Consider the following 119,398-nt stretch of genomic DNA (forward strand, 5'->3'; position numbering starts at 1 on the left):
CCAAAGGGACCAAAGGATTTTCATGCCATGCTTGAGTTTCAGCTCATAATGGGTGCAAAACTGCCTTTGACAGCTGTCTTTATGGAATAAAAGTGATGTTTCTGCACATTCAGTAGCAAGATGGGCACTCTAATCTCAATATTGTTCTCAATATTTTGTAGTAATCTCAATAGATTGTTCCACTGGAGCAAGCAGAGAGGGAGTGATTTGAGGCAGGAGTGCTGGTGAGAGATTGATTGAATTATTTATTTATTTATTTAGTCAGTGAGTGTTTTTTCGGCCTTTACTTTTGTAGTAGTATTTTTCTTAAGTTTAAAGTGAAAACCGGAAGTGGGCTGCTAAGGAGTCTGGGAAGGGTTTTTTAAGCGCGCGAAGTATAAAAGGTAGGCTGCAGTATACAGCAGGCAGCGTCGGGAGCGGGCAGGGGAGTGTGTGGGAAGCAGAGTGTGAGCTATAAGGGCTTTGGCTCACAGGGCTTAGGCAGAAAGGGCGAGCAGTGGTGAGTTTAATTCATTTTTGCTGTTTCTACCTGGTACTGGCAAGGTATCTAGAGGGGATGGGTGTGCAGGCAGTGCTATGTTCCTCTTGCACTATGTTTGAGGTGAGGGACGACGACAGTGTCCCTGCTGATTACACCTCTGGGAAGTGCACCCATCTGCAGCTCCTCCAAAACCCGTGTTAGGGAACTGGAGCTGGAGTTGGATGAACTTAGGATCATTAGGGACGCAGAGGTGGCCATAGACAGAAGCTTTAGGGATAGTTACTCTGAGGAATGAAAATAGATGGGTGACGGTGAGAGGGGCTGGGAGGAAGCAGTCAGTGCAGGGATCCCCTGTGGTCGTTCCCCTTAGCAACAAGTATTCCACTTTGGATACGGTTGAGGGGGACGACATACCAGTGGTGAGCCGCAGTGAGAGGATCTCCAGCACTGTGTCCGTCTCTGTGGCTCGGGAGGGTAAGGGGGAGAGCAATAGTTATTGGGGACTCGTTAGTTAGAGGGATAGATGGGAGGTTCTGTGGCAGCAAAAGAGACTCGAGGATGGTATGTTGCCTACCGGATGCCAGGGTCTGTGACATCTCGGACCGTGTTTTCCAGATTCTTAAGGGGGAGGGGACAGTCACAAGTCGTGGTACACATTGGTACCAACGACATAGGTAAGAGAAGGGATGGGGATTTAAAGCAGGAATTTCGGGAGCTGGGCTGGAAGCTGAGAGCCAAGACAAAACATGTGGTCATCTCTGGTACGTTACCGGTGCCACGTGATAGCGAGTTGAGGAACAGGGAGAGTGTGCAGTTAAACATGTGGTTGCAGGGATGGTGTAGGAGGGAGGGTTTCAGATACGTGGATAATTGGAACACATTCTGGGGAAGGTGGGACCTGTACAAACAGGATGGGGTGCACCCGAACCAGAGGGGCACCAATATCCTGGGAGGCAACTTTGATAAGGCTCTTCAGGGGGGTTTAAACTAATTTGTCAGGGGAGTGGGAAAAGGAGTTGTAGTCCAGAAGTCAGTGTTGAGGGTGGTGAGGTATTGGGGAAGGTATCAAGGTCAAGGGTGGGTACCGATAGACAGGAAGGTGGGTTGAAGTGTGTCTACTTCAATGCAAGGAGCATCCGGAACAAGGTAGATGAACTTGGGGTGTGGATTGGTACTTGGGACTACGATGTTGTGGCCATTATGGAGACGTGGGTAGAACAAGGACAGGAATGGTTGTTGGACATTCCGGGGTATAGATGTTTCAGTAAGTGTAGAGAAGCTGGTAAAAGAGGTGGAGGAGTAGCATTGTTAATCAAGGATAGTTTAACAGCTGCGGAAAGGCACTTTGAGGGGGATCTGCACACTGAGGTAATATGGGCTGAGGTTAGAAATAGGAAAGGAGCGGTCACGTTGTTAGGAGTTTACTATAGGCCCCCAAATAGTAATAGAGATGTGGAGGAAGAAATTGCTAAGCAGATTATGGATATGTGTGGGGGTCACAGAGTAGTTGTCATGGGGGACTTTAACTTTCCAAATATTGATTGGAACCTTTGTAGGTCAAATAGTTTGGATGGGGCAGTGTGTGCAGGAGGGTTTCCTGACACAATACGTGGATAGGCCGACAAGAGGTGAGGCCACATTGGATTTGGTACTGGGAAATGAACCGGGCCAAGTGTTAGATTTGGTTGTGGGAGAGCACTTTGGAGATAGTGACCACAATTCGGTGTCTTTTGTTATTGCAATGGAGAGGGATAGGGCTGTACGGCAGGGCAAGGTTTACAATTGGGGGAGAGGTAATTATGATGCGATTAGGCAAGAATTAGGGGGCATAAGATGGGAACAGAAACTGTCAGGGAAAGGCACTAATGAAAAGTGGAACTTTTTCAAGGAACAAATACTGGGTGTCCTTGATAGGTATGTCCCTGTCAGGCAGGGAGGAAATGGCCGAGTGAGGGAACCATGGTTCATGCAAGAGGTGGAATGTCTTGTGAAAAGGACGAGGGAAGCTTGTGTAGGGATGAGGAAACAAGGTTCAGATGGCTCGATTGAGGGTTACAAGTTAGCGAGGAATGAGCTGAAAAAGGGGCTTAGGAGAGCTAGGAGGGGACATGAGAAGTCCTTGGCGGGTCGGATCAAGGAAAACCCCAAGGCTTTTTACTCTTGTGAGGAATAAAAGAATGACCAGGGTGCGGTTAGGGCCGGTCAAGGACAGTAGTGGGAACTTGTGCATGGAGTCAGTAGAGATAGGCGAGGTGATGAATGAATACTTTTCTTCAGTGTTCACCAAGGAGAGGGGCCATGTTTTTGAGGAAGAGGTGTTACAGGCTAATAGGCTGGAGGAAATAGATGTTCGGAGGGAGGATGTCCTGGCAGTTTTGAATAAACTGATGGTCGATAAGTCCCCTGGGCCTGATGAAATATATCCTAGGATTCTTTGGGAGGTAAGGGATGAGATTGCAGAGCCTTTGGCTTTGATCTTTGGGTCCTCACTGTCCACGGGGATGGTGCCAGAGGACTGGAGAGTGGCGAATGCGGTTCCTCTATTTAAGAAAGGGAATAGAAATGACCCTGGTAATTATAGACCGGTTAGTCTTACTTCGGTGGTTGGTAAATTGATGGAGAAGGTCCTTAGGGATGGGATTTACGACCATTTAGAAAGATGCGGATTAATCCGGGATAGTCAGCACGGATTCGTGAAGGGCAAGTTGTGCCTCACAAATTTGATTGAATTTTTTGAGGTAACTAAGTGTCTTGATGAAGGTAGGGCAGTTGATGTCATATACATGGATTTTAGTAAGGCGTTTGATAAGGTCCCCCAGGGTCGGCTTATGATGAAAGTAAGGAGGTGTGGGATAGAGGGAAAGTTGGCCGATTGGATAGGTAACTGGCTATCTGATCGAAGACAGAGGGTGGTGGTGGATGGAAAATTTTCAGACTGGAGGCAGGTTGCTAGCGGAGTGCCACAGGGATCAGTGCTTGGTCCTCTGATCTTTGTGATTTTTATTAATGACTTTGAGGAGGGGGCTGAAGGGTGGATCAGTAAATTTGCTGATGACACCAAGATTGGTGGAGTAGTGGATGAGGTGGAGGGCTGTTGTAGGCTGCAAAGAGACATAGATAGGATGCAAAGCTGGGCTGAAAAATGGCAAATGGAGTTTAACCCTGATAAATGTGAGGTGATTCATTTTGGTAGGACTATTTTAAATGTGGATTACAGGGTCAAAGGTAGGGTTCTGAAGACTGTGGAGGAACAGAGAGATCTTGGGGTCCATATCCACAGATCTCTAAAGGTTGCCACTCAAGTGGATAAAGCTGTGAAGAAGGCCTATAGTGTGTTAGCTTTTATTAACAGGGGGTTGGAGTTGAAGAGCCGTGGGGTTATGCTGCAACTGTACAGGACCTTGGTGAAACCACATTTGGAATATTGTGTGCAGTTTTGGTCACCTCACTATAAGAAGGATGTGGGAGTGCAGGGGAGATTTACCAGGATGCTGCTTGGTTTGGAGGGTAGGTCTTCTGAGGAAAGGTTGAGGGAGCTAGGGCTGTTCTCTCTGGAGCGGAGGAGGCTGAGGGGAGACTTAATAGAGGTTTATAAAATGATGAAGGGGATAGATAGTGAACGATCAAAGACTATTTCCTCAGGTGGATGGAGCTATTACAAGGGGGCATAACTATAGGGTTCGTGGTGGGAGATGTAGGAAGGATATCAGAGGTAGGTTCTTTATGCAGAGAGTGGTTGGGGTGTGGAATGGACTGCCTGCAGTGATAGTGGAGTCAGACACTTTAGGAACATTTAAGCGGTTACTGGATAGGCACATGGAGCACACCAGGATGATAGGGAGTGGGATAGCTTGATCTTGGTTTCAGATAAAGCTCGGCACAACATTGTGGGCCGAAGGGCCTGTTCTGTGCTGTACTGTTCTATGTTCTATCCTCCCTCAGACCAACATCTACAATATTATGGCACTGATTTCAGCTAATTGCCTATGTTGGGCAGGCCACCTGCATGTCTGACACAAGAATCCCAAAACAAACACTCCAACCGCAACAAGTGGTTACCAGGAGGGTAGAAGAAATGTTTCAGGGACATCCTCAAAACCTCCCTGAAAAATGCAACATCTCCAATATGTGGGAGGTTCTTGCTAAAGACTATTCAAACTGGAGAAGCATCAATATAGGTGCCAAACATTCCAAACGCCTCTAACCGGCCCAGGTGGAGGCTCAGTGCAAACAGTGGAGGCTCAGTGCAAACAGCAGAAGCACCCAAAAATCTGAGCATCCCACCTGCCTCATCAAACACTACCTGCCCCACCTGTGGCATAATGTGCAGATACAGCATTGGCCATTTTTAATCACCTTAGGACCCACAACCCGAGTGGAAGGTCAGCCTTGGTCCCATGGACTGCTTAAAATGTAATCAGATGACAACTAAAGCACACTAGGAACAGAGTCAATCAAAAGAGAAGCCAAACTATGATACATCTCTCCCAATTTCTTGCCAGCAGGAGCTAAACTTCTCCAGCATTCAAATGTCCAAACACAAGAGGACTTCTGGAAAAGAACATGACTTGAAACCATAGACAGTTCCTTTGCATTTCAGGCTTGGGTATGAAATGAAGCAGTAATCAGCTGTCAGGTTATTGTGTCAAATAACCCAACTGAACTAATTTCAGTTTAGCAGAAATGAGTACTCGTATTGAGAGGTTACTAGAGAGATTGCATCGGAACACTTTAATTGCACCTTCTCTTATGTCAGTCAAATCAGCTGCTAACTTGAATCCCAGCCATAATCAATTCTAGGAATTAGAAGGTAGGGGGAAAACAAACAAATAGTTCCATACTAAGACAATTTTTTATTGATGTTCTATGTGTGACAAAACACATTTTTCTCATATACTGGTATTCTTCACTGCCACAATTGTAACTCCTAATGGAAATTTTACTATCAAGACGAGTTGCTTCATGCACAATTCACCAAGGTGTTGGATGGACAGCACTAACGTGGCATTCGTAAAGATACATTAGATTTGAAAACCCAATCATTCCAGGTCAATACACAGGTTTTCTTGTCAATACTGGTGCTTCAATTCCCATCTTTCACTTATTATAAAGATGTTGAGTAGTTTCTCCCCCATCAAGTGTTTTAACTTGAATTCAACTATAAATAGGTCAAATAATTGTCACCTTTTTATAATCACTTCAATTAGAATGCCTGGAGTCTTAGCAAAACACATTCAGCTCATAGCAAGTGTATTCATAAACCTAACAGCCAAAGTAATAAATAAACTAAATCTTTAAAATTCAAAGTAGATGATTTGGTCTTCCATTTTTAATGTAATGAGATGGAACTCTTGCCCTTGCAATAGTGGTTTGTGACCTTGCTAGTTAAAACCAATGTCTGAAAAGTATTCTGCCCTTAGGAAGAGTTGGGATGTTGTGATTATATTTTGTTGGATTTGAAATGACAAAAGAGACACTGTCATTGAATATTTGACCATACAGTTTACAAATATATTTACTGGAGAACTCTATAAAACTCAGGCACAAAATAATTTTGGATTATATAACTATTCTGATACAAGAGCCTTCATATCAAGGTAAGATATGGTATATACCATATATACATATATTCCACAGCCATTGGCAGAAAATCACTTTTTTTGTAAAGTTTTCTACAACGGCCTTTTCTAATCACACCAGCCCTGCAATAACTCACATCAGCCACCTTTAAAAAATGGTTACATATGACTATGTAGGATGGTGTGCTCTTCAGAGGATGTCTGGAGTGCCTTATTTGTTCCCGTAATAACACTATTAGTCCTTCAGCATCCACAAAGTTAGAGGTATTGCAACCGATTTGTCACTGATATTGTCTATATTCGCCAAACGTTGGAGTTTGTAGCTGAGTTGGGTCATCTGCAAACTGTGGACCTATATGGGTAGAAAAAGAACGGTTAAAAAAAATACTTGTATATATTCTCCAACTTTCTCCTCAGTAATTGCACAATCAGATCACTGGTTTTTGTTCAACCTTCCCAAATTAATTCTATACTCATTTAACACGATCCAATACCACTGAAATTCGATCACTTTCTTGCAGTTGTTTTTAACTTTAAAACTTAGTGAACGAGTGCATCACCAATCAAACTTAATTGCACATGGTGACTGTGGCTTGTAGAGCTCCTGTCTGTCTTTTCACACAATTTTTCATACTGCAACCAGGTTTACAGTTTTAAAATCTAGTACGTTATAACTGTTAACATACAATAACTGGGATTATTACTTTGTTCTCTAAAATTTAAATGGCTAATTTTTATATATAGAATCACCCAAAGATTTAAAAAAATCATCCATAAAGCTCTTCGTAGGCATTTACATGTTAATTCAAAACTGATTCTCATTTTTGTTCAATTTAAATTCTAATCTTTCCTGGTCTGAATCAGGAATTGTCCATTTTTACCTGGCTAGCACAATTTAAAGTCCTATGACTGAAATTTCTAGCCAAGTGTTTCTGCTTTGCGTATAATCGGTGATCTGGATCAAGTTGCACTTGTTTTCAAGTGTTTTTTTTTGCTCAAGTTTCTGATCAACTTCATTACATATCCTTGATTGGCAAATCTTTCATGAACCTGCACAACTGAATAATGCCTTAGAATTTAGTTATATTTTAAAATTTGCCTTAATAGTCCTTGATAAATTTAGGAGTAATTTATACAGCTAAAATGGACTTAGCACAAAATCAGTGCCAAGATCGTCGCCTGTGAATAGCACCAATTTAAATAGTGGAAAAAGACTTAAACCTTCAGAATCAATTACAAATGAAATTGGTGTGCAGCAGTCAGTTTCTTAGCAAGTATATTAAATGCTTTCAAAACACATCTATTAATGTTCTTCCAACTAAACACTCAGCCTCTATGAAAGCCCATAATGGATGCAATTAGCAGAAATTCACAATGCTGATTAATTTGATCTGAGAATGAGGCAGCTTTGTGGGTGGGATTGGCTCTAACTTCGAACATTACATACTTTGAGCTAATGTGACAGATAGTGGAAATATTTGCATTGGGCATATTTGGCGCCTGAAATACCTTGATCTATTGTACTTGTTTAACCAATTTCAGGCTATTTGTGCTGCAAGAAACAGCACAACCAAACAGAAACTCCATGCCCCATGTGTTTGAGGTTTTCTTTTAGGGAGTGATAGTGTGGGGAGAGTTTCTCAATTTTTGTGTATAGGTCTTAAATTGTGCAACCTGTCACATATTTCTGATCAGCTGTGAAAGTTTGGACATCCCTGATCCCTACAGCATTTTTGTTTTAGTTTAATTCTTTTGTCAGTAAAAATATAACAGACGTATGAAAATTTGTTGAAGTCCAACCAGTGATTCAAATAGAAATACTAATTACATAGTTATTTAGGTTTTCTAGATGATATAAAACTTACTGAAAATTTCAGCTGCTATTATTCTAACAAACTTGTACAGAAAATGTTTGTAAATAGATATGAACTAACATTAACAACTTTTAATGTATTAGTTTGTGCATTTGGTACAACAGGTTGTTTCCCCAAGTTATTTTGTACTGTGGAAAGCAAACATCTGATATTACACTTGCAATAATATTGAAATTTGTGCTGTACCAAGTAATGAAATGTTTTCATCACCCAATCTTAACGAACAATGATACCAATACATAACTCAAATAGGGAAGCTGCACAAACTTGCAAATGGAAAGGAAAACTTCCTGAGGGAAGAACCTTCATATCCTCCTAGTGGGCTCACTAGAGCACTTATCTGGGGAATTTAACCATCCGTCCAGGCAAAGCAAAATGCTGTTACACTTAAATATATATTTATATACATTAATAATACTTTTATACATTTGTTCTTAGTGAGCAATACCATATTTATATTTGCAATTTACCTGTTGGGAATTGTGTTGAAGCAAACCGTGTCAGCATTATTCCAGCTCCTTCAATCAAGGCAAGAAGTATACCTCCCATAGCAGCTGATCCCACCATTGCCACTGGACCATCTAAATGAAAGTCGCATAGTTTATATGTTATAATAAATACTCTAGAAGTAACTAAAAAGATATCAAACCAAATTATACTAATGATTTGCAAACAGAATTTCTTTCTTAAAAGCGAAGGAATAAAACTGGCATTCTTGTTTTGGTAGTTGAGGGAAATGCTGTGGATATGGTGCACATGGACACGAAGAAAGCCTTTGATAAAGTACCAGACAGAATATTATTGGAAAAAGATTAAGGAATACGAAGTTGGGGGAACAGTAAATTGGACTAAAAGCTGATTAGAAGGGAGGAATCAGTTAAGCAGTTTCGCATTGGTTGCAAGTAGATACTTGTCCTGCAAGATTTTGTTTTGGGACTATCATGCACTATATACATCAGTGATTTTAAGAAAGAGCTAGGAAACAAGTGTTCACATTTGCAGATAATACTAAAATATGATGAATAAAATAAATGAATCCTAGGACCAAATGAAGCTTCATGGGAGAGACTGATCAAATTATTCAATGGACCAAAAAGTAGGAAATAAAATTCAATGTCAGCAAGGGTGAGGTGGTACATTTTGATTTTAAAAGACTTAATTGGAGATCATTGGATGATGTGGAAAGAAAGGGAATTGGAGATTTGGATTCTCAATACATCAAAAGCAGCAAGTGGATAAAGACCTGTGGAACACAGTTTTATGACATGCGGTATAGAATATAAACATCAAGATTCAATGGTAAACCTATATTGAGTTGGAATGCTAGATTCTGTTTTTGTCTCCAAACCATTTGAAAGTTGCCAAGGTATTACAAGATAAAACTTAGACCCACTGGGATGTTTCCTGTTATGAGGATACCAAAAATTAGATCTAATGGAAATAATAGAACAATTTAATAGGTGTTTAAAATGTTAAGGGTATAGGGCAGAAATATACTGTTTCCAGAGTTAAATGGGTCAACTACAAGGAATAGAGTTGCAAGATTAAAAATTTAGGACAATGAGCAAAAATGTGATAAGACTAAATAAAGAATGCATTATTGAAGTTAGTGATTGAAACAGTGACCATGGGATAAAGGCAAATGGGAATGAGGCATTATCATGTGATATTTCCATTATTGCAATATCTCGTTGCTGTAAAACTGATGAACAAAATTAAAGGAGGTGACAGCATTTTCACTGGTTTCCTGCTGTTTGTCCCCAGGAACAGTACATGAAATCAAGGTTCCAGGGGAGTTAAAAATAAATGGATAATGTTGTAATATCATCTTCAACAAATGCTTCACACCATGGCTAAGACGTAGAGCAGTCACATAAGCTTATACATCTGACACATTTTATTTTAAAACAGTAAAATAGAAACTGGAGTTCCACAGGTTTTAGACATAGAGTATTTTTAAAATTAGATAATTTTTATTATCTAATCAAAGCATGGAAATTATCACTGTAACTATTCCAAAACGGAGATCTATACTTCAAATTCCAACAAATACCTATAACTAAGGTGCTATTGGACAAATTCAGAATATAATCCCTCCCAACTGCACTTCACTAAATTACAATTAAAAGCATTCTAGAAATCTTTGTGCCTTTTGGGGTCACAGGCACATGCAACTGAAATCCAAACTAGCATAACTGAAAATTGGGGAATGTTGGAAAGATGATTAGCAGCCAGATTATACATTGTTAAACCATGAATCAATGAGATTTGGGTTTTTGGAGGGGGGGGCGGGCAGTCACTTGCAGATTTCAAAGCATCAACCTATTATAACTGCTCAAAACCCATTCACAGTGGCAAACAGGCACACATAGTTACCGGTTTCCAATTTGGGCAATAGAAAGATAATAGGTGGGTCTGCAGCCGGCATTCAGATTACAATAGAAAGTGTAAAGACACCTTTGGTATGTAATCAACAGGTTTGCAGAGCTAGAATTAATTGGATTGTGTTACCTTTGTATCACCATGAACAAATATCACTGCAAGACATTTATTTTGAATAATGACAATAGATCAATTTCAAATTCTGGATTGTGTAAAGCATTCTTTTAAAACAGGAGTGATACATTACAGCTTCCAAAGCTTTCTGCAGCATATAAGTGACAATATTTTTGGAGGCCAATAGGTTTTGTCTTCTTGGGTTTATTACAACTTTGAAATCCCCGTTTGTATAAAAACACAGTTAAATAAAATGACCCTAAAATACAGATTCATGATTATTATAACCCTCATGATAATGGTAGTTTTGACAGAGCAGAGCAATATATGGAAAGAGTATTACAGCAGTGTCTTACAAAATTCAAGTTCCCCTACTGAAATGTATCCCAAATGACAGGGCAGCAAAATAAAAACAAGATTCAAAATGGCAAACTTTTTTTAAGTCGAGGTAATTATAAAATCAGCTATTAGTGAAATACAAAGGAACATCTGTGAATCTAAAGCCTCTTAAGATTCCTATTCTTTACTAATACCTTGTTGCATACCAAGTTGAGACATCACTCATGATTTATACTGACAAAAATACAGACTATTTCACTCACTTCGTGCAGCTAATATGGCTCCTGTTAAGGCTCCACTGGTTATAGAATTCCATGGATCTTCTTTACCTCTGACCTTCACTAAGCCACAGTCAATCATTGAAAACAGCCCACCCCATATAGCAAAGCTACCTAAAATCATAAAGAGAGAAGAAATCATTAGCTACATAAAATAAACTGGTCTAAATTATTGCATAAATTGTGCAGCAGAAAGCTGAAACGTTCCGAAGCATGCTCCAAATGTATAGTGAGTACTTTAACCCACTGTTTGGAGTACCTCAATAGAAAAAGAAACATTATACAAATAAAAACATCAATAACTACATAAAACCGTCGATTTACTGCGGTCTGATCTAAATGGAATAGAATATGCAATAGTTCATAACAATTTATTTAATAATTTTGTTATATTAAGCAGTGGAACACCTTAAAAGTAATTTTTTTCTTTCAATCGGGTTTTCTCAATCAGGAAATTCATGTGTTTTTCTGATGCTTGGCAGGCATTAGTATTACCTAATAAATAATACCTGAAATATTCCAATCAAATAACAGTAACTCATTATAAAAAGCTGTTTTATTCAGGTCAGCTTAAAAAAAAAGTTGTATTTGCTGGTTATGATAAGGATTGTCAGCAATAATGCAGTATTCCTGTAGCACAGAATATTGACAGCTCTGAGTGGCGGCAACAAATACTTTGTCGAGGAATTGTCCTACTGGGTGTCCCATTCAAAATTTGCCTTCTATTGTTAAAAAGGGCAAGTGTATAATGGAGGCAATAGATTGGCCACTTTGCAGGACCCCTGCAAAATGCTTCACAATCAATTAGTTCCTTTTGAAGTACAGTGAATTGTCATGAAGGCAAAAACAGGTTCCAATTTTCACATTGATGCAAGGTTCATTAAGTAAATGGGATGAATAGTCAATTCATTTTAGTGGTGTTGAGCGAAAGGAATGGTTAGCTGGAACACTGGGTGAACTCCCTACTTTTCTTCAAGCTTTTCCTCTTTACATCGACTTGAAAAGGTAGGTGATGCAATGATACCTCTGTCTAACTTCTCACCCAAAATGTGACATCTCTGACAACAGAGCTCTCCCTCAGAAGTCATCACTCTAGATTGCGTGCCCAAAACCTCAAGTAGGCCAGGTAAAAGTATTATGAATTACCCCATGCCAAAACAGGATAGCTCTGATGGTATAGTTTATTAAGTGGTCTGTACTCCCAAAACACAGTGAAATAATTTAACAAAATTACTTTCAGAAAGCCTGAGAGAATCCATTTTTAAAAACAAACGTTATCACGAGCCTCAGAAACCCAGCACTTGCTAGAAAGACTGCTAAATTAGAGCCCCATTGTTTGACTTAGATTTAGATGGTTTTGTTTCCCTACCCTCAAGGTATCTCATTACCAATTTTGCCACTCCAATTAAGCAAGCATGTTCTGCCTGGGATATTTCATGTCTGAACAGCTTATGTTGGCACAGTACAGTATTCAGCTATAATTGCAATTTTTTTGCCATTTGCTCCTCATGGATCAACTTCGTTCTCGTCAGAACCAACATAATTCAAAACCAAACCTTTAAAGCTGTCTCTATAATTTTAAGTAATAAATGCAACTTCTGTAACAAATATAACAAACATACCTCCTAACTGTGGAGCTCTGGTCTTAACTGCTGTCAGACTTCCGCGAAGTCTGTGACTCATTCCCTGTTTTTAACCAAGAAAAATGTAGGTTAATAGAACTTGAAAGTAGGCTTAAAGATATGCAAGCAAATACAAAATGAAGTACCTGAATTATCACAGAATCTGTATTAATATTCATAATGCAGGTACTTAAAAAGACACTTCACAATAACAATGTGATTCACCCAAAACCAAAGTAAGCTAGAAAAGATATGTATGTGGGTCACTCCCCATTTTTGTGGTTGTGTGCATATTTGTGGATGCCTCAGACCAAATTGAAGACCATGTGTGTAATTCAACCAAACTGTTGGGAATCAATTGTTTCAGACTCCTACACTGGCACCACTTACCAAAAATACTATTCTTATTATTTCTACACAAATAGTGGATGACAAAATTGATTTAACATATAAAAGCCAAAACTTTCGAAGGCATAGAAGGTAAAACACATGAACAATAACTACAATTCACATTTTAAAACATTTCCCAAGGTTTTTCAGAGGCACAAGAAAAAGCAGATGTTGAACCAAGAGATGAGGTAGGTCTCAAAGAAAGAAAATTCAGTGGAAGAAACACGGAGAGAATCACAGAATTGTTACGGTGCATAAGGAGGCTATTCGGTCCATCATGTCGGCACTGGCTCTTTGAATGAACCGTATGACTTAGTGCCATTCTCCTGCCTTTTCCCCGTATCCTTGCACATTGCTTTTATTCAAATAATCGAATGCCCTCTCGAATGCCTCAATTGAACCTGCCTCCACCACTCTTCCAAGCAGTGCATTCCAGACCCGAAACACTCGCTGTGCGAAAAATCTTTTTCTCACATTACATTTGCTTCTTTTGCAAGTCACTTTAAATCTATGCCCTCTTGTTCTCAATCCTTTTACAAGCAGAACAGTTTCTCCCCATCTACTCTGTCCAAACCCCTCATGATTTTGAATACCCCTTCAAATCTGCTCTTAGTCTTCTCCTCTCCAAGGAGAACAGTCCCAACCTCTCCAATCTACCTTCATAACTGAAGCTTCTCATTCCTGGTACTATTTTTGTAATTCAAGAGCATCATAGGAAGGGAATTTATGAGTATGGGGGCTTCAGCATCTGAAGATATTGTTGTCAGTGCTGCAACAAAGAAAGTGTATGCCAGAATCAAACAGGAACAACATGTTCAGGAATAGAGAAGTATATTGAGCTGGAGAGGATTACAGAAATAGGACTAATCGCTATCATGGAGGGACTTATAACACAAGAATTTAAGGGAAAATGGAGAGAAACCAAGTACCTTCAGATCTGATATTTGCACAAAAATTAGTTGCTGAAATGTTAGCAATTGAACAAATATCAGTAGCAGGCGCGGATGTGAAGGTGTTTTTTTTTGAAGAAGGACAATCACATAGTGGATGGGTTTTGTTTTTACGGATGTTGCATAACCGGACTTCCAGAAGACAGTTGATAAGGATCACGTTATAGAACATAGAACATAGAACATAGAAAGTCACAGCACAAACAGGCCCTTCGGCCCACAAGTTGCGCCGATCACATCCCCACCTCTAGGCCTATCTATAGCCCTCAATCCCATTAAATCCCATGTACTCATCCAGAAGTCTCTTAAAAGACCCCAACGAGTTTGCCTCCACCACCACCGACGTCAGCCGATTCCACTCACCCACCACCCTCTGAGTGAAAAACTTACCCCTGACATCCCCCCTGTACCTACCCCCCAGCACCTTAAACCTGTGTCCTCTCGTAGCAACCATTTCAGCCCTTGGAAATAGCCTCTGAGAGTCCACCCTATCCAGACCCCTCAACATCTTGTAAACCTCTATCAGGTCACCTCTCATCCTTCGTCTCTCCAGGGAGAAGAGACCAAGCTCCCTCAACCTATCCTCATAAGGCATGCCCCCCAATCCAGGCAACATCCTTGTAAATCTCCTCTGCACCCTTTCAATGGCTTCAACATCTTTCCTGTAATGAGGTGACCAGAACTGCGCGCAGTACTCCAAGTGGGGTCTAACCAGGGTCCTATAAAGCTGCAGCATTATCTCCCGACTCCTAAACTCAATCCCTCGATTAATGAAGGCTAGTACGCCATACGCCTTCTTGACCGCATCCTCCACCTGCGAGGCCGATTTAAGAGTCCTATGGACCCGGACCCCAAGGTCCTTCTGATCCTCTACACTGCTAAGAATGGTACCCTTCATTTTATACTGCTGCTCCATCCCATTGGATCTGCCAAAATGGATCACTACACACTTATCCGGGTTGAAGTCCATCTGCCACTTCTCTGCCCAGTCTTGCATTCTATCTATGTCTCGCTGCAACTTCTGACATCCCTCCAAACTATCCACAACACCACCTACCTTGGTGTCGTCAGCAAACTTACCAACCCATCCCTCCACTTCCTCATCCAGGTCATTTATGAAAATGACAAACAGCAAGGGTCCCAGAACAGATCCCTGGGGCACTCCACTGGTCACTGACCTCCATGCAGAGAAAGACCCCTCCACAGCCACTCTCTGCCTTCTGCAGGCAAGCCAGTTCTGGATCCACAAGGCAACAGCCCCTTGGATCCCATGCCCTCTCACTTTCTCAAGAAGTCTTGCATGGGGGACCTTATCGAACGCTTTGCTGAAGTCCATATAGACCACATCCACCGCTCTTCCTTCGTCAATGTGCTTGGTCACATTTTCAAAGAACTCAACCAGGCTCGTAAGGCACGACCTGCCCCTGACAAAGCCGTGCTGACTACTTTTGATCATACTAAACTTCTCTAGATGATCATAAATCCTGTCTCTCAGGATCCTCTCCATCAACTTACCAACCACTGAGGTTAGACTCACCGGTCGGTAATTTCCCGGGCTGTCCCTGTTCCCTTTCTTGAATATAGGGACCACATCCGCAATCCTCCAATCCTCCGGAACCTCTCCCGTCTCCATCGACGATGCAAAGATCATCGCCAAAGGCTCCGCAATCTCCTCCCTCGCCTCCCACAGTAACCTGGGGTACATCCCATCCGGTCCCGGCGACTTACCAACCTTGATGCCATTCAAGGGGTTGGGAGTGAGGAGACAGATTAGGGATAATGGGCAAGTTCACTGATTGGCAGAATACAACAATGGATGTTTCAGGCATTTGTACTGGTGCCTCAACTTTTTACCAAATATATTGACTTGATTAATACAGTTGTATAGGAGGCACAATATGTTATGCAGTTGGCAGCAGGGAGTTTTAAAAGGGGCACAGACATATTAAGTAAGTGGGAAATACTATGGCAGATGGGAGTTTAATGTGAAAGTATGCAGCCAACCACTCTGAACCTGAGAAAGACAAACTGTTCATACTGTCTTAAATGGCTAGGAGCTGTGGAGGAGCAAAGAAATATAGGAGTCTCTATACGGAAATCGCTTTATGCTAGTGCACAGGTAGGAATTGCAATGGAATGTTGGTCTTTATCTCAAAGAAGTTGGCATTCAAAAGTGAGGAAGTAATGCTTCAGCTGTATATGAGTTTTAATCAGAAAGATGAAGCGCGAGGCAGGAGAGTCTTGGAATATTAAAGTCTAGAAGTTACAAAGGCAAGGATTAGGGTTTCAGCAGCAGATAAGCTGCAAGAAGCATTGGATCGTGTTGGGGGAATGTTACGGAGGTGAAAATAGATGATTTTGGTGATGGAGTGTACATGTAGTCGGATGTTCATCTCTTTGTCAAATATGTTATAAGGTTGCAAACATTCTGATTTAGCCTCAGACTGTCACGGAGAGCGATGGAGTTGATGGCTTGGGAACAGAATTTGCATTAGGAACTGGAAATAATGGCTTCGATCTTCCCAATATTTAGTTGAAGGAAAATTGTGCACACCCAGTCCTGAATGCTGGCCAATTAGCATGACATAGAAAGTGGAGAGTTTGACAGATTTGGTGGTGGTGACGTAGAGGTGTCACCAGCATTCATATTGAACCTAATATGTTTTTGGGCAGGCAACAAATAGGAGTGGGAGGGGGACAAAAACAGATCCTTGAGAGACTCTACAGATAATGGTACAGGAATAGAAAGAGAACACACTGCAGGTGGTTCTAGTAGGGAAATCCAGAAAGATCTTAAAATTAGAGTCAAGATATTTGGGAACAAAATAAGGGAACATTTGTCACATAAAGAATACAAATCTGGAACTTCTCTAGCAAAAAGCTGTGTAACTTGGGGTCAATTGTGTTCAATAGCGTCACAAGAACATGATTTATATCTCAGAATCTCTATAGTGAGGGAGGTCATTCAGCCCATCAAGTATGTACTAACTCTCCAAAAGAGCATCTTACCCACGCCCACACCTCCACCCTATTCTCGTAACCCTACACATTTACCATGGCTAATCCACCTAACCTACATATCGATGGACTGTGGGAGGAAAGTGGAGCACTGGGAAGAAACCCATGCAGGCATGAGGAGAACACGCAAACTCCACACAGTCACCCAAGGCCAGAATCAAACCTGGGTCCCTGGTGCTGCGAGGCAGCAGCGCTAACCACTATGCCACCATATCAAATCATGATTCTTAAAACCACTGGCTGGAAAGGTAAATTGAGCCCAAAGATAATGACCTTAGGGGAATGAATGAACCACATATCCCGACCCCATTAAGACGGGACGGCACAGTGGCAAAGTGGTTAGCACTGTTGTCTCATAATGCCAGGGACCCAGGTATGATTCCCGGCTTGGGTCACCGTCTGCATTATTGTTTGTAGGCTTACATTAACACTGCATTGAAGTTACTGTGAAAACCCCCTAGTTGCCACGCACCGGCAACCGTTTGGGTAGACTGAGGGAGAATTTAGCATGGCCAATGCATCTAACCAGCATGTCTTTCTGGCTGTGGAAGGAAACTGGAGCACTCAGAGGAAACCTACGGAGACACGGGGAGAACGTGCAAACTCTACAGTCACCCAAAGCCAGAATCAAGGCCAGACACGGGGAGAATGTGCCACTCCAGCATGCTGGCACAGTAGTTAGCACTGCTGCCTAACAGCACAGGGACCCAGGTTTGATTCTGGCCTTGGGTGACCATTTGTGTGGAGTTTGCATGTTCTCCCCATGTCTGTGTGGGTTTCCTCCGGGTGCTCCCGTTTCCTCCCGCAGTCTGAAAGACGTGCTGGTTAGGTGCATTGGCCATGCTAAATTCTCCCTCAGTGCACCCGAACAGTCGCTGGAGTGTGGCGACTAGGTGATTTTCACAGTAACTTCATTGCAATGTTAATATAAACCTACTTACGACACTAATAAACAGACTTTTAACAATCATATGGTGTACTCAACTGGGTGGAGGTGCACCATTAAATCCAATTATTTGGACAATGGAAGCCTGGCAAAGAGGGATTCCCAGACATGAACCAATCAGGTTACAAAGGAATTACATGAGCCATGACCATGTTTGAATCACTGGGCGACAGTCATGTGTCAAGCCCACCGTGTATTTAAGCATCTGCTTTCGCTACAGTACATGTTAAGTAGCCAGGATGCTGAAGGACACTCACGAATGGGGTGCCCTCCTTTCTCTCTCTCACTCAACTTGCAAGTTTTGGAACTCTTTTTGCTGATTGAAACTACTACCCAGGTGCCACACACACAGCTTCTTAAAGGAACTCAATCCTGCTACTGCCTCCAGAAGAACAGACAAATCATCTGTCTACATCTTTAAAATGCCCGAACAAGGAAAGCAGCAGGACCACCAAATTGAGCCTGAAGCCAGCCAAGTAACCAACCTCCAATGGCTCTAACTTCTCCACTCTGTAATCTATTTGTGTGTGTGTGTGTATGTGTGAGAACTTTGACATTGTGTGTGCGAAAGACAGAGCATCTTTTTTTTTTTACTTGGACCAGCTTAACTACAATAAAAGCTATTCTCTTTGTTAAAACTCAAGAAAACCTGCCCAAGTGTGTCTTCTATGATCAACAGCATGCAAACAGTTAAACATCATTGAATTGACAAGTATATCCATGTTTTTGAGGAAGAGAAGGTGTTACAGGCTAATAGGCTGGAGGAAATAGATGTTCGGAGGGAGGATGTCCTGGCAGTTTTGAATAAACTGAAGGTCGATAAGTCCCCTGGGCCTGATGAAATGTATCCTAGGATTCTTTGGGAGGCAAGGGATGAGATTGCAGAGCCTTTGGCTTTGATCTTTGGGTCCTCGCTGTCCACAGGGATGGTGCCAGAGGACTGGAGAATGGCGAATGTTGTTCCTCTGTTTAAAAGAGGGAATAGAAATGACCCTGGTAATTATAGACCGGTTAGTCTTACTTCGGTGGTTGGTAAATTGATGGAAAAGGTCCTTAGAGATGGGATTTACGACCATTTAGAAAGATGCGGATTAATCCGGGATAGTCAGCACGGGTTCATGAAGGGCAAGTCGTGCCTCACAAATTTGATAGAATTTTTTGAGGAGGTAACTAAGTGTGTTGATGAAGGTAGGGCAGTTGAAGTCATATACATGGATTTTAGTAAGGCGTTTGATAAGGTCCCCCATGGTCGGCTTATGATGAAAGTGAGGAGGTGTGGGATAGAGGGAAAGTTGGCCGATTGGATAGGTAACTGGCTGTCTGATCGAAGACAGAGGGTGGTGGTCGATGGAAAATTTTCAGATTGGAGGCAGGTTGCTAGCGGAGTGCCGCAGGGATCAGTGCTTGGTCCTCTGATCTTTGTGATTTTTATTAATGACTTCGAGGAGGGGGCTGAAGGGTGGCTCAGTAAATTTGCTGATGACACCAAGATTGGTGGAGTAGTGGTTGAGGTGGAGGGCTGTTGTAGGCTGCAAAGAGACATAGATAGGATGCAAAGCTGAGCTGAAAAATGGCAAATGGAGTTTAACCCTGATAAATGTGAGGTGATTCATTTTGGTAGGACTAATTTAAATGTGGATTACAGGGTCAAAGGTAGGGTTCTGAAGACTGTGGAGGAACAGAGAGATCTTGGGGTCCATATCCACAGATCTCTAAAGGTTGCCACTCAAGTGGATAGAGCTGTGAAGAAGGCCTATAGTGTGTTAGCTTTTATTAACAGGGGGTTGGAGTTGAAGAGCCGTGGGGTTATGCTGCAACTGTACAGGACCTTGGTGAGACCACATTTGGAATATTGTGTGCAGTTCTGGTCACCTCACTATAAGAAGGATGTGGGAGCGCTGGAAAGAGTGCAGAGGAGATTTACCAGGATGCTGCCTGGTTTGGAGGGTAGTTCTTATGAGGAAAGGTTGAGGGAGCTAGGGCTGTTCTCTCTGGAGCGGAGGAGGCTGAGGGGAGACTTAATAGAGGTTTATAAAATGATGAAGGGGATAGATAGAGTGAACGTTCAAAGACTATTTCCTCGGGTGGATGGAGCTATTACAAGGGGGCATAACTATAGGGTTCGTGGTGGGAGATATAGGAAGGATATCAGAGGTAGGTTCTTTACGCAGAGAGTGGTTGGGGTGTGGAATGGACTGCCTGCAGTGATAGTGGAGCCAGACACTTTAGAAACATTTAAGCGGTTATTGGATAGGCACATGGAGCGCACCAGGATGATGGGGAGTGGGATAGCTTGATCTTGGTTTCAGATAAAGCTCGGCACAACATCGTGGGCCGAAGGGCCTGTTCTGTGCTGTACTGTTCTATGTTCTATCCTTTTCAAAAAACCTGTTGCAGTCAAACAAGGAGTGGAAAAAGAGGGGAACCATTCGACCACTCTGCACCTGATTGTAACAATAGGTAAGGGGATCAGGCATATGGAACAGCTGAGATATAGATCAGCCATCTAAGTGGATGAAAGAACAGGCTCAAGGAGCCGAATTGCTTATTCCTGTTCTGTGACAAACAAGCTGGATTTGGCACAGGGCCAGATATGAGTATTAAAATATTTGGAAAAGACCATAAGACATAGGAGCGGAAGTAAGGCCATTCGGCCCATCGAGTCCACTCCACCATTCAATCATGGTTGATTTCAACTCCATTTACCCGCTCTCTCCCCATAGCCCTTAATTCCTCGAGAAATCAAGAATTTATCAATTTCTGTCTTGAAGACGCTCAACGTCTCGGCCTCCACAGCCCTCTGAGGCAATGAATTCCACAGACCTACCACCCTCTGGCTGAAGAAATTTCTCCTCATCTCTGTTCTAAAGTGACTCCCTTTTATTCTAAGGCTGTGCCCCCGTGTCCTAGTCTCCCCTGCTAATGGAAACAACTTCCCTACGTCCATCCTATCTAAGCCGTTCATTATCTTGTAAGTTTCTATTAGATCTCCCCTCAACCTCCTAAACTCCAATGAATATAATCCCACGATCCTCAGACGTTCATCGTATGTCAGGCCTACCATTCCTGGGATCATCCGTGTGAATCTCCACTGGACCCGCTCCAGTGCCAGTATGTCCTTCCTGAGGTGTGGGGCCCCAAATTGCTCACAGTACTCCAAATGGGGCCTAACCAGTGCTTTATAAAGCCTCAGAAGTACATCCCTGCTTTTGTATTCCAAGCCTCTTGAGATAAATGACAACATTACATTTGCTTTCTTAATTACGGACTCAACCTGCAAGTTTACCTTTAGAGAATCCTGGACTAGGACTCCCAAGTCCCTTTGCACTTTAGCATTATGAATTTTGTCACCGTTTAGAAAATAGTCCATGCCTCTATTCTTTTTTCCAAAGTGCAAGACCTCGCACTTGCCCACGTTGAATTTCATCAGCCACTTCTTGGACCACTCTCCTAAACTGTCTAAATCTTTCTGCAGCCTCCCCACCTCCTCAATACTACCTGCCCCTCCACCTATCTTTGTATCATCGGCAAACTTGGCCAGAATGCCCCCAGTCCCGTCATCTAGATCGTTAATATATAAAGAGAACAGCTGTGGCCCCAACACTGAACCCTGCGGGACACCACTTGTCACCGGTTGCCATTCTGAGAAAGAACCTTTTATCCCAACTCTCTGCCTTCTGTCTGACAGCCAATCGTCAATCCATGTTAGTACCTTGCCTCGAATACCATGGGCCCTTATTTTACTCAGCAGTCTCCCGTGAGGCACCTTGTCAAAGGCCTTTTGGAAGTCAAGATAGATAACATCCATTGGCTCTCCTTGGTCTAACCTATTTGTTATCTCTTCAAAGAACTCTAACAGGTTTGTCAGGCACGACCTCCCCTTACTAAATCCATGCTGACTTGTCCTAATCCGACCCTGCACTTCCAAGAATTTAGAAATCTCATCCTTAACGATGGATTCTAGAATTTTGCCAACAACTGAGGTTAGGCTAATTGGCCTATAATTTTCCATCTTTGGCTGAAAGTTATAGAAATTTAATGATGAAAAGCCTATGTTGGAATAATATGTCTGGTGGGAAAGAAGGCAATACAAGAGTAGAAAGCAATCAGATTTATAGAAACTGTTCCCTTCCTCAGCTCAAGATACATTTCACATTGAAGTGAACAACCTGGCATTATAAGTCTTCATGATGTGGAGATGCCGGCGTTGGACTGGGGTAAGCACAGTAAGAAGTCTCACAACACCAGGTTAAAGTCCAACAGGTTTATTTGGTAGCACAAGCTTTCGGAGCACTGCCCCTTCATCAGGTGAGTGGGAGTTGTGTTCACAAACAGGGCATATAAAGACACAAACTCAATTTACAAGATAATGGTTGGAATGTGAGTCTTTACAGGTAATCAAGTCTTGAAGGTACAAACAATGAGTGGAGAGAGGGTTAAGCACAGGTTAAAGAGATGTGTATTGTCTCCAGCCAGGACAGTTAGTGAGATTTTGCAAGCCCAGGCAAGTCGTGGGGGTTACAGATAGTGTGACATGAACCCAAGATCCCGGTTGAGGCTGTCCTCATGTGTGCGGACACCACAACACCACACAACCCTGCCACAGCAACCTCTGCAAGATGTGCTAGATCATCGACACGGATGTCATCACCTCACGTGAGAACACCACCCACCAGGTACATGGTACATACTCTTGCAACTCGGCCAACGTTGTCTACCTGATACGCTGCAGGAAAGGATGTCCCGAGGCATGGTACATTGGGAAGACCATGCAGGCGCTACGACAACGGATGAATGAACACCGCTCGACAATCAGGCAAGAGGGTTCTCTTCCTGTCGGGGAACACTTCAGCATTCACGGGCATTCAGCCTCTGATCTTTGGGTAAGCATTCCCCAAGGCAGCCTTTGAGACACATGACAATGCAGAATCACTGAGCAGAAACTGATAGCCAAGTTCCGCACACATGAGGACGGCCTCAACTGGGATCTTGGGTTCATGTCACACTATCTGTAACCCCCACGACTTGCCTGGGCTTGCAAAATCTCACTAACTGTCCTGGCTGGACAATACACATCTCTTTAACCTGTGCTTAACCCTCTCTCCACTTTCATTGTCTGTACCTTTAAGACTTGATTATCTGTAAAGACTTGCATTCCAACCATTATCTTGTAAATTGAGTTTGTGTCTATATATGCTCTGTTTGTGAACACAACTCTCACACACCTGATGAAGGGGCAGTGCTCCGAAAGCTTGTGGCTTGTGCTACCAAATAAATCTGTTGGATTATAAATCTTCCACAAGAGCAAAGCAAATGATGGCCAAAGAAATAATTGAACATTTTTAACTCACAAAAATCAGATACCCAAATTTTATCAGGGTTTTGAAATGACTTACCATTGGAGCGTTCCTGAAGCCTTTAATAGACTGAAAAATTCCACCACCAATGGCACCCATTGTAAAGGCACCACCACAGTCGTCGACAATCCTCCATGGGCTAATAAAAAATAACAAAAACATTACTCAAATACTGCAATTTAACTATTTTAGTTGTCCAACCAAAGAGGAAAGGCAAAAACACAAAACGACAATTCACCAATTCGTCCTAATGGCTGCTCCAACCATAGTCATGTGATGTACCCATGTAGCGTTTCCCTCTGTTAAGTTTAGAATAACCACAATGGATTGTACTTTTATAAAAAGGCTCTCCACAAATTTTACTCAATGTTACAGCAAATTATCGGTGACATCAATTTTCCTGGAAACAAATTCCACAGGAATGGCAAAATAATTCCAAAGTCTTTTTCTTTATATCCTCAGTCCATTAAACAACTTGATTTCACCTGATTTTTCTCATGCCATGCAAGATCACAAATAACACAGGCATTAACAACATCCTGTGGATTACAAGTGACGAGAAACTAAACTGGACTAGCCATATAAACACTGTGGCTACAAGAATCTCCACATCATGGCTACAAGAACAGGTCAGAGGCTGAGAATTCTGTGGCAATTAGCTCACCTCCTGATTCCCCAAAGGCTGTCTACAAGATACAAGTCAGGATTTTGACGGAATACCCTTGCCTGGATGACTGCAGCTCCAATAACACTCAAGAAGCTTGACATCATCCAGAACAAAGCAGCCCACTTGATTAGCATCCCTATTACAAAAAACCTTCATTCACTCCACCACTGGCACACAGCAGCAATGTATACCATCTAGAAGATGCACTGCAGGAGCTCACCAAGGCCCATCAGACAGCACTTTCCAACCCACGACCACTACCATCTAGAAGGGGACAAGAGAAACAGATACATGGGAACACCACCACCTGAGCTGCTCATCATCCTAACTTGGAAATATATTGTCATTCCTTCAATGTCACTGGGTCAAAATCCTGGAACTCCCTCTAACAGTACTATTGGTGTATCTACACCACATAGACTGCAGCAGTTCAAGGAGGTGGCACACAACACCTTTTCAAGGGCAATTAGGAACAATGAATGTTGTCCTAACCAGTGAAGCCCATATCAAAGAACAAAGAAAATTACAGCCCAGGAACAAGCCCTTCAGCCCTCCAAGCCTGCGCCGACTATGCTGCCAGGCTGAACTAAAACCCTTCCGGGGACCATATCCCTCGATTCCCATCCTATTCATGTATTTGTCCAGATGCCCCTTAAAACTCACTATCATATCCCTCAACCAAATAAAATAAATGACAAAAACAACTGCAATGTTTAACGTAACATGTTTCAGTAAATTTGCTCAATTACCAAAGTACTTCTGGAAACTAAGGATTAGAGACCAAAAGAGAAAATGCTGGAAAATCTCAGCAGGTCTGGCAGAAGCTTTGACAAAGGGTCATGTGGACTCGAAACGTCAGCTCTTTTCTCCCCTTACAGATCTGCCAGACCTGCTGAGATTTTCCAGCATTTTTTCTTTTGGTTTCAGATTCCAGCTTCCGCAGTAATTTGCTTTTATCTAAGGATTAGAGATGTCATTTTCACAGGTTACATGGATTCTGTATGATCAGCAAAGCCCTATAAAATTAAACCCACAGAATAAAATCTTTAAAACAAAAATCAGACATCAGCAGCTTCAACAGTTGCCCCATCACATCTGTCACTATATTTGCAAAGAATAAAACCGCTTCTCAGAAGCATCTCAAAGCATTTCACATATAAATTACTTCTAAAATGCAGTGAGCAAATGGCACCACCATTTTGCATACAGAAAGATCCCACAAGCAACAATAACGGGTCAGCTGATTTTGGTGCAATAGGTTGAAAGAGGAATGAATAATGGCCTTACTTTTCCAACAAAAATCAACAAGCACTCTTAAAATAGCCATCTGGATCAGTTTGACATCACATACGAAGAATAGAAAAATAATGCAGCACTCCCTCAACTTGGCACTGAAGTGTCAAGCAAGGGTAGGTACATGCTCAAATTTTGAAACGGGCTCAAATGCAACCTTCCAAAATGTTGCCAACAATACAAATTGACACTTCCCAATTCAGAATTCTCTAAAACCCAGGGTCGGCTTGGTGTGTGCAAAAAACATTCTTCTGTAGCCAGCTAAAGATCATAAAACGACATGAAATCATGCAACTTCAGTTACAGAAGTCGGTCCAACACTGACATGCCAAAAACGTGAAGTCTGAACAGCCAGTACGTCATGAGTTACCTTGACAGCATGTGCATTTCTATAGACCAGTGGTGAGCAACCCATCAAGGTTCTGAGTGCGGCCTGAGAGATATTTTGTTGACTGTTGCCCACATGTAGGGTTGCAGATTCCGTCTGCGTAGTTTTGTTCCCTACCAGTATTACTATAGTGATTTGCAAGGGAATGTGAAGTGAGGTGTGCTTTGATTGTGCACAATATTAACTGCGAGATCTGTGCAATCCCTCTGCATCCGAAGCGCAGTATGATGCAAATAAGGCAAGCATAAATATTTACTTTGTTTTTACCATTTGAAGTTGAGGACAATTCTATTAATATATGAATGATCAAACATTTTCTATAACTCATTATGAAATATTTGGCACGTATTTAATCTTACTCATGGGGACATGCCCGATTTCAACCTTGTGACCCAGAGATGAAGGAGGGCACTCATGCAGTCCACTCACTAGCCTACTTTGCCCCTCACTTTTCATTCCACCAGCCTCTGCATTCAAAGGATCACCTTCCATCAATTCCAGCAAGATGCTAGTGCAAAATATATCTTCCCTCACCACCCCCGATCCCAGTCAGTATATCACAGGAACCCTACTCCCAGTCCATTCCACCATCCAAACTCCTCATACCCTTCCCACAGCACCTTCTTTGCAATTGCAGAAGGTATAACACCTGTCTTTTACGTCCTCCCTCATCGTTCAAGGCTCTAAACATTCCTTTCTGGTGAAGCAAAATTTCCCTTGCACCTGCCCAGGGTGGTCAGGGGCGGGCGCCCCCCCCTGCCCAGGGGGGTCAGGGGCAGGCACCCCCCGCCCAGGGGGGTCAGGAGCTGGCACCCCCCTGCCCAGGGGGGTCAGGGGCTGGCACCCCCCTGCCCAGGACGGTCAGGGGCATGCACCCCCTTCCCAGGGGGGTCAGGGGCAGGCACCCCCCCTGCCCGGGGGGGGGGGTCAGGGGCGGCCTGCCCAGGGGGGTCAGGGGCGGGCGCCCCCCCTGCCCAGGGAGGTCAGGGGCAGGCGCCCCCCTGCCCAGGGGGTCAGGGGCACTGTTTCCCTCTCCCTCCCCGGGAAAGCTGTCTCTAAAGGTCAGAAACAATCATGCCCGGGACCTCCGCTGCTTCGTCCTCCCCTAGGCCGCAGGCCCTGGCTGCCGGTCACACACTCCATCAGGAAGGTCACAGCCACGGCCGGTCCCTATAATGGAAGTTTCTAGATTGTCCCCGATCGCTCCTCTCCTCTCCTCCCGGTACACAGCACACCCACCCGCGCCAGTCTCCCCCCGTAACCCTGAGCGCTGACCGGGACTCTTTCCCCCGCCGGGACCGGCTCACCATGGCTCGCGTGCATATTCCTCCATCTTCCTCCGTCACGTGTCTCCCTATCCGGCATGCACTATGCCCATGCTCACTAGGGCGCATGTGCAGAAGTGTAGCAATCGCTCAGGCATGTGGAAAAGCACTTTGAGTTGCCAAGCACAGTGCATGGGTATTTGTGTCAGGTCATTGTCCTTACTGAAAGCAAGATTTTGAAAAAAAAACAAAAAAACATTATCTCTGATGCAAAAATAAATTCGAAGTCAAAAGGAGCAGGAAAATACTCAGATCTGAAGCAACCCTTTCCTCCTCAATATAAAGGCAAAATACTGCGGATGCGCGAATCTGAAACAAAAAACAGAAAATGTTGGAGAAACTCAGCAGGTCTGACAGCATCTGTGGAGAGAGAATAGTGCTAACGGGGGCGATTCTCCCAAAAGTGTTGAATTGACAGGAAAACTGTTCTAAATCCCGACTGTTTTTTCAGTTCAACTTCTCGCCTGAATCTCCGCACTCTGTGCACTGAAGAGGTCCCAGTCGTGAATCTCATTAAAAACCCAGGGGGCGGTGCCTATTCATGCCAGGACAGTTCTGGAGCTCTGGACATGTGTAGTGGCCCCAAACTGTCAAACTCCCGTTTGATGGCCAACTCGATCGCTGGTCAGCCCGGGACCCCCGCAGTGCTGTCCCTCCAGCCCCCACCTCACGATCCGATCGTGGACCCCACAGCAATTCCCGGGCCAGCCCTGACACCCCCCCGGCAATGAGCCCAGGCCCCACTACCCAGCAGTGGCGATCCCCCCATCCCCTCACCCTGGCAGACCCCTCCCCAGGGTCAGACCCCCCCAGAGGCAGGCCCCCCCAAGCAGATCAACCCCCCCCTCCAGCCCACCCCAATCGCTGTCCCCCCCTCCATCCCAGACCGATCCTGTCTGCAGAGTGGCAGCAGGAGCCCCCAACCCCATCGATCACCCCTAGACCATGCCCACAATAGGCCTCACCCCCTTGGCATGCCTGATGGGCAGTGCCACGGTGCCCCTGGACTACATGAAAAGATGCTGCCTGACTTCTGTCCTAATCGATTTTTTAAGTTAATAGTGTCTTGTCTAGACCCCTCCACTATCCACTATAGCATACACTATCAATCAATTACTTTGCAAACCTTAAACACCTCAATTAATCAGGTGGGGTGGTGGTGCCCCTTGGGCAGTGCCAGGGGGCACAGGCTGGCAGTGCCAGGGTGCCCATGCCCAGGGGACACCACCACCCCTGCCGCTCAACCCCATGGGGGGCCCCGATTGCCCCCCTTCATTCCGGCAGGATCTCTCGCTAGTTCCCGAACGTAGGGAGCTAGTCTGAACCCCGCCGGAATTAAGTACTCCTGGCAGGGTGGGAGATTCAATCGGGACCTGAAAGATTAAAAACAGATTTAAATGACTTACCTACCTTCCTGCCAGTTTCCAGCGTGGTCTGACCGGTGACTGTTCGCGGCTCTGGGAGATGCGCATGCGTTCCCGGCGCATGTGCAAATCCCTGTTCAAGGCCGCAGACGCGCGTCTCCCACCACGATCCGACAGAAAAGTTGTGGGTCGCAATGGGAGAATCGCGGCCAACGTTTCGAGTCTGGATCAGACCTGCTGGCCATTGGCTCTATTCTCTCACCACAGGATGCTGTCAGACCTGCTGAGTTTCTCCAGCATTTTCTGTTTCCTCCCCACATTAGTCCAATTTCTATCTCCCTCTTCTATACAAATTTTGCCCCTTAATGGTTTATCTGGAAGGTTAGCTCCCATAGGCAACAACCAGCTTTGTTCAACCTCTTAACTCCCTATTACTGCTAGGCTTCCAACTCCCTGACTTAGATCAAATAATAGATAAACAGAACTTCCTCCAGAAACATGAATGCTGCCTTAAAGTATTCTTGCTTAAACCTCTGCAAGCCAGCTCTTTGCTCTAAAGCTCCAGATTGCTTTGACTAAGTTTTGTCTCAAAGCTGCACCTCAAGATCCACATCTAGCTCATGGTCAAGGCTGCCTATTTCAATTAAAATGTGTATTTGTATTTATATATAACAAAATTGTCCAAAGAACCTGACAGGAGTGTGATCAAGGCAGAATTCAACACTGGGCTAAAGGAGGAGATGTTAGGAGGTTTGATTAAAAGATTTGACAAAATGGATTCTATGGATTTCAGGAAGAAGGTCTCAAAGGAACAGGAGGTGCTGAGTGAGAGGAGTTTAAGAGAATTCCAGTGCTAGTAGCCTGGGATTTTGGGAAGAGGCTAACATTGGTGGAAAGCACAATGTTGATAGGGCTGAAGAAGCCAAAACAGAGAGGCAAATAATGAAGTGATTGGAAGACATAGTGAAAATTTTAAGTTTGAGGCATCGGAGAATCTGCAGCCAATGTAAGTCAGCATGCACAGGAATGCTGGGTGAAAAGAACCTGGCGTGAGATGGCGTATGGACTGCAGAGTTTTGGGTGAGCTAAAGTTTATGGAGTGGGGAGGATGGGAGGCCAGATAGAAGAGCATTGGAATAGTTGATTCTAGAGGAGCCAAAGGAACGCATGAGGTGTTTCAACAGTATATAGGCTGAAGCAGGTTGGAGATGGTCATTGTGATGAAGAGGATTTGAAGCTGAGCCCTTGATGAGATAGGGTACGCAAGGTTGCAGTCAGGTTCACTTTAGGCAGTGATTGGGCAACAAGATGGAATCAGTGGTAATGTCACAGGTTTTATGGTGTTCGGTCAGAAGATGATAGCTCAGTGTTCCCAATGTTTAACTGGAGGAGATTGTGACTCATCTACATCTGGATGTTGGACAAGCAGCCTGACAGCACAAAGGTAATAGACATGACAAGAAGGTAGTGGAGAGAAAGTAGTAAGTAAACCCATGTCTTTAGATGTTGATGACCCTTGGCAGAATCCAAGAACCTACATCACATCTAGCTTAACTTCTTTGATATTTTACTCAGTGGCTTTCTAAGGCTCTCTCTCAAAACTGCAACATATGCAGCAATTCTCCTCCAGTTCCACCCATCCCATACAAAGTTCCATTCACCTTCTAATCCTTGTTTAACTTGTTTTCAGTTATTGTCACTTTTAATTCCAGATTAATTTCCGAATTTCCTTCACGAGATATTTTACTAACTTACAGGTACTATTTAATTGTAAATTGGTGTTTCCAGACTCTATAACATTTGGGTGAAAGAGTTATACCTGGTACCTTTCATAATCTCAAAGCTTCAATTAGATCACCCTGAAGTTTCTTCTTAAGGAAGAAAGCACAGCTCCCTTAATCTTTCCTCATAACTTGAATTCTTAATGCTTGGCATCATATTTGTTGCTTTATTCAATAGTGTTCAATATCCTTTCTAAAATTAACTGACCACAAAAAACTCCAGATGAGGTCTGATTCAATGCCTTGTATAGCAACAATACAGCTGCTTTGGATTTGTACTCTATTCCTTTGTCAAAACAACAGCTGATAGGAATTCACTTTGCTCTGCCAGCATTATGGGAGCAACTCTGCCTTTGAACTCCTGATTTCAACTTGAACTCCAACCACTGATTTGATATTGGAGCAGCCCATCACGGTAAAGAAGGGACTAAAAATTGGCATGTAAAATCTTAACTGAAACCAGGAGGTAAAGTTGCAGTTTATGTATCACAGTTGCTAGGGCAATGAAACAGGAATTGTTTGTTCGAGTATGAAAGGTCTGTTTCTCTGTCCACCGACGGTGCCAGACCTGCTGAGTATTTCCAGCAATTTCTGTTCTTTTAAACAAATGTTTGCTGGGGCGGGGTTGTTGTTTTTTTAACCATTGAGTCTTCTGAAGACCTAAAATGCTACTGAAGTAAATTGAAATCTTTAGAAGTTTCTTCTTACTCAAGCAGAGGCTTAAAAAAATAACATGAAAAATAAATGAAACATCAATCTTTACACAATTTCTTTATGCTACAGAGATTTTCATTACATTTATTTTATTGATGAATATTAAGTTGGTTTTGCAAATGAAGAGTGACTATAAAAATTAAATCAGCTGTGGCTCCGTGATCTTGAAACATGTAGAAGAATTTTAATGGCCGCCTTGTACAAAATGTATGGAAGACTGTTATTTAAAGAGATTATTAATATAAAGTTCCAACCATATGTTTCATCTGGCTTGAAATAAGATAGCCTTTTAGCTCCATTCATTGCAAAAATAAGAGGCAGTGCTGAAGTAGTTATTATTTTGTCGACACTTCCTATTCATTAATATTCACTTACTCCCTTCCTAACAGAACTGCAGGTGTACCTTCACCACAAGGAATGCAGCAGTTCAAGAACATGGCTCACCCCTACCTTCCAAATGGCAATTAGGGATTGCCTTGCCAGCAATGCCCACATCCCATGAAATAATAAATAAAAAAATAAATTTTCAGATTGCAATTCTTGAAAATGTGTAAAAGTCATTAGCAAACCACCTTGGCTCAGTTAGTTGCCTCTGACCAAGAATCTTTTGGGTTCAAGCCACATTCCAGAACTTGGACAGATAATTCAGGGTGGCACTTTGATGAAGCGCTGGGATACTGCTGCCCTGAAGAGGGTACTGACTTTTGGGCAGTAAACTAAGGCAGCTATCTTCCTGTAAATTAAATGGAAGTTAAAGGTCCCATGGCACTAGTTGCGTAGGACTGCTCCCTTTGTGCCCACAAAAAAACATCTGGGCCACTGCCAGCAGGGCAGAGGCACCCAAATCCGACCCCTGCCTGCTTCGAACTGATGCTCTGCACATCCAGCTCAAGCAGACTTTGAAAGTATGAAGTGGGCTCTGAAGGTGCGACCCAGCTGCCAGAGGGAACGATTGTGAGGCAGGCACACTCTGCCTGCTGCCTGTCTGTGCGAATTGCTCTTCGTCTTATGTGATGTTAGCTTTATTCAGCCAATAGTTAATCCATTCAGAATGAAGATAAAAGCTGGACATGAAATATAAATTGTCACTGAATTAAGTTCATTGATTATTGTCACAAGTAGGCTTATATTAACACTGCAATGAAATTACTGTGAAAATCCCCTCGTTGCCACACTCTGGCGCCTGTTCGGGTACACTGAGGGAGAATTTAGCTTGGCCAATGCACCTAACCAGCACGTCTTTCAGACCGTGGGAGGAAACCGAAGTACCCGGAGGAAACCCACACAGATACAAGGAGAAATTGCAGACTCCACACAGACAGTCAACCAAGGCCGGAATTGAACCTGGGACCCTGGCACTGTGAGGCAGCAGTGCTAATCACTGTGCCACCATGCCGCCCCATGGTATATATAGCTAATATATATTTATATTTTTCATTCTTACATTCCTCTCATACTTAATTATCTTCATGTAGGCACAAAAGAAAAACTTTCACAATTGTGGTTGAACCACTCTATAAACAAAAAAAATCAGCAGATACTCACTCCAACTCTGGCAAGTTGACTGTCTCAACTGCTGCAAGCCATTTATATGCAATGTAAACCTGAAGGCATGTATTGCTTACTCACCAATAACTTAATTGGGAAGGGGAAAACTTAATTCTGGTGAGCTAGTCTTTTAATGAGCATCCATGACATGCAAATTCATGGAAATATACTTGCTGATGTTTGTCATCAGGGAGGTCGACATGCCTTCAAACTTCCCTGAACTTAAATGCAAAAGTTCACCCTGCTGCTGAGAAGTTGAATTTTGGCCGCCCACTCAATTAGGCTCCCCTGCCCACCTTGCTTCCTGCTCTTGTGACCAGCATACAATTCCACTCAATCCGTGTGGCATGCCCCATCATCTGTCTCCACAGTTCTTGGCCAGTAACTAGACTGTAACAATAATCTGAAGAATGTTAGTTCAAATCCCATGATGGGAATTTGAGTTCAGTTTTTAAAAATAAGAAAATTAATATTAGTGTTAAAGGACCGTGTGATTGGTGGATTGTTGTAAAAATCCAGCTGGTTTACTAATGTCAATTACATTGAAATGAAATGGATTGGGAATCCTGCTATCATCATCGGCTGGGTGGAATGGCACCACCCAATCTAAGCTCCAAATCAAAAATAACCCTAGAATAGGGTGACACAATGGCACAGTGGTTAGCACTGCTGCCTCACGGCTCCAGGGACCTGGGTTCAATTTCAGCCTCAGGTGACTATGTGGAGTTTGCACATTCTTCCCATGTCTGCATGGGTTTCCTCCAGGTGCTGCGGTTTCCTCCCACAATCCAAAGATGTGTGGGTTAGGTTGATTGGCCATGATAAATTGTCCCTTAGTGTCAGGGAAATTAGTTGGGTGGGAGGGTGAGCTATGAGGAGGATGCAGAGATGCTTCAGCGTGATTTGAACAAGCTGTGTGTGTGGTCATATGCATGGCAGATGCAGCATAATGTGGATGAATGTAAGGTAGCAATAATAGGAAGACAGATTATTGTTGAATGGGTGTAAATTGAGAGGGGTGGATACTCAGCAAGACCTTGGTGTCCTTGTGCATCAGTGGCTGAAAGTAAGTGCGCAGGTAAGCAGGCAGTAAAGAAGGCAAATGGTATATTGGCCTTCCTCGCAAGAGGATTTGAGCATAGTGAAAGGGATGTTTTGCTGCAATTGTATAGGGCGTTGTTGAGCCACACCTGGAGTATTGTGTGCAGTTTTCTTGTCCTTATCTGAGGAAGGATGTCCTTGCTATAGAGGGAATACAGCGAAGGTTTACCAGGCTGAATCCTGGGATGGCAGGTCTGTCATATGAGGAGAGACTGTCGGCTAGGATTATACTCACTGGAGTTTAGAACAGTGAGAGGGGATCTCATAGAAACTTATAAAATTCTAATAGGGTTAGACAGGATAGATTCAGAAAATATGTTCCTAATGGTGGGGGAGTCCAGAACTAGAGTGATATTTGAGGAACTTTTAGAACTGAGGTGGGGAGAAATTTCTTCACCCAGAGGGTGGTGAATGTGTGGCATTCACTACCACAAAATGTAGTTGAGGCCAAAACATTGTCTGATTTCAAGAAGAAATTAGATATAGCTCTTGGATCTAAAGGGATCAAGGGATGTGGGGAGGAAGGGGGGACCAGGATATTGAATTTGATGATCAGCCATGATCAAAATGAATGGCAGGACAGTTTCAAAGGGCCAAATGGCCTACTCCTGCTTCTAGTTTCTACGTTTCTATCTTTCTAAATACGTGGGGTTATGGGGATACAGCCTGGGTGGGATTGTTGTTGGTGCAGGCTCGGTGGGCCCAATGGGACCTTCTGCACTGTAGGAATTCTATTATTCTAATACATGACAAGAGAGTGCTGTAGTAGCAAGTGTAAGCAATGGATACGAATATAGTGTAATTACATTTCTGACTTCATGAATAAATAAATCAATATACACTTTGCGCTGATAGGAACAATGTCTGCTGGTACCCAAAGTAGGTAACAGCACAGACCAGGGCTTCAGCCTGAACCTTCTTGTCTGCTATATGGCTCAACTCATTGTGGCAATGAAGTTACCCATTGAAGATAACAGTTTTGGCAATAGAGGGAGGAGAAAGAAAAAGTAGTGATAATTTGTTCATGATTTTTTACTTGTGGAACTTTTCCCTCAGTCTGGGACCAAGATAGCCTGTTGTACAAACACACATTGAATTAGGACCAGCATACAATGAGTTAAGTTACTTTCTGTTGAATGTGGGATTATAAAACATGACTTGCAGAAGGGATGATGGGGAAAGGCATCTCCACAGATAAAGTGGATGATGCAATATGTGTATCAGGAACATGCCTATCTGATCCCCGATGTTTATAGTAAATGATATTGAGGTAGCTGAAGCAATGTAACCATGATAATGGAATAATAGGCAGGATTGAGAAGGACAAAATGTGGTTCAGCTGTATGCATCCTGATTTAAACAAAATTAGTTTGTTATACACACACTGAAACCTGCATGTGTTTATGCTTCATTGTGATTTATCGATAGTTTGCACAAGATGTTATGGTCAAAGGAAATGATATTGATGTGTGAACAAATCACTGCGTGGGGACACTATATCAGGAATCACAAAGTATGAAGAGTCGATGGAGATTTAACTCTGCATTGTTACAATGGTATTGATGTGTACTCTAGTGTTTAAAGTAATGAGACACATTAGAACAAGAAAGCAGCCCAACATTCAGTATTTGCTTTCAGTGTGTTGTGCATAATAATGGACCTGTCTGCATGGTTGCCAGGATAACTAACATTTGTTTAAAGATGATGCTATAGTTGTACTTGGCAGCATTTGAATTTATCCAAATTCATGATCTTTCACCAGGTTGTCCAAAATGTCAACAAAGTGTGGTTCTTGGAATTGTAAATGTTATCTTAAATTTTCTTAGCAGAACAGATCACTAATGCAATGACCCTTCACTTTCTGTCCTTAATTGGAAGCCTAAGCTTGTCTCCAGACTAATTGAAAATCACATTGAGTGACTGTTTTCCTCACCTCATCGGGGTGCGTTCAAGACTAGGAAATAGTCCTAACCTCTCTTTCCCACCCTTGGAGGGAAAATCCTGCTCCAGGAGTACTGTGTACAATATTTATTTTTCAGACTGTAGAACTGCTGGGTTCCCCAACACTGACAACAAGGACTTGTAACAAACAGTACTTTATTCACCAGCTGAGCAGCTCCTCCATGCTCGTGCTCTGCCCGTGCATCCAAGGAGAACTCCTGCACTTCCATCAGGTGTCCCTTTTTGTAGCCATGTAATCATGTGACCACTCAGTCTACATCTTCCCCGTTTAAGTTGGGACAATCGGTGGTATTGAGATGTAACAATGTGCGTGAATAGTAACTGTGTATGAACCACTACATAACATACAGATTGAACAGATTAACAATACGTCACTATTTACTAATGGCAAGAGATGATTAAGCTGTTGCAGTTGGTGCATAGCCTAGCATGTCTCTTTCCTCCCTGCCCACCTCCTTTTGTTGCTATACAAGGATGAGACACGACGGCCAATTACAAACTAGGTCATGACATAGCCCTGGGAACTTTGTGTATGGTTTGATCACATACACTGAGCATGTGTTCATGCCAGTTGGCTGCGCTGCAGTTTTTCTTAGGCTGGTGTCTTTTGTGTGGACAACCTGAGGTACTCTGTCAGTGTACTCACAGGGTGCAGGGCATGCTGCATAGGCCTCTGGAGAAGTCTGCATGTCCACCTGAGTAGGGGGCCTGTGTTGTAGGTCGGATGACTGAAGTGCTGTGGCATCTGTTGGTGCTGCTTCTGATACATGTAGGAGGTGACGGCGTTGCATATGTAGTGGACACTACCTGAGGGTACCACGTAATTGTTTGGTTGCAGAGTATAACTGTGCACCATCACCAACTTGTCACAGCTGCATGCTGTCTGAATCCTGATCATTTGACCAGGTATTAGAGGGCCGAGTCTGTGGGCATTTTGATCATAGCGCATTTTGCTTCTCAATTGGCATTGCATTAGGGTATAATTCCCATTCGTTTCAGGTTTAGGCTGCAGCAGAGACTTGGCAGTGGGAATTGTGGTCTTGGTGCGTCTGGAAAAGTGTCATTGTGCTGGCCCTGTAGTGAAAGATTTCACAGGCTGAGGAGTGCAGCGTAGTGATCTGAGTGATCCCAGGCACATTTCTCTAGAAGATGCTTAGCTGATTGAACCACCCGTTCCACCAGACCATTGGACTGTGGGTATAGGGGGCTGCTCGTGATATGCTCCAAGCCAATGTGTGTGCAAAGTTTCTAAATTCAGTGGAGACAAATTGGCGAGTGTTGTCTGACGTGAGTCTCTGAGGGATGCTGGTGGGATGAAGTGTCTCGTGAGCTTGATGATGACTGTGTTACTCATCATGTTTGGCAGGTAGTTGAGTTCAAAACACCCTACAAAGTGAGTTGACTAAGACCAAGGGTGAGATATTATGGCCTCACTTGTCCCAAAACCATAAAATCCCTCCTAAGGCCAATGGATCTTCCCATGGTCTGCCCCTTGACCACTCCAGTTCCCATGGCGGGCAGGGCGGTGAAATTCCGGCCCAAATGTTGTTTACTATTTAATTCAAAGGTGTCAGCTGCTGTTAATGACCATGGAAGAAGATTCAGTGGGAGGGGTGGTGGCGATGGGGGCATGTATGGCCTACTTCTGCTGCCATTTGTTATGTTTTTTTAATCAATACTAGCTATCTTTTTCACTTCAAAAATCTGGTAATTTTTCAATGGAATTTATTCGGAGAGGCAAAATAATGATGATTATTGTCTGTCCTGTTCATGTTGGGGAAAAAAAGTGTCAGGCAGGCAATCAGAAGAACAATCTCCCAGGGCCCGCCAACTTAATTTTTATGAAGGCTTTCAAAGTCTGTGTTTCAATTATGGGTGCCTGAAACTATTTTCAAGTACAATTTGGTGGGTCGTATGCCACATGCATACTTTTGGTGCCAGATAGGGAGCAATCTAAGCAGTGGTCCTTAAACACAAGTTGCTCCAGAGCACCACTGTGAAGATTTTTAAGTGACTTTTGTGGGGTCAGGTGGAGTTTGAGTACACTTACTAGTTCCACAAGGATCCTCCCATCGGTTGCTAAGTGGTTCCAGTATTGGGGTTCTTGAGAAACATTAAGGTAGATACGTCCCCAGGGCCTGATGGGATATACCCCAAAATACTGAGCGAGGCGAGGGAGGAAATTGCTGGGGCCTTGAGAGAAATCTTTGTATTCTTACTGGTTACAGGAGAGGTCCCAGAGGATTGGAGAATAGCCAATGTTGTTCCTTTGTTTAAGAAGGGTAGCAAGAATAATCCAGGTAATTATAGGCCGGTGAGCCCGATGTCAGCGGTAGGGAAATTATTGGAGAGGATTCTTCGAGACAGGATTTGCTCCCACTTAGAAATAAGTGGACTTATTAGCAAGAGGCAACATGGTTTTGTAAAGGGGAGATCGTGTCTCACTAACTTGATTGAGTTTTTCGAGGAAGTGACGAAGATGAGGGTAGGGCAGTGGATGTTGTCTACATGGATTTCAGTAAGGCCTTTGACAAGGTCCCTCATGGCAGACTGGTGCAGAAGGTGAAGTCGCATGGGATCAGAGGTGAGCTGGTAAAATGGATACAGAACTGGCTCGGTCATAGAAGACAGAGGGTAGCAGTGGAAGTGTGTCTTTCTGAATAGAGGGCTGTGACAAGTGGCGTTCCTCAGGGATCAGTACTGGGACTTTGCTATTCGTAATACATATAAATGATTTGGAAGAAAATGTAACTGATTTGATGAGTAAGTTTGCGGATGACACAAAGGTTGGTGGATTTTCAGATAGCAATGAGGACCATCAGAGGATACAGCAGGATATAGATCAGTTGGAGGCTTAGGCGGAGAGATGGCAGATGGAGTTTAAACTGGACTAATGTGAGGCAATGCATTTTGGAAGGTCTAATAGAGATGGGAAATATACAGTAAATGGCAGAGGGATCTGGGTGTACAGGTACACAGGTCACTGAAAGTATGTGGAGAAGGTAGTCAAGAAGGCATACGGCATGCTTGCTTTCATCGGCTGGGGCATTGATTTTAAAAATTAGCAAGTCATGTTACAGCTTTATAGAACCTTAGTTAGGCCGCACTTGGAATATAGTGTTCAATTCTGGTCGCCAAACTACCAGAAGGACATGGAGGCTTTGGAGAGGGTACAGAAAACATTTATCAGGATGTTGCCTGGCATAGAGGGCGTTAGCTATAAGGAGAGGTTGGAGAAACTTGATTTGTTCTCACTGGACCGACGGAGGTTGAGGGGGCGACCTGATAGAAGTCTACAAGATTATGAGGGGCATGGACAGAGTGGATAGTCAGGAGCTTTTTCCCTGGGTGAAAGAGTCGATTACTAGGGGGCATAGGTTTAAGGTGCAAGGGGCAAAGTTTAAAGGAGTTGTACGAGGCAAGTTTTTAACGCAGAGGGTTGTGGGTGCCTGGAACTCGCTGCCGGGGGAGGTAGTGGAAGCAGATATGATAGTGAGTTTTAAGGGGCGTCTGGACAAATACATGAATAGGGTGGGAATAGAGGGATATGGTCCCTGGAAGGGTAGGGGGTTTTAGTTCAGTCGGGCAGCATGGTCGGTGCAGGCCTGGAGGGCTGAAGGGCCTGTTCCTGTGCTGTAATTTTCTTTGTTCTTTGTTTGTTCTTTGATTGAAAGCCAGATCACCACACTCTGAACTACCTTACATACCCAACCAAAGTAATCGAATTGATGTAATCAAAGTAATCGAGAAAAAAAAGATGGCACCGGAGCAAGGCGACTTGTTGCGAGCTGTCTCCAGCATTCCCTCTAATTCCATCCTTTACTCCCGTTCTACATTCTTAACATTGAACTCCAACTCTTCTAAACCTTCTAATCGTGCTCTTTTTAAGTCTCTTACAGGTTTGTTGCAACACTATATTCTGCACCCTATCCTTTCTTTCTGCCTGTGTACACTATGAATGGTATGTTTTGTCTGTATAGCGCACAAGAAACAATACTTTTCACTGGATCCCGATAGATGTGACAATAATAAATCAAATCAAAGAATATTTACACCCAGGAAATTAGCTGAGGAATACTGTACAATGTGAGTGAAATACGAGCTAATCCCTCTTGTTTGAGTTATCAAAGACAAATGGAAACACTAATAACCAACTTAATTTAATGTACACCAGCATAATGGTGGCACAGTAGAGGCGGCACAGTGGCACAGTGGTTAGCATTGCTGCCTCACAGCACCGGCCTTGGGTGACTGTATGGAGTTTGCACATTCTCCCTGTGGCTGTGTGGGTTTCCTCCGGGTGCTCTGGTTTCCTCCCACAGTCCAAAGATGTGCAGGTTAGATAAATTGTCCGTTACTATCCCAAGGTGTGTAGGTTAGGGCGATTAGCAGGGTAAATACATGGAGTTATGGAGATAGGGCCTGGATGGAATTGTTGTCGGTGTAGGCTCGATGAGCCAAATGAGCTCTTTCTGCACTGTAGGGTTTCCATGATTCTTCTATGAACTACCACATTCAGTATCAGACAAAATACTGCTATAATAGCTGGCCTTTGTACAATGCACGTGGTTTTGTTAAAGTGTTTAGTTCAGGGCAGGTAGTGAGTTAACTAATAACAGCTGGCCGTTGAATAACAATGAGTTTACAAATCACCAAATAGGAATTGAAGCAACAGTAATTAAACTGTCAGAGTTTTTCATTTAGATGTGCATCAATGGTCTTCAACTGTGTTTCCGCCAAGGTCAAAAATGGTTCAGGAGAAGGTTGGTGCATGATTAATAATTGTGCTTGCCACCAGGTAGGTTTAGTGCTGGCTTTATTCTTGAAGTTTGTCATCATCTGAAATCTGTTCCTCAAGTTTATTCTTCTGTCCACCTGAATTATGCCTCTTCACCATCAGCAAGAGCAGCCCCAGAGAATCTATAGTTTAGACTGTCCCAGTCTCTTGGCTAATAGAGGATGTGAGCTTATACAAGTTATAAAGGGAAAAAATCTGAAGCAAAAGTCTTCTTTTGATGAATTGCCAATAAGTTTCATTCTTAAATCAATATTACTACAGTTTAACTGGTCAATCATACTTTTCTATATATATAAATGTTAACAATTCAGATTTAAATGTGGTGGCATGATTGGAAAATATGCATATGACACAAAAATTGGCAGTGTAGCCGATAGTGAAGAGGATAGCTGTCGCTTCCAGAATGATGTCAATGGTTTGGCTGAGTGGGCAGAGAAGGGGCAAATGGAATTCAATCCAGAAAAGTATAAGGTAATGCATTTGGGAAGGGAATATGCAATAAATGGGCAGATATTGAGAGGAGTTGAGGAAGTGAGAGACTTTGGAGGGCATATCCACAGATCCTTGAAGGTGGGTAGGCAAGATGGTCAAGAAAGCATATGGAATGTTTGTTTTATTGGATGAGGGATTGAATACAAAAGCAAGGATGTAACAACGGAACTGTATAAAATGCAGATTATGCCTCAGCTGGAATTTTATGTACAGTTCTGGTCACCCACCACATTATAAGAAGGACATAATTGCTGTGGAGCGAATGAAGCAGCAATTTACAAGAATGTTGGTAGGGCTTGAAAATTGCAGTTATGAGGAGACATTGGATAGGCTAAAGGGTGACTTAATTGAGGTGTACAAAATTATGAGGGGCCTAGAGAAGATAGACTGTAAAGACTTGTTTCCCCTAACGAAGAGGCCAATCACCAGGGGTCATAGATTTAAGGTGATTGGTAGAAGGATTAGAGAGGACATGAGGAAAGGATTTTCACTTAGAGGGTGGTGGGCATCTGGAATTCATTGCCTAAGTTGGTGGTTGAGGCTGAGATATTCAACTCATTATAAAGGTACCTGGATCTGTATTGGATATTTGGGGTGGCATGGTGGCATGGTAGCACAGTGATTAGCATTGCTGCCTCACAGCGCCAGGGACCCGAGTTTAATTCTGGCCTCAGGTCACTGTCTATGTGGAGTTTGTACATTCTCCCCGTGTCTGCGTGTGTTTCCTCTGGATGCTCCAGTTTCCTAATACACTCCAAAGATATGCGGGTTAGGTGGATTGGCCATGCTAAATTGACCCTAGTGTCAGGGGGATTAGCAGGGTAAATAAGTGGGATTACGGGAATAGGGCCTCGGTGGTATTGTGGCCAGTGCAGACTCGATGGGCCTCATGGCCTCATTCTGCACTGTAGGGATTCTATGATTCTATGAAATACTGTAACAGGGAAAGTTTACAGACCAAGTGGTGGAAAATGTGATTAAAATGAGTTGGTTTATTTTTTTCTCTTTTTGGCTGGTGCTGACCTGATGGGCCAAATGGCCTCTTTCTGCACCATTACTTTTCTATGGTTCTGAAATTAACTTTAAAATTTGCGAAGTGATTATTACCAAGGATTCTCAGTTGCTTTATAATTTCTTGTGTTATCCCTGTTCACAAGTTACTTTTAACTGTCCTTAACAATCCCCTTGAAAACCAGTTGCCTGTTTAAAGTGCATCTGTTATCTGAAATGTTTACAATTGAGTCTGTGAAGTGTAAGCTAGACATATTTTATCGTAATACACCCTCAGTATTTTCTTGTTTCAATAGCTGCAACTGGAAAGAATGTTATTTCTTAATATATTAATCTGTACTCACATCAAACTTCTGCGTATTAGGATATAAACCAGATACAAATGCTTTTGCAGTGAGACTTATTCTTTAAGCAAGATTTCCCTGCCAGTAAGCAGCCACAGCCATAGACACTTGTATGGAGCTATTAAGATAAGCTTGATGCATATTTGTACTAGGCACAATTAACTAGTTCAATGTACAAATCACTAATAGTTTTAACTTTGAAAATATTAGTAACTTGATCCTCTTGCTGCTAAGCCATCCATCTTGCCCACTTTACAAGAATAATTTAATTTAGTCATGAAGCAAACATCTTGCAACTGAATGTGATTTATATTTATAATTCAAATACATGTTATCTTTGTGTCAATTTGCATGTACAGAGGACTACCAAGATGCACATTTTTATTCAGTACATGAATAACTGTGTGATAATAGGTTTTTAAAGCATTGAAGGGATAAACATTAAAAAAAGCAAAATTACCCTATGATAACAGAACCAGTGAAAAACTGTTCAATGCCACTAGAATGATGAAGAGTGAATCTCACCATTTCGATGAATGTGGGGAAAGGGGGGAGGGGGTGGCGCAGGATTCTCTGGCCTTCCTGCCAGTGGGATCTTCCTGTCTCGCCAAAGGCGGGTTCACACAAAACATCGCAGACCAGAAGATCTCACCAGCCGCCAATGACAAGCTGCCTCCACTACCAGAAAACACGCCACAAGCAAAAGTGGGGGTGGGGTGTGGGGGAGGGGGCAAGGTTATGACAATTAGCAATGGTTTCATTCCAGAATTTATTTTTATTGAATTCAGATTTCACCATCCGCTGTGGTGGGATTCAACCCCAGGTCCCCAGAGCATTACCATGGGTTGCTGGATTGCTACTCCAGTGACAATAACAACCATGCCACTGCCTCCAACGACTGTTATATCAATAATCATCATGGATAAAACATCCAAGTCACCTTCACCTCAAGACATTAAATTGGATCCGAACAAGAAGACAATTACTTGTGGTTAGTGCACACATGAAATGTGACTTAATTTCTACAGCACTTGACAAATTTGTAACAAAATCAATCCTTTGGAAGCTGCGCTTCATTAAACACTTCTTTCTAATTTTAGCTATGTGAATAGCATCTTAACTAAAATTTGTAAGTATATCAGAACAGCGGAAGGAAAAGTATAATTCTTGAAAACTGCAGCGCTGAATTGAAATATGAATCATTCACATAGGGATTCCTCCATTGCACAAAATATATATCGGAAGACAGAAAAAGAAAAGAAGTAGCTTCACTGCCAGACCAGCTTGGTTTTGGGCTTCCATTACCTTTCCAGGAACTAAAATAACAGCACATGCTTTATGCAGAGCTTAAATATCAGTCATATATTTTCATTACCTAACTAAATGATATAGTAATTTAATCAACTTTCCAAATGCATGTAATTTCAGGCTAGAATAAGTTAACTCATCGCTTTTGGTTTAGTTAATTGCTTATGTTTACTCTTAGAAAAACAATTCCTAACTCTGTAAAATGTCCTTATCAATTTGTGTACTTTAAATTTACTTGGTAAAAATGTTTTGATTCCATCCATTCTCTTTATTGTGTTTCCTTTTGTAACCTACCTAATCAAATGAATAATACATGTATATTTCCCTTTGGTTACTTTTTTAACAATTCTGTTTATTCCTTCTTTAATGACCATCAATATTATTCCTAAGTCCACTTTAATAGTCCATTAATAGTCCACATTTCCCTGCAATTATGCTGGAAATTTTGAGATCTAGCATGCTGGTGTTACCTTTGCTAACTTCCTCCACATCTTCCCGCATTTCTATTTAGAACACAACTTGGAGACAATGGCTAGAATTTTACCGCCTTGCCCATCCCGGAATTGGGGCGGACGAGGCTTGCAGAACGGAATTCTCCGCTGACCTTGGGCGGGATTTTACGAGCCTCACCTGAGCGAGGTCGTAAAATCCCGCCCAATAGCACTGAAACAGCAAAGCTAATTGCCAATGTGTCCTATGTACACATATGGATCAAAGACATTGTCAGCCCTACCCCTTCAGAAAATGGATAATTTGCCAGAAATAGGTCACTCTACTCGCAATCCTTCCTCAAAAAAACAGATTTAGATTTCTAAAAGATTCATATCAGCTAGTGTAATCAGGAAATCCTAAAATAAAATGGTCCTGTTCTAACTGGGTTATCCCAAGAGTTGCAAAACTAATGAGAGTCATTAATGAAAATGTGGACCTAATTTTTTTTTACTGTTTTTTAATTATTTCCTTAAAAATATCACCTTCTAAAATATTTACCTCAAGGTTTTACAAATTTAGGATAACTTGCTAATTCATACAATGAAAAGTTTTAGGGAGAGATTAAAATATACAGTTACCACAGTGATGTAATAAAATGATATTTAATAACAGTAACAAAATCGAAGGAAAGTAATTGGGAAAATCTTGTAGCTTTACAAATAACAGGATAAATGTATAGCACCAACATTGGTGATGGACAGAAAGGACCACATGATCCTTTACTCACAAACAATGTTATTACTGCAAGATCATATATAATTTATCCTGTAGTGGAATCAGGTGGTAGCAGGCGGAGAGTAGCCCCTGTAAAGGTCGTTTGACCTCGGGCGGGATTTTCTAGTTTTGGGGTGAGCGCGGCTGAAAAATCTCATCCATGTATTGTTAAAGTGCAAAATGTAGGAACATTCGGTGCAGAGGGTGATTTAAAACAAAACCCAAGTCTCACCAACTTCAATTTTATAAGTCCTAAAATTAATCTGAGAGGGGATAATCAGAGTGTAACTGTAAAAGGACATGGGCACCACCGGGGGGCGAGTTCACAGTCTTCTGCAAAAACTCCATTCAATCACATTACCTTTTGGAAACCTCACCCTGCCCATTACATTTCCCAATACCTTTCCGCTTCTGTTATGAATAGAGGTGGGAAAGTTTGGAATGTTCTCCTTGGAACAGAGAAGGTTAAAAGGCAGCCTAATAAAGGTTTTCAATTTGAGAGGTTTGAATAGAGAAAATAAAGAGAAGTGATTTCCTCTGGTGAGTGGGTTGGTAACTAGAGGTCATATGAGGAGGAATGTTTTTGTTTGAAGATGTTAGGGATCTAGAACACGATTTTATGATCCATAAATCATTTTTAAAAAGTTGTTGGAAAAGGTATTTGGGGATGAGGACTGCAGCAGGTTATAGACAAGTAGCAGGGATGTGTGACTAAAGATGACTGCCCTTTCAAAGAACCAGCACAAGCCAATAGACTGAATAGTGTCTTTCTATGCTGTAAGTTTCTCAATTTGAAGGTTCTAATGCTCGCTGCACATAGAAACAGGAGAAAGAGTAAACCATTTGGCCCTTCGAGCCTGCTCCACCATTCATTATGTTCATGGCTGATCATCCAACTTAGTAACCTGTTTCCACTTTTCCCTCCATATCATTTGATTCGTTTAGCCCAAAGAGCTATTACGAACTCCTTCTTGAAAACATACAGCTGAATGGGGCATAAGCTAAATTTCGCGATTCCCGATGGGCTGTTGGGATTAACCCACCCTGTTGACCACGATTGGGTTCCAATCCAGAGTGGGCGACAACCCGATAATTATGCAAAACCCCTCATTTCAATCCAATTAGTGGGATTGAACCGAGATGCAGTGGCCACGTGATATTCACCTACCCTCTCTGCTGGAAGTCATGCGAGCATTATTTGGTGTTACTCTTGTAAAGCAGGGACTTGGTGGTAAGGCATCCAAGGGGGAGCTCGGAGGTAAGTGATCATTTAAAAAAGTTTTTGTCTTGCTTGGGGAGCATGTCCAACTCAACAGGGGCAACTGGGGTTTGAATTGGAGAGAAGGGGATGACCTCAGGGGACTGCCCCCCCCCACCCCTCCATGCCCCAGGATGGGGAAGCTTTACCTGACCACTGCCATTGACTCTTTGAAGTATTGCAGCTAACCCAATCCATGTCAGCTTCAGGTACCTGAATATTAAGTGTTGTTTCCTCTCTGTGTCCTATCTCAGCTCTGATCTTCTGGCTCCATGGAAACCACACACCAAGGACATCTGGACCCCTGCATACCTGGACCTGTTAACCACTCATAGTCTGGCACAGTCCTGTCCTCATGTAGAAACCCCCAACTCAGGCCAGTCCTCTCTTAACTGCCCTCACACACAACAAGCGTCACTGACCCAGGACCTGTCTCCCTTCAAACCCTACCTGAGCGCTGGACATTGGCATACCTCATGGAACTCCTTTCATTTATAGTCCCATACCAGATGAGGGAAAGGAATCGGAAAGGTGAATGCACACAAGGATCAGGAGCCCCAGTAGCCAGGTAGCCCTTATCACAGGAACAGCCACAGAACTGAGACACATAGGAGATGCTCCACAAAGAATGATGTTCGCTGATCTTGCATGCCAACTGCTCCCTCATGTCTCATCCTTATCCCATTGGATGACATTAACATTTGCGGAACCTTGCTGGCTCCTGCAAAAGATCTCGCTGGAAACTTAGTGTCACTCAGTGCAGCACAGCTTCCCCAAGAGGTTCACATCTCCTTCAGTCTTCACCACTTGCAGTACATCCAAAAATATTCCATAGGGGCTGTGAGGGGACAGTTGTTAGGGACAAGAGGCCATGAGGCAAGAAGAGATGATAAGGGGCCTCACTACGCAAGCTGGATGGTGTGGACAGCAGCTGCTGTAATGCTTCACTGCGCGGGGAGAATGTTGAGGACTGGTCATCCTCCAGCCGCTGCATCACATTGGGGAGAACATTAGAGTGCAGGGATGGATAACATTGCTAACTGTCTCTCTGTTTCTGAAGATGGATTTTGGACTGGAGCCATTCCAGATAGCAATGGTTCTGATTGTTGGCACTGAGGCACGCCATGCAAGAGGTAGAGAGAGCGCCTGGGTCAACCCAGGCTGGCCCTGCACCGCAGGAGCCAGAACCGGAAGATCAGGGGGCTATTGTGGGGGCTCAGGTGCCTTCCACCCATCAGGATGCCCAGGCTGTGGGATTCAGTGCCATCACTGGGATGCCCCAGGTCCAGGGGGCGATCGGTGGCACACGTGTCACCTTAAAAGCACCGTCTTGACAGGGATGTTTTCCATTCTAACTAGCCCATTAGTTAATGAAGAATGGTTATTACTGTTGGTGAATGTAAAGCGTAAACCTACCCATTCCTGAGTATTCACCTTCATTACAAACATCAAAACAAAATGGCAGTTGCAATAATCATAGAATCCTTACAGTGCAGAAGGAGGCCTTTTGGCCCATTTTGAGTCTGCACCAACCATAATCCCATCCAGGCCCTATCCCTGTAGCTCCATGTAATCACCCTGCTAATCCCCTGACACTAAAGGGCAATTTAGCATGGCCACTCAACCTAACCCGCACATCTTTGGATTGTGGGAAGAAACCGGAGCACCCCGAGGAAACCCACGCAGATACAGGGAGAACATGCAAACTCCACACACACAGTGACCCAAGTTGGGAATCGAACCCGGGTCCCTGGTGCTGTGAGGCAGCAGTGCTAACCACTGTGCCACCGTGCTGCCCTGCGGGCAAAAATCTTTTTGATTCACTTTCAAGCTTATTTAGACCAAAGGTGGCAAGCAATGTGGATTAGAGTGCATCGTAACAAGATATCTGGTTTAACACTTGCTCCTGAACGAAACAAGCTCAGTAATGTAATGAACATCCTTTTCATTCTACGAACGTCAATATACGTATTAAAGACAGGAAATAAATATTTACAAAACTATAAGCTATAAATGTGCTTGTGCTGATCAGCATCCACACTGCCCAAACTAGGCAACTCTTGCAAGATTTTGATCATTTATCAATGGTATAGTGTTTAGTTTAATTTGCTTATGAGATATACTTTTGCTAATGTAAAAGTAAGATTGATGGCAATAAATATATATTACTATTACAACACTGAAGTTTAAATAGTGGAAGTATAGCTATTTTAGTACACATGGGCACTGGGGAGTGTCATTCACTACCAGAATATATATTGGAAAGATGACCATTGCCCAATCTCAGCTGGTAGCTGCTGAGACTCTCTGCTGCCTGTGCATACTGAAAAATGATCCCCATTATGTTCTTCATCTTCAATGTTGTGTTCAGGAACGCATTTGTCAGCAGCAAGACTGGAGAAGCAAAGTGTTTGTGAAGTGCTTTCTTGTAAACATGCTGAGCTGGAACAGCAACACATGTCTCACTGGGAGCATGCCTAAAGACCAGAGAGAATGATTTGCATCTGTTCCAAGAGTTGAGTATGTCTTGAAATATGGACTTTCCAAATTATTAATCTTCCAAGAATTGTATATATTTTTTGTTTAATTCTCACCAGTCACTACTTCATGCATTCCCAGCTTACAGATCATGTCATAGGTGCATATATGTGTCTGCTGTTTTGATGTGACTTCCCTATTTGCTACATAATGTTACCTTACTGAGGATCCTTTTACTCTCAGGGGCTTCTGCTCAAGTGCTCAACCAATGCCGTGTACTGATGAATGTGCTGTGCCTCTTGCCAGCCCTGTGCTTCCGAAGCTCAGGGCCCAGGCTATTTATAATGACCTTTAATAACCCTTTCAACACTGACAGAGCTTTGCTCTGGGATTTAACTCTTCTGCATGCTTCCCCTCCCAGCTTAACATTGACTATGAAATGGCCAGTTTGCATTGCACTTCTGAATTCATGTTGTTCATTCTGGGGCATTCCATTCACTTCTTTCATCTAACAAGTACACATTGCTTTATTTCTTTGAGTCAGTTTCTTGTCCACACAAAGGTTTTATTTGAATTCCTATTTCTTTCAGCTTTCCTGGCAGCATTTTGTGAGGACATTTATCAAAGGATGTTTAGAAATCTAAATTGTATGGTTTTCTCCTGTCCAGCCAGGATGTTATCTCTTGAAAAAAATGCAATATGGTTTATCCGAGAGGTTGTCCCAAGAACAAATATTTCATTTCCCCTTTGTGGCCAACAACGCGCTTTTCCAAATGACTCTCAAAATTCCAAGAGAATTTACATGACAATTCTTGCAATCATGTGGCACTAAGCTATATGGGCCAGAAAATCCCAAGTCAAATCTATACTTTGTTTTATGCTATCCAGTTCTGGGGAAGGTAACAGGGACTTGTATGGTTGGCCAGGCACTTGAATGAAGGGTGCATGTGTATTGAAATTAAATTTGATCGGTGGGAAAACAAATTGTGAAAAGGATACAATCTGTGAAGGGCATAGACAGGTTAAGTGCATGAATGGGCAGAAATTTGGCAGAAGGGGAATAATTTCACCACTTTGTTGGGAAGAATGGAAAAGCAAAATATTTCAATGGATGGACTGCAGAATGCTATGCTGCAGGAGGATCTGGGTGTCCTCATGCATGCACACACAAACAGCGTTAAGGCACAGCAAGCTATTGGGAAGGTAAGTAGAATGTTGGCTTTTATTGTGTAAAAGTAGGGAGATCTTGCTACAGTTGTACAAGATGTAGTGAGACCACATCTAGAGTACTGCATACAGTTTTGGTCTCCTTTTTGTACTATAGGGCAGTCAAGGGTTATGGGAGACAGGCAGGAAAGCGGAGTTGAGGCCAAGACCAGATCATCAATGATCTTATTGAATGGCAGAACAGGCTTGAGAGGACATATGCCCTACTCCTGCTCCTATTTCTTGTGTCCTCGTGATCATAAAGAATGTTTCAGAGTCAGATGCAATAGAAAAAAAATAACATGACCACATCTTTCCGAACTTGTAATTTGATACCCAATAAATTGCAGTGTTGGAATGTTTTGACAAATCTCTCGGTTTCTGGGCGTACTTTGTAGCACAAGCACCAGTCACAGAACCTGCTGCAGTCAGGTTTCAGTAGAATGAAATGAAAGCAATTAAAGCAAAGGAAATCGAAGAGTTGAGTGGGAGAATGTAATTGAAAAGCAAGCAGAAAGAAATAAAAATAAAGACTGTGAATTACAAGGAAACAAGAAGTTAAAATGACATTTTTATACTAGATTTGTGGTTTCCATACTTCATCTTGCAGAGTTCCAACTTGTGACTTTCTAGCATGGAGCTCAAGCATGAAATCTAAGAAAGGTCTGGGGTTACAGGAACAGTTCATTTTTATTTATTATTGTCACAGGCAGGCTTACATTAACACTGCAATGAAGATACTGTGAAAATCCCCTAGTCGCCACACTCCGACACCTGTTCAAATACACTGAGGGAGAATTTAGCATGGCCAATGCATCTAAACAGAACGTCTTTCAGACTGTGGGAGGAAACAGGAGCTCCCGGAGGAAACTCATGCAGACACGGGGAGAAGGTGCAGACTCCGCACAGACAGTGACCCAAGCCAGGAATCAAATACGGGTCCTGGCGCTGTGAGGCAGCAGTCATAACCACTGTGCCACCATATTCTTCAAAGGGAAGATTTTGGGTGTGCATAAACATTTCTCAGTTAATCCAGTCTTCTATTTACATGCATATTCACAATCATTATTTGATCTTCTAAAAAGTAATCAAGACAAAAGTTTCCATTTCCATCTGCAAAAGAACTGACAACAGCTTGCAGGAGGTGCAGTCCAGCATTCTTGACCCATATGGAGCAAGCAAAAACACATCCCAAAACCTGTAGCCTGATTTGAGGCAAAGGTAATCTATTTTTTCCTTTCTGCAGTTGGTGTTTTCTTGTAAGCGTTTGATATTCGAGCTGCCACACATTGAAGCACATTCCCACAGGATGCGTTCTTAAATGTAGTGTCAGATTAAGTTTAATTCAGATGTGGCAAGAGAATCTTGAAATATGGGGTCTATAAACTGCAGGCATATAACATTACCGGAATGATGTCTAATAATACTCTTTCGAAGCTTCAGTTTGCTGCACTGCTCAAACTAGGACAGGATTTGATTTTAGTGGCCAAAGTAAAATTCTGCTGGAAATCGAAAACACGGAAGTGGGGGGAATTAATGAACCAGCAAGTTTTGGTCGGGGGTAATGCCAAATGTTAAACAGCTGAGTCCTCACCCCAACCCATCTCCAACCCACCCCTGGTTTTTATGGTGGTGGAATGGGGCTGTGGTCAACCAACCCACCCCCAAAAAGGAGCTTTAGTAATTTAGATATAAAAGCAAAATACTGCGGATGTTGGAAATCTGAAACAAAAACAGAAAATGCTGGAAAAATTCAGCAGGTCCGGCAGCACCTATGGAGAGAGAAACAGCGTTAATGTTTCGAGTCTGTATGACTTTTCTTCAGAACTAAAAGAAACCCCAAATATTATAGAGACTGTGGGCCCGATTTTACCATTTTGTTTCTCAGTACTGGGTACAATCTGGGTAAAATTCAGATCCGACTTGGAAAACTGTTCTCAGTACACACATACATACACAAGGCCGCAAAAAGCGGATAAAGCGGCCCGGGAGCAAAAATCAGGGGTGAAGGCACCTCACAGATATCGCCCCACCCCCACAACATAACTGTCCCCCTTGTTCACCCACCCACTCCCCCCTCCCCACCGCTACCCAGACCGATTGCGACCCCCTGCCCCAATTCCTCCCCACCGATCGCCTGCAGAGTGGCAGCGGACCCCTTCTGCTCCCCCACCAGAGAACCATCTAGCCTCCCCCGCCCCCCGCAGAGAGCCATCTGGCCTCCCTCCATCCCCACCCATAGAGAGCGATCTGGCCCTCCCCCCACCAGAGAACCATCTGGCCTCCCTCCCCACCCCACCCCCCCACCAGAGAATGATCTGGCCCTCCCCCCCCCCCCCCACCCCCCCCCAACCAGACAATGATCAGGCCGCCCTCCTCCTCCCCCCACCGGAGAATGACCTAGCCCTCTCTTCCCCCTCCACCAGAGAACCATTTGGCCTCCCTCCCCCCCCTGCCACCAGAGAATGGTTGGGCCTCCCCCTCCCCACCCCCCCAACCAGAAATACATCTGGCCCTCTTCCTCCCCCCCCAACCAGAGCACCATCTCACCCTTCCCCCCCCCTCACCAGAGAACGATCGGGCCTCCCTCTTCCTCCCTCCCAATCAGAGATACATCTGACCCACCTCTTCCCCCCCCCCCCCCCCCCCAACAACGATCTGAGTTAGAGAGCCATTGGAAGCTCTGAACTTACCTCTTCAGAAGCTGGAGCGCCCAAAACAGACCTTTGCCGAGCATGTCTGTTTGCGCCGAATCTGGAAGGGCGAACACGATGGTAAAGGGGGAAATGCTGGTAAGATTGGGCGTCCAGCTCATTAAGTCAATTTAAATGCATGCAAATGCATTTAAATTGACGTCACGCCCATTTCAGGTGCGGTTCGGATTGCAGCCATTTTTGATTCTTGGTAAAGTGGGCATCTACGCAGACACGGGCGCGGTTCACCTCACACCCGACTTTACCAAGTTTTCGCGCCCGAAAACAGGCCCTGTGTGGCTGATTTTAAATTTAACCCTGAGTTTTCTGGCCAATGGGAAACCAGTGACATGCAAACATATGAACCAGGAGAAGGAGTAGACCACTTGGCCTTTTGAGTCTGCTCCTCCATTCGATAAGATGATAACTGATCTGCCTGTAACCTGCAGTGTGTAGATGAAAACTAAAAGAGGGGCAAGGATAGATTCTTGGGGGACACCAGAATAATGGTGAGGAAGAAAAGCCATTTCAGGCGATTTTGTGGTTACAATTGGATGGATACGAATGGAACCAAGTGTGTGTAGTCTCACATAACTGGATGAAAATGCAGAGGTGGACAATCTAACCAAAATAATAAATTATATTCTCTGGGGCTGTGACCACAATGCTTTTTTCATCCTCGTCCTCTTGTATTTGTTTGCGGCTTTTCACATGATCAATCACATCATCCTCCTCTGCTGTCTTTCTTCAGTTAGAAGTCTCACAACACCAGGTTAAAGTCCAACAGGTTTATTTGGTAGCTTATTTGGCTTACCTGATGAAGGGGCAGCGCTCTGAAAGCTAGTGGCTTGTGCTACCAGATAAACCTGTTGGACTTTAACCTGGTGTTGTGAGACTTCTTACTGTGTTTACCCCAATCCAACACCAGCATCTCCACATCATTTCTTCAGTTATCCAGACTGCTTCTGGCTTTACCCTCATCAACTCATAGCCAGAGCACTGTCTTGCCCGGTACAGAATGAAGATATTACAAACTTTAAAGCTTTATTTTTAAAAGTGGACACCAAAAACTGTTTAAGATGGCTGCAGCATATCATGGCTGTACCCAGCTTCAGACAGTCCTGAAACTCAAGCAAACACTTAATTAAAAAATGGACAATCGCAGCCATTTGTGAAATCCACACATCCCTTTTGTTAAGAATGGACTGTCAACAAAAAAGACCATGGAAATTTGAAGCATTGAATCCATGTGGCTGCTAGATGAATATGAAGTGGATCTCATTGACAATTTATTGTATTGTGATGGCTGCTCATCCCAATAAAGAAGTAAACAAGGCAAGTGGTATGTTGGCCTTAAAGCAAGAGGATTTCAGTATAGGGAAGGGATGTTTTGCTGCGATTGTATCGGACGTTGGTGAGGCCACACCCAGAATATTGTGTGCAGTTTTAGTGTCCTTATCTGAGGATGGACGTCGTTTCTCTAGAGGGAGTGCAGTGAAGGTTTGCCAGGCTGATTCCTGGGATGGCAGGTCTGTCATATGAGGCGAGACTAGATCGGTTAGGATAGTATTCATTGGCATTTAGAAGAGTGAGAGGAGATCTCATAGAAACTTATAAAATCCGAACAGAATTAGACAGTGTAGATTCAGAAAGAATGTTCCTGATGGTGAGGGAGTCCAGAATTAGGGGTCATAGTTTGAGGATTAGGGGTAAACCTTTTAGGACTGAGGTGAGGAGAAATTTCTTCACCCAGAGAGTGGTGAATGTGTGGCATTCACTACCACAGAATGTAGCTGAGGCAAAAACGTTGTGTGATTTCAAGAAGAAATTAGATACAGCTCCAGGGGCTAAAGGGATCAAGGGATATGGGGGAAGGCGGGATCAGAATATTGATTTTGATGTTCAGTCATGATCAAACTGAATGGCGGAGCAGGCTCGAAGGGCCAAATGGCCCACTCCTGCTTCTATTTTCTATGTTTCTAAGTTTATGTTTCAAAGACAAAAATCTTAACTGTCTAAAACTCGCAGGGTGTGAAAAGCCTCAACACAGGATGTGTATCACCTTAAGGGCTTTGGACTTGTAACATGTTACATGGGTATGGCACATGTTCGTTACCTGCTTTTAAAATATAACAGCAGAAATTGTTCTGAGACAGCTGCCATCAGAAATACCATTGAACCAGCTGCAAGGCAACTATTCAACTATACAGTTATGCCCTGAAAGTGGGAGAAGGACTCTGTCCCCAACCTGTTCCAAACTCAGGTCACATGAGAGCCACCCTCCTTACAATTAAAATACAAGAAGCCTTGAAGCTTATTGAGAATCTTTTGCTTTTACAAGACCTTTGTTCCAGCTAAAGCATCAATTCATCCAAGAAACTACAGGTCTGCTATGAAAGAAAATTAAATAATTCCAGCTTGTATTTGTGTTTTTCTTCTTAATCTATATCTAATCTTAGTGTATTATAGTGGGTGTGTGAGAGACATCACATTTTATACCTCTGGGGCAAGTAGGTTGATTTCTTTATTTTTAAATTCACAAAAATCTTGCTGCTGGAAATCAAGTAAATTGGGACAAATTCTCTGAGGGTAGGAAAACACACACAGCTCACACATTAGAACACTTTGATCACTGACAACATTAAAATATTATATTATTAAAATATAATAGCATCTAAAACAATAGTTTCTATTTCTAACCCAGCAACATTGGCGGGGACTTTCCAACCCTGATGTGCCAGGTCCGCCACAGTGGATACGGCAAGCTAGACAAAAGTCCCAATAATCTATTCTGGGACCCAAACTCTTCCTCAGTCCTGACCTACCCTTGACAACAATATCTGACAACCTGGGATTAGTTTCCATTGAACACTGACGATACACAGTTTTACCTCTCCACCAACCCCTCTTTATCCATTGTCTCGATGCTTTTTTAAAAAGTGCATTTATTAGTCACAAGTTGCCTTACATTAACATTGTAATGAAGTTACTATGAAAATCCTCCAGTTGCCACACTTTGGCGCCTGTTCGGGTACACTGAGGAAGAATTTAGCATGGTGAATGCACCTAACCCCAGCACGTCTTTGGACTGTGGGAGGAAACTGGAGCACCTGGAGGAAACCCAATCAGACACGGTGAGGACGTACAAACTCCACACAGACAGTGATCCAAGCTGGGAATCGAACCCAGGTCCCCGGCGCTGTGAGGCAGCAGTGCTAACCACTGTGCCACCGAGCCGCATGCTGTGAGGCTATTTAACTTTTACTATGCTGAAAGATCTTCAATCAAGCAAACCTGATTTTTGTTTTTATGTATGCTGGGATTTCCTGTGGCCAAGCTGGCCTGGAACTTATCAAAGGACACAAGAGACAGAATTTTCCCATCCCGCCCGTCACGGGAATCGTAGTGGGCGGAGGGGGAGGTGACCATGCAAAAATCCGTTGACCTCAGGTGGGATTTTCCAGTCTTGGGGCGAGTGCAGCTGGAAAATCCCGCCCATGGTGTTAGATGTAACATATTTATGATCAATGCTTCTTTTGAAAATAGCAATGACTAAGTAAAATGTATTTACTCTTCTGGCTGAAACAATAAACTACTACTATAAGCTTTGTTGCAATTCCCATGTTATCTTTGCATTGCAAAGTGCAAATCGTGGTCGTGTTTCATCAATAATTTCAATGTAACAAGCTATGAAAATAAACATTTGCATTGCTTTCTGTTCTGTTTCCTTGAGCCTGGTCCTTCTCTTGGCTCATAATACGCACATAATTTTCTTTTTTTTTGTTTTTTTATTCTACCAGTGTGGATTGGCCTCAATCCAGTAACTTGAAATAGCAAAGGAATGAACATTTGGGCTGCAGAAAAGATTGCCCAAATATAGGCATTTCTGTGATACTTTTCTTTCTCTTTTAAGCTCAGTGTGGTATTTAGGAATTAAATGACCAAAATGAGCGTTGTGATGAAAAGACTGGGAAAAAAAAATCTGATGTCGGTTTATTTCGGGAGAATGAAATGTTTATCTTGTAAAGAAATCTTTTATGTCACAACTGTGAAAACAACCCCAAAGTATTGTCATAAACATGTCTTTTTAACAGTCTTTAATTACTTCTGAGTTTTCATCAGTTACACTGTTCAGAAACCATGTAATTCCCTTCAGGCAGGAGATGAATTGGACAGCAGCCACCATGTATGTTACTCCATATTAGGCAAGTCGCAAGCAGAATTCAAGATAAGTTGTTCTTAAGTTTTCCCTTTGCTGGGATAGTATATACCACATGAAGGTTAATTCAGTAGATTGACATTGGTCTGTACATGTTCAATTAAGGACAACAAATTGCAGTTATCAGTGGTTCAAGGAACCAACTATCTACTGGATGCTCAGGCAGATGTCGGACTACAGTTTTTAGGCTGCCTCCATATCATATTTTAAAGAAGCAAATAGTGTCAACGTTTCCTTAGCTAATACAGTTGAACTAGTTGGGTTATACTAAGTCTTGAAAGTGTATGGATGGTCATAGAATCCCCAAGTGCAGAAGGAGGCCATTTGGCCCATAGAGTCTGCACTGCCCACAATCCCACCCAGGTCCTATCCCTGTAACCTAATTTATCCGGCTAGTCCCCCTGACACTAAGGGGTAATTTAGCATGGTCAATCAACCTAACCAGCACGTCTTTCGGACTGTGAGGAAACCGGAGCATGCAGACACAGAGAGAACGTGCAAACTCCACATGGACAGTGACCCGAGCCGGGAATTGAACCCGGGCCCCTGGTGCTGTGACCAGATTACTCTTCCCTGCAGGGGCAAGAGAGCGGGAGAGATGGCTGTGGTTGGTAGTGTACCAGTGATGGTGTATCCCTTTACAGGCCCAGCTTGGTCCTTCTCTAGTGTCTCCTCTTGGACTTGTACTGATCTTGTTGCTGGTTTTTGTGCAGATCCACTGTGGAATCGGCCGGTTCTGCTTCATCATCTTTGCGAGGAATCGCTTCATCCTGAAGGTTTTGTGGGATGGCATGGCCGCACTCCACTCCAGCAGGAGGGATTCGTTCCTCTGGTGGGGAGGAGGGATCGCCCGCAGAGTGGCGGCGGACCCCCCCTGCCCTCTCCCTCCCCACCGATTGGCCGCAGACTGGCAGCGGAACCCCCCCCCCCCCACCGACCAGAGGATGATCTGGGTCCCACCCACCCACCCCCCCAACCAGAGGATGATCTGGGTCCCACCCCCCCAACCAGAGGATGATCTGGGTCCCCCCTCGCCCCCCCCCCCGCCCCCCCCCACCCCCTCCCCCCCCTCCGACCAGAGGATGGTGTGGGTTCCACCTCCCCCCCGCCCCCCTTCCCACCCCCCCACCTCCTACCAGAGGATGATCTGGGTCCCCCCGCCAACCAGAGGATGACCTGGGTCAGAGAGCCGTTGGAGGCTCTGACTCCGCTCTTCGGAAGCTGCAGCGACGACTTCAGACTTTTATTTTGCAGGTCGCTTACAGCGCGAATGCGGAACGGGCCAGAAGACCAAGTCCAAAGATGTGCAGGTTAGGTTAATTGGCCATGCTAAAAATTGCCCCTTAGTGTCCTGAGATGTGTAGGTTAGAGGGATTAGTTGGGTAAATATGTAGGGATATGGGAGTAGGGCCTGGGTGGGATTGTGGTCGGTGCAGACTCGATGGGCCGAATGGCCTCTTTCTGTACTGTAGGGTTTCTATGATTTCTATGATTTCTAAGACGGTAAAGTGGGATTTGGTGGTAGAGTTGGGCGCGCGGTTCATTAAGTCAATTTAAATGCCCACGCCCGAATCGGGTGTTGGTAAAGCCACGATCTGCTCGGAATCGGGTGCAGATCGCGGTATAGGCCCGACGCCCAACTTTACCGCGATTTCGTGCCTGAAAACGGGTGCGAAGTTTTGGTAAAATCGGGCCCAAAATTGTACCCGCCTCTACAACTACCTCTGGCAGCTTGTTCCAGACACTCACCACTCTTTGTGTGAAAAAATTGCCCCTCTGGACACTTTTGTATCTCTCCCCATTCACCTTAAACCTATGCCCTCTAGTTTTAGACTCCCCTACTTTTGGGAAAAGATATTGACTATCTAGCTGATCTGTGCCTCCCATTATTTTAGAACATAGAACATAGAAAAAATACAGCACAAACAGGCCCTTTGGCCCACAAGTTGCGCCGGTCATGTCCCTACCTACCTCGGCTTATATATAGGCTTACCTATAACCCTCAATCCTATTAAGTCCCATGTACTCATCCAAAAGTCTCTTAAAAGACCCTATTGAGTTTGCCTCCACCACCACTGACGGCAGCCGATTCCACTCACCCACCACCCTCTTGAGTAAAAACTTACCCCTGACATCTCCTCTGTACCTACTCCCCAGCACCTTAAACCTGTGTCCTCTCATAGCAGCCATTTCAGCCCTGGGAATCCACCCGATCTATACCTCTCAACATCTTGTACACCTCTATCAGGTCACCTCTCATCCTTCGTCTCTCCAAGGAGAAAAGACCGAGCTCCCTCAACCTATCCTCATAAGGCATGCCAACCAATCCAGACAACATCCTTGTAAATTTTCTCTGCACCCTTTCAATTATTTCCACATCCCTCCTGTAATGAGGCGACCAGAACTGAGCACAGTGGGGTCTGACAAGGGTCTTATAAAGCTGCATCATTATCTCCCGTCTCCTAAACTCAATCCCTCGATTGATGAAGGCCAGCGCGCCATACGCCTTCTTAACCACCTCCTCTACCTGCGAGGCCGATTTAAGAGTCCTATGGACCCGGACCCCAAGGTCCTTCTGATCCTCTACACTGCTAAGAGTCTTACCCTTGATATTATACTCCCTCATCCCATTTGACCTACATATTTATCCGGGTTGAAGTCCATCTGCCACTTCTCCGCCCAGTCTTGCATCCTATCTATGTCATGCTGCAGCTTCTGACATCCCTCCAAACTATCCACAACACCACCAACCTTTGTGTCGTCGGCAAACTTACCAACCCATCCCTCCACTTCCTCATCCAGGTCATTTATGAAAATGACAAACAGCAAGGGTCCCAGAACAGATCCCTGGGGCACTCCACTGGTGACCGACCTCCATTCAGAAAAAGACCCATCTACAACCACTCTGCCTTCTGCAGGCAAGCCAGTTCTGGGTCCACAAGGCAACAGCCCCTTGGATCCTATGCCCTCTCACTTTGTCGAGAAGTCTTGCATGGGGGACCTTATCGAACGCCTTGCTGAAGTCCATGTAAACCACATCTACCGCTTTTCCTTCGTCAATGTGTTTAGTCACATTTTCAAAGAACTCCACCAGGCTCGTAAGGCACGATTTGCCTTTGACAAAGCCGTGCTGACTACTTTTGAGCATACTAAACTTCTCTAAATGTTCATAAATCCTGTCCCTCAGGATCTGTGCTGTACTGTTCTTTGTTCTTTGATCTTCTCCATCAACTTACCAACCACTGAGGTTAGACTCACCGGTCGGTAATTTCCTGGGCTATCCCTATTCCCTTTCTTGAATATAGGAACCACATCCGCAATCCTCCAATCCTCCGGTACCTCTCCCATCTCCATCGACGACGCAAAGATCATTGCCAGAGGCTCTGCAATCTCTTCCCTCGCCTCCCACAGTAACCTGGGGTACATCCCATCCGGTCCCGGCGACTTATCTATCTTGATGCTATTCAAAATTTCCAACACATCCCCTTTCTTGATGTCCACATACTCAATCGTTTCAGTCCACCTCAATCCTGTAGTACAACCACCCAGGTCTTTTTCCACCGTGAATACTGAGGTAAAATATTCATTAAGCACCTCTGCCATTTCTTCCAGTTCTGTACAGACTTTCTCACCTTCACATTTTATAGGTCCTATTCCTTCACATCTCATCCTTTTACTCTTCACATATTTATAGAACGCCTTAGGGTTCTCCTTAATCTTACCTGCCAAGGCCTTCTCGTGACCCCTTCTGGCTCTTCTAATTTCTTTCTCAAGTCCCTTCCTACAAGCCGTATACTCATCTAGATCCCTATCATCGCCTAGCTCTCTGAACCTTTTGTACGCTTTCCTTTTCTTTTTGACTAGGTTCAGCGCAGCTTTCATGCACCACGGTTCCCGTAACCTACCAAAACCTCCCTGTCTCATCGGAACGTTGTCATGCAGAACTCCAGACAAACATTCCTTGAAAATCTGCCACCTTACTTCGGTACTTTCCCTCGAGAATACCTCCTTCCAATTTATGCCTCTAATCTCATGCCTGATGGCTTCATATTTCCCCTTACTCCAGATAAACACTTTCCTAGCTTGCCTGATCCTATCTCTTTCCAATGCTAGCGTAAAGGAGATAGAGTTATGATCACTATCCCCAAGATGCTCCCCCACTGAGAGATCCGACACCTGTCCAGGCACATTAGCCAGTACCAGATCGAGTAGAGCCTCTCCTCTTGTAGGCTTATCCAGATGCTGTGTCAGGAAACCCTCCTGAACACACATAACAAACTCCTCCCCATCCAAACCCCTTACCCTAGGGATATTCCAATCGATGTTTGGGAAATTAAAGTCTCCCATCACGACAACCCTGTTATTACTACAGCTCTCCAGGATCTGTTTCCCTATCTACTCCTTAACATCCCTGTTACTATTGGGCGGCCTGTAGAAAACACCCAGCAAAGTTATTGACCCCTTCCCGCTCCGAGCTTCCACCCACAGAGACTCCATAGACAATCCCTCCACGGCTTCCACCTTCTCTACAGCTGTGACACTATCCCTAGAGACCTCTATAAGATCACCCCTCAGCCTCCTACGCTCCAGAGAAAAAAGGCCCAGTCAGCAGAGAGTATCCCCCTCCTTATCTCCATTGACTTGAGATTTACTAGAACGTCTTGTCACACACACTTAAATGCTGGCTTGATGTCAAGGGCAGTCAATCTCATCTCAGCTCTGGAATTCAACTTGTCTCCACATTTGAACCAAGGATACCTGGAGCTGACTCCAGATATGGCCACACACAAACAGAGCACAGATGAACAAATAATTGTTCATAATGGTAATTTTATGCCTTTTGGATACCAATTCACCATCAGTGGAAATAATTTTTCCCAGTTAACTTCGCAAACTCCTAAATTTTGGACACCTATCAGATCTGCTCAAACTATTCTGTCCTTATGAACAAATGAGTGACATGTTTAAAGATCCTCATTACTGGTTTCATCATTCTGAGCCCTGTCCATTAAAGTATTTGTTTTACATTACAGGCTACAAGATTCAGGCATGTAAAATTGCCAGCATCAATACATCCCTCCTCAACGCATTCTATGCCCATTTTGAACAAGAGGTCAGCACTCCCTCCACCCCAGAAGCCTCAGACAAACCTGTATCTGAGGTCACCATCGCAGATGTCAGAGCAACCTTCTTGAAAGTCAACCCACGGAAAGCGACTGGCCCAGATGGGATACCCGGGTGAGCACTCAGATCTCGTGCGGGGCTATTCGCAGACATCTTTACCCTCTCTTTACACCAATCTGAGGTCCCTATCAGCTTCAAGAAGATGACCATCATCCCGGTACCAAAGATAAGCTGGGCAGCGTGCCTTAATGACTATCGTCCGGTGGCTCTGACATCCATCATTATGAAGTGCTTTGAAAGGTTAGTCATGGCACGAATCCATTCTGGCCTCCCAGATTGCCTGGATCCACTACAGTTCGCCTACTGCCGCAACAGGTCCACAGCAGACGCCATCCCCCTAGCCCTATACTCAACCCTGGAACACCTGGGCAACAAAGAGACCTATATCAGACTCCTATTTATTTACTTCATCTCAGCCTTCAACACCATTATTCCTACAAAACTAATCTCCAAACTCCGTGGCCTGGGGCTCGGCTCTTCCCTCTGTGACTGGACCCTAGACTTCCTAACCCATAGGCAACAACACCTCTTCCATGATCATCTTCAACACCAGTGCCCCACAAGGCTGTGTCCTCAGCCCCTTGCTATACTCCTTATACACCTACGATTGTTTGGCCAACTTCCCCACCAACTCAATTTTCAAGTTTGTTGATGACATCACCATGGTGGGTCGGATCTCAAACAATAGTGAGACGGAGTACAGGGAAGAGATAGAGCAACTGGTGCAATGACAATAATCTCTCCCTCAATGTTAACAAAACGAAAAAGATAGTCATCGACTTCAGGAAGCATAGTGGAGGACATGCCCCTGTCTACATCAATGGGGCGAAGTAGGAATGGTCAAGAGCTTCAAGTTTCTAGGTGCCCAGGTCACCAACAACCTGTCCTGGTTCCTCCATGCCAATGCTATAGTTAATAAAGACCACCAATGCCTCTATTTTCTCAGGAGGCTAAGGAAAGTAGGCATGTCCGCTACGACTCATCAGATGCACCATAGAAAGCATTCTTACTGGTTGTATCACAGTTTGGTATGGCTCCTGCTCTGTGCAGGACTGCAAAAAACTACAAAGCATTGTGAACAAAGCCCAGTCCATCATGCAAACCCGCCTCCCATCCATTGGCTCTGTCTACACTTTCTGCTGCCTCGGAAAAGCTGCTAGCATAATCAAGGATGCCATGCACCCCAGACATACTCTCTTCCACCTTCTTCCGTTAGGAAAAAGATATAAAAGTCTGAGGACACGTACCAATCGACTCAAGAGCAGCTTCTTCCCTGCTGTCATCAGACTTTTAAATGGACCTATTTCGTATTAAGTTGACCATTCTCTACGCCCCAGCTATGACTGTAACACTACATTCTCCACTCTCTCCTTTCCTTTTCTATGTACGGTATACTTTGTCTTGCGTGTAAGAAACAATACTTTTTACTGTATACTAACATATGTGACAATAATAAATCAAATAAAATCAAATCTAAGGTTCCCAAAACTGAACACAATATTCTAACTACAGCCTAACCAATGATTAGGGTGAAGAATTATTTTGTTACTTTTAGCACTGTGCCTGATTAGAAAATCTCGGTTCCTGGAAGTTTTTTTTTTAAAGCTTCATGTTGTGTGGTGGGAAAAGAAGGATAACTATTTAACTAACTAAAGTTTTGTGGTAAGTTGCAGGATCTTGCCCGTTTGGGTGCGGAATTTAATCAGGATGCCTTCACTGCCAGAACTGCATGAGCAGGTAGTTTTCAAGCAAAGATGAAGCCCGTTGAAAATGAATAAATTGTGAAAATGAATAAATTGTGATAGTTATCAATCAGCAAAATAGACTTGGACCTTATCTTCTATTGCAGGTCTATTGTGCTGCACAAATTGCACCACTCAAACAACAATTTAACTCTCACATTAATGCATTGCATCGAAGTTACCAAACCCAGAAATTGGGGCTCTGGTGTATCAGTCTTTTAGTTTCTGCAAACAGGGGCTTTGATATTCTAATAGCGGAATATTTTTGTTTACCATTATCTCTGTGATTATATTTTAAGAGATGCAGCAAACGCTATTTAAGTTTCCCAGAAAATAGCATCACAGGTGAGAAAGATTACCAGGAATATAGTTATAGTTATTTACAAGATAAACTTATCCAACGGATAATATAAAAGTGCTTTGCGATGGAGTACTTTGTATTTTGTGTTCACTAGGGACCTGGAAGGGCCAAAACCTGTTCAACCACTGAGTCATATCACTTTTTGGAAAGATAAATATTTTTCTGCCCTTTGCCGGGAAGCATTGCTATGATACATGCTGAAACATTTCCAGGAAGCAAAGTAAATTGAGAAGTATGGATCATCATTCTGTTTATTGAAATAGGCTCCCTGACCTATTAAATATCATGGTAAGAGAGACTGCATGCATAACACGGTGTATCACAGCAGTCAGGATCACTTCACTTTTGCAAAACTAACTCAAGAAAAGACATGCTTTCACATCCCTAAGTGGCTCACAGCCAACTGATTATTGATGAAGTGCAATAACGTATTATGCAAACAAAGGAAAAATAAATTGCATTTAGATAGAGCCTTGCACGTCCTCAGACCATCTCTAAGCACTTTACAACCAAATCGCTCCATGGCCAAATAGGTAAATGTGGCAGTAATCATAATTATTTGCTGTGTTGAGTACATTCTCTGCATATTCTCCTTAACTCATATTTAAATAGTTTTATTGCTTCTAAATCTTCAACTCCTCTGTGTTGCCCATTCAGCATCGGATAGCTAATTAAATGATGGAGTTTTGCTGAGGGGAAACATTATGATGTTTTTTAAGTTGTCCAGTATCAATGATAACATGCATATTGTTATTGTATATCAAGACTTAAGGAATGGAAATTTCTGTTTAAAATGTCGCCAGCGCAACAGGGTGGAATGGGAGATTGTCCAGCTTAATGGTAAACTGGAACCTGGTAAGAATGCTTGCATGCCCACTATGACAGGTATTTACAGTAACTTATAAACACATTAATGAGGGAGAATAGCAACCATTTACATCTGAAATGTAACAAGCAAAGCTAGGACTTTATACAGTTTACATTTGATAATGTTAATACCTGTAATATTAATACTACAAACAACACTTGACATTGAAGCAATATTTATTCCGTGTGTACTTTGGATGTTGCACTAACTCCAGGTTTTGGCATTACTTTCTCATCATAGAATTTTTTTTAAATTTGGCATAATTCACCAGAAGATAATCAATACTTGTATTCCTATCTGTTTGACTGTTTCATTCACTCTTTCCAAGCTTTAAGGGGACATTCTCACGTTTGTATGATTCCAAACTTAAGTTAAGAAGCTTACCTTGTGAATTAAAATAGTTATTCCCTATGTTGATATCCATTCTACATATGAAATTAAATATGGCTCTATATTTACAAAAGTGAACAAAACATGAATGAATATTCCACCTTCCATATTAGCACAATATATTACTTTTAGTAAGTTTTGTGCTTTGAATGGATATAGCAATGAGTGAGACAGAAAACCAGATACATACTTAGCATACAAGAAAAAAAATGGTGCTTTTAATCGGAATAACTGGCAACTTATGATTGTGCTCTCAGTGATGTCTTTAATATATGATACGTCAGGCATGGAATGGAAGTTACATGATTGCCACTGTGTATCTCTTGTTAGCATGTGTGCACAAAGCATACATTTACAGATGTTCACATATTAAAATATTACATAGAAAACCAAACTAGACAAATATTTACAATTCCTTAAGACATTGCTCTTATTTTTTTCACTAAAAATAGTCATTGCAAACAAAACAATGTAAGGTTCAAGAGAAATTGGTAGTAGGAGCTTTATCTTATAGTACCCATTTCTATGAAGACTGATAAATCTTTTTAACCATCATTATAAGTCCTTACCTCTGATTGTGGAGGGCCAGCTTGAGGAATACACAGTGTGTGTAGAATTAGAAGTTAACAAGGCAAGCTACTGTCCCGGAGGGGAAGGAGGGTAGACAGATACTTATAAAAAGTTAGCAGAGTTAACCAAGTGGCAATTTGGTTTGGCAGCATTATTGTTGCATGGAACTAAGGAGATTAAAAGTGCTGACATCTCGTGATTGTTATTGTAGCAAAAGAGTGACATAAGAGAAAATCTATTTTTAAAAATTGGCGCTGTTAAGACAAGCATTTTACAAAAGATGTGTGAAAGTAGTGGTAAAATGCAAACAGAGGACGGAGGTGGGAATTTCAGGAAATAACTAATTAGGACAGGAAAGCTGTTGTAACAAAGAAATAAATCAGAGCCATCTGCAAGAATTATCAAAACACACAGTGGAAAAGTAGTGAGAGGTTGAAAATAAGAAATTAAGCAATATGGCCTTGAGGAAGCTCTTGGAAATGCTGTCATCTTTTCACAGGGCCTTAAGCAATGATGCAACAAGAAGTCCTTCAAATGATCAGAATGAGAATAACAATGAAGCTTTGGCTACAATAGTGAGTTTGATTGATATAAGGATTAATGGGGCATCTCCAACAGTACGCAATGGCACATCTTCTTACTGTAGTAACTTCGGAACTTCAACCTAAAACCAGTAAAAAAAACACTTGTATTAGAAAACACTTTCCGAATAATTGTGTTAAATCCATTTGAACATCACAGGCTGTAAAGCTTTGTTTTTAAAAAGCATGTACTGCTGGATTTACCAGCCATGATTGCAGGGACAAAGGTACTGAAGTGGAAACTGGGCAGATGTATGTTTCTGTAATATGTTTCGAAAGTAAAAAAAAATGGGTGAGAGCTTACTGGCAGGATGGTGGGTAGGAGATGGAGCGGGCACTGATAGGATGCAGAGGAGCTTTATCAGGAGGGGTCCCTGAAGCAGTACAGTCACTGGGCCATTTTGTTAGAAGCAGTAATGGCAATGACAATATCATTTAGGCAAATACATGCCTGAAAGCAACTTATTGGTTGGGGTCATTGCATTAAGAATCTCCATGGTCTAAGCACAGTGTCCCTAGTACCAAAGACTGCCCCTGGAGCCCCTGCTTGCCTGCCCCAGCAGAGAATTTATTTTCTAAATCTCTTGCGAGGGTACCTCAGAGTGGTGATGCCCTCTTGTTCTTGCAACCTCAGCAGTGACCATCTCCCTCAGTAGTGCTGCTCAGGCTGCAGAGCTGTTGCCCCATTGATTGGGCCAGCAATGCAGAGAACCAAACTGCTGTCCAGAATAGAGGCCACTACTGGAAAGACTGTCACTGTGGACCCTCTGCTACCCACATGGGCTGAGGACCTGCATATTGTCCCAGTGACAGGAATTATCCCCGCCAGTAAAATTCCAGCCAATAATTATACAAATGTGATCAATGATGCATATTCGGAGTGGGTACAAGTCAGTAATCTTACTGAGGATGTTAAGATTGTGTAATAAACCATAAGTGTAAACTTTAAATATCTTATTTCATTATCTAAACCCCAAAATGAGATCAATTTCTTGTAATCACTCTTGTATTTTTATAATAATTAGACTGAAATTGCTTGGGCAATTTAATTCTGTTTCTACTATTTTGCCATAAGTTAATACATTGATTGTTGTCCACAGCCAGTTGTTTGAAGCATTTCTTACAAGGTTATGCGCTGACTGAAGATTTTACCATTATGGCATTTAGCCTGTTTAGCCTTCATTGTCTGGCTGTGAGGTCCTCTCAGATCCTCTACCTGAGTGTAGTCCATACAAGTCCAAACGCCGGTTTCTTGAGGTAAATGAGTGCCCCGAAACACAAGGAGCAAATTGAAGCTGGACAATCAGAATGCCTCCTCCCACTTTTTTTTAGCAATACTTCTTTACTCGTACTCCATGCTACCATTTATAAAACTCAATCCTGTTCACCGTTTACGGCTGTATGTTCAATGGTTCCTTGAGACAATGCTCTTTTATTTTTGAAAAAAGGGGGTGAGATTCACCAATCTTGTTCACTTGTGCCCCACTGCCAGCGAGAATGGAGAATTTGACACCCAGCCAAACTGCAGCGGCACCGGAGAATCCCAGTCGCGGATGAGTTCAGAGGTTTCCGACAAAGATTTTTCAACTTTCAACTGATGGAAATTTTGCAATTTGAACTGAGACAGAGCAAACTGCTTAAACATGCAAGGCCACATTCCAAGATGAAAGTGCAATACCGACAAATCACCCTCAAGAAAGTGTGAAGACAGAGACATTTCCTGTAATCCAGAAACCCATCAAAACTCGCAACTAAGGAAGAAACTTTGAAAATGCAAAGGACTGGATATTGAAATGTGGCTGCCATGGATAGACCAACCCCAAAGCTCTTGGAAACACACAATGGGTGAAGTATTTCAAGGCAAAGTTGACCAGCCACTAGAGAGAGGTTGCAAATGATTCAGATGGTGTCAAGGAAGTCTTCGGCAGAGGAAACAGACTTAAGGCTGCTCTATCTCCCCTTCTCTCTTTTGGAATAACAGTGTTGCTCTATTTGAAAAGCCAACTCTACCACAAACCTACCAGCAAATCAAGATTATATATTAATTATATCATCTTCTACATTTGACAGCATCCAAGGAACCAGCGAAACTAAATTGACCATAGCAGCTAAAATCTATGCCTCAAGGACAATCAAAGGAGATTTAACTGTAGATTATTTTCCTGTTTTTTTATTGGATTCTAACTGCACTTATTTCTGGTGTGTGTTGGGGGTTGGGGAGAATAACTGCGTGAGGGACAAGTGCTTGACACCATTATTATTTTTTTAAGGTTAATGAATTTGACTCAAGAAAACTTTGTTTGATTGGCTACTTGTTGCTCACAGCTTAAATCGTTAAATACTTTCTGATTAGGAAAAGGCATATTCTTATGAAAAAGAAACTTAAACCTCTGTTGTGACCAATCAAGGAGATTGTTACCCTGCTGTAACAATGGTAGCATATCAGTTTCTTTGTGAGAGAACACAATATAATAATCAACTAGAAAGTCATAAAATGGCTATATAATTAGGAAAAAATACCATTCATTCTATTGTAGTTTGGTAGTAGGCTCTTTTGCCAGTTAATCTCACAGCTAATAGTTAATACTATGCATTATGATCACTAGGATGGCCAAATGAAATCTGTTACCAAAAGAAATCTGTTAAGTTATTGTGCAGTTCAGTCGAAGAGGATGGGGCTTTCTATAAAATGTGCATGAGAAATCCTGTTTTGGGTCACTTGACTGTTGCTGCTTTGTCAGTCGTAGGCTTCTAAAACAAATTCTTAATTTTGCTGCTGTTTACAGTATTTAATTTCAAAGTTATTTATTGTGTTGTAAATTGGATGTTATTGCGATCAGACGTAAATACCTTCTGGTAGGCTATTCTTTAAGGTGTGTTAAAATTACTACATCTGCCCACACAAGGAAACATTCCATGTTTTAAATTGCAGAAATGCCTTGATTTTCCTTCCGGGGTCGGTGGTGCAGATCACTGCCAGCTCTATGTCTTCACTATCTCACTTAACCTTTTCATTGCTTTTGAGTTGTCACACTACTTCTCCAGAATCTAATCTTGGATGCGCCAGAATTTCTTCCAGTTAAACATTGAAAAGACCAAAAACTTTGGGCTGAAATTTTCCCTCTTGACGCTGAGTAAAAATGTGCCGGGAGGATGAAATGAGAGGCTACATTTTTATACTTTCTCCACTGATTTCCCCCACCTGCCATTTTTGCTGGGTTAGTAAAAGTGGCGGGTCACCACCTGATGTTCGCTTAAAGTGACATTGTTGGGTTAGCTATTGAAATCCCTGCTCCAATATTAATTTTCCTTGCTATTTTCATGGAAGCAGGTGGGTTCCTGAAGGCCGTGAAAACCACACCAGTTAAGTCAGTCCATGAACCTTGGGGAAAACCTGCTGTGGTGCCATGATCCTTTTGACAAGTAAATTTAAGTGCTCTTGCCAACTTTAACTGTGATCATGTAATGGTGTATGATGATTAAAGTATGTTTTCAATGCAGTTATTGATCATAGGGTTCTCTCCTTAAGAGAGACCATTAAATTGACCAGTGCTACGCAAGGGTTCAGATGCATTGAAGTCATTTATCATCGAATTGTTATATCATAGAATCCCTACAGTGCAGAAGGAGGCCATTCAGCTCATCAAGCCTGTACCAACAACAATCCTACCCAGGCCCTATCCCTGTAACCCCACATAATTACCCTGCTAGTCCCCCTGACACTAAGGACAATTTAGCATGTCCAATCAACCTAACCCACACATCTTTGGACTGTGGGAGGAAACTGCAGCACCCAGAAGAAACCCACACAAACACAGGGAGAATGTGCAAACTCCACACAGTCACCCGAGGCCGGAATTGAACCCGGGTCCCTGGCACAGTGAGGCAGCAATGCTAACCACTGTGCCACCATGCTGCCCAATCCTTTGTGAGGATTTTATCTAGTGCATAAAGTCCTCTTCTGCATTCTACAATATGGAGAATCTGATATGACTGTATATAAGGGATCCTATGGTTTGATTTTCACATTTATTTAATGTCCTAACATCTGTTGAGCCTTTGAATTGTTCTTCAGTATCCACAAGGTACAGAACCAATAAGCCACCTAATAACACTGGCAAGACTTTGAAATGCCCATTGGAAAAAGACAACAATCAGGCATTCAACATTCCTTTTTAAAACATTACCCCTCTTACATTCTCATAAAAATTGTAAATCAAATGCAGCAAGTGAAAATCTCATTGGAGAAACATTTAATCAACTTAACATCTCTCAATTTTGACCAAATAAACACTTTAGGCATTGAAAAACGACTTCAAAGAAAGATAAGCTCATAAAGTGTAAATCAAAGCTAGCAGGCCCATTCAAGCTGTGTAAACACCACCCTATCAACTGAAATAAACAGAGAATGCTGTTAAAAACTCAGCAGGTCTGGTAGCACCTGAGAGAGAAAACAGAGTTAATGTTTCGAGTCTATCAATTGAGGTCATTAGTGAATCTTGGAGCTCTGCCAAGTTTACATAATGAGGCCATCTGGCAAAACAGATGTCTTGCCAGCTGTTCTGCTGATACAGTTCACTCCCAAATCCTTTGTGTGCCAATCAAGTTAATATAGGCCAGAAAACTCCATCCTAATCCGCTTCGTCCTTGTTCGCGGCTGGGATTCTCTGGTGCCACTGACATTGAATGGAGTTTTGGCCGGAACACCAAATTCTCCGTTCTCACTTGCAGTGAGGTGGGCACGGACGCGATTAGAGAATCCTGCCCATATACACTATCATCAGATTTGTGCTTTCATGAGCATTGTCACTGTAATGTTTGATTTTCCACATTTCTGCACCTTGTAATAGTAACATGATCTTACCATATGATATTCACAATGGAGGTGCAGATGAAATTTGTCATGCTCCGTGATGTGACGATGATAAAACAATGAATTTCACACCCATGGAGGGGAATTGAGATAATAAAAACATGTTATTGGGCGGATCCCAAACTTCTTCCTGTCTGTCAAAACATTTTGATCTTTCTAATGTCGATGGTGCAAAAATGGCAGGTGGGGGAAATCAGTGGGGAAAGTATCTCATTTCATCCTCCCGGCACATTTTTACTCAGCGTCAAGAGGGAAAATTTCAGCCCAAAGTTTTTGGTCTTTTCAATGTTTAACTGGAAGAAATTCTGGCGCATCCAAGATTAGATTCTGGAGAAGTAGTGTGACAACTCAAAAGCAATGAAAAGGTTAAGTGAGATAGTGAAGACATAGAGCTGGCAGTGATCTGCACCACCAACTGTTAAACAAGCAATTCTTGACCCTCGAATGTTGTAGTTCTAACTTTGATCTGCTCTCCTTTCATAAGTGGCTTATCATTGGGAGCACAAGATCTACTTTATCTAGTTTATCCTACATTGGATCATCCTAAAAGGCATTATCGTCAGCAAACCTGATATGGCAAATTAAATTTTGACTGACCCTGATGGGAGACTGGAACTGACTCTGGTTTGTGACATATAAAAATACATTTTGTGGGATCATCCATTATTTGCTGCAAAATAGAGCTCAGAAAGGCATGCTGCAAGAACGCAGCCCTGCCCGACCCCACTGCAGATGTTAAGTGGTTCTGAAAGGGCATCATGTACACACATTTTTTCAGTATACCATCATGTAGTTGCAAAGCAACCAAACATACTTTTCCAGACATCTCATATTACGATGACAGTTTTCACAATCCGGGTCAGCTATCTATGTTCAATGCTTTTGGCACGTCAAAAAAGACAGAGATCATGTTCTGTTCATCATTTTTCTTGCAGTTAGTTGACCCACAACTAATAAGTTAACTGCACTTCTCTCCCCCACTTTCTGTTTAGCTGCAATAATTGATGGACTATGCTTTATTTTCAAGTTAAAGAAAGTAGAAGTGTGAGTACATTGGAATAGTTAAATCTGGAGCAATGGAAGAAATTTTGAACAGAAGTTGTTCCACCAATGATCTGTCTAAGGCATTTTCTGACATAATTCTTCTCCAAATCACAGTTTTGCTTTTCTCTTTTCAGTTCTCCAAAACAACTTCCCATTTCTCAATTGCTTTAGAAATAACTTTCTTTATTTCTCTCATGTTTTTTTTACTTCGATCAGCCCTTCTAACACATCTTCCGACATCCCATTCCCTCTCAGCATTTGGCCAATCCAATTCATTTGCCTATTTTCATAACATTAATAAAATTATGTCCTTTGTGTAGCATCATACACCTCTTCATTGTCTTTCTTGTCTATCCACTATACTTTCTCCATGCAGCTCCAGGCTGGGGGTTATCAACTGCAGCTAACTCAAGAACTGAGAAAGATTCTTTATATTTAATTCATGCAAAGTTGTTCATCTTTAAAATATGTTTTAACCATGTCAGAAAACATTGCATTTGATTTGATACCCAGAAATGCAAATGGAAACCATTTTCTAATTCAAGTGGCTTCAAAATCTAAGTAAATCATCGATTTATTTGCAGCATAGGAGAAGGCCAATCGGCCCATCAATTCCAAGCGAGCTCTCTGTAGAGCAATCCGGTCAGTACCATTTCCCCGGATCATGCCCTGTGGCCTTGCACGTTTGTTTCCTTCAAGTACCCATCCAATTCCCTTTTGAAATCATTAGTCACCCCTGCTTCCACAAAACTTGTGAACAACAAGTTCCAGGTCGTTACCACTCACTGCGTGAAAAGTTCTTCCTCACGTTTCCCCATATTTCTTTCCAAGTAGCTTAAATTTGTGTCCCCTACTCCTTTTACCATCAATTAATGGGAACAGTTTTTCCTTGTCTATCTTATTCCAACCTTTCATAATCTCTATCAAATTTTCCCTCAACCTCCTTTGCTCCAAGGAGAACAACCCTAGCTTCTCCAATCTAGCATTGTTGCTAAAATCCTCTAACCCTGGAACGATTCTGGTGAATCTCCTTTGTATCCTCTCACATCCCTTCTAAAGTTTGGTGGTCACATTCCAAATGACAATCTACAATTTTGAGAGTAATTCCTATGGGGACATCAGCATTAAGACCCCCCTCTCCCACACTGGTATTGTAGGTAGTTATGTTTTGTGCAGGAATTTTTGACTGTGGCCAGAAAGGGGAGAACTAAGTCAGGCTCCAAATGCTGCTTTCGCTAACCATCTTCAAAGAGCCATAGAATCCCTCCAGTGCAAAAGGAGGCTATTCGGCCCATTGCGCAACAACAATTAGCCTCTAATTTACCTCAGGCATTCTGTTCATTTACAAGTTGCTGTGATTGTTGGACAAACTCTTAGTCACAACTAGAACTCACACTGACCGACTTAGAGCACATTCCCACAATAAAACATTTTGTGGCCTTAAGTGCAAGGCCATTTATGCAGCTCTACTTTAACAACAGCCAGTGAACCTTTAGGCAACTTGTTTCACTCAATTGGAAAATGCCATCAAGTCACAAATGTTTCCGTTACTTCTAAATAATAGCCTGTGTGTTTCACAGGATAATGATCCCGTTATTATGGAACAGTACATCTTCCAATTTAACTGTGAGCACTTTGAAATTAATGGAATTGGCCTGACCCATAACATTTCTAGGAACAAGATTTTGGAGTCTGGACTCCAAATAACTGGACTCTTCAAGCATGTAGCTGGTGTTTAACTGAAGTAATAACTCTTTCCTGTCACTCCTTTCAGTGGTACTGCTCTCACTTCTATTCTTAGCTATCCAATTATTACCAGAGCATCTACAGCAATGGCCATTCTTCCTGTCCTCACAGTGTTACCTCTGTAGTTCACCACAAATCTATTCTTTGTGCTCACCTCCTCCTTATCTACATCCTGCTATGTGGCAATATTATTCAAAGACATGGCATCAGCTGCCATGTGTACAATGATGCTCACCTGAAGAAGGGGCTCAGAGCCTCGAAAGCTTGTGTGGCTTTTGCTACCAAATAAACCTGTTGGACTTTAACCTGGTGTTGTTAAACTTCTTACTACAATGATGATACCCAGCTCAACCTCTCCACCACCTCTCTATTACCCATGTAGCTCACGTGGAGCATAAACACTGACTTGGGCCAGTTGTCTGTTCCTGTGCTGTACATCCTATGGAATTCCACAGAAAACCACTTTCGTCCATTTGTTGCTGCTTGTTTCTCCTCCTGACTCTTTCCCTTCTGCTATTTAAACTCTGTCTAGTCAATGCCTTTGTCAGACTGTATGTCCAACATCCAGTTTTAAAGTTATAATTTCCTCTAGTTAATCACTGGAAAGGTCAAAGCCATCAATTTTGGCCCCTGCCACAAACGTCATGCTCTGCCACTGTCTGAGATTGAACCGGATTCTTTACATTCTCAACATTCTCTTTGAGATGAACAGCTGATTCCATATTTCCTCCAGCACAAAAATCCTTTACTTTTGCCTCCATAACATTGCCCTCTGTCACCTCAGCCTGCGTTTTCCTTCTGCTACAATTCTGTTCCATGCCTCTGTCACCTTCAATTTAAGTATAAATCTTGCAATAATCACTTGCCTGGGCCATATTGACTCACCATTCATTTCCCCAGTGCCTCCAATTGTACTTTCTCTAGGTTTATAACCTCCACAGAACTCCTGTGAATTCCAGAACTTTCACTCCCACGTCACCTGGACCCTATCCCTCAGCATTTTGTTCTGTAAACTTCTCTGAATGCTGACCTCCCTTTGACCTACCATCAAAACAATAACTTAGTCCAAGCTTTTGATCATCCCACTTAATGTATCTCCTTCATTGACTTGTGGCCATTATTTTATGATTACACTTTTGTGAAGCCTTTGAATGTTTTCTACATTAAGGGTGCTATATAAATACAGGTCATTGTTATTATTTTATATCAGGATTGAAAAAGTTATAGTTGCAAAAGTTTAGAAATGTATTAGGTACCATTTAGGGCATAAATGCTTTTAGAACAGTTCAGAAATATCAAAAGCAGATATTACTCTATAGCTGATAGCAAATCTAAGCATTTTTTTGTAAAAGATGGATTGGAACTGCTTAAATTTAAGAAAAATGCAAATAGATTAATACAAGCTTATTATACCATAAGCCAGCGTGGCAGGTTATCCCTATGCGGCAGGTAAATCTGTGTTTTTCAAGCACACAGTCAGAAATGCTAAACTTCAGGCTATTGATTCACTGTTAAATTTAATTGGAAGAACTGCAGGAATGTGGGCCGGAATATTTCGGCCATTCATGTCCCGCCGCCATTGCAAGTGAGGACAGAGAATCTGTCGCTCAGCCAGAAAATCCCACCGGTGTGAACAGCCGGAAAATTCCACCCGTTGCCTTGGGAGACCCTCAAGGTTTGGATGGACAAGGCTAAATGTCAGTTAAACTGCAGTTATCTCTTTTTTGTTCCTGTCAACACCTCCAAGCCTCTGTCCTTGAATCTCTCAGTCTCCCTCACTGCCATCTAAAGTAATGTGGGTGATTAACATCTTGCCTGATCTCATGTTCTACTTCCTCCTCCATATCTACTCATTTAATACAACTTCTCCCCATGTGACTCATGGATCAATTGTCTGTCCCTGTGCTGTACATCTAGTGTAATCTCATGGAAAGCCACTTCCTCCCAGCTCTTGTTGCCTGTTTCTGCCGCCAGCTCATCTCTTCTGTCCTTAAATCCCTGTCCAGTCAACACCTTAAATTTCTTCAAGGTTTGATTGATTTCTAGCTGGTTGCATTGTAATAGCTGTTCAGAAGCTTGGATGTTGCCAACCCTTCATTAAGTCCACATCCTCATCATGCCCAACTCCACTAGCTCCCTGTCCCCCAGCAAGACAACTTTAAAATTCTCACCCTTTTTTCCAAATCTCTCTATGGATTTGTCTCAAACTATTGTAATGATTTCCTCTGCCTGACGTCTGCATGTGAATATTCCAAGCTTCACTGTGTCTCCTTTCCTCCTACTGCCCGTAAAATGGCTTCTCATTCAGCTATTACACCCTTTGCATTTTGGTTAGCACTGCTGCCTCATAGCGTCAGGGAACCGGGTTCAATTCAGGTCCCGTGTGACTTTATGTGGAGTTTGCACATTCTCCCCGGCTGTCTCATAGCGCCAGGACCCAGGTTCAATTCTGGCCTTGTGTGACTCGATGTGGAGTTTGCACATTCTCCCCTGCTCTCTCATAGCGCCAGAGACCCGGGTTCAATTCTGACCTGGTGTGACTCTGTGTGGAGCTTGCACATTCTCCCTAGGGGTGATCTTATGAAAACAATTGTTAGTCCAGAACAAGCATGAAAATGGGAGCGTCTCTTGATCTGTTTTTTGGGCTAGTCCAAATCTGCTATCCTCTGCACTTAGAGCAGAAAAAAATCTCAAAATCCATTTCTCACCTATAGGAAGAGAGGGCAGGGCTTAAATCGCTAGAAAGCTGGCAGAGAGCAGCAGAGGGCACCATTGTCCATGCACAGAGCAGAGAGACCTGTCACAGAGCTTTCAGCTTGCCTCCATGGTCTAAACACGGCAACCCCCTCACCACCCGCTGTAGCACGGGGCTCCGTGGCAGATTGACCCCCGCGATGCCCCCCTGGACAGATTGACCCCTCCCTCCCCCACTGATCGTAACTGCAGTGTGTGCAGCGGTCCCCCCCCATCTCTGATCCACCTGCCCCTGGTCTGGCTCTGCCTCCAGTAGGCCCATCCCCCTCAGGTCCCACCTCTGCCTGGTGCCCAGTGGGCAATGCCAGGATGCCAAGCTGACACTGTCAGGTTGGCACTGCCCAAGGGGCACAGCCTCTTGTCCCTGACCTCTGGCTCTACCTGTGAGGACATGACATCTGGTCCCCGTTGAAGGGGACTAGCTGTGATTCTTGTTGGAGAGAACCTCTCCTGGCGAGGCCACAGAGGCAAGTGAGCCCGGACGATTTCGTCCCAGGCTCGCAAATCACACGTAAATTATATTTAAATTAAATTAAAATAATTTATTCAGCCTCACGCTGGAAATGGGCGTGAGGCTGATTGCGCCAGATATCCGGCGCCTGTAAGATCGCGAGAGGCCTGATTTCCCAGCTCTCTCGCAATCTTCCCGGCTTGCCCTGCCTATCGACTGGCAGGGCGCGATGGTAGGATCGCACTCCCCGTGTCAGCATGGGTTTCCTCTGGGTGCTCCAGTTTTCTCCTACAGTCCAAAGATGTGTAGGTTAGGTGGATTGGCCATTCTAAATTGCCCCTTAGTCACCTAGATGTGTAGGTTAGGGGAATTAGGATCTGGGTAAGATGCCCTCTCAGAAAGAGTCAGTCAGACACAATGGGCCGAATGGGCTGATTCGACACTGTGGGGTTTCTATAATTTCTCTCTAATTCTCTAACCGCTTGCCTATTTCTTGCCTCCTCCTTCACTGTTTTCAAAACCACCCTCTAAACCCTCCTGTGGAATTCGCTACCCCAAAGTGCAGTGGATGCTGGAACAGTGAGTAAATTTAAGGAGGAATTAGACAGATTTTTAATTGGTAATGGGTTGAAGGGTTATGGGGAGAAGGAAGGAAAATGGGGATGAGGAGAATATCAGCCATGATTGAATGGCGGAGCAGACTCAATGGGCCGAACGGCCTAATTCTGCTCCTATATCTCATGAACTCCTCTCTGTTCGCTCCTCTTTCAATTCCTCTCCCCTGCCTGCACATTTATCACCTTTTGTATTTCATTCCTCTGACACTTCTTGCATTTGTGGAGCATGATAAAATTGCCATTGTTATTCTCATAGCAGAATAATTAATGACACAAATACATTGAAAGAGTTTCCACAAATTTTATGAGTTCCAGAAAAAAACATGACTTTAAATTTGATCCGTAGTCTTGCTATTCCACATGGTTGCAAAATATTTTACATTTGCTAAATTCTAATTTGAACTCACAACTGGGAGGCACTATCCGCAGATGTTGAATATTAATCTGGGGGTAATGGTAATATAATGGTACTGTCACTGGGCTAGTAATTCAGAGGCTAAAGCTCTGGCAGCACTGATTCAGATCCCACCATGGCAGCTGGTGAAATTCGAATCCAGTTATTAAATCTGGAGTTGAATACTAGTCTCAGTAACAGTGGCCATGCAACTTTCCTTGGTTAGTGAAAATACTCATTTTGTTCACTAATGTCCTTCAGGGAAGGAAATCTGCTGTGCTTACCTAGTCTGGCTTACATGTGTGCTGCCAGATCTTACGAGCCTCAGGCGGGCGAGACGGTAACATTTCAGCATATATCTCCATTTATAAAATAATCATTGAACTTTCTGCATTACATTTGTTCACAGCAACCTCTGAGAATTATCTTAAGGTATAAAACATTGCTTTATAAAACTTCAGTTTATATGGTTTGATGAATGAAACATTCACCTTTTCAGCTTCCATATTTATATATGTTGTCCAGGCACTTATCATTTTACACTGCCTCCTAGAAATCCAAATGTAAAATCTACCAGTAAACAACATAGGAAACTAATTATGTACCTTCCTTAAACTTTTCACAGTGCTCCCTCGAATGGCAGCCAGGAGCTGATCTCGTGAATTTTGTTCTTGAGCTGGTGGTCTATCTTCCAACTTTCTTTCAGATACAGGTGTCAAGGAATTTCTTAGCTTCATGGTCTCTTCATGTTGTTCTCCAGTCCTCTTACTTAGTGATTTATGGTTGTGTGGCACAGAGTTGGCTTTTTCGGGCAGGGCTGGGGGAGGAGGAGGAGGGGGAGCAGGTGGTGATGCATGAGTTGCAGCCTTCTTTGGGGTTGGCTTCGGGGATGACCATGGTGAACCTCTCGGAGAGGATTGTGGAGAAGGTTTGGGCGACTTTTGCATGCCAGGTGTCTTTGGGACTTCAAGCCCTTGCTTTTTGTCTCCAGTTTGACCCTGCCTTTGCTCCTGTAAACGCTTTTGTCTTTGTTTGTCCATGTTTCTACTTAGTAGGTTGGTCACAGTCATGCGTGGCCCTGCCAACTCAAAATGGTAGCCCAGTTTGAGAAGAGTTGTGTTTTCCTTTAGAAGTTTGGCAATATCCATCTCAACTTGTCCTCCAAATATGTGACGCTGATTGTGGAATCGGAACTCTGTCAGGACATTATTCTGTTGCAAAGCTCTCATGATGGCAATGACGCCTTTGCCAGAGATGTAGTTGGATTCCAGATTGAGGTTCGTTATGCTCTTGTTTATCCTCAGCACACCGGCAACAGCGAAAGCAACATGGTCATCAGCATGAGTATTGGCAAAGCTAAAGGTCTTCACCACAGTGTTTTCCTTCAGCGCATCAGCAAAACGTATTAAGATATCATTGGTCATTCTCTCCGCGTTATTTAAGTTCACCTCAGTTAATTCGGGATCGTTACTCCTGACTTTTTCTATTGGTTCATCGTAAATGGTCGATGTTGCTGGTTGTGTTTCTGAAACTTTTGGTTGTTTCTTCTCCTCCTGGTTTTGTGTGCTGGGTGAATCTTTACATTTTGTTGAACAGCATTTGCTAGAGTTTGTCACAGAAGTGCCGGAGCAGTTTTCACTGCTCTTAATGTCTTTTGTCTCACTCTTTGTTTTGGAGCATTTTTCCTCTTTGATGATTTCCCTTGGTGTTTCTTCTTTAGGTTGAATCAACTTCTCTTCTTTTCCCTTTCCCTTCATCTCCCTGCTCTTCTCTTTCTCCTCTTTATCTTTCCCTTTCACCTCTTTGCTCTTCGGCCTTTCCTCTACCTCATTGCCCTTGATGTCTTTGATCTTTGTGCTATCCTCATTTTTCTCCTTTCTTTCGTTTTTTCCCTTTGTTTTAGCAGTTTCTTCACATTTTTTCGTGTTTTCACTGCCCAGCTCCTTAACTGCTTTATTTTCAAATTCATTGGATGTGGATTGCTTACATAATTCATCTGGGGTTTGTCCTTCCTAAAGGAAAGGAAATGGATATGCGAAAGATTAAGGAATTAATAAATATTGCTATTAAACTTTTGCTGTTTACTCAAACTTCCTATACTTTAAAATGGTAAAAGAAAGTAACTGGTGAAATTTAGAATGTTTCTATGACAATAATGATGATATTCTGGCCTCAAATTTGACCTTGGATCAGTATTGGACAGGTGGGTTTTCAGTTCAGTTTGCAGCCAAAAACAGACCCAGATTATTTTAATTGCTGGGTTTCATTGTAATCTCAATTGTGAATTTGCAGCTTGGTTGCTTGACTTGTCCAATAGCAATTAATGGCAGATTGGCCAGATACCTAATTAGAGCAGGAATTTACCTCTTGAATTGACATTTCAATTTTGTTACTGTGGTGTTGGAAGAAGAATCATCTATGAGATGATTGATAGACAAGTTTTATAGTTCTCTAAAGCCTTCCTGGAGTTGCTATTGAAGAGGTGAAGATGATGAGGAGGAGTGTCAAGAAGGGTTGCCATATACCCTTCCTGCACCAGAGATGGAAGGAAGTTCCAGAGATTGCCAGTTTCAATTGTGCAGGATCAGTTTTAATGACCTCACTAGAGTAGCAAAGATAAGCATCACTCTTTATTCATTCCTATCTCTAGTGAACACATAGCAAAAAATGTTCAATCCTTCCCAGCTCTCTCAACAATTCCCTTCCCTCCATCACCTTTTTTCACCACCAAACACAAAACCACATTGAAGCAACACCTCTCATTCTCATCACAAACACCTCTTCCAAAGCAAAATACTGTGGATGCTCTGACGAAGGGTCATCCTGACTCGAAACGTTGGCTCCATTCTCTCTCCACAGATGCTGTCAGACCTGCTGAGATTTTCTAGCATTTTCTGTCACCTCTTCCTTGTTCCCTTCACATCAACTACTAACACCATTCTTCTCACTGACTAGGCTCTACACAATCATTATATACTTCCAGGATTTTTTCTTCACTTCATATTCCATATACTTGCTTTCCATTCAACAGCTCTCAGCCTGCTTGTGTCATCTATTTCTGAGAATATATCCTACTAGCGCTTTGCCCCAACATGCCCACATTGTCCTCAGCATCCAGGCATGAACTCTTGCCCACTCTTTCTGCAGGACAAAACAGTGCACACTAATCATGACTGACCCAACATTGTACTTACTGTAGCTGTGCACTACAGACTGGAATTTCTCCTGTTGAAGTGGCTTTGAGGTACCAATTATGTAGTTATTACATAGTTGGGTACCAATTGAAATCTACTTATCAGGTTAAAATCAGGACAAAATGGAAAGAGAATAGCAAGTAGATTCATCCAATTTTAATTGTTTATGCAGCACCTTGTTCCTGTTGGGCAATAGGGTTAAAATCAGACTCTACCAGAGTCACACCACTCTTTTTATAACCAGGGAGTTAATGGACTTGTAACATCAACAACTTCCATTTATATAGCTTTTTTAACATGGCAAAAGGTTGCAGTTATTAGTGATAGGATCTTATTATTCTGTGGTCAGTGGAAATCCCATTTTAAACAGTACTCATTCAAATATTAACTTGGCACTGTTGGGCGCACCCTTGGGTAGAATTTCCCAACATAGTCCCTGGCCAAATGGCAGGACTACTTGCAGGTTAGGAACCTGAATGATGAAGCAGTGGGCTTTGCCAAGGTTCTTTGACTGAGCCACGATATTTGCATCCTACCTTTGCATTCCCCAACTAATTAGGGAATGTGGGAAGGATGGCATGTTGGAGCTGTCAAAGGAAAGATTTCCAATCAAAGGGACCATGGCATGGGTTACACTGACTCACCTGCACTTGGGATATTGGGACTGCAACAACCCACAGGAATGATGAGAGATCTGGGAAGACTGCTCTCCAGGTCTTTCACTCTTACCTGGAGATTCCGCTGTGGGATCGCAGTGAGGTGAATATTCTCAAGGACATGAGGAGGTTGTCAGTGTCACCAATCAACCAGGCATGGAGGGAAGTGGCTGAGGAAGTCAGCAGCAGAAAGGTGGTCACTCCAAGCTGGAGGACCTCCAGGACATCAGGAGGGTAAGAAAGGTGAGTGACAGAACAATTCTATGCGCACACTGTGCCTTGTCCAGCATTCACCTGCATTGCACTCCTCAGAACAACCCACCTTGCAGCTCCACTCATTCCTCTCTCTTCAGGCATCTCACATCCTCATCTGAGGAGCCAATGCTCACCCTCATCCACAGCCTTGTGCCCCCTTGCACCTGTGCGACACAGCTTCCACATCCACAAATGTTGCCCTTTCCTTATCTCCACAGAAGATGTTACGATCACTCAGACCTCTCTCCTTGTGGAATTTGAATCCACCCATCTCTAGTCTCAGAGAAAAATGTGCTAATATTTAAAGCAAAGCTGACAAAAGTACACAATACCTGAATGCTCCTAGCCGCAGATTAAAAATAAGCCCCAAATAAATGACAAAGTAGGATTAGTGACATCTGATTAAAATGAACCCGCATCAGTGGTTAGCACTGCTGCCTCTCAGCGTCAGAGAGCCGGGTTCGATTCTGGCCTTGGGTGACTGCCTGCTTGGAGTTTTTACAGTCTCCCGGTGTTTGTGTGGATTTTCTCTGGGTTCTCTGGTTTCCTCCCATAATCCAAAGATGTGCAGGTTAGTTGGATTGGCTGTGCTAAATTGCTCCTTAGCGTCCCAAAATGTGTACATTTGGTTGATTAGCCATGCTTAATGTGTGGAGATACAGGGATAGCGTGTGTGTGGTGATGGTGGGGGGGAGGAGGCATGGTAATGGCATGGGGGGGTTATGGGTACAGGCGTGGGCCTGGCTAAGATACTCTTTCGGAGAGTCACTGCAGATTTGAGGGGCCAAATGGCCTCCTTCCGCACTGTAAGTATTCCTGTCCCAAATAATTTTTCAGCTACACCAGGGTTTTTAAAAGATGCTGCAGATTTATTGAATCTGAAAAGATGGCTTTAGGTTTTGGCATATTATTATATGAGTTCTTAAAAAGTTCAGTAATCTTTTGAGCTGAAAAATAAGTTAAAACATTTTAATGCAGTTACTTTTTAGCTTTATGTATCAATTAAATAGCACGGTTGAAAATTTCCGTCCACCTTTTGATGTCTTTGAGTAAGATTGCCAATTTGAACATTTCTGCATTGGGTTTACAAATCTAGAGTGACTAAAAACTTAGACACCACTGTCTGGATTAATTGTTTGACCTCCAATTGCTCTGAGTTGCCAACATTACATTTCCATACCAAACACCTCACTCAGTGTTCCCCAATGTATCTACCCTTGAATCATAGAAATCATAGAAACCCTACAGTACAGAAAGAGGCCATTCGGCCCATCGAGTCTGCACCGACCACAAACCCACCCAGGCCCTACCCCCATATCCCTACATATTTTACCCACTAATCCCTCTAATCTACGCATCCCAGGACCCTAAGGGGCAATGTTGGCATGGCCAATCAACCTAACCCGCACATCTTTGGGCTGTGGGAGGAAACCAGAGCACCCGGAGGAAACCCACACAGACACGAGGAGAATGTGCAAACTCCACACAGACAGTGACCCAAGCCGGGAATCGAACCCAGGTCCCTGGAGCTGTGAAGCAGCAATGCTAACCACTGTGCTACCGTGCCGCCCCTTGCCGTCCAGAAATCCCCTTCCCTATGCTCCTACACCAGCCATCCCATTCCAAGTCTCTACACTGCAGCTTCTCCTTTCCACCTTCCAAACACATTCCAAACACACCAGCCTTAATCCTCCCAAACCCAAGCCCACCTTTATTATTTCAACCCAATCTTTCTCAATATCCTATAATTGCCTTCCATTCCTCCCACAAACAAGATCATGCCTTGTGTTGATTTCAGACAGCTGAAGCACTCTCCCAACACGAACAACCTACATAGCCCATCCCTTCCCTAGTACTGTTGCACTCCTCTTAACCATCTACAACTTTCCTCCACCATCTTCGTTTGTATCCAGCGCTTAAAAAAATACTTGAGACACAAAATTGAGTGCACAAAGAGACATCTTACATTAATCAAAGCCACAATTTCCAAAACAGTGGATTTCAATCCCTAAGTATGACTAACACTCCCATAATAATTTGTAATAAAAAATGCAATTCAATGAATTTAACTAGAATTAATCAATGGCTGCAATAATAGAATGATCCAGAATTTGCTGCCAAAATAACAGTGGATATCATCATATTAACGGTCATTAATCTGTAAATCATTCAGCAACTTACTGCAAGGAAAAGATACTTTATTAATTATGAATTGCCACATGTGGCTGGACAACTGGACAACTTGCATCACTCCACTGTTACTACTGTAAAAATAATGGAGGCAATTCTCCCAGCCTGCTGTGCTGATCCAGCACTGTAGGTGCCACGGCCTCCGCACATCGCTGACTCCACATTTTCTGGAGTCGTCAGCTCCGTGCCGGAAATTGGTGTGGAGCTGATTTAAATATTAAAATTTTGATAAAACCACCCCGGCTAGGAGTGGTTCACTGCAGCGGGTTTACAACAGCTCCCCACTAATGGGGAATGGAGGTCCGACCACGCTGGAGTGAACAGAGGCCATGGAGGCCACCACAGGAGGTCGAGGATAAGGAGTGGGTGTCCCTTGGACATTGCCAGCCTAGCCCCCCCCGGCAATGCCCAAAGGCCATCTTGATACTACCCACCAGGCATCGGGCAGTGCCAAGAGGGTGGGTCCAGTGGGGGCAGGACCTATTGGGGGCAGAGCATATGGGGGAGAGTTTGGTGGGGGTGGGGATCCGGCTGCCACTCTGTGCAGGGATTGGTGGCAGAGGGAGGGAAGGGGGGGTGATCGGGGCTGGCCATCAGGGTGCGGGGGGGAGGATCGGAGCTAACTGAGAGATCGGGACTGCTGGGGTGGGGTGGGGGGGGGGGGGGTCAGGGAGATCGGGGATGGCTGAGGACGGGAACATCGATGCTCGACCGGAGAGGTCAGGGAGGCCAGCGATTGGGCCATGGAGGGGTCAGCAAGGGCAGCGATGTGGGGTTGCAGGGTTGACCAGCAATCAGGAAGCCGGAAATGCGGGGCCACTGCGGATGTGCCTGTCTCCGCTCTGACAGATCTGCGCATGCGCAGTGGCCCACTCAGCACTATGCTGCCGGCCTCTCCAGCGGGAATAGGACCCGCCCACAGATTTTCAATGTGGATCTCGCGAGGGCACTCTGCAGTGCACAGAGTGTGGGAGTTTCATTTTGAAAATCCCACCAAAAAAAACCAACAGGAGTTACTCCAGCTTTTATGCGAATTCGACAATTAGAATCTTTTTGGGAGAATCGCCCTCAAAAGCTCACCCTCAAGCTTCCCATGAGGTGTCGCCGCTTTTATGCAACAATCATCAATCAAACGCACTGTGGAATATTGGCCGGAATTCTCCGGCCATTCACGCCAACAGGATTCTCCAGTACCGTCAGCCGTGCACTCTCGCCATGGGTTTCCCACCGGCATGGGGTGACATCAGTGGGAATTTCCATTGACAGCAGCGGGGCCGCAGAATCCCACCGCTAGCAAACACCGTGCTGGTGGGAAACACGTGGCCAGGAGGGCAGATAATTCAGCCAGTTAGGTCGGATACTTGATGGCATCAGAATCTTTTTTACATTCGAAATCTTAAGTTCCTGCAATGCTAATAAACGTCTTCAGCCCAGAAAGGGAACAGTTTAAATTGAGCAGCCTCATTCCTTCAGGTAGTAAACTGTTGTTAGAAATTTAAAGACCAATTTTTTCTTACTTTTCCTTTTTGTCTTTGTTCTCTCTCAGTCCAATCTCTCTCTCTCTCTCTCTTTACTTCTCCTTCTCTAACTAATCGTACTCTCATTCACTCTCCTTCTCCATTGTTCTTCAGCTTCATTCTCAATCCTTAAATCTCATTGGTTAAGGTTAAATCTGTGAGTTCAATCATTCACTAAGGAACTGGATGTGTCATTATCGCAACATCACACTCCCATGTGTAATGTGCTTCTAACAAATTAAAGAGAAATTTATTTGAACTGAAAGATAAGAGAAACAGTCCAATTACTCCAACAAATTCTGAGCCTTTAAATTTTACATAATTTATGTAGTATCATAGAATCCTACGTGCAGAAGGAGGCCATTCAGCCAATCAAGTCTGCACCGACCACAATCCCATCCAGGCCCTATCCCCATAACCCCATGCATTTACCCTAGCTAATCCCCCGACACTAAGTGGCAATTCAGCATGTCCAATCCACTTAACCCTCACATCTTTGGACTGTGGGAGTAAACCGGAGCATCCGGAGGAAACCCATGCAGACACGGGCAGAGTGTGCAAACTCCACACACACAGTGACCCAAGCCAGGAATTGAACCCAGGTCCCTGGCGCTGTGAGGCAGCAGTGCGAACCAATGTGCCACCGTGCCGCCTATACTGTAGCTCCTAACTCCCATACCACTGGATGATCTCTAAGACTTAGAAAATAAAATACAACCTGAATTGCTCAAACTGCAATGCTCAATCCAAACCTCATCATAGTGTGACTTTAACTTGTAGATGAATTAATTTATTAGCAACAATCCATATTCATTCCCTGTAACTGAGTTATCTTGAATATCTATATTTCTTCCCTGTTTGTTTATTTTCCATTTGTTATTAAGGAGACTAACAATTGTAGATGAATACCATTGAGGTAGCAAAGGATAACTTTTGTAAAAATAATTGAAAACCCATCCAGAAATGTTTTGGTGGATTTGGCTGGGAGACATCGGGTGGAATTTTCCCATCAGTGTCAGGCTCTGACTGAAAACCAGTGTGTATCGTTCCAGATGCCGTGGCAAATTTTCAGACCAGATCTTGAGCCACTCTGACAAAAGAAAATTGAGGGACATGGTTTACGCTGTCAGCCCCCCCCCTCCCCCCGCCACAATTTCAAAGTCCTTAGCGCTCCCCCCTCCCTCATACCACACATAATAGAAACACCCCATCCCCCAATTTGGCTCCCCAGAGATCTTGCCCCTGACACTGCCCCATCACAGATTGGCACTGCCATGTTGCCACAGATTCGCAGTTTCAATCTGGCAAGGCCAAGCTGTGCCAGGGGCAGTGCAGGGGCAGTGCCCATGCCCGTCCCTCTATACTTACCAGATTCCCCTTGACTGCTTCACGCTCTTAAATAGCTGTTGTGAATCTCGCCGATGTAACATCATATCAGCGAGGTATGAATATTTACTGAGGGAGGGAGCATATGGCTAGGATGCCCTTTAATCATGTTTAAATTTAGTGACATTTATTAAAATGAGATACCTGCCCACATCTCCGGCGAGGGGCAGGGAATATCAGGAAATGAGAACTCGCCGCGAGAATCCTGTTTCCCAACTCTCACGGAATTTTTCATCCGGGTCGCCGTTCTCACTGGCAGCGAACATGGGCGCCAAATTGCTCCCATTGTTTTCTTTGCCTTGCTGGGCCACAGCCCAAAACTACCATAATTTAATCCTTATTATGCTCATATGAAGCACATTGTCATAAAGTTAGATTTAATCCTTGAATTTAAATACACTCACAGCAAACAAATTTGTTTCAGGGTAAGGGTCAGGACACAGTTGATTGTGTAACTATGTTGACTAAAGGACCACACACAGAACAGTTTACTAGGGAATAGCATCCCATTTCATTTTTCCTTCTTTTGGCAACCGCTATCAGTATCAGATACTTATTGTTCAGATATAAATAAGCTAGATGCAGGATAAAACTCTCCTGTTCTGTCTCACTAATATACCCACCCCATCCCCTGTCTCAGAATATTTCCAATTGCAACTGTGCAGAATATGTATTTCCAAAACGTGATATCGCTGAGTAAATATGTTAATTAGTTTATATTACCTTCATAGATTGATGGAGGCAGATTAGTGACAGTGTCACTATCACAATCTGAGTGGTCAGAGGAGTGGATCTAATCAGGGAAGTGCTGGCAGGGGATTAGGTTAACAAATGGATTCATTTTGGAATACAGATGAAGTATTTGAAAGTTAGATCCGGGTTGCAAAGGAAATGGAGGGAGGACTTGCACCCAAAATGGACAGCAAATCGGTTGCTTTGCACACTTGTCTATGGTAATCTGAGCCAAATCTAACAGCGATAGCTGAAGGCACAAATCAGGCAGCTTGCTGGGCTGGTCTGATAAATTCTGATAGGCCGTTAGCTTGAATTGGCGCAATTGTAGATGCTGGAAAGGGAGGAGGAGGAGGATGAGATCTGGAATGGGGCAAGCCTTAGCTGATAGGTCGGTATTATTTTTGTGGAGCTATTTGCTCCCCTGGTTCCACAATAATGTGACTTTTATAAAAGCTCAGTCACCATGAGTGGTTTCACTGTCCCCCGAGCTCAAGACTGAGTAGGTGGCACTTTCATGGTGCAAGCTCTACCGATTGTACCTAAATGTAGCATCGAGGTCCTACAACAAGCATTCGGAAGCCAATTTGTATTTGCAAGATGCAACCAAACACTTGCTTTAGGCAGCCACCCTCAGCGCCTAAAGAGCACCTGCTTCCGATATGTTAACAGCTCACTTACAGGGCAAATTGGATGTAGAGAGTTTGTGGCCAGGCCCAGAGACCATTTTATACCTGAAAGATAGGAAAAGGAAAGTTGAACCTCCCCCACAGGCAGTCAAGAAACAATAATGGGATTCTGATTTTCACAGAGCTACAGAATCGCAGAATAGTTACAGCACACAAGGAGGCCATTAAGTGCATTATGTCTGTTCTAGCTCTCTGCAAAAGCAATTTGTCTCATGCCCCTCCTCCACTTCCCCCTATAGCCTTGTGTTTTCTTCCTTTTCAGATAAAAGGAAGAATGTGCATTACAAAGAACATAAAATTTAAGGCAAGGAAATAATTGTAGTTCATCAGAACCGGAGTTGAATTTTCCTTTGGAGTACTACATTCACTTTTGGGTACCCCCTCTTGGAAAAGAGTCCTGGCATTGGCTGTGTCTAGCAACAAGTATTTGGGTTAATAGGACGTAACTATGTTAAGAGATTGAGTAAACTTGGTTATATTACTTTGGGTGAAAAGGCTTCGGGGCAGTCCAGTCTCAGAGTAAGGGGTCGCCCATTTAAGACCAGAAATGAGGATGAATTTTTGCTCTCAAAGAGTAATGAATCTGTGGAATTCTTCACCGCAGATGTTTGTAGAGGCTGGGTCATCAGGTATGTTCAAGGCTGACGTAGACAGATTTTTAATCAGTAAGGGAATCACAGGTGATAGGGATGAGGCAGCATCAGGGCAGCACGGTGGCACAGTTAGCAATGTTGCCTCACAGCACCAGGGACCCAGGTTCAATTCGGACCTCGGGTGACTATGTGGAGTTTACACATTCTCCCCGTGTCTGCGCAGGGTTCCTCTGGGTGCTCTGGTTTCCTCCCACACTTTAAAAATGTGCAGGTTAGTTGATTGGCCATGCTAAATTGCCCCTTAGTGCCCCAATATGTATAGGGGGTTTCATGGAGTAAATATGTGGGGTTACGCGGACAGGGCCTGGGTAAGAGAGTTGGTGCAGACTCGATGGGCCGATTGGCCTCCTTCTGCACTGTGGAATTCTATGAATCTATGAATCTATTAAGCAGGAAAGTGGAGTTGAGGATTATCATGTCAGATCAGTCATGATCTCAGTGAATGTCAAAGCAGATCGATGGGCAAAATGGCCTAATGCTGCTCCTACTCCTTATGGTCTTGTGGTCGAGATATTTAGTACAATTAAGAGAAGTAACAAACTGGAAAAGTCTTCCTCTTGGTGGGGAAACTCCAGAGCAAGGAGTTATCATCGTAATAATGGAACTAAATCAGGAAAAAAATTGTTACAGAATTCTGAGAATGCAGAATGCACTGCACCAAAATGTTAAAGATGCTGTATCAACTGAGGCATTAAAGGAAAAAAGACACTTACTTGGGAAATATTAAGGGATATGGAGATAGGACAAGAGATTGGAACTAAAATGATAAAGAGCAGCCATGACTAGTAAGATGATTGAACAGTTGAATGGTCAACTGCTGTTCCTAAGCCAATTCATTTAAGAAATAATTTGATGGTGGAATGAGAAGAAGGTAAAATTGTATCCTCATGATTATGTCAAAATAATCGTGGGTTCCATATGACATGAAGAGAAATCCAGAACTTCGTTCTTTTGCCATTTTAAAAATTTGAACCAAATAAGATGGATCCTACAAGTCACATGACCACAGGGTTGGCTCTTTACCTCTGAGCTACTGCCAGGAGTTACAAGAACAATGTAATCATTTTCTCAACCAGTGGTACTCACACCTCATTGTACAGACTCCTTATCACAAAAACCAGGAGACTTGCACATCAAAACTCAGTCGCTTGCAGAGCTGCTAATAGATTCACATCACACCTGGGACTCTGCAGGCTCATTTCAAAAGGGATCCAAAGGAATGACTTATGCTGAGTTTACCTAATCTATACCATTTCATATTTATATGTAGATTCTAGAAGTCTTCAAGTGCAGAAGGCCCATCAAGTCTGCACCGACTCTCTGACAGAGCATCCTACCCCGGCCCTATCCCCATAAATCCACATATTTACCCTGAACTTTGATAAGTTCTCTCTACATATCCTTCTTTCCAGACTCTACAGCTTGAATTTCTCTAAATGTCTTACATCTTGAATTCTCTCTAAACTTTCCTCACAGTTCACCCCCTTTTCACTTGGGCCTTATTATTGCTGAAAATACAACTAATAGAATAGTTACATTTGGCATCTGCATATATGAAATATTCAGCTTGTTTTTGCACCATTCTTACCAAGCATTTGGTGAAAGGCTTTATATAGTCTCATCTGTTGTAGATGTATGAAGGTTCACCCAGAGTGGAACAGGCAAGGATAGTAGCAACATAAAAATAGGTTATTGACATCTGGGAAGTATTTTCGTCAAATCTAAACATAGATCGGCAGTCACTCACAAAGAAATTAACTATCAATAGCAAGCTGCTTAGCAACGCCAACCCTGGCTTCAGATCCAGCAGCCCATCCTTTGCACTGACAGGCAGGTTGACGCATACATTTAGGGGTGGTGGAGGTAACAGGGTACAGAGATTTTTTTTAAAGTTTATTTATTAGTGTCACAAGTAGGCGTACATGCGAAAATCCCCTGGTTGCCACACTCCGGTGCTTGTTTGGGTGGACTGAGGGAGAATTTAGCATGGCCAATGCACCTAACCAGGAAACCAGAGTACCTGGAGGAAACCCACGCAGACACACGAAGAACGTGCAAACACTGCACAGACAGTGACCCAAGCCAGGAATCAAACCCAGGACCCTGGCACTGTGATGCAGCTATGCTAACCACTGTGTCACCATGCCACCCTAATATGTTCTTCAATTTTGTTTCTGGTTGCAGCTCCTGATTATCTAAAAGTCTTCCACATTGAACTGCCCAGCATCATAATGCTCTGGCCAAGCAATAGATCCCATGACAGAGAAAGGCAAAACCTCAGATCCCTGATCCCAGACTTTGATCTGAAAAGTTACGCAAAATCAAAGGGCGAGTCAAACTGGAGACACTCTACATTATAATGCAAATATGTGATTCGCCTACATCAGATCCGCTTCGAAGCATAAACAGCTAGGCCTGAAGAATTCAAAATTCTGTACATGCATCTTCAAATAGAGGAGAGTAGTGCACAGAAGCTCACTCTCCACAAATCCGTTTTTAAGATAATATAAGCTTGGAATTGGAATGCTTGCATGGAGATTGATGGGAGATTGGAAACAGAAGCATCATCAAGAACAGCTTCTTTCCTGCTGCCATCAGACTTTTGAATGGACCTACCTTATATTAAACTGAACTTTCTCTACACCCTAGCTATGATTAACACTATATTTTGCATCCTCTCCTTTCCTTCTTCCCTATGTACTCTATGAACAGTATGTTTTGTCTGTATATCACCCAATAAACAATACTTTTCACTGTATCACAATACATGTGACAATAATAAATCAAATCAAATCAGATCATATGCTTTCCATCTTCCCCTGGATTTTATTTGGCATTTAGAGACCTGAACAGGAGACAGCCATTAATATCCAGAGTGATGACTGGACTGAGGGTTAATCAGCAGTATACACAGGATCTGCTCGGATGAGGAGGATCGCAACAGACACCTCCAGACGCTGAAAGATGCCCTCATAAGAACAGGATATGGCGCTAGACTCATTGATCAACAGTTCCAACGCGCCACAGCGAAAAACCGCACCGACCTCCTCAGAAGACAAACACGGGACACAGTGGACAGAGTACCCTTCGTTGTCCAGTACTTCCCCGGAGCGGAGAAGCTACGGCATCTCCTCCGGAGCCTTCAACATGTCATTGATGAAGACGAACATCTCGCCAAGGCCATCCCCACACCCCCACTTCTTGCCTTCAAACAACCGCACAACCTCAAACAGACCATTGTCCGCAGCAAACTACCCAGCCTTCAGGAGAACAGTGACCAAGACACCACACAACCCTGCCACAGCAACCTCTGCAAGACGTGCCGGATCATCGACACAGATGCCATCATCTCACGTGAGAACACCATCCACCAGGTACACGGTACATACTCTTGCAACTCGGCCAACGTTGTCTACCTGAAACGCTGCAAGAAAGGATGTCCCGAGGCATGGTACATTGGGGAAACTATGCAGACGCTGCGACAACGGATGAATGAACACCGCTCGACAATCACCAGGCAAGACTGTTCTCTTCCTGTTGGGGAGCACTTCAGCGGTCACGGGCATTCGGCCTCTGATATTCGGGTAAGCGTTCTCCAAGGCGGCCTTCGCGACACACGACAGCGCAGAGTCGCGGAGCAGAAACTGATAGCCAGGTTCCGCACACACAAGGACGGCCTCAACCGGGATATTGGGTTTATGTCACACTATTTCACATAAATATTTCTGCTTTTTTCCTCCTGAGTCTTTATCATGCGATCCTAGAATCAGAATTTATGTCACACTATTTGTAACTCCCACAGTTGCGTGGACCTGCAGAGTTTCACTGGCTGTCTTGTCTGGAGACAATACACATCTTTTTAGCCTGTCTTGATGCTCTCTCCACTCCCATTGTTTTGTTTCTTAAAGACTGGATTAGTTGTAAGTATTCGCATTCCAACCATTATTCATGTAAATTGAGTCTGTGTCTTATAAGTTCTGTTTGTGAACAGAATTCCCACTCACCTGAAGAAGGGGCTCAGAGCCTCGAAAGCTTGTGTGGCTTTTGCTACCAAATAAACCTGTTGGACTTTAACCTGGTGTTGTTAAACTTCTTACTGTGTTTACCCCAGTCCAACGCCGGCATCTCCACATCATGTTAAATTCTCCATCAGTGTACCTGAACAGGCGCCGGAGTGTGGGATTTTCATAGTAACTTCATTGCAGTGTTAATGTAAGCCTACTTGTGACACTAATAAATAAACTTAAACTTATCTGCTTTTCTCTTTTTAAAGTTTTCACTAACACTATTTGGCTGATCTATCTCCAACATGTCCTTCTCATTTTGGGGTTCATTATTAGTAGTGGCATTAGGCATCAAATCTGATGAGAGAAGGATACAAGATGATGCTTGTGGTGGGCCATAACAGTGCCACAGCAACAACAGATTGTATTATGTCATTGTTGCTTGTCATTATATTGATGCTTTCCCTTAAATGGACCTAGTTAATATCATTGAAAAGAGCCTACGGACTTATGTTTTGTCATCATTAACATCAAAAGATTTATTCTAGTTTTTGTACCCAGCTGCAGACCATGATCGGGAATCTTCTCAGCACACACAACTCATGCATACTTTACCAAAGTCAACATGGGAAGCGGCTGATGAAAATTTATGGAGCTGAACATTATCTTTTTTCGACATAAAAAGAAAAACAACTCTTTGGCATCTAAATTCCAGTTTCGTGCTCAATTGGATTGTCTTCCATTTTGTCAGATTGAAGGAATAATGCTTGTTTTATTTTCAATAGGATTTAAACAACACATCTGTCTACAAATTCCCCAATTATCTTCACAATCTTTATTCACCCCCCCTCCCCCCAACCCCTCTCCCCACCACCAATCTCTTTTAACACATGCACTTAAATAGTATCAGGATTGAACTCTTTGCAAAGTCGAGTCAATAGTCGAGACAGATAAAGCAGGAAGGTCAGGAGTTTAATTTGGGGTCTGTATTGGAGTTTTTGGTAGGAATGCTACAAGTAGACTCAGTGCTTTGGCTTAGGAAGGGAAAAACAGGCTCACTTGCCTGGTCTTCATCACTGCCCAGCAGTACCTGCTGCAAGTTCACTTGTCTGAACATTAGTTGAGATTGATTTGGTCACAGTAATGCAACCAGCCTGTCAACCCTCGGAATTAAGGCTTCCATATGGATAGATAATGCCCAGCTGAGCAACGTCACCATGACTCCATCATCCATAAATTCATAGTTTAAAGTCAACACTTTCAGGAAAGAATGGGAAATAATTCATCAGGAAAGCTAATGCATCCTAAGCAATTTCCATATATTAATATATGTGATGAGATCATATTGCATAAACATCATTTAATGGAGCCACAATGCATTTTCTTTTTATCAAGAACACAACGTTAATTTATCACTAGATTTCTAATGTTATAATAGTGCAACGTTTATCAATGAGGGAAAATTTTGTCTATTTCAATGATTTTAGTGTGAGCTCTGTCACTTTCTTCTCCAAAACATGGAGAAGCACACAAATTGAAAAAGTTTATTTATTAGTCACAAGTAGGCTTACATTAACACAGCAATAAAGTTACTATGAAAATCCCCTAGTCACTACGCTCCGGTGCCTGTTTGGGTACACTGAGGGAGAATTTAGCATGGCCAATGCACCTAACCAGCATGCCTTTCGGGCTGTGGGAGGAAACTGGAGCACCCGGAGGAAACACACACAGACAACGGGAGAAAGTGCAGACTCCGCACAGACAGTGACCCAAGCCGGGAATTGATCTCAGGTCCCGGGAGCTGTGAGGCAGCTGTGCTAACCACTGTGCCACCGTGCCGCAAATATATGTTCTCAACTGTGTCTCTTAATCCTCCTGACTAAACAGGTCCAGGTCTAGTCTTAATCACCTCTCAACCTACTTCAACAAACTGTGAACCTGCACCTTTCTTACTCTGGTTCACTGGTTTTTATCCTGTCAAGTAACTGGATTCATTTATTGCACCAGTCTTGTTCCTTACTCCACCCCTTCCATCAAGTATTGTTCCTCTATCATCCTTGTTTTTCCGATCCCTTTGTCCTGAATCAAGTAAAAGTAAAGTTGCCATTGTCCCAGATGACCATAGGCTGCTCTTCTCTTTGAGGGAGAGCTGACAGGTGGTGATTTAATCTGAGGGTCACCACACCTCAGGCAAGGGGGCAAGGTTGAGATGGCGGGACCTTCATGAATAACTTCAGCCAGGACGGGAATTGAGCCGACGCGTTTGGCGTTACTCTGCCTCATGAACCAGCTGCCCAACCGACTGAGCTAACCGACTCCCCCAAGTACAAATTCCCTAACAACACCAACCCGACCTATCATAACTTCACAGGGCAATGCCAATATGCCCTGGCATGAATTAAAAACTGCACATTTAATCACACAAAAGTCTGGACATGAATGATTGTCTTTAACCTATGCTAATAACATATTCCATAAGGCATCTCGGCCTGTGACTGTCATGGGAATGATAGAATGAATGGGAAAAGTTTGAAAATGGAACGGGAGGGGTGATTCTCCAGCCTGTTGCACTGCTCTAGAAATAACAGCGTCGTCACTCCGCACCAGAAATCAGCATGGAGCTGATCTAAATGTTAAATTTACCATTTTAATATCATTAGTGGACCCGGGACTGAAGTCTCCGGGACCACTAGCCTCTCCCCCCTTGCCAGGAGTGGTTCACTCCAGCATGGTTTACACCAGCTCCCCACTAATGGGGAGCTGGAGGCCTGCCCCGCTGGAGTGAAGGAAGGCCATGGAGGCCCCCCAGGAAGTCGGGGAGGGTGCCCCCGGACATTGCTAGTCTGGCCCCCTGGCACTGCCCATGGGGCAAAGTGGCAATGCCCAGGGGGAACATTGGCACTGCCCACCAGGCATCAGGCAGTGCCAAGGGGGTAGGGCCAGAGGGGGCAGGGGCTGTAGGGGGTGGGGCCTATTGGGGAAGAGATCATTGGGGGTGGGAGGTCCCGCTGCCACTCTGCAGTCAGGATCGCAGGCAGAGGGAGGGAAGCGACTGATCGGGGCTCGCTAGTGGGATGGGGGGGCTGCTGAGGATCGAGGCTGCCGGAGGTGGAGGTTGTCGGGGCATGCCAAGGGATGGAGGGGTGGGATCAGGACTGCTATGGGGGTGGGGTGGGGGGGTGGGGGGGTGGGGGGTGGGTGGGGGGAGACGGGACTGCCAGGATGGGGGGGGGGGTGGGTAGGGGAGATCGGGGCTGACAGAGGTGGGGGGTTGGGGAACCACATCGGGAGATGTCCGGGAGACCCACGATCAGGGTGGGCGGGGGGGGGGGGGGGGGGGGGGGTGCGGTGGAGGGGGTCTGTGTGGCAGCACTGGGGGGGAGGAGGGGGTTTCTAGCCAGCGATTGAGCTGGCCAACAATTGGGAGCTAACTGCACATGTGCCGATCTCGGTGCTGACAGATCGGCGCATGCGGAGTGGCCCACTCAGCGCTATGCTGCCAGCCTCTCCAGTGGGAATAGGCCCCGCCCGCAGATTTTCAGCGTGAATCTCCCTGAGACACTCTGCAGTGCTCAGAGTGTGGGAGGTTAATTTTGAAAATCTGGCTAAAAAAACCAACAGGAGTTACTCCAGTTTTTACGTGAATTCGGGACTTAGAATTTTTTTGGGAGAATCCCGGCCCTGATATTTGTGGAGTGAAGAAGTACGACAAAATAGATCTTATTTTTAAAGGATTTTAAAACTACCCCTCTGATAAAATGAATATAATTACAATGGATCCTAGATAAGCAGAAGCCAACTATAATTGACCCATTACAGCCATTATAAGAGCAATCATGGTTGTTTGTCGTCCAGAGCAGTTACATTGTGTACAGCACATTGTAATAAAAAACAAATGAAAGAATTGCTAGATAATCTGATGTTGATTGTGCTGGTTGAACTAATTTGTACAGAACACCAGGAAGACTTCCTGTTCTTGCTCCAGTAGTGCCACAGAGCTTTTACTTGAGCTGATAGATCTGGTCTGGCTTGACATCTCACATTTCATTCACAGAATGGCACCTTCTGGGGGAGGTGGGGTGGGGGAGCAGTGCGGGTGGAGTTTCCACTCTCATTTTTCTGGGCAGGGATGGAGAATCAAGTGGGAGTCCCAAAATGGCACCGGAGGAGGTGGTGGGGGGTTCCATGGATGAGGGGTTAGGGGCTCCGTGCAGGAAGGAAGTTGGAGGGGAGGGTTCTGCAGGAGGGGTGCTGGTGGGTTCCAGAATAGGGAGAGTGGGGAGCTCCGTGCTGGGGGCAGGGAGGTGGAGGCTCGGTTGAGAGGGGATTGGGCGGCACGTTTGCACAGTGCTTAGCACTGCTGTCTCATAGCGCCAGGGACTCAGGTTCAATTCCTGGCTTGGGTCACTGTCTGTGTGGAGTTTGCACATTCTCCCCGTGTCTGCGTGGGTTTCCTCCGGGTGCTCCGGTTTCCTCCCACAGTCCGAAAGATGTGCTGGTTAGGTGCATTGACCAGACTAAATTCTACTTCAGTGTACCCGAACAGGCACCGGACTAGGGAATTTTCACAGTAACTTCATTGCAGTGTAAATGTAAGCCTACTTGTGACACTAATAAATAACCTTATATTTTTTACATCAGGCCTGATCTTTTAGAAGCTGAAGTTACTGCTGGGGTAGGTACGTGATGTCATAAAACTCACCCTTTGAATTTTTTTTGACCAAGTGCCTAAAAATCCAATTGGAAAAGCCTGTGGTGCAGCCGGCAGGATACCCTCTACTTTTCCCAACCAAGATGACACTTTGACAAAAAGTGGCAAAATTCTGCCAGTAGTCTTAGATTGAAATACATGCCAAAATCTTGCTGCCTTTCAAGCCAGCGGGATCTTACGGTCCTGCCTATGGCACACCTCTGCTGCACGTTTTCCGGCAGCGAAGGGTGCGTTCAACAGGAAACCCCATTAACAACAGTGGGTCCATAAGATCTCGCCGCCAACAAGCACCACGCTGCCCCCAGCCAATGCGAAACACGCCGCGGAAAGGGAGGAAACTCCCGCCCTATGTCCTAGGTTACGTGTTCACCAGATTTAGTGCTCTATTCTCCCTCCCACTAACATCCAACACATTTTAAAAATGGGATAAGTCACAGGCTGTTTGCCTGTGACTTATCAGAGATTTTGATTTGCAGTTGAGATATGTATACTGGGTATTATAAGCTATTTCCCATCCAGCAAAATTTGGCTGCATTCCATCAGAGGATTTGTTTAAATCTGTGTTCTGAAGTTTTTCCTAATTAGGATGGTTCCCCATGAACTGTGTGAGTTAATGAACTCTACAATTTACTTCATCCAGCTGCACTTCAGCTTACAACTTTCTACCTCTATCGAGTATGTAAACTTTATCTTCGCTTTCTTTGATGGATCTTAGGATTATAGAGTTTACTTTAAAGATATTTATGATTCCAAAAGCACGTGCTTCCCTCCTCTAAAGGTCTCGTAACTTTCTTTATTGTTCATCATTGCAGATAGTTAATCCTCACCAATGATTATTTTCACAAGTGGCCACAAAAATCTCTGTACTAATACAGGGTGGCATTTTCCATTCTGGAGATAAAGTTCAATGCAACTGTAGCATTCAGAGCAACCAACACTTGATGGAGAGCTCCTCACGGAGAAGTTGGCAAAGATGAACTATCACATCTCCAGACAAGTGAAGGCGTCTGTGGCACTGACTTTGGTCATCTCCATGTGTACGCTCTCTTCTGTAGACCCGTGTTCACACCAAGAATGGGATTTTACGGCCTTGCTTGGGTGAGACCAGAAATTCCTGCCTGAGGTTAACGGAGGTTTTCGTTGTCGGACCCTTGCTCGCTCCGATTCTGGATGGGCGAGGTGGTAGAATTTTGGCCCAAATGTCTTCGTGGATTTGTCCAATTCTCATTGGCATCTGGGTCTTCCTGGGAACCCGTAGGCTCTAACTCCTCAGGGCATGGTCTTCCCTGAACTGTGCCAATCAACGATGGGCTCTTCTTATTCCAATCAAAGCTATCTAAAAGGCAATGTTGCCTGCAGCTTGCATTCTCCACTCCTCCTTATATCTGTGAACGGATACAATTGAGCAATCAATGGAGTTCCCATGGAATGGTCTCCCTCCATTTACAAGGCAGGAATGCAGTCTCCAGCCCTAGACTTTCCCTTAGTCTGCACATTGCATACCAAGGCCACTCTTGCTGAATGCTATTATCCTGGAGGACAACAGGAAGCTGTGGTTTCCCATCAGATATGACTGCACATTCGCAACAAGGGTCTTAATTCAGGTCAAAAGATCCAAGTCCTAGAAGTTACAATCAACCGTGTGTTGGTTCTCCTCCAGCGGCCTGGACAATAACTATGGATACCCAGTCCTTGCATTTTAGTCCTGACTGTAATCATGGTGCCTCGAATACCATAACCAGTGCACTGGAAAGGTGCAGGCTTGTCGGGTCTATGCTGCCTCTGTGCAGCAGATGTGGCCATTGATCCTTGGACCCTGCATACATTCTGATATGCCTCTGTAAAGATCAGATGTCAATTCAGATCATATGCACTGCAGCACCTAAATTTTAATGGATTCTCGCTGAAATGTGCATTGTTAGTAAAGGTGCCAGACTCATTCATTGTGCATTAGATCCTCGAGTCCAGCACTCAGCTCAGCTGTGCTGACCATGCTTTGAGCAGGACAGCTATATGGAGGCCCTTCATTAGGCCATGAGTTGCTGTGTTGAACCCCTCCTGCACACCCCGTGCCCCTCACCAATTTATTTTTCTTGCTTGTTGTTCAAATTGTGTCACTGCCAGGTTAACTCAAAACTGATGCTGTTGACCTTTCTCTGGGAGACCAGCTTCTTATTCCCAGTTATCACCCATTAAATCCCTCCGATCTTCCTCCATCCTCACTGCCTAATTCTTCTTCCTCCTATCTCTACCGAGTCGCCCTCATTAGCTTTGAACCCTTCATTATCCATGTGGCTGTTCATTCCTTCTTCTCCCCAAACCCATTAACGTTGATGCCCTCAAGCCCTTTCTCAACCTGACTCCTCCCCTTCTTGAGGCCAAATGCACCCTGGCTTTCCGGAACAATCCAATACCCCGCCATTGCTTCTTAGCTGCCAGCATGCAGGATACAAATGTCGCCCCAGACCGTGACTCGCATCTACCGCGACCATAACTCTGAACCCCAGGACCAAATTCCTCAGCTGACTAACCATGCCCTGAACACCATACTGTGCACAGCTATCATTGCAAAGAGAGGTCTTCCCCTGCCCAAGACCAGAACCAAGACATGCACACCATGCAAAGCCCTCTAACATGGCCTATAAAGACCCTGGGCAGTCTCTTCAATATGCCCCAACGGTATGAATTAAACCCCAGGATAGTCTTTGCCCTGACAGCATAGCCTCAGCCCCAGCACAGTCTCTGTGCTCCCGATAGTGTGGCCTCTGTCCCAGGACAGTCTCGTCAATATGCCCCCAGCAGCGTGGCTTCAGCCCAAGGGCAGTCTCAGACTCTTCCTTGGACAGTTTTATAACTCTTGCTCCAGGACAGACTTTCGCCATTCCACTCTGACCCTTGACCGCTCATGGTCCTGCCTCTGTCTTTCCATTCCCTCCTGTGTTCCACAACCCACCAATTTCTGCCTCTAACTTCCCCCTTCCATCCCATATTCCCAACCCGCCTCCCTCCTGGTCATGCCAACATCTCTCCGTCTGTGTTCCATAACCAGCAGCCTGCCTCTGTCTTTCTCCTCCCCTCCCACATTTCATACCCCTTTGCCCCCATTCCTCCCTGTATTTCATAACCCCACTCTTTAGTCCTGCTGCCACCTACCCCCTTCCTGCTGGCATTACCTCCCATGCTCAGCCTTGAGATACTGGTGCACAAAATCTCAAAGCAATGCTTTTTTCACAGTAACTTCATCAGTGTTAATGTAAGCCTACTTGTGACACTAATAAATAAACTTTAAACTTTAAAAGGTAAGTGAAAGCAATTTCTATATACTTCAAAAATCATTGATGAACTGAAGCTCGCCAGGTACACACCACTTATTTTTTATTTTAAAAAATACTTTTCCAATTCAATCAAATCAAGTCCAATTCAGAATCTCAACAAGTTGAGACATTTCCGGCACTTATATAGTTGAGAAAGAATCCAATACAATTGTCCACTGACAGGGAATTTAACACTTGGAGAAGGAAGGTAATTTTTGTGAGTTAGCCTTTTAATGAGCATTCAAAATATGCAAATGAAATCATTCAGCAGCAGGAAGCTTGACCCGTGTTATGTACCAAAGTGGTCAGATCACTTCAACAGCAAAAGGGAATGAAAAAGTTGCCACATGGAGGGTTATTTAACCAGTTCCTGGAGCTTTATTAGATAGGTGCTGCTTGCTTATAGTCCAGGATGGAAGAGTGGGAAACTCTCCTCGTATAACAACTGACAATAACTTTAACTCACTTTGAACGATAATTTCACCAAGTATCATTATATACAATCAGTACGAGTCTTTTAGGTGGAAATCGGTTCTGCTTAGGCAGAATCCATCATTCAGGAGTCTTTCATGCTCTCGATAGTATGTTCACCACTTGGCTCAGGCACATCATCTGATAAAGTTGAAGTTCTTCTTCAGCTTCTACAGATGCCGTTGGCTCAACTGGCGTAGAATCTGAATTCGGCTTAGTAGTGATCATAGTTTCAGGGATTCAATGATCATAGATTCATGGGTGGCACAGTGGCACAGTGGTTAGCACTGCTGCCTCATAGCGCCAGGGACCTGGATTTGATTCCCAGCTTGGGTCACTGTCTGTGTGGAGTTTGCACAGTCTCTATGTGTCTGTGTGGGTTTCCTCTGGGTGCTCTGGTTCCTCCCACATGAAGATGTGCAGGTTAGATGGATTGGCCGTGCTAAATTGCCCCTTTGTGTCGGGGGGACTAGCTAGTGTAAATACATGAGGTTACAGGGATAAGGCCTTTGTGGGATTGTGATCGGTGCAGACTCGATGGGCCAAATGGCCTCCTTCTGCACTGTAGGATTCTATGATTTTCAAACCTTGAATGGCCTTTCAGATACCAACTCTGCAAATTCTCTTTTCGAAGCGAGGAGTTAATGTGTGCCTCTACCACACTCTCTCATCATCTGTTGGCACCATATAAGAAGTAGATCCCATCCTTCCAAGTATTGGAGAAGCTATCCACATCTCACTTGAAGAGTAGTTTCTCACTAAAACTCTTTCTCCTTGATTGAAACTTCTTGGTTTTGACGTTCACTCACTGTGAGTAACTTGGTTTTGTTGTTGTCACTCTACTATGGTAGAAGTGTCAGGCAGTAAGAACAAATTAAATGTGCTTCTGAACTTTCTTTGATTTCCGGCATGTTTTGGGTTGTCACATGGGCTGTGTTTCTACAGGATATGAGAATGTTGTTTCCACTCTTGGCTAACGGTCTTCCATCCTATGATGCATTAATGGCATTCTTCAATAACTGTGTCAACATCTCCATCAATCCGTTAGTGGAAAGATGTTAAGGTGCAGTCTTGATATGCTTTTTGCTGTGGCTTTTAAAGTAATCCACAAATTCCTTTGACGTAAGCTGAGTTCCGATATCACTAACTAAATGCCCTGGGTTTCCAAATCATGCAAATACTGTGTCAAGTCGCTTTATTGTCTTTTCAGTAGCTGGCAACTTCATCGTCATGATTTTGGGCCATTTGGAACATGCGTCCACTAGGATGAGAAACATATATTCCTCAATTAGTCTGCGAAATGAATATGAATTCTTTGTCAAGGTTGTCTCGGTCAATCCCATGGGTGAAGTAGTTGAAGAGATGGAGTATTTCATAACCTAGTAGAAGACTGGCGCTGTCCTACTCCTTCTTCAATCTGTGAGTCTCCCCCAGCCATCAGAAATAACTCCTTGCGAGTTCCTTTATACTTAAGACACCTGAATGTCCTTCATGAGGTTGATCCACTATACAACTCTACAAGCATGGAGGTATGATTACTCTGATACCCCATAACAGTACTCCGTTTTGTACCATTAATTCAAATTCCCTTGTTCAGTACAGCTTGCATTCTGGATTCGTCTTCACTTTATCCAATGGTACTTCTTTCAAAATCATGACCATGACCATCTACATCACCAGATCTGACCTAGTACATCTTTGCACTTGGGAGGTTGTAATAGATACATTATCAACCTGGGAAAAATACAAGATGTTCGCATAGTTCTCCTGTGGTTTGACTTTATCCCGAATTGGTAGACACGATAGATCATTGGTGTTAGCATGTTGCTAAGATCTTCTGTATTTAATCCTGTAATTATGCGCTGATAAGATGAGGGACCATCGCTGCAAATGATACGTGGCTAGAGACCATATTCTTTTATTGGAACCAAAGATCGTTGTTTAATGCCTGTGGTCAGTTAACAAGGTAAAATGTCTGCCACTGAGATAGTGATTAAATCTTTTCGTTCAGAAAACTATACTCGGGGCTTCGTGTCCCAATTGAGCATAATTCTGTTCATCACTTGTCAACGTTCTCGAAGCAAAAGCTATTGGTCTTCATCTCCATTTAGTATCACACGAGAGACAACTGGACCCACCCCATAGGGTGATGCATGACATGCAAATTAGATTTTTAAATTAGGGTTGAAGTGAACTAAGACTTCTGATTTCATTAGCACATTTTTGACTTCATTACATGCTTTTTGCAGGCTTTTGTCCAAGTCCATTGTTAGTAACACTGTATGAAGTGGTTTTAATATGGTAGCGTGATTTGGAATAAATTTTCCATAGTAATTGTTAAGTTTTAAAAAAGATCTCAGCTGCGATATATTCTGCGATCGAGGATCAAGGTCATTTTCTTAGGTCCCTTGTGGAGTCCATCTTTATCAATGACATGGCGTGGATAGCTTCTTCATGACTTGAAAAAGACTTGATGACTCGCATTTTCCTTTCTTCACACGAAGATTGTGCTTCTTTGGAAGTCTTTCTACATTCCATAAATGTTCCTGCTCAGCTTTGCTTATGATTAAAATGTCGTCCAAATAACATTGGACGCCGTTATGACCACTTAGGGTTGATCCGTTAATTTTTTGGAGTAAGGCCGATGCCAATGTTATTCTGAATGGTAGGCTTTTATACCCAGACAATGCTATGTGAATAATGATCGTTAGCATTGGTTGTGACCCAGTTGTCACACTCATTTGGAGGTATGCTTGGGATATGATTATCTTACTGAAAGGTTTACCACCAGATAATCCAGCAAATAGATCCTCAATTAATGGTAAGGAACTCTGGCTGACAAACTATTGGATTTACCAGCATTTTAAAGTCACCGCAAACTCTTATCGAGCCATCTAGTTTAACAAAAAGAACAGTTGGAGTTGCCCAATCGCTCATAGTTACGGACTCAATCACTCCAACTTTGATTACATTTTCAAATTCCATTTCAACTTTTGGTTTGATAGTACATGGCACAGTTCTTGTCTTTAAGCAATAGACTTTTTGTGTAGATTTGGGCTCATTCTTGTATTTACTCTTCTTCGAGGTTTAAGAATTCTGTCTAATCCAATATCCCTTCGTTATGTGAACTTTCTTGCAGGTTAGGTGCATTGGCCATGCTAAATTGCCCCTTAGTGTCCAGGATGCATGGGTTAGAGGGATTAACACGGCAAATATGTGGGGTTATGGGGATAGGGCCTGGGTGGAATTGCTGTTGGTCCAGATGGGCCGAATAGCCTCCTTCTGCACTGTAGGGTTTCTGCGGAATTACAACATTTGTTTTTTCAAGACCAACATTCCTGTGGAGAATGCCCCATTCGGGTAGACCTATGGCATGTCTGCGTGTTGAGAGATTTTCCTTTCTATTTAGGCATCAGCTCCAATTTGAGAAGCTTCTTTAATGGCCAATTCCATGGACGCTGTTATCTCAAAAGCAAGTTTTAGTGTTAAAGACCCTTCAGTGAGCAATCAGGGTGTCTTCGAGGGTTGAGCCAAACTCACAACTTTTTGCTATTTTCTGAAGCACGGCTACAAATTGTGGAATATTTTCACTTTCCTATTGGCTCTGTCAATGAAAGCTGAATCTCTCCACTATGACTGAAGGATGGGGCGAGAGGTGTTCTTCAATTCCTTGTCAGTTTTTGTACAACGTTTGGCAAGGTGGTGATTTTCCATCCTGTTACACTCAGTAAAGTTGCCACTTTAATTTTATCCGGCGTCCTGTTTGCAGCAAGGTAATATTGAAATCTCTCTTCATAGGCACTCCATGATTCCGCAATCTCATCAAACGGTTCCATAGCGCCCCCTTTTCCAGCCTTCATAGTTACCACTTCTTAAGTAGCTTACCACTTCTTTAACATTTCCTCCCCGCTAATTTATTTTCTCTTCAAATTTAGTTAGTATTACTTCCATTGTTGTTTCTTTTAATTATTTTTTTTGGTCAGACTGTGACCGTAAGAATTTTTTTCTCTTTATTTTGCAAACATCAATGTGCGTTAAATCAGGAGATTTCAGCTTTAATTCTGATTAATCTTGGTTACAATCACATTATTCATTTTCCTTTTTGAGTAGTTGCTGCCCAACTCTCTCTCTCTCTCTTTCAGTTTGAGGACTCGACACTGCAGCCCGCAGTGGGAATGCGCACAGCTGGAAAAGACTGGAGAATTCCGGCAGATGTGTTACCCTGATCTGTATCTGAGCTCTGACAAACCTTATCTCCTGATGTCACAATTTTGAGTCAACATTTGACATTTAAAATCCTATATAAACACATAATAATGGGAAAACCTTATTGAAGGAGATAAACATTTTTAAAAATTCATTTGTGGGAAATGGGCATCACTGGCTGGCCAGCATTTATTGCCCATCCCTAATTCCCCCTGGAGGGCAGTTAAGAGTCAACCACATTGCTGTGGCTCCTGAGTCACATGTCAGCCAGACCAGGTAAGGACAGCAGATTTCCCTTCCCTAAAGGACATTAGTGAACCAGATGGGTTTTTCCAACAATCAACAATGGTCATCGGTCGATTTTTAATCCCAGATATTTTTTATTGAATTCAAATCCCACCATCTGGTGGGATTCAAACCTGGATCCCTGAAACATTAACTGAGTTTCTGAAGTAATAGTCTAGTAATAATACCATTAGGCCATCACCTCCCCTTTCATAAAACATATCACAATGTGTGGTTCTACAGTTTTGCAACTTGTTAGCACCACAGGAAGTCTCTTTTCCCTCGAATCCAGAAGGAACGTTGGTTTTCATTTGATGTTAAGGTAAGTTTGATTTCAAGTTCAATATTTATTGTTGATTTTTAATTTTAAAAATAAAATCATTTTTCCACAGCCTGATGCCACTCCCTAAGTTTATGTTTAATAGTCATCCCTTCTCCAGTGCCCGTTTGGTTCATCAGTCTGGATATCCAGTACCCTCCTCTTTCCCCTGCCAGTTACCAACTGCACCACCCTGCTGAGCTCCTTTTGTGGCCTAAGACATATCAGGCAGAATTTTGCACAATGCAGAGTAATGGCTGGGGTGAGAAAACTGGTGTGTAGCTCTCCAGTTGCATAACTGAGTTTTCTCTCCAGATTCTTTGAAATTCTGCGCACAGACAATCTGGGGATGTGGTTTTGGGCACCCACGGGTGGGACAGGGCCTAATAGAGCCAGTGATGCCATTTCCACAGAGATCGGGGCACCGTCTTTAAAGGGTGCTCCGACCAGCATTGGAAAAAATACATCCTCCTTCGATAGATAGGGGGAGCTTCCCTTCCCTGCCCCACTAGCACCAGGGCAAACCCCCCCAGACATAAGCACCGGGGTGACCCACCCACATATATAAAGAACACCCCAATGGAGCTCCCTTGCAATGCTACACTGGCAGTGCCTGGGGCAATGCCATGGCACTGCTTGGGCATGTCCCTCTCCCCCGATGGCGATACTTACCTTACTTACCCCCAGAGAGTCCCCTTGGCTGCTTCACATTTTGCAGAAGCAGTTGTAAACCTTGCTGACGTCATGTCATGTCACATCGGCAAGGTGGGATTCTTTATTTGGGGGAACATATGGCAGGAAAGCAATTTACATATATGTAAAATTATGAAAATGGATTTAAATGAAGTTCCCGCCATTCCTGGGCAAGAGTATGGGAATGAGAATCTCATCACCGAGATTCCCGTTCCTGCGGGCTTGTGAGATTTTCCACTGGCATCGCCATTTTCACCCATGGTGAATGCCAGCAGAAAATCATCCCCATCATCTCAGCTGAAACTTTCCTTCATCACCCCACTGCCCCAGCCACAGGCAAGCTCCCCAACTCTGTCAATAATTGCAATCTCACTCTGACTCCTAGCAGAGCCAATGGCCCCTTCATTAGTCTCCTTTCCAGCCTGACCAACTTAATTCTGCACCTACCTGCTACTCTGCTGGTCATATTCATAGGCACATTGGCGCATTGAGCCCAATGGGCCCTCCTGGCTTTTGAGGTGTGAGTGGGTGGGACTCCCTAATCATCTAGCCCACAAAGTACAGTAATGGTTCCCTGTTATTATGCATAAGCTCTATAAAGAATACTGGCCCTTGCAAGTCTACAAACTAGCTTTTGTATTACAGATGCAAAATTCCGTTACACCTTTAAGTAATGCAGCTCAAAATATCCCTCGTGTAACATAGAAAATAGGAGCAGGAGTAGGCCATTCAGACCTTCAAGCCACTCAATATGATCATGGCTGATCCTCTATCTCAATGCCATATTCCCACACTCTCCCCATACCCCTTGACACATTTAGTCTAGAAATCTATCCATTTCCTTCTTAAATGTGTTCAGTGACTTAGCCTCCACAGTCTTCTGTGATAGAGAATTCCATAGATTCACCACCCTCTGATTGAAGAAGTTTCTCCTCATCTCAGTCCTAAGTGCCCTACCCTGTATCCTGAGACAGTGACCCTTTGTTCTAGACCCCACAACCAAAGGAAACAACATCCCTTCGCCTAGTCTCTCCAGCCCCCTCAGAATTTTATATGTTTCAATGAGATCCCCTCTCATTCTTCTAAATTCCAGTAAATAAAGGCTCAGACAACCCAAACTCTCCTCATACGACTATCCTGCCATCTCAGGAATCAGTCTGGTGAACCTTCACTGCACTCCTTCTATAGCAATAGTATCCTTTCTTAGATAGGGAGACTAAAACTACACACAATACTCCAGATTTGTTGTCATTAAGCCCCTGTACAGCTGCAGTAAGACATCCTTGCTCCTGTACTCAAGTCCTCTTGCAAGGAAGGCCAACACGCTATTTGTTTTCCTAACTGCTTGCTCCCCCTCATCCTGCCTATCAACCTTAATGCTTCCAAGCCTTGCGAACACTCCATATATTTACCATCAGAGTTCAGCCTCTGGGCTATATTTGAGTCACAGCTCAATAATTGGATGCATGTCCCATCCATTTCTGCACTTACATGGAGATGAATAGACCAATACTCCTTTTCTTTCAGGAACAATGAGAATGTGATCAGTATTAGAAACCTTGTGCAGACCCTAAAACTACCAGTTGTTACTATACCTCTAGGCCTCTCAAAGCCAAATCAGCAGCTGCAATTGTCAATGCCTTATAGCTGTAAGACCCAGTTGAAGGGCTGGTCATATTTGGGTCTACTGTAATTACCACAGATGCAGGCAAGTTCAAGGCAGACTTTCTGAAACACATTTGAGGCAGAATCTGCCTGACAACTGCCCAGGTGTGGAAGAAGGGGACAATAAATTGGCCCTGATAAAAGATTTCCCATAGCTTAGTGCACGCTTCATTGAGTGGCGGCATTCAAGGTACACAGTGACACAAGAGTTCAGGTAACTGGGAGAAAGTTCGATAGGCAGAAGTGGGGCATGTGTCTTTAGAGATAATAGGGGTGATTCTCCCAAAAGCACTGAATTGGCGGGAAAACTCTTCTAGATCACAACTGTTTTGTCAGTTCAACTTCTCACTCGAATCTCCTCACTCTGTGCACTGCAGAGGTCCCAATTGTGAATCTCATTAAAAACCCATTCACGCTGGAGTCCGACAGTTCTGGAACTCTGCACATGCGCAGTGGCTCCGATCTGTCAGCCTCCCCATTTGCTGGCCAGCTCGTTCAGGACCCCCGCAGTGCTGCCCCTCCAGCAACCCCCTATGGCCTGATCGTGGCCACAACAATTCCCGGGCCAGTCCTGATACCACCCCCACCCTCCTCCGTACCGGAGCCTCCCGATGTCCAGCCCCCCCCCCCCCCCCCCCCCCCCCCCACCCCAGCAGTGGCAATTCCCCCCATTCCCCTCACCCGGCAGACCCTGAGTTAATTGAGATACCAGTAATGACTCCACATGTCTATTGCTCTACATTGCAGTACATTCATTATAATCTCTTAGCTTGTCTATATAATGCTTATCTTTTCACTCATGTCCTTTAATTCTAAAAGAACAATCCAAGTTAATTAACTTTTAAAGGGGATCACTTTCAACTTCACTGCCTGGGGGTAATCTGGATCAAATGGTAAAGAGTAACTCTGGAACAGCATTATCCCTGCGCCACCAACAGCTTTGGAAAGAAAAATTAAACTGCATTCTCAATTTCGCCATCAGAAATTCAGACTGCCTCTAAACATTCTAAGGTACCAAAATATTTTAATGAAAGTAATTCCTAATAGCATAAATGTTTTTTACCTCCCATAAGATTCAACAATCACTACTGAAAGAAAATTGATCTAAACAAACCTTTCATCTAATAACCAAAATATATAATACTCAATCGTTAACGCCACTGACAACACCACACAGTTTCTGCATTGTATAACAGGCAATTATGCATTATCTTTGAACTAAATTGCACATTACTTATTCCACTCGGTAAATCCCTGTGTAACTCACTACCAACTCCATCGGTCTTTGTCACATTGATTCTCCAGTATTCTATCAGTATGGTTGCATATTGTGGGATTGGAAAGGCAGAAGTACAACTGTGAGGTAGATATTTCCCTATGAACATATCAGCCACTGTCTGAACTTGTTCATTTATGATCTTATTTTTGTTCTTTTGCTAATTGAGCGATATTGCAATTGCATTTTGACAAATTAAGTTCTAAATGTTAGAACTATTGAAGGAATAGTTTGTGCATAATTTGAGTGAGAAAGGGACTGAAAGGCTTCTTTTGTTTTGCTGGTGAATATTGCATGTGTCAGATGTCAACGATGGGGAGTGGAACACTTTTCCTGTTTTGTTACCCAGATCCGATAGCCCTGAGTGGATAGAGCTCAAATGGAGCATAAACAGACCAGTTGGACCTCATGGCCTATTTGTGACATTCATCCTGCATTGTCATAGTGATCAGATGTAACACCACCAGTATGATTCATGTTTTGTTGCAATCTGTTTCAAAGCTTGTACAGGTGATAAATTCCTCTAGTTTTAGAGCAAAAGAGATGTAAAGGTGAAGCCAGCTCTTCAGAGATGGGTAAGCTTTACTGTTCTTTCATGTGTACTGTTTAGTATTGTGATTCATTGCAGCTGCATTGCTTGCTGTGCCCATGAGTTGCAGACTTTGCACATCAGTTAAAGCACTGCACCATTTGACTGCCTCAACTGAGAAAGGGCTCTTAATATTTATAAGTGTTCATCAGAAAAATTAAACTTGTGCCAAATGCCTGGCTGTTGAACACATAAGCGTATCAAAATCCTGCAAAGTATCTCACCACTAATGAGAATATGAAAAGTCTACTTTATTGTTTTATTGAGTCAATAATATGGTTTTCTGTTGTTTCTGCTTTGGGACCAATGTTCAGCTGCAGCAGGGAATGACTCTGAGCTAATCCCATAGTCCAGTTTCTATTGATGCTGTTGTCAGGTATCTTACATTCAACAACAACATCCTTTCACCTCATGGCCTGTCCCAAACATTCTTATCGCCTTCATCTGAGTGGTGTTAAAATAAGAAAGAACGACTTTCATCATATAACATTTTTCACCATTTCGGGATGTTCCAAAGGACTTTACATTCCATTATGTATGTTTTTGAAGACTAGCCACTGTTGTAATGTGGGAAGTAAGATGCCAGTTTGATTATAGCAAGGTCCCACGACGCCACTGTGATAATGATCAGGTAATTTGCATTAGTGATGTTGCTCGTGGGACAAATGTTGACAACTCTCCTGCTCTTTTTCAGAAGAGTCCCATGGAATCCTATATGTGCATCTGGTAGGACAGTTGGGGCTTGGGTTTAAATCACATCTGAAAGACAGCACTTCTGACAGTTCAACACCCCTTCAGTACTGCACTGGAGTATCAACCTGATCATGGGTGGGATTCTCCGATCTTGTTCGCCCCGCCCCCACTGATAGTGAATTTGGCGCTCAGCCAAAACTCCATTCACAGCAGCGACACCAGAGAATCCGAGCCGTGGGCGAGGTTGGAGGTTTCCAGTGCAAGTCTCTGGACCACGACTTTAACCCACAACCATCTGATTGAGTGGAGAGAGTGATATCGATGGACAGGGTTGACACATCATGTGATATGACATTATTTCCTTTTCCTATATTAAATGGCATTTAGTTGTGGCATAATACGTGCAATGACATAATGTTTGATGTTGAATTTTGTTTAGTCTCTGATGCTGCTCTTAAAAATTTCACAAATGGGATTTCTTCATTTTTATTACAGGAATCTGATGGAAAGAATTAGAGTGAAATTCAAAATACAGTAAAGCAATGGAAATGAAGAGCATAAAGAATGGCTTTGTCAAAATAATATTTGTTGAACAGACTGAAAACAATTATGTTCCTGAATAGATCACTAAAAATGTGAAAAACTACAATTGCAGCATTCAAACTGTTAACAAATTCTGGGCAGTAAATAATAATACATGAACTCACGTCAATTGATAGTTCTCTCTCTATCAGCTTCCTAGTTGTTTGCTCACAGTAGGTGAGCATTGCCTCTCGATCGTATGTTCCTGTGGGGTGCTTGTCTGTCTGATTTCTCTGTCTCAATCCGACAGCGACATTGGAATTTGGATCCATGACATCCAACTCAATCTGTAGTTCTTGCATCTCCTCCGGAGAGAGATTTGCCAACAAATTATCAATATCTGGATCCTCGCTCACCTGCCTTTTGTATTCTTGTTTCCTGAATCGTGACATTTTGGTATCTTGTTATCCACACAAAAATAAAATCAGCGAGACTTGTATGCACCAGTATTAAATCTTTTCCTGAAGTAGGACTTTGCAGTTACAATGAAATTCAGATATATCCAAAAGAAGATCAATTTGGCAACTTTTGATAGCTTAACGATAAGGTCTTTAGACCAACTGTAACAGCAGGTGATGAAGTGACAAGCCAGAGTGTAGTGAATCCTTATATGATTTAGCAACCAAACATGAAATGAGAAGATTAATTGACGTGAGATTGCACCACTCAGAATGCACTTTGGGAATACTAACAATCTGAACAGCCAGTCATCGGTGAGAGGGGGAACTCACAGAGCCTAACAGTTTAGGTTGCGTGCTGAGGACATTCCATGGAATCCTAAGCAGTTGCAATACCAAATTTAGTACAGCAGATTTAGCCTTGAAAGGAAATAGGAACAAGTACAGCAAAACTGAGACATACAAAAAAATGCAGGAGTTGGCAGTACTAAATGTTTAATTAATACTGTAAAAACTTTTAAAGGCAGTAGATCGAGTGGGAAATATCATTGTGTGATCAAAAAGACTAAATTTGGTCACTGCACTCAGATGCAGCCTAGCTCTTAGGTGTTTAACCAAAGCTTGTTTTCATTTTGGTTCAAAAGAGTAACAAATTTAAAGGACAAATGTAACATGCTGGTATTGATGCTCCCCAGGAACCTGGATTAGATTGTCATAGGAACAACAGTCTATAGAATGCCTTGCTGATGGTATAATCAGACATGTATTTGAGTGAATAGCTAACAATTTTATTAGCGATGCTTTGGAGCACTGTTTACTGTAATAAGCAAGAGCCAGACTATAAGTAGATAAAGAAAAGGCTGGACAAACAGGAAAAAAAAGTTATTATTGCATTTCTAAATCTATTGACCAATAAATCTTGTGCTCTTGGTCCTTATGTGGTCACCTATTAATTAAGAGGCAAAAGAATGACTGACTAGCTTCACATTTCTCATCTTCATCACCCACCTCTACCTGAGGCCTAGCTTGCACCTATAATGGCTTCCTACCTCTGATATTTAAATAACTTCTCTGATATTTACATAACTCCCACTGCCTCGGAAAAGCAGCCAGCATAATCAAGGACCCCACCCATGCACCCCGGACATACTCTCTAGCACCTACTTCCATCGGAAAAAAGATATAATAGTCTGAAAACACATGCCAACCGACTCAAGAACAGCTTCTTCCCTGCTGCCATCAGGCTTTTGAATGGACTTACCATATATTAAGCTGATCTTTCTCTATGCCCTAGCTGTGACTGTAACACTATATTCTGTACCCTCTCTTTTTCTTCTCCCTTCTGGGATGGCACGGTGGCACAATGGTTAGCACTGTTGCCTCACAGGGCCAGAGGACCGGGTTTGATTCCCGACTTGAGTCACAGTCTGTGTGAAGTCTACACATTCTCTTCATGTCTGCACGGGTCTCCTCTGGGTCTTCCTCCGAAAGACGTGGTGGTTAGATGCATTGGCCATGCTAAATTCTCCCTCAGTGTACCCGAACAGGCACCAGAGTGTGGCGACTAGGGGATTTTCACAGTAACTTCATTGCAGTGTTAATGTCAGCCTATTTGCGACATAAATAAATAAACTTACTTACTCTATGAATGGTATGTTTTGTCTGTACAGCGCGCAAGAAACAATACTTTTCACTGTATCCCAATACATGTTACAATAATAAATCAAATCAAATCAAATCTTCCTCCCTCCATCCCAGGTATTCTAGTGGGGTCTGGAACTGAGGTTACTGGCTCTCCACACTCAAAACAGAGGAACATTGTCTTGCCTTTTGCACCTATGGTGCTTCGTTCCAACTAAAATGTCATATCATGTAATTTCACAGTTTAGAATCAGACTCTAAATAGATTAATGATGATGCTAAAATAAAGCTGAAGGAAAGATTGAGGTTATAATACATTGTAATATGTATATAGATCACTTTTGTGGCACTGCTTATGGTGAGTCAGAGGTCTTGAAAGAATAGGATGTTATGCCAAGTAATTTTACCAGGGCCAGTGAGCTGTTCATACTGGGACATGCCTGAGATGTGCACATTGCAACTCCATGTTCACTCCTTTTGCTTACTGGGCAGAATTTTCCATTTCGCAGACAAGTGCAATGACGGGTGGAAAAATCAGCATGAATCCCGCCAGGCGAACACGTGAGATCATCTGCCTTTCAGCTAATTAATTATGCATGCATGAATTGCTCAGCGAAAGGAAATCGCTTGTCCTGTCCTGTCCTCATGGGTTTGAAGATCCCGATGCCATATTTAAAGGGCACCCAGACAAACATTCACTCAGTGCAGGCCAGGAGCTCTGTATTACTTGTCCAGAATCCTTGTGGCTGCAACTTACACTGGAGAAGCTCACAGATGTGAGCAATCAAGGGCGCTTCCGACATTGCCTTTTGCTCATCTCTAAATAAGAGCACCGCTGACAATACACCCCATGGCCGGCCAATGCTCACCATCCCAGTGGTCCATGTTCGCCAGCATCTTGTTCTTAAAGAGGCCCTGCTGCCACTTGCTGTTCGGGCCCCTGCTCCTTAAGACCCTGTGCCAACTGACAATGGGTCTTCCATCTCCTCATCTGAATGAGAGCCACTACCAAGGCAAGCTTGCCTGATTGCCTACAACCTGCATCATTGATGCCTCAGTGGATGTGTGAACAAATTGGAGATGTGAATGTATCATTGTGAGTGATACATTAAGTGAGCATGTTCTTTGCAGGTTCCCCTTCATTGCAAAGCCAGTAGGCTAGTGTTATTCCGTCAGCTGACCTCCTTCTGGACATGACATCTCCACCCCACCACATTCGGGTAGAGGACATCCTGAAGGGTCAGATCTGAGCATTCCTCCCATTCACACATGAATGTGTATGGAGACAATGCTGTTTCATAATGAGAGCCATGTGCAAAAGCCTCATGCAGACACTTTTCTGCTTGTCTTCCCTATCCTCAAGACTCTATAGAGAGACCATTGCCTTGGCAGCACAGAAAGCGGGAAACTTGCCTTCAACTCGCCACCAAAGTCAGGAGAACAAAATTCAAAACTAATTTCCCACCGGTGGGAAACTGAGGCCAGAATTTTCTAGCTGTTCACGCCCCACCGCCAAATCTCTGCTCACTGCAGCAACACCACAGAATCCCGCTGGCACGAGCAGCTGGAAAATTCCCCGCTGGCCTTTTTCATCATGCCAAATTTTGTGCCCCTGGCCCACCATGATTCCCACCGCTGGCAAGAGTGGCAAACTCCGTCCATTGGTGAGACTTACTGTGCAACCTACCGCATGTTTCATGGCAGTAGGAGGCTGCCCGCCATTGGCCGGTGGCTGGATCTTCTGGTCCTGCTATTGTCGATGTGTTTTCCTATTGAATGCACCCCCACCGCTGTAAAACCCATGGTGGGGGGAAGATCCTGCCAGTGTGAACAGCCCAAAAGTTCTGGCCAAGGTCTTTGCCTGCAATGGAGCACTGGCTAGGATACTCAACATCTAGTATGAATAGCTGCAGCAGGCGTGACACACAATCTCTCCACTGGTACCTAAAATCGCCATGTCCTCTACATATAGAATTATACAGAATCTACAAAATCAAATCATTCAAGGTCAACCCCGTTATAGGTCTAGAATAAATATTCACTGTGTTCACCCACACCGTGTTATTTGTTGCAGAACACTATGCAAATCCCTGCGCAGTATGAGGATGGCTGTGCTATGCCTTTCCCACACTGAAGAAACTATAGACGCTCAGCTAGAATCAACCCCTCCCCACACCTGGAAACACTTCCCCCATCCCCATCGTTGAAGGGACAGCGTTGAAAGGACGTGCCCTTGCACCTGGGCACGTGCAGCAGCACATCCTTGCCTCTGCTGGTGGTCAATCGTTATTAGCAGAAAGGCCAACTTCACAGGTGCCATGATTCACCTGAAAGAGTGAGAACACTGCAGTGAGCTTTGAGGAGTTCTACCACAACCCTGACCTTCATCCCTCCATGCCGCTGTGCCTACCCAAGTGCTTCCCATTCATGGAGTGAATATCTGCTCTCCCTCACAATATCCCTTCTGATACAACAGCCACATCCCCACTACACCACTAGGGGAGAAGAACGTTGATTGTCCATTTGCTCATGGCATCTGACCCACCCATTTCATCCCCCTCTCCCCCCGCCCCATGTATGGCATGAGTATCCCCATCCCCAAGCTACACTTATCTGTGTCCCTAGCATTCTCCATGGCGCCCCTTGAGTGTTGGATAGGCTGAGGAGAAATGGCTGCCTGAGCTCTCACCTCCAATATCCCCCTCGGAGGTGAAGGTGCCAGGTTCACGCTTACGTAGAGCTGTTGTAAATAACACCGGCGTGACATCATGCTGACGCCTGCTGAATATTTGGTGCGGGCTCAATATCTGGAGTGAGTGCTCGATAACGAGATGCTAATGTATTAAAATGAGATTCCTGATGTTCTGCCACAGATGCTCCACATCACTCCGCCTGCTGCAAATTTGCAAAAAGCCATCGCTCTGGTGAGTTTTGGTCTCCCCCATGAGTTGAAAATATTTCTTTACATTTACCCTATCAAATATGTTCATCATTTTAAAGAGCTCCGCTAGAAAACTTCCCTGTCTTCTTTTTTAGAGACCTGAATCTTTGTTTGTTCAGCTTTTTCTGATAAGTATTCCTCCCAGTTCTGTTATCATGTGAATCAGTTTTACATCTTCTTCACTGCCTCTATGTCCTTTTTTATAATTTTTATAAAGACCAGAACTGTGTGCAGTTCTGTCTGTGTGGTCTAATCAAATTTGGTACAGGTTTAACATAATTTCTCTGCTTTTCCATTCTATCCCTCAAGTAATGAACCCCAGGGCTTTACCTGCTTTTTAAAAATACCTTATTAACCTGTGTTGCTACTTTTAGTGATATGCATATCTGTTCCGTTTCTATCTCACTTACTATTCAAATAATATGTGACCTTCTTATGTATTTTCAAATCACAGACCCATTTTGCAGGTCTATTTGTATCTTCTATTTTGTCGCAATCATCTTCATCATTAGCTATAACCCCCAATTGGTGTCAATTTTGAAATTGAACGTCCGTTCCTGAAACCAAACCATTTATGCAGATTGCCAAACTGCACTTCCAGCGAATGCTGAGGGCATGATTTCCCCATGCCTCCTGAAGATGCCCAAATCACCCTGGTCTCCATACCCAGGTCCTCATTGGTTACATTCTGCAGCTGACAAAGAACATTCCAGACAGCCCGGCACAGAGCTCCCAGCTACTTTGTGGAAGCAAAGCTCACTGAGAAACAACTCACTGACAGTTGTGGAGTGACTCTTTCATTAGGCTTGGGAACCATCTTTCAGAAGCATCCTGTTCCTGATCAAGTGGTCCAGCATCAGAAGGAGAGTGGCCACTGAAAGCCATCCCCCTTTCCTTGCCTAAGACCCCACTGCCTGTCATTCATGTGACTCCCCTCCATTCCGCCATCACTCACCTGGGTCTGGGAGACCCATGATGATCTCTGATGAAGATCTTGGAGCACTCCTGGTATCAGCCACTGCGCTCCCAGTGGTGCTGCAGGCAATGGAGAGCTGATGGCCTCTTAATTGGCCGGTAGCTTTCAGCCAGTGAGATTTCCACCCACAGGATCCTACATCCGAGAGAAGTCCTGATGTAGGCTATTTAGCTGCACGACAGGCACTTAATTCAGTTGGGTCTCCCCCCACAGAAGTGACTTGGGTTTCCTGCTGGCTTTCCAACAGGTGGGCTAGACCCACGCCAATTCTGCCTATGGTTTCTGCTTCCACCATCCACAGAGATAGCAAGTTCCAGGTCACTATCACTCACATCCATCTGGCATCTCTTGCCCAAAGCCTTCAATTTAAGTCTCCCTCCTTGTACGATAAAGGTCAAACAGTGGATGAGAGCCATCCAATAGCTCAGCTCAATTTTTCTTCAGCGAAGTAAAACAATGAATATTCGCACATGAACAGAAAATGCTGGAAAATCTCAGCAGGTCTGGCAGCAACTAAGGGCAGCACAGTGGCACAGAGGTTATCACTGCTGCCTCACAGTGCCAGGGACTTGGGGTCAATTCCGGCTTCGGGTCACTGTCTATGTGGAGTTTACACATTCTCCCGTGTCGGCATGGGTTCCCTCTGGGTGCTCCGGTTTCCTTCCACAGTCCAAAGATGTGCAGGTTAGGCAGATTGACCAAGCTAAATTGCCCTTAGTGTCCCAAGATGTGTCAGTTAGATAGATTAGCCATGGGAAAATGTGTGTGGTTAGAGGGAGAGGGCGGGGGAAGAGCGGGTAAAATACTCTGTTGGAGTCGGTGCAGACTCAATGGGCTGAATGGCCCCTTCTACACTTCTCTCCCTATAGCTCATGATCTGTAGGGAGAGAAAACAGAATCAACGTTCTGAGTCTGTTTGACTCTTCATATTGGCAGTGGATAACATTACAGCCAAGGCTTTCCAGTCCAGGAGAGCTGAGGGCAACTGTAGTCCTCTAATTGTTCCTTCAGTTGAGATTTGCCATCACAGTAGAGATTGTAGATCGAGTTTGGACATTTCTGATCTGATTGGAACCTGAATCTTCAGTTCCATAAAGCAATTTAAAATTTTACATCGTGAAAAGAGAAGGGAACCAGGTAACTTGATTACTGAACATCACTGGAGAAAAATATTATTTTAAGTATGAATCAGAGAAGATCGAACTATCAATTATCTACCCATTTAAATCTGAATGTAGCACAATTGTGATTTCAAACTACAATTAAAAGGTGAAGCACACTTTTTAATAGCAGCCAATTAG

General features: G+C 43.5%; 2 protein-coding genes across 4 annotated transcripts; both read right to left on the minus strand.

Moving 5' to 3' along the window:
- Positions 1–5,190: 5,190 nt before the first annotated feature.
- On the minus strand, positions 5,191–27,165 carry timm17a (translocase of inner mitochondrial membrane 17 homolog A (yeast)). Of its 2 annotated transcripts, none has more exons than XM_078242307.1 (6): positions 26,986–27,165; positions 23,370–23,469; positions 12,670–12,733; positions 11,033–11,161; positions 8,405–8,515; positions 5,191–6,412 (listed from the first exon to the last, which is right to left on the minus strand). In XM_078242307.1, exons 1-6 carry the CDS (start codon positions 27,009–27,011, stop codon positions 6,342–6,344), a joined length of 501 nt encoding a protein of 166 aa, XP_078098433.1. In that variant the 5' UTR covers positions 27,012–27,165; the 3' UTR covers positions 5,191–6,341. The 2 variants fall into 2 exon arrangements, with proteins under 2 accessions (XP_078098433.1, XP_078098434.1); XM_078242308.1 differs by lacking the exon at positions 26,986–27,165 and adding an exon at positions 25,661–26,177 and having other exon boundaries at positions 5,192–6,412.
- A 36,779-nt stretch (positions 27,166–63,944) lies between these two features.
- lmod1b (leiomodin 1b (smooth muscle)) lies at positions 63,945–113,852 on the minus strand. 2 transcript variants are annotated; one of them, XM_078242310.1, is made up of 3 exons: positions 113,801–113,852; positions 78,667–80,073; positions 63,945–66,265 (listed from the first exon to the last, which is right to left on the minus strand). In XM_078242310.1, exons 1-3 carry the CDS (start codon positions 113,801–113,803, stop codon positions 66,239–66,241), a joined length of 1,437 nt encoding a protein of 478 aa, XP_078098436.1. In that variant the 5' UTR covers positions 113,804–113,852; the 3' UTR covers positions 63,945–66,238. The 2 variants fall into 2 exon arrangements, with proteins under 2 accessions (XP_078098436.1, XP_078098435.1); XM_078242309.1 differs by lacking the exon at positions 113,801–113,852 and adding an exon at positions 112,267–112,743 and having other exon boundaries at positions 64,001–66,265.
- Between the last annotated feature and the right edge of the window lie 5,546 nt (positions 113,853–119,398).

This window comes from Mustelus asterias, chromosome 25 (assembly GCF_964213995.1).
Source record: "Mustelus asterias chromosome 25, sMusAst1.hap1.1, whole genome shotgun sequence".
Taxonomy (NCBI): domain Eukaryota; kingdom Metazoa; phylum Chordata; class Chondrichthyes; order Carcharhiniformes; family Triakidae; genus Mustelus; species Mustelus asterias.

Coding starts and splice junctions, on each gene's coding strand:
- timm17a (XM_078242307.1), bottom strand. CDS start 27,011: ATGGAGGAATATGCACGCGAGCCATG. Junction 11,162..12,669: donor CAGAGCTCCACAGTTAGGAG/GTATGTTTGTTA, acceptor TTATGATTTTAG/GTAGCTTTGCTATATGGGGT. Junction 8,516..11,032: donor AGCCATATTAGCTGCACGAA/GTGAGTGAAATA, acceptor ACTTTCATTTAG/ATGGTCCAGTGGCAATGGTG.
- lmod1b (XM_078242309.1), bottom strand. CDS start 112,533: ATGTCACGATTCAGGAAACAAGAATACAAAAGGCAGGTGAGCGAGGAT. Junction 80,074..112,266: donor AGAGAGAACTATCAATTGAC/GTGAGTTCATGT, acceptor CCTTTCCTTTAG/GAAGGACAAACCCCAGATGA. Junction 66,266..78,666: donor CTGTGAAAAGTTTAAGGAAG/GTACATAATTAG, acceptor TACTGGTTTTAG/GTTGAAGTTCCGAAGTTACT.